At 38.9% G+C, this 125,444-nt stretch overlaps 2 protein-coding genes across 2 annotated transcripts; one reads left to right on the plus strand and one right to left on the minus strand.

Moving 5' to 3' along the window:
• Positions 1-20,313: 20,313 nt before the first annotated feature.
• Positions 20,314-39,950, minus strand: TRMT44 (tRNA methyltransferase 44 homolog). Its single transcript, XM_059817948.1, has 11 exons — positions 39,512-39,950; positions 36,814-36,931; positions 35,157-35,376; positions 33,824-33,892; positions 30,810-30,917; positions 29,257-29,328; positions 25,950-26,056; positions 25,161-25,344; positions 24,157-24,547; positions 23,147-23,263; positions 20,314-20,634 (listed from the first exon to the last, which is right to left on the minus strand). The coding sequence occupies exons 1-11, from the start codon at positions 39,948-39,950 to the stop codon at positions 20,402-20,404; spliced, it is 2,058 nt and encodes a 685-aa protein (XP_059673931.1). The 3' UTR covers positions 20,314-20,401.
• Positions 39,951-43,433: 3,483 nt separating this feature from the next.
• ACOX3 (acyl-CoA oxidase 3, pristanoyl) lies at positions 43,434-76,075 on the plus strand. Its single transcript, XM_009807553.2, has 17 exons — positions 43,434-43,610; positions 45,167-45,400; positions 46,450-46,521; positions 47,999-48,088; positions 49,732-49,875; positions 50,737-50,825; positions 60,531-60,627; positions 61,036-61,218; positions 62,752-62,874; positions 63,779-63,899; positions 64,395-64,514; positions 65,192-65,305; positions 66,990-67,105; positions 69,692-69,866; positions 70,314-70,381; positions 71,073-71,159; positions 75,400-76,075. The coding sequence occupies exons 1-17, from the start codon at positions 43,443-43,445 to the stop codon at positions 75,517-75,519; spliced, it is 2,121 nt and encodes a 706-aa protein (XP_009805855.2). The 5' UTR covers positions 43,434-43,442; the 3' UTR covers positions 75,520-76,075.
• The last annotated feature ends 49,369 nt before the right edge of the window (positions 76,076-125,444 follow it).

Raw genomic sequence — 125,444 nt, forward strand, 5'->3', positions numbered from 1 at the left:
TAACAATAAAATACAACTTAAAAATGGACAAAGGTTGCCATGATTGTCCATATTGCTAAATTGTTAGCTTCTCTAGTACAGCTTTGGCTTATGCCAACTACTAACCTCCCAGACAGTGTCCAGGTTGGGAAATAGATGAGGCCACTCTGGGGAGGGGAAAAAGCCAGATGCAAAGAGTGCCATGTCATTTGCCATCAAAGCCACAACCCAAGCCTTGGCACACTTATTTACTAGAACAGGCATAGCCAGCCTGTCTTTCCTTGGGTACTTTACTCTGTGCCAGACTGTCTTTACTAGGCAACAGGTGATCTAGAAGTTCAGTCTGGCAAAAGATAAATGTGTGGCAAAACAGTCTTTACTTCCCCTGTGCCTTCCCTCATTATATGTACAGTGCAATGAATTCTAATTCTTTTAACCTTTGTTGGTATAAATAAGCAGAATGTACACTGTGACGCATACCCATCATCTGGCAATAGCCCAGTTATGCACAAAAACAGGTGAAAAATTAATCTCGGGTATCTGTGAATACATCTATTATCTTGAAGCCTTGGAAAAACAAGAGATGTTAACTACAGTTAGCATTTGCCCTAGATGCAAGGAAAGATCCTTGATTAGCGACTATTTATGCACAAGAACAAAGAGGTCAAATAACATGATGCTTTTTTATTGGCCTTTTGAGGGAATGCACATAAAAACGTGTTTGATAGATAAAACAAGTACTATTGATCATGACAGAAAAAGAAACGAGCCCTTTACATCCAGGGACATTTGCCAACAGTGTTACCTTGGTTGAGAAAAAGAATATTCGCATATGGGGAAAACAGGTTCACTGGGAACATGCCAACAAGATGAAATTAAAGCAGCAAAAGAGTAGGAAGCTTTCAACAAATCACAAAGTGAGAAAAGGCAGCACCTTCTCATCTGTGAGGTTGCCATCTGGGGAAAATTTTTATCCTGTTCTTTTGCCTTTCTTTAAAGCAACAAAAGATTTTGAAATGCGGAGTGAAAAAGCAAACAGACAATAATCATCCTCTTTGCAAAATGCAAGCAATGCTTGCAGAAGCATTGCCCGGGACTCTCCATGCTGAGGCAGGTTTCCGAAGGTGAGGGACCAGCTTCTGGGGAAGGGAAATAATGCTATGGGGCAGCTCTGGGCTTTTTCTAGGATGGTGCAATTTGTGTTCCTGAGTGGTGTGTGAGGGCACAAAGTGGCCCTAGTTTCACAAGTTGTTCTGCATATCACTATGAGACATTTCTTCTGATAATCTAGTCCTAAACCATGAGCTGAATTTTAGCTCAATGACCTTGTTCTTCTCTAAGTTAATGCTGCAGGAAAAGGGGAGGGAGCAAGGGAGGGTATTGCATGTCTAGGGTATAGTAGTAGATCCTGTCCTCTGCAGTGATGAAAAGGTCTCAGCAAGAAGATGAAAGTGGGAATGAAAATTAATCAGCAGTGAGGTGCCTTTTTTTTTTAATAAAGTTTTAAACACTCTTTTGTGAGCTCTCCTACAAGTAAATCTAAAATAGAGCAAATCAAATTTAGTTTTTAGGAAAATAGAACAGCAGATGATTTCCTTTCTACTTCCTCAGAATTAAAACACATTGAAAATTAACTGTACATTTTTAACACAAAGTAGAAAAATGCCAAGAGGTAAGTCTTAGAGAAAGAATACCTGTAGAAAGATGACTCAGTCACCCCACTTCCTGAACAAAGCAGATTTCGGTTCAAGTTTCTGCTCCAAACTGGGCATACCAGGTCAGGTCACCCATGTACCCAAAAAGTGCTCTAGCCAGAAAGCCAGTGCCTCCTCCTGGGGTAAATGCCTTTTCCTACTAACTATGCAGCTGAAATCTTGGCTACCTTGAAGTCCGTAGCAACCCTTTACTGACACTGAGTAACAATAATGATATACTGTTATTAGACATATAAACTACCATTACATTAGGCTTATGAAAGATGTTGGGTGTTTAGCCATTTTGAAAACTGTACCTTTTATTTAGGTGCTAAGTATCACATAATGTTCTTAGCATCATTATTTTACATCTCTTCTGCTAATTCCTGACTTTTTTTTTCCTTTAGTTACTGAAAAAAAGTCTGCCTATTTTTGGTATTGTGATGTCCAGAATTGAAAACAGAATTCTTCTGGTCCCAAAAAGTCACAGAAAAAAGAGGCATATCTTCTCAATCCAAGGTTAAATATCCTCATGTCTTACTACCGGAGACACATAAAAAGATCTTTGTTCCTATAATTCACTGTCCACTCCATTTTTTTTTAGGGACTGAACAGTTTTATGGTTAAAATTCATATCAGGACTAAAGTAACAGGACTTCTTTTCCTGATGTGCCGGAGGGGACTTTTATGTGCTTCAATCTGGAAGAAGTACCATGGCTTCACTTGATGAATGCCTCTTGGAAGAGCTTGTCTGGTTTAAGCCAGAAAATTGCTTCTCTTGAGAATGCTCTGCTCTCTGAAGAATACATCTATATGTGTGCCAGCTTCCCAGCTGTAATATCTATAAAATAATGCCATGGTGTTATAACACAATATATTACGAGGACAAGTTCTCTGCTGTTTTGGAGTTGCATGAGTACTGATATGAAAATCATTACAGAAATCTAATCATAAAATAACTAAACTTGTTACTCTGCCATTCAGTGTTTAGTGTAAAATTTCTCCCTACCACTGAGTTTTGCATTGTTTGGGCTATTTATTTTTCTTCTTGCATTCAACCGTGTGGAATCAACTCTTGGCTATCTTCTGCCTGTTTGACTTATTTCTCCAACTCTTTCAAAACTCTTTCAAATTCAATGTTATCTGCAAATATCATTGATGTTGCAGGTTTCCTTTTTATTTGTAAAAAATGCAGGATAGAAGTACATGTCTTTGCAGAGAAACACATAAAATAATAGCTTTCAGTGAAAAAATTGCAATACAACACTGACCAAAATTATTTGTAGCATTGCATAGGAATACTGGATATACATAAATTGTTGATAGGAGCACCACAATCAAGTAGATTACACAGGCCCATTTCTTACCTGGCAAGATCTGATTCAGTGGGTTTAAGCCAAGGATAAAACTAATCTAGCACATCTTTGCTGACATCCATTGAAATTCCGGGGTCATACATTAACCATCTGTTGAAATGATTTCATGACATAAGAATATCCAGAGCTTCTAAGGAGTAATACATTAAATTTATCAGCACATATGTTCAAAGAATTTAAGGCCAGAAACTTTGCAGATATTGAAAGCACATTTACTTAGTGACTCCAAAGTCATTTATTGTAGTTGGGTCTTCTTTCAAAGCGTATGATTCTCAGATGCCAAACTACAGTGCAAATCATATTAATTTTGAAGTGGACTTTGAAAGGCCTCTGTCTTGTGTCACAAATTGGTAAGGCAAAACTAAGAGCACAACACAAAACTAGTTTCAAACATCTGTGTGAAACTTCACATAAAACCCCAAAATATTATTTTAATTTTTTGATTCATTACGTTTATTACTCATGTATAATTTCTGTTGTCATACGACTTCATAATGCAAGCTGAAGACATAAGAAAACCAATTTTGTCTCTTGAAGTAAATTAGAGACAAAAATTATTTTACTTCTATTTCCACAGGACTACCCTATTTGCAGAAGTATATTTGCACAGCGCCGATTTTTTTTCTTCTGTTGTTAAATGGGTAAATATAATATAGTAACTGGGCTCGTTTTGCAATGAAACAGCCCAAAAATATAAACTAGAATCTGTTCACAAAGCTGTACTGATCTTCTTGGATCGTGGGTGTATTTGACCTTTCTAGATATTTGTGACATCCTATCATCTCCCTCGACACAATTAGCACTGAAGCAATTCTAGACACAGTATCATATGATGGCAATTAAATAAGATCAAACATTCAAAAAGTAATAGTGCACATGGATACCATGACAGCCCTTACAACATATTCAGCGCTATCTAATAAGCAGTGTAGAGAAAATACAGCAAGATTCTGAGGAAAAAATAGCTTGTTCCGACTCTGATACTGCTGCTCATGTTCCCTGCTTGATGCCCTTTCTTTTTTGTAAGTACCAGATTATCAATGCTTCAGGTTAAAAAAAAGTTAATTATTTTCACAGCTATTTCAATTACAACCAAACAGGAGAGAAGTGAGTTTAATTGCTTTAATGTTTCAAGTTTTGGAAGATTAGTTCTAGAAGCATGTAAATGCACATCTTTCCCTGCTTTCTCCTTGCTCCCTGGGAGGAGGGAGTGATCTGCCAGCCTAGCCCAGCAATAAATTAAGGTACCCCCCTATTGTCACAACAGTTCTGAAGACTGCTTCTTTGCCATGCTGCTCCAGAAAGAGAGTAAGCAGGTGCGTATATAACCTTCAATTAAGTGTATTATAGAGCACCACCTGTGCGTACCTTAGAGATGATGTTCAGCAATCAGACAGCATGATTCCTTAGCTCAGACTGGATTGCCTATAGTCTTAGAGGGGCAAGGTTATCCAAGAAGCAGGTTTACCCATCCTTAGGATTTCTTCCTCCTTTCCACATTGGGCAGAAAGTTGAGAATCTACACATTTCCTCCAACTAATTACCTGCAACCTCTTTTGAGACATTAAGGATATTTCATATTTGGTCTCTCCAAAACATTACCATACAGATGTCCGAGCTGAAATGAATCACTCTTTTGCAAAAAAGTAAAATAAATCAAGGAGATGATTTTGGAAATCAAGTAAGTGAAACAGGGTATTTTGATAAATCATGAAAAGGTGTACATATTTTTCAAGTTGGAAAAGGTTGTTTTTGAAGAATTTCCCACAGTTTTGATCAACTGACACTTTATGATGGGAGAATAAGAAGTTCCAAGAACATTTTCAAATATCCCTGATAGTAGGATCTTATCCTACATTTCACTGCACAAGCGTATCAACATAGTAATTCTTCTGATTCTCATGCTCTGTTTAAAACCAAACTTTGTGTTGCCAAAACTTCTTGTATCACTTCTAAAGCAAAAGCTACATTAATTCCTAAATTGGACACTGATGGAAAAATCTCTTTATGTAAAGTATAATTAATAGCACAGTGTGGCAAGGGTCTCCATTTCATTTTGATTATGCGCCCCCAACTTCACGCTGTTTCTAAATAAAATGGCAATTCTCCAGAGAAGTGTCATAGCTTAATTGTTGCTTTTCTCCTGAACTGTGATAAATATAGAGTAATGTAATTAATGCAGCAGCAAGAAAAGTGCTGCTCCTTGAGGAGAAGAATTCATAAGTTCCCTCGTGTTGTCCTAGCAACTTTGCAGAGTTGACATAGATTCTTCTTTGAAGGAGGAGTAGGTACATGTCAGTTCTGAAACACTGGTGTTATCTGTCATCAAATTACCTTGAGCACTGAATAGAATAAAATACTGTTTTTGTGATATGACTTAAAAAAGAAGTCCTGCATGCTAAAGTTGCTAAAATAGATAATCAAGCAGATGAACTTAGTCCCACTTCAAAGCTCACTGAAGTAAACAGAAACAGGCTTGTCCACTTCAATTAATTTTAGCTAAAAGAACAGATTTTTAACAGTATCTAGACAGCCAAATCCCTTCATAAGCCCCTCAATTTACAAAAGAATTAACTATCAACATACTTCAAAAACTTTGGTCCTGCATCACTAATGAGAAAACAAACATCATAATTATTAGTGTACAGAAATATATCTGCCTGTTTCTGGAGATCATATAGGAACCCAGAAGATAAAGTAAAATGTACAGTGGTATTGCATCGCACTGACTTCGACCATTCCTCCTTCCCTGCTGTGCGTTCTTAGGGTTGGGCTGCTATGGGTTGTTTGTCTTGGACAAAACTATGTCCTGATGCTAGCGTGACGTGCCCATATCCTGGCATTCAAAGTACACAGCCCACCACCATCAGAGCTTTCTTCTTGTTCTGGTGGACACAGGTGACCTGCTTGTGGTTAGTCCTCTGCCTGCTGGGAAGCCTACATCAAGAGTTTTAGCTAGATGAATTTCGCATTAACATCAAATGAAGCCTGTAGTTTTATACTCTATCCACTTCCCCTTCCCAGATCTGCATGAGCTCCCTGTTCATCTTGCCAGCGCACGCTTCTGCCATGCTGTTCCTTTGCCTTTTCTAATATTATGTTTATTTTAAGGATTTCCCTTTGGTGCTCTTTTTTCCTTGATAAGGCACCAAATCTCTTGGCTTAGACAATTCCTCCTCCACCTGGGTGACAGCTGCAGCTCGACTCTGGTCATCTCTGGGGTCTGCCCATTCCCCCTCAGTTCCAGGCTGCCTCTCACCCACTGATGATGCCTCAGAAGGGCTCAGATTTGAAATTGTCCCTGCTGCCTCTTTGGTTCTCAGTCATAAGCTGTTGATTTTCACTGCCCCTTTCTGGTTAAAGTAGATTCAGTTTTATTTTCTGCCAATACAAAGACTGAGGTTGCCACTCTTACAAGATGCTCAATCTGTCCTCAAATCAAGGACACATGCTCTCAATTTCAATTATATGCTGGTTCATTTGACTTCAAAGGGGCATGAAAATATGGACAAAAATAATAATTATATCATCCCCCTGCTCCATGTTTTGTCATCTTGCTTTTACCAGTGATTTGCTGTAAACTATATTTAATGTTCTTTAGTTACACAAGACAAAGGATTTAATTTAGAGGAGGAGATGCTTTGGTTAAGCTGGTATTAAGCAACACGTTAACTACTAACTAATAGTACTTTGAATCTTTTTTTTTTCTTCCATTGAAAACAGTATTAAAATAAAAAGTCTCATATGACAAAAATAATTTCTGCAGATTAGCCTTTTTCAATGATAAAATATTTTGATGACATGTTCTAAATTTTTCTTCCATGTCAATGATATGCTACAGCTACCTGAGGAGAAATCTGCCTCTGCTGTATATAGTTAACAAATTCGGACAATTGCTAATTGGCGCACATATCTTCAAGAAAGGCAAGTAGGACAGCATGACTACAAGCCAATTAATCTAACATGGGCAAATTCTCAATTAAATCCTGTATCAGTTAATCAATTAAAAAATAAATGCTGAAATATAATTACAGCCAGCGATTATTTTTTTTACAGAAAGCAGATCTTATTGACCAAATCTTATTTAATTATTTGATGAGGTCACGATTTTCTTTAAAAAAAGATACTGTGAGGATATATTTAGACTTTTATAGGGCATTTGACTTATGCATAAGCATATAATAACCTGATCTAAAAATTAACACTATACATTATTAATAAAGCACACTAAGTGAATTAAAAAATGGCCCACAAATCTCTAGAAATAGTCACAAAAGGGAAAACACCATGGAACCCAAGTAATTTTAATATGATTACCCAAGTAATTTTAATATGATTCCTCAGGGTTGGCACTGGACTTCAGAATATGTAACATTTTCATAAATGATTTTGAAATAAGACGAATGCAATCTTAAAACAATTACAGATGACAAAAACAGGCAGAATGATAAAGAGCAAAGATGGAACAGTCGTATAGAATGATCTGAAGTAATTCAGCATATGAAACAATTAAGCCCACAAAATATTTTAATAAAACCACATTCACATTATACATCTAGAAAAAAAAGTGCAAATCATACCCTACAGAACTGAGGGTGTATTGGCAAAGCAGTGACTTACAATGAATCTAGAGTTAAAATGGACAAAAAAATGATAAATGGAATTATTTTATCATTAGTCTCTGAGTGCTATAAAGACACAAGAAAGGCTAATACGTTCCTTCAGTATATGAACCTGGGAAAAGTAAGATTTTACTTCAGCGCATTTATTGATAGCACTGAAACGGAAATGCTGCTTCCAATTCTGTTGTCCATATTTGGAAAATCATGGCACAAAACTGAAGAGACACAAACATGAAAGAATTAAAAGCTTATATTGCCTACCTTCTCAAGAAGAGACCTATGAGGATGCTGAGTCAGAGCAGGATTTGTAATCAAGCAGAGGCAAACCAAGAAGCAGCGGTAGACAGGTCAAGTCAAACAAATTCAAATTGGAAACAAGACTCAGTTTCAACCACAGGAGTGATTAAGCACCAAGACCTTCAAATTAAGACAGAGTACATCTTTGGAAGAAAGTCACAGACCTTTTACAGCCCTTAGTTCCATCAATCCATTACAGCTTAATGAAGAAGCAATCAAAGGTAATAGGGATCCAGCTTGAAGCTCATTGCCATCTGAAGACTTTTCCCATTGAGCTAAGGATCACAAAAAAGAAAACCTGTGACATTTACCAAGTTTTTAAACCTTTAAAGTAACACTTGAAATTGAAACAAAATGTTCGCTTTCTTCAAATCAGGCCATTCTTTTCTCTGGTTTGGGGTATTTATTTGCAAAGAGCTTTAAGCAAAGACAAGCATAAAGGACACACAGCCTCTACTCTGTGTATGCCAGAAATAGACATATTAGGCCAGATCCTCTATTAACATAAATAATTGTAGGAACATTGTTTTAACTCAGTCTCACAGGAAAAGATGCAATTCCCAAAATCAGGGTTTTGTCAGACACGATTTTCACACAACCTAGAAGAAGCATTAACATATTCCTCAAATAGTTTCAAGATGCTGCAAAAAGATTTTGTGATGCTGTTCAAGTGGCTTGGAAAAGGCTTTCCAGGTAAGTAAGTGTGAAAGAAGCTATAAAAAGTTTTTAGATGTGCATAGGATCTATTAATTCAACCAAATAATCCAACTCAGTTAACCGCTTTTTGCTTCCATAAGATGCAGATTACATCAGAAACACCCCACACGTGATGTTTAACTTGCATGTTAAAAAGTGCAAGAGTAAAATCTCTTCTCAGCATTCCAGTTTGAGCTACTCAATTGTTACAGTAATCTGTTAATTCTAAGGAAGGATCTAAGGAGGATCACCGTAAAGAGCCAGCAAGGGTGAAAATCCCATCTCTCCCTTCAAAAGTTAGTATTTCCTAGACCTACCCAATGTTAGGAGAAATCAAAACTCACGTATCTTGTCACTAGAATATAGCTCCAACAGTGTTAGACTATTACAAATGAGTCACCAAAGAGCAATACGTAGGCTTGGGGGAAGAAAAGAACCACAAAAAATTAAGCAAGGTCCTGAGAACTTCAGCTTTCTCCCCATTGTCTATGACTAGCTGGTCATTCACCAACAGGCACATTTTTTCCTAAACTTCCTTTGGTAGGTAGCGTGTTTTTGGAATCCATTCTTACCATCTTTAATGTTCCCTGCTAGTTTTAGCTGCAGCTGGGCTTTGTAATTTCTCATTTTGTCCCTAAGTACCCAAGCAATGCTTTCACATTCTTCCTTTTCTGTTGCTACTGCTGTCCACCTTTTCCTAGATCAAACCTTGGAGAAACCTTTCTTCATCCCAATGATCCAGCCTCCCATAATGTCAGGGTAAAAAGTAATTGAACATATACGTACATAAAGGATGTTGAAACAATGTGGTGGTGAGCATGAATACGACATGAATATGCAGACAGACATGAATACATAGACAAAGAAAGAAGCCTGCCTTTGCTGTTTTTTAAATAGCCCTTTCAAGTCACCTTTACACATCACTAAGAGGTCAGCTGCACGGAGCACAGAATTTGCACAGAATTCAAATTAGGAAAAAGTATGATTGCCAGACTCATTGAGACCTGGATCCATCTGCTTCAGTATCCTCCAGCGTGTCCAGAGAAGGGCGACGAAGCTGGTGAGGGGTCTGGAGCACAAGTCTTATGAGGAGCGGCTGAGGGAACTGGGGTTGTTCAGCCTGGAGAAGAGGAGGCTGAGGGGAGACCTCATCGCTCTCTACAATTACCTGAAAGGGAGTTGCAGAGAGGTGGGTGTTGGTCTCTTCTCCCAAGTGACTAGCGACAGCACAAGAGGAAATGGCCTCAAGTTGCGCCAGGGGAAGTTCAGGCTGGATATTAGGAATAATTTCTTTACTGAGAGAGTGGTGAGACACTGGAATAAGCTGCCCAGGGAAGTGGTGGAGTCACCATCCCTGGAGGTGTTCAAGGAATGTGTGGACGAGGCATTGTGGGACATGGTTTAGTGGGCATGGTGGTGTTGGTTGATGGTTGGACTTGATGATCTTACACGTCTTTTCCAACCTTAGCGATTCTGTGATCTGACAAGGGGTAACAAGAAATGTTTCAAAGTAAGACAAGCCCATTAAGGGCAACTATAGGACAACATGCTCTTTGAGAAACCAGTTTCCTCCACTCAGATATATAAAGGCTGTCTTATGTCCTGAAGCATGTAGCTTTATGTCCTTTTTTTTTCCTAAAGTCTCTTTTATTTTAATCTCTTCTAATATGTCAGAAGATTTTCTCATTATCTATTAACCTTTTTTGATCCTATTAAGCTTCTGGGTGCAATGATATCAAGAGACAGTTGGGTTCAGAGGTTAATTGTGCCTTGTATTTAAAAGTACTTCCTTTTTTCCATTTTAACTGTGTTCATTTTTAAATAATGCTAAAATAGAAACTGAAAAAATCTATAGCTCAGTTTAAAATAAACATGAAAGAAAAGAGAGAGAGAGTTAAATGATGACACTCAACTAATTTTTTCCTGTAAGCCTTGGGGAAAACTTTATGGCACTGAGTAGTTAATGTAAATTGCCACTGTTAAGGTTAGATTAGAAAGAAAATTTAAAAAATAACTCTTTTAATCAGCTCCTCAGCTGGCGTGAATCAGCTTACTTCTTTAGGAGTTACTGAGCCTGAAGTGATTTCTACTACCTGAAGATCATGCTCTTTGATCTTTAAATACCTAATAATTTTTTATGGATCTCCTGCGGCCTTCTTTTAATGTATGTACATCTTTCTTAAGTCACGCTGTACAGAACCGGACCTTCTACTTCACCTGCGATCTCACCTCCTGCTTCCTATGCATCATCTTCCTGTTCACAAATCCCAGAAATTAGATTTATCCCTCTTTTGCAGCGAACACCATTGATCTCTATTCAGTTTGTGATCCATTATATCATCATCATCCAGTTAGTAACTCCCCATGTTGAATTAATAATGCCCCCTCCCTGCCTACAAACACACATCTCTCCCCATGTATTTAGCACTTGAACTTACTGGATTTCATCTCACTGATTTCAAATCACTTATGCAATTAATCAAGATACTTTTGAATTATAATTGTGTCTCTCGCTTTCATTATTCCTCCAGGAACTGCCTCCTGCCGGCCAGGGACTGTTCTTTCTAGCTACAAACTCAGTTCTGCATCAACGAACGTAACAAGTAGCACAACATTGGCATACTATACAGCCACCTTGGGACTCTCTACGCCAAAGCTCAAAATCAAAGATTTTAAGATTTAGTTTCCTCTTTCACAATATACATACCACTGCACTGTGCATTTAAAATCTACCTACGTAATCTGTTTTAGTACTGAACATGTACTAATCCTGCTTATGACCTGAAGTATTCACACACACATGGTGATTCTAACCATCTTGGGAAAAACTGCACATTTAACTGAAGTCATTCACCCATTTTTGCTCGTCCCTGCCTTTAATTATTCATTCTTGTTATTAATACAGTTGTCAAAATTCACATTAAAAACCCTTACCTTCTCCATTTTAAGCACTCATTTACCACCATCCACTCCAAAATGCTCGCAGTATCTTCCATGTGGCATAGTCTGAAAATGTAATAAGCATAACCCTTATTCCATCATCCACATTTTATAAAAAATTACAGATCAGGATTCTAAAACAAGCGCCTTGTGCATAAGGACTCTCAATGCATCCTTCAGGCTTAACGTGTCTCCAGAGGTTGTATTTCAACCAGCTAGGAACAAACTTCATGCTATTTTCATCTACATGGTCTTAATTCATTAGTCTAAGCATAAGTATCTTGTGCCATTTGAGATATCCTAGGACAGGTGTTACATTCACACAAGATATGACAAAGGAACTAATGGAGGCCCTATATTCCCCTGGGCCAGAAGCTGGAGATCTGGTGAGATACCAGGAGATGAGATGAGACAACAGTATCTCAAATGGCACTTCATGTTTAGGCAACTGAATTGTTCTTCATATATTTCCCTGTCTTATTATAAATATGTCATGTAATGTGTCAGTGCTTGCTTATGTATAAGCCTGGATTCATGTGAAGGATGCTTCCATATGGAGGAAGACTATATTGCAGCTATAGTCTTCTGAAAGAAACAGTTTTATGCCTCCCATCTACATTTGCTTTTGACAGTTAATGAGTCAAAGGAGAATTGTTCAAAGCTGCTTGACTTATGCTAAAAAAAGGCTTAAAAAGAACTGAGCACACACAGATCTCGTCTCTGCTGCACACCTTCCACTTGTTAGGGGAAAATGCTGAAATGGTTGACATATTCAGTAACAAAAAGTGCAGTCTATTTTCTGTGTCAGCCAGCCTACAACCAGAACTACTCCTGCAGCCATATACTGTGCAGTGTAGGCAGTAATTATTTCTTTCAGAAAGATCCAAGGAATACAAGTGCAATCCTGCTTTTCACCCTCCTTAAAAACCTTTGGTTGCGCTCACCTACTGGGATCTATCTTATCTCCCTTTCCCTTCAACACCCACTTGGAGGAGGAAACGCAACCTATAGGTTTCTCTGCCAAGAACGTACCGCTGATTTCCTGTTTTACTCTCCACAGATGTAGACATTGCTATCTGTAAAATGTCACAATGCTTGGCAGAAATTAGCTCCTGTGCAAAGAGTAGCAAACTTATCCTGACCCTACAGAAGGTCTAACAATGATCCACAGAGGAAAGTACTTCAAAGAACTAGCTGGGGCCTAACCTGTTCCTTTCATCAGAAACATCAGTCCCCTATTCATCAAAACGGTGTGAAGCTGCCAGATTCTGCTCCATTGCTGATTAAACATTGACAATCATAATTTGTGGAGGAAACACATATAAAAAGCCATCTCCCATTAAATGCATACATTTAAGAATAGTATTTCCAGCCAAGGCTGATTGCCTGTGGACAAAATTACAGAATATATCTGGATTTTACAAAATTAAGCCCATAATCTACTGAAGTGCAGAGGTGGAGTGCTGTGACAGATGAGTAATGGCAGCAAAAGTGTTCAAAGGAACCTGAACCTGCATCGAGGCTTGATTCTGTATCTCAAAGAAGTTAACAGAAAACAGCTCATTGCCTTTTCAGGGCCTTAATAAAGGGTCCTCTTCTGGACCCAGAGGAGAAAAAAGGTGATTTTCCCTTTTTCCATAACACCACAATCTGGTTGTAAATAAATGAGGCATGGGAGCAGTGGGGCTTCCCATCCAGCTGCAGAGGTACCTCTGCTCTGTGGCAAAGCAATGACCAAGGGGCAGTTTCAAACCGTGATGCACTGAAGTATGGCTGCATGGACCTGTCTCCAGGTTGACAGTGATGGAACTTTCTTTCATGACCATCAAGTGCCACTTACACTGGCTTAAGCATTTCTTCTTATTATTAAAGTTAGAATCTCTCTACCCAAAAGTCACTCTTTTGCTAAACTGTTGTCTACAGAAGTCCCTTCTCCAATTGCCCAGGAGAGGGACTGCTACTGCTTGGTTGGCTGTTCTTACAGTAGCCAACATCAACATCACCTATTTTCTTTCACTCTCATCATCACATTAATGCTTCCTAATCTCTTTATGACCCTTTACAAAGCCTTCGCAGCAATACAATATAATGCAGTATCATCAAAGAAAGAAACCAACCATGGTAGTACAAACTGAAGGGACTCCCTATATAAATGCAAAGAATAAATATTTTCTGAGGAAAACATCAATGTTTAAACAGAAGGAGTGTTTCAGTGACTGAGACACCATGCAAATCAGCTTTACAAGCTCTGTGTCAGATGCAAATTGATGTTAAATATCTGGTGGCAAAGAGCAAGAAAGACACACTTTACCAAGGTAACTTTGGCTGTGCTCAGCCAGCACCTTGCTGATCACCCTTTCTTGCTGAACATCTGTAAGCAAACTGGCATGTCTATTATTTTTACTGAGACACTTGGAGTTTAGTAGTTAGCTACTCATTTAGTTTTATACTACTTTTTTGAGGGCATGAAGCTCATAAATATCTTTAAACACCTTTTCCTATTACAATGGTAATTTTACCTCCAAAAGTTGACTGAGCGAGAAAAAAAATGAAAGCGTTCAACAAAGGCACTTAACTGTACCACAAAGACACATCTTCACATAAGGACTCCTAGGAGACACTAATTTGTACCACTGTGCAGCATTTTCCTGGTTTGTTGTTTTGGCCACTACAGGCACAGAGATTCCAAGAAGCCTTTGAAAAGGAAAGACTGTGACATCTCTCTCTATTTATCAGGAGGTATCAGGACAATTCAGGACCTTCTAAATTACCAGAAGAGGAGAGCTGGCAAAAGCTGCCCTTCTTTTCTCATCCACTGCAAGACCTAGAACACCGCAAGCATTTTTAGAAAAGAAAGCAACGTTTCAGAGGAAAAAAAAAACAACAAAGGTGCAACATTACTTAAATACCCAGCTTCTTAATAATAATTTCCATTTCAGATTGCTAAGAAAGGACTTGAAATAATCTAGTTTCTTTCATCTAGTCAGGGTAATTATCAAAATAACACCACTTACTTGTAATACACTTCAGTTACTTCACTCAGGTAGTTATATTTATACAGAATAAAGATCCTAGAGAGCAGTAAAGGCAGGTTATCTTTTCAAGGGAACAATTCAGGAATACACTGGAAGAATGATGCAAGAACCAATTGCCTACAATGTCTAACGAAGTGCCACGCAGCCACCAGCCCACTTTCCCCAGCACTGGAGAAGCAGCCCCAGGACTCGCTGAACCTGGGACACGCAGCTGCTGCTGGAGTTGCCTCTCTGCAGCTTTTCCACTGTCCCCACCTGCTGGCCATGCTGGAAAGCAGCACAGCACCAATATACTCCATAATATGAAAATACCTGACTCAAGTGATTCTGCCCTCACACTGAGGTACTTCCACAGGCCGTTAATGAAGTTTCTCTGCATTTTTTTACCATTAAAAGTGAGAACGGCATCTATAATGAAACATCCCAGTAAAATGACAATGAAGGACAGGGCAAAAATACCTGATCGTTAAAGCTTTTCAAAAAACAGAAGACTTCTCTCACTTGAAAGCATTCTCTATCTGCTTAGATTCTAAATACTAGAAAGAGTATGATTGCTGGGCTAAACTCAATGAAAAGGGTCAATACTTATGTTCACAGCATTATCGGATCATTGCTAACAGGTGATGTGTTCACTATGGAATTTAAAGTCTTCGAAACAATCTGACAAAACAATCATTAAATAAAATAGAAGAGAAAAAAAGGACCAAAATTATTATGTCTGTACTGTTCCATAGTATAAGAGAGATAAAGATAGCAATGCCTGTACTGGATGGATTTCCTCATGACGCACCAAAGGCCAGTGAAGATAGCACGGTGCTTCAGAGTAAAAGCATTGCCCCTGGGAAGGCTACACATGCAGGGAAAACAAAAAAAGCATGAGGTACTAGCAAAGGACAGGCAGCTTGAAAACTCTCTGCTCTCTCAATATTTTGTACCTGAGAAAGGGCAAACACTCTTCCCTTCCTCTCTCAGTTCTGTGTTTATTCACTGGATTAAAAACTAACATGAAGCCTACAATCCAAAGCAAAAAGACTCTCACTTCACAGCTGTTGTATCTCTGTGTGCACCCCACTCACAATATCAATTAGCAGTGAGGACAGTTTCCTTATTGCTACTACAGCGAAGCAATCACCAAAGCATCCAAAATTCAGGGCAGGCTTTCCCCGAGAAGGTTGTTTTGACTTTGTATAGAGTGTCTGGCTAGCTGTCAGACAACAAGCCTGACTGGCAGCTTGAATGACGGTGTTTTCAAAGCGTGGCAGGTGCACTCAGCTTCAGCAGCCAACACCTGTCCTTGAGAGTGCACAGCACCGCATACCTGGGAAGGGCTGGATACACAGCTTTGTGCGAAGCACGGGGTGGCTCACCGAGAAACTAATGCACATGGACGCACTCATCTCTGAACAAAAATTTGCCGTGATGCTCCTGCCACAAAGGAATCCGAAGCTACACTCACCCATTTAGAGTACTTGAAACCCCTTACAATAAAATTGTAGAGGGAAGAGAGGAGCTGGGTTGCAACGGCTAAGCAGATTTCGTCTCTCAGTATTGTAGTAGTATCCAATTAGAAGCAGCTTAAAGCGGCGCTTAGAAGATGGTAAACGAGCACTAAAGCAGTTATGTATTTCTACCTAATAAATATGAACATTAAGTTATAATACAAACAAAACACATAAACTCAGCAGGTCCACATAAGAGTGTTTACTAAAAACTACATGCAAAGCCCAGTCATGAAACCATTGCCACGGATGCACTGTGCTGCTGCAACAGGCTTCCGCAAGAGGAAATGTGCCAACACCCCGGAGGAAAATCTTAAGATGCTACTCACAGGTCCAGCACGATACAACAGCAAACAGGTGACTGTGAAGGGTATTCTTGTGGTAACATGTCGGCATTACACTCTGGGTGAATTCCCAATTAATTGCAATTTTTGTATGAAAATACTATTTCAATTATATAAACAGAAGTTACCACCAATAACAAAACATAATGTGACTTCAGTTGATGCCAAATGTTTAGACACTTTAGTGGACACCTGTCTCAATATTTGTTTTAGCTGTCACTTGGTAGGACTGTTACAGATTTTATATTTCAACGATGTTGATTCGGAAATATTTGCCATTATGATGTCCTAAGCAAAGCTATTGATTGCTCACTCTTGCCTACTTTATATAGCTAAAGCTCGATTCCAGCTCATAAAAACATGTTAAGATCACTGAAGATAGAGAGTTAATTATCATTTAAAACTTTGAATCTGAACAAACAAATCCCAAACCCCATAAGCAGCAGCCTAATTTTATTACAAAGCATACCTAGAGGCCTATATTTGTTGTCAGACAAGCTGTAAGACTTCCTCTAGGAATTGCTCTAAATCTGGGCTAATAATTTATAACATGAAGTAGTGACAATAATATTGTAAACAGACAATCTAAATGATAAATCACAGAAAATTTTCCTGGTTTGAAATGTGCCAGAAAGCCATATGTGCCAAATGTGCCATGAAGCTACATATAGATATTCCATAAGTAAAAATATTGTCCCGTGATTTTTTTTCAGTTTCAGGGATCTGATGAAAAACTAAAATTCAGTCTTTTACTGAGGTTTAAGGGAGAATGTAAACACAGATTATTTTTTTTATCTTATTTAATTTAGACTATTTCTATAGACTTAATGAAACTGTAGCTCATCTACCGATGGAAATACAAAATCTCCAGATCCCAGCATTTCTGACTGCAATCTCACATCTAACTTCTCTTTATGTTCTCACTCTTGGGAGGTATCTACAACAGCTAGTATTCTCCCTCTATAAAATATGCTTCATATAAAGCCAAATTAACTAATGGGTAGTGATGCTAATAAACCAAGGATTAAAATGACAGTGTCACCTGGACGATTGAGACTTTATGCTTGAATCCCTTGTGGAAGAGGAGATTTTTATCAAGAGCGAAACTGAGTCTTACTCTGTATAGTACTTCATCCATTGCGAAACCTGAATATTGTTATTAATGTCATTTTAAGACTGTGGATCACAGAGAAAGCAATAAGATACAGAATTTAGATAAAGTAGAGCTATTTTACACCTTCAGCAGTTACCATCACATTGAAATGCAGAATTATATAAGGCTGGCATTTGGATGCAAAAATGTTCTCTTAGCACCTCTTCAAACAACAGGGAAGTTTCTGTAACGACAGGAGATTTGCTGGCTGGCTTGCCACCTGCAGTGATGCCAAACAGGAAGGGGAAGAGCCATCATGCATCTGTGACAGATCTGCATGCTGGTGAGTTCAGAAACAGTCTATACAAAGGAGGCAGTGTACTACAGTAATAGTGTGCTATGCTAGTTATCAGAGCATTGCACAAATAATAAATAAGGTAAGTTTTAAAACTAATTCACTAGTCCTATCACGTGCACACTTGTGACTTCAGTGAGTCAAGCAGGTATTTCATTCCTGATTGATTGGAAAGAAGGAACAAAAAAACCAACCCCAAACCAAAATACTACCAACCTTCCTCCAGCTTCTTAACCCTGACTTCCTGCAAGCCCATCTGAGGGGCTCCACAGGTGAACTCTAACTCAGGAAATCACCTGTTTCACATCAAACACATCCTACCCCAAGGTGAATCACTAGGGAAGACACCAATGACTGGAAAAGAATTGAAAGTCTGTTTTTGCTCTTTGCACCATCTGGAAGCAATCTCCATCTGGAGATAGCATGAACTTAATTTTACAGGGGCCTCCTCCTCGTAAACATATGTTTACCACAGTCAATAAGCATCTTGGGGAACTCTTCTTACGCTGCACGTAACCAAAGGCTAACTAAAGCAACATCATCGCTTGATTACATAGAAGTTTATACAATTCCATGGCTTGAGAAAAGCCATGGACAACTCTTGTCCCCTCAGTAAGTTAAATACTTTTCCGAGATTCTTACAACAGTAACTACACTATCAACTGCATTCCCTTACTGTGCTGCCCTGCTTCATAGGAGTTGCAGTTTACCTGGCTTATACTATTCTTTCCCTTAGTCCAGTAACCTTAACTGAACTACATCCAACTTGCCCCTTAGAACATGATGCTCCTGAGGGTACGTCTTCCTTTTAAAATGTGTCAGTTTTGTAATGACTGTAACACAGCACTGATTAGTGCTAAATTCAGGATGCGCTATACAGCGCTGCAGACCAGAGCCACGAGGGAAGGCTCAGAGCCCACCACAGCTCCCAGCAGAGGTAGGCAAGGTAGCTGTACTATATGGCATATTGGATAATGTGGTATGTAATCCATAAGTAAGGCGCTGCTGCGACGATCAGGGTCATTGTTATCTAACAAGAGATGCTTCTTCCAGCATCAGAAGAGAACGTAATGGGAGAAGGGGGAACATATAACACTTCAGTCAGTTCTTTGCTCCCACGCTGTCAGCAGATTTAGAGCCTGCTCCTTCTGCATGCAATGGACTGCAACCTGTTGGCTTAAAGTTAGGGTGTGAGAGAAGTGGCTTTGGAACTGTTTTGAAAAATGTTTTCAGTGTCATCTTTCAGTTTTCCTCTGCTTTGTCTTCAATTACTTCCTTTCTTTGTTCTTCAGATTCCCTAAGCAGAGTTCTCACATGGCTTATTCACTCTTAGCCCTAGACCTCATTGTCCTGCAATCAGTTTCTATGTCATTGATCTCCCCTCCACATTTCTTCTTTAGTTACATATCCTTTTATTTCTTTCTTTATTTATTTATTAAATCATGCCCTTTCTTCAGCAGGATTTGGAATTAAAGTCTTGTCTGAGCAGATCAGTGCAGAGCTTCCACACTATCAGTATACAAGCTAGGCCAGAACCAACACGATTCCTTGTCTCAGAGCTTGTACAGCAGACACTGAACTTTACAAGTACTTAGCAATTGAAAGATATGAATTATGATACAAGTTCAATGACTGTCTTTGAGTAATAACTAGGATTTCTGCTAAGTTAAATCTTTTAAAGAAAATAATAATCTACCAAAGAAAATTGTAACCTGCTAAAGGTGCTAAGACATTCCTTTGTTGTCTGATAAGCAGAAACCCTACCATTCCAACACTATTAAATACATTTTCTACCGTTACTCTTTAAAAAAGAGGAAAAGGACAGCATGGCCTGCAGCAACTTAAAAACCTACACCTACATGTGAAGACTTCCACAATAATTCGCAGAAAGTTATTCTTCAAACCAACACTCATTTTGAATCGAAAACATTCATTTAGTGTGAAAAGGAAAGGAGGACTAGGTCTGACCAAGAAAGGAAGGATAATATGTAGTATTACTCCATAGTAACATGGAGAGGAAGCTGTCAGGTCAGGAAAAAGTGAAACCTCTCCAGTTTCTGACTCCCAAGAGCTGCCATGAGTCATAAGAAACCATAAATCCTCCTGGAAAATTTGGAACAAAACAGCTGATTTTCAGCGTTTGAAAATGCTGCATCACGTACATTTGATCTGACTGAAGATCATGAAGAGTGTCCTAGGAATTTAAGTTTTTAAACTTTTCTACTTATACAAATGCATGTTAGACAAGCCACGACAAAAACCAAAATTATATACATTCTTTACTATACCTTTTCCATGTTAATACAAAAAAAAAAAATCAAAGAATTAAAAATACAGGAGAACTTGCAAACCAACTAGAAAATAAGATGCATAGGAATGGGGGAAAATAGATCTTCATACACTAGGCAGTCCCAAAGTAAATCACAGATTCAGTTATGTACACAAGCTTAAACATAAGTGGCAGCATTTTATTACTGTATATGTTTTTTCTTTTTAATAATCTGAGACTGCCTTAGCTCCTCAGTCCCATGAGCATATGGGCAGGATTCAGAAGGCAAAGAACAACCATCAGGATGATGAATGAAAAACCAACAGAGACGTGTTTTAAATGCTTCAGCTGAAAGGCGTCGTTTCACTTCAGGCTTAGTTTTCCTTGATGGTTTCTCTTTTCTCCAGTCACGAATATGAACTCGCCCGTTTAGAACTAGGATTTAAAAAAAAAACAAACACAAATGCAGCTGTTAATAAACAGCCACAGGAATTATACTGGAAAAAATGCATGGTGACATTCTGTGAATAAAATACATATTCTACAAATGGATCACTCGGGCAAAACCAAATGTACCATTTGTACAGAAATAGAAAGTGCACAACAAACCGAGATAATATAGACACTGTCTAAAGAAGAATTGATTGATTTCCCTGTGAGATGTTCTACTGTGATACCAAATAGTTTGAGGGACCTTTGTGTCATCTTTGTAGAGGTTGGTTTGTTTTAAATATAGCAGTTAGGATCATCTAGACTAAAAACCTTAGAATTTAGATTGCAAGTCCTGACAAAGAAGTTTCAACTTCAAGAATTGTAATCCTTTCCATGTTCAAAAGTTGACTACTCCACATTTAAAATGTGATTTTCAGCAAAAATCTAGTAAAAGTCTCCTACCACTTTCACTACAGAGAAATGCTCTTGCAACGACAATGATTCACTGACCCAAAAATACAATGCACCAAAGAGATGACAAGTCTAATGCTTCATATGAATCAACAGTGAATTATCATTGGTTAATAAATATTCGGCAGTTTATGGTTTTTTTTAAATTCGTTTGCTGTGTTAGGACCATAAACTGCACACACACACATTTGTGAACCTCTGTTAACTCCTTAAATGCGTAAACAAAACAGAATAAAAGGAAGTTAGTAAGAGAGAAAGAAAAAATGTAGATTAAAAACAACAGTGAAAATGAGGAAGGAAGAATCTTCCACTTCTAAGTTGCCATGCTCTATTTTCATATTCTGCCTCAATCATACCTTCCATATCACACACTTGTAGCTTGGCATAGTTAACTGATACCATTCTGCATTCTGATAATCACTATTCAAAAGGTAACGAGTCCAGTGAAAGCTTAATATCACACATTCAGGCTTGGATGAATTCATCCCTCCAGGTTTCCTTGTGATACACAAGCAGATCTGAACACATACAAAGCCAATCCAGAAGCAAGTTCAGCAGAGCTTTAAAATCTCTCTCAAAAGATGAAGAAAAATGAGCAGATATAGTGCTATTTACGAACAAGCATTTTTTTTTTTTCCTAGAAAATCATTCCTGTAATGGACAAGATGCCTGATCAAAAGAAACTGCCACAGACCAGTTACTCTAAGCCCCTTCTTTTTTGTGCGTGTGTGTGCATCCATCTGTTTTTCATGTCATTAAAACACTTCAGTAAAGATAACAAAAGAGCTGTAGCCATGTTCTTCTCTGTCCTCTTTGGCATGAGCAATGTCCTTCCAGACCACTCGCTGATAAAAGTCCCTTGTTATGGTGACATGCTACTGAAGGAAAGAATCAAATGGTCTCTACTGAAGCTCCAGGGAGTTTCCATGTAATGTAAATTACTGAGAAAGATCTGGCCTCAATCCTAGTCTTTCTTCAAAGGTAATATGCAGACAGCATCCATGCCAAATTAAAATGCTCATTCTATGTAACAGGTTGTAATCTATTCCACCTATCCCTAATGACAGGGAATCTAATTCAGACACATAATGAATGCAGTATGACCAACTTTTTTCAATGGATGGTAATTCAAAATGATTTCAGTATGGCTTTACATTTTATAATTGCCAAGTGTACAGAAATCCTTAGTGGATGCTAAACTTGTCTAAGTTAACCACTGGCAGCAACTAGGTTGCATACTCAGGATTATTTGCTATGGATTAATTGACCAACATTTTACAGCTGATGTAGAACTGTTGGGACACAAGAAGTCAACACACTTCCAAATTTGAAGCAGCCTTAATACTGATAAAACCTTGAAGATCTTGTATTACTGGAAAGCTAGACCTTACTTTTGCAAAACTCCACACTGACAAAAAAACCCAAAACCAAAAAATCAACGACAAAAAACCACAACCAATGCATTACAGCAGGAAAAAAAACCCCAACAAAAAACAGCTATCAACAAACCCAGCAAATCAGAGAGACTTGCTGCTGAGTTCTTTCTGCCACGCTACCACAGGCTATATAAACACATCAAGCTTCATAGTTACAGGTTCTTATGGAGATCAGTTTTATTTTGTGTCAGCATTTATACTGTGGGGCTTGGTAAGGCCAAACTAAGTCTCAGTTAAATGCTTTAGTGAACTTGCTCTGCATTTGATGGCCCCAAAATCATCAAGACTTTATAGGAAAAATAAAAATTCTCCAAGTCAAAAAATAGCATCAAATTAGCCACTTCAACTAAAGGGTGGCCTTTTCAGATACAGTCAGTCTAGAAAACACTTTGCTGATAGATGCCTTACCAATCTCATTCAAAAGAGTTTTACTAACAGTATCTTGGAGCAATGGGCACATAAAGAATATTCAGTTTTCCACAAAGGTATAAAAAGCAGTTAAAAACCCCACCACCATAGTAATTTTTCAGTTGAGTTTAACTGCATAGAGAGGAGATAAAATAGGTGACTAAAGAAAAACAAAACAAAAACCAAAACTCCTTCTTTACCTTCAAACACTTGATGATTGTTCTTGAGTAGTGTCTGCAGGCCTCCATATTCACTCTTTAGCCTTTTTAAAGTCTCTTTATTCAAGCGTTCTGCTACTTCTTTCAAGGAAAGGCTTTCTGCAATAAATAATGGTGTAGCTATTAAAAATGTATATATACAAAATACTAAGAAAATTTAACTTCTATGTAAGTTAATGATCATGAGCAGAATCTATGAATTATCTACCAGTACTGCAGCAACTTTGTACTCCCAGTATCATGCATGATATATATTTTATATGTATATTGTCTGTAAAATAGCAGCTTTCAGAATTTCCACAGTAAGACACATTTCTTATTTTCCCTGCTTTTTTTACAGTAGCATATAACCCTCATTGCGATAAGCACTGTTTACACACATGTAGCTAGAAGAGAAAATGACTCAAAGGATCTCCTGTAACAGTAACATAACAAACTACTGTGAGTCAATAATAAAAATGGATGGAGGAAAATGGAAAGATGGTAGTACTGAGAACTATCTGAATGCTTACAAGATTAACAGCAATTTCTATTCTTTTTCTTCCGAAGACTAAACTAAAAATCCCTAATCATGTCATAACCAAATGGCACTTCAAAGCACTTCTTACAGAATTACAGCTAATTATTATGTGACTATCCAAAAAAACCCCTTAATATTCTCCCCAAATAGATGCAGAGTGTTCTGTTTTGATAAATAGGGAGGGGTTCTGGGTTTGGTTTGGTTTTTTTAATAAAAATTGCTTCTGTCCTAGTATTTAAGTGTAGAGGGAAAAAACCCCACATCAATTTCAAAATATTCTTATATGCTTTATTTGCATCCCAGTATGCAATAAAATGTACTGGGGAAAAAAAAGCTTTGATTGCTACTGTACTGTTCTTGGTATTTCCCAAAATCTGTTTCACTTACTAAATTTACAAACATGTAAGTTCATTGGAAAAGACATCCTCCACCAGCAAAAGCAAAAGATAATATAAAGGAAAGACAATCTCACCTCCTCGATTCCAGGTATTCATATTTCCACCATGCATATTAGAACATGATTTTTGGGGGGTTGCATTTAACAGCAAGTTTGCCACACTGAGAACCACATCATCTACAAAATCCCGAGGAAGGGAAGCACAATTTCTGATTTGTTCAACTTTTTCTCTGGGTTGAAATCCAGGCATCCAAATTGTACCAGCAGTATCAGTTTCACTGTCAGGAAGTTCTGAGCCTGCTTCTTTGCACAGACCATCAGAGTGATCTTTATGATTAAATCCAACTCTTCTGTCACACATGACCACAGCACAGGTCTGACGATTATTAATATACTGTGTTATCTGCTTGTCAATCAGAGCATGTTCCGTAGGTGGATAGGTCCTATTTTTTCCAATAAGGCACACCTATTTTAGTAGAAACAGGTAAGTCGCTATTTATACAGAGTCCCATACTTATACACAGCCCCCCAACCTGCACACGTCTTATGCAGGCTTCTAAATCTACCTACAGGAGATATCCATTCAAACTCAATGCTCATTAACATCTCAGGGGTTTTTGATTTTAGTTTTCAAATATTGGTAATAATTGAACCATAATCCATCATGCCATACAAGCACAGAACAAAAAGATTGTTCCCGAGCCTCAGATTATTTACAAAATTAAAGCTGGACACCTCTTCCTACTCTGACAAGATTTCACTTCGAATTTCATGGGACATGAAAACAAGCAAAATTAAGTACAAATAAGCAACATAAGCAGCTGGAAAAATTAAGGCAAAATAACCACAAAACCTTGCATTCTTTCTTGTCTTTAGGATTGTACATATGACAGTGAGAGCAGATTACCCAAGAAAACCATGAGTATATTTAGTCTCTCTTCAGAGCACACTGTCTCAAGTAATGCAACTGACTGTAGTCTGATCTTACAACAATAATAAACAAACATCCATATGCTTCAGACAGCTAGCAGCTTAAAAAAAAAAAAACAGGACAAAAGTCCTACACAGTCCAAAATTACCCTTTTTGTTGATGGAATTCTAAGGCAATCTTCCTCCACGTGAAAGCCGCATACAAATCCCACTTGGGAAACAAAATCAAGATACTCTCTGTACTGAGTTTTCTTGCTTTGTCTTCGGCTGTATTTTCCATGGAAATCGAAGAAGCAACATGGCAGCACAAAGTAGCAACACAAATAGGAAGACCTACAAAAAGGATAACAAACTGCTGAATGGAAAATTATTTCAAAGAACACACAAATTTAACAAATAACCCATCAGATACAAGCGATAATGGAAATTTTTATTAAGTGACAGAGCTTCATGAAATAATATTTATATGGTCCTCTTTCAGTAGATCTATTAGCATAATCAAACATACTGTTTCACAAAGTATTTGCTATAGCAAATTACTGTGCCAACTTGGGTTGCAGGACTAAATCTCTAGATACTAAACCACTGCAGCTGGTTGTGAAGAGCACAACGGTTCAAGGAAAGGCAGAACAACAGCAACTTTATTTAAAAAAAACAACAAAACAACAGATTCACATCTAAAGAATAAAAATCAGTTTTGGTTTTTGAACTTCCAAAGCAAAATGCTGTACTGAATTCTATGAGAAAGTAAATACTACATCTGTGCTTCTCCACAGGAAGAAACATTTTGTAAAAATAATCAACTGGCATCAAAAGCAGCAAGTCCTGAAAGGACAGCAGATGCGGCTGCAAAAGTGACAGTTTTCGCCAAGCACACATAGGTAATTCTGTTTTGTTTTTTAATTCCTTCCCTCCCACTCGCCTCCCTCCGCAAATACCTAGCTGCAATTACAGGTATCCATGGTGTTAATTCATCTGAATGGTTTCCTATAAGCCAGTCAGTATCTGGAAAGAGATGACTGTCACCTGGCATGACTGTAGATTCCTAAAAAACCAAATAATACATCAAGTGAATTTTATTACAGGTTTCTTTGTTAACAAATAAAATGCATTTAAAGTGCTAAGCAATAACATAAAATCATACAAGCTGACAAATACAAGGTGAATGAGAACTACAGACACCAATGATGTTTTCCTCAACCTGCACTTTTGCCAGGCAGTAGATTTTATAGCTACAAAAATGTAGTTTAGCAACAGCTACCCACAAAATAGTGGTCAGAGTGGAATAACAATTCTGATTAAGATATCTGGCACCCTAAATATTTGTAAAAAATATCATACATTGGATTATGATTTCTTGCCATTCTCCTTGTGTTGCATGTATGTCTGGACTCAATTTTTCAGAAAGTTACTTAATTTGCTATGTCTTACGGTCCTAGGACTCACACAGCAAATAATCAGAACACAGCTTTGCTACTATCTTCTCTTCTTTCACCGACTCTTCCCAAATCAAATCCTAATATACAGAACACCACTCTTCACACCCTATCATTCGTATATAATAAACCTAATCCAGCCTAACACTTTCCCTTGTCTATGTTGCCATTTCATCCCCTTCCAAGTTGTGTCAAGACTACCTTATGATATGTGCAAAATCAGGAGCAAAAATAGAAACAATAGGTTAGAGAAAGAAGGCTTCTTTGTTGGCCTTTAGGATAGCATTTCACCTCATGGAAATGCAATATATATGGATTGAGGAGACATCAGCGCAGAAGTCTTCCTACCACAATATAGACTCACAGAATAGTTATTAGTCTCATGAATACCCTATTCTGATATTCTTAAAAAAAACCCCAAACCAAAACACCACCAACCACCAAACGGGATGAATTCTTCATACAGGTTAAAATTTTAAAAATTCTAGAGTGCCTTTCTCACACACACACACTTTCTTACCTAAAACTAAGTTCAGCAAAGAAAGTACTTAAAAGATGTTAATACTAGGGAACTACATATACATTCTCTTCTCTAAAAACGTGTATGAATCTCAAAATAATTATTGGGCAGAGCTGAAAAACAAATTTTAAATTTGGATCTCCACAGACCTTTAGGAAAAGCCCTGAAAATTATGCCCATACTCTCATTTTATATACAAAATGCATGTTTTATGAGCTCAAACTTCACATGTATATGCAGAATAGTATCTGTATAAGGATTAAAAAAAAACAATACTTAATAGGCAATTTCAGACATCTCAGATTACCTCTATTACACCCCAATTCCTTTCTTCTGAAAGCACTGTGTTAGGTGTTTTAAGTATCAGTATGGTGTATTATTGTTCATTTTAAACACTGTATCTCTGACCATTTTTAGTTATGTATATACATTTCTAGATCATGTATGTAACAAATTTCTTTTTGGCAAGTTAGTAGATGTTAAACCAAGTGTTTGGTAAGTGTTTTCTTATGGTTGATTAAACAAGTTAGTCCTATGTTACATTTCAGTTTTGATCATTCAATTTAGGCATAGCATGAATTATCAGTGCCACGCTCCACATTTTGACAGTCTCCCATAATCAAATTTGTATTCACCAGTCTGACAGCAGTTTGGCGATGCAGAGTGCCACCTGTTACATTCATTTATATTGTTAGTATTGGCACTGAATGTCACAGATGGCAATATTCATCCTGAAACCTCACGCTTTATGTAAAGATGAAAACAAAATTAGCTTTGAGGGTAACAAAAGGCTGTGAGCAGGTGCTTTCTCCTTCTGTGGCTCCTGTGGCTACAGGAGCCTTGCAAAATCATTTCACCCTTCTGTTCATTATACAACTCCTTCCCACATAAATTAGTACCTTCCTTATATGCATTTTTTGGATATTTTTATTGTTTCTGTCTGGCTTTTTCAAGTGTTCTCCATGAACTTTTTTTTTCTTTTTTAAAAGACAAATAAAACACATCCTTTTCTATTTTGTTCCCTCACACTGCAGACTGGGACAGCTGATGCTCAAAAGTTTCCCTATGAGTCAAAAAATCTGAGAAATTGTAAACAGCCAGACCTTAGTATGAAACGAATGTACAAAATTCAAAGATTTCCACAATACAGAAACAGGGGCAGAAAAAGGAACATATAACATGAAGGAAAAGAGAAGATGCTATTTGGCATGATCGGAAGTGACTTAATACAGCACAACAGGAACGAAGGAGCACCACGGCTTGATGTTTTGGATTGTTTCTTGAAGCTTTTCAGTAAGAGCTGGTTGCAGACTGCAGCAAAGGAATCTGGCAGTTTGGCCAATCTTTACCCAAAATGGCAGGGTGGCAAAGAGAAGGCTGCAGAAGACTGTGAAAGCTCCACCTCCCATCTGTGAGAACTGCTGCTCTTTTGTTAATTTAATGTAAGCTGTTAGCATTCAAAGATATGTTGAATTAACTTTTAAACAAAACTACTACAGAGTAACTACAGACAGAAAATTCTTTTAATATATTGGAAGTGGGCAATTTTTGACAGAACGGAGTGAGAAATTTTAGGAGTCTAGAAAACAAGAAACCAGGAACACTTCACCTCCAAAGGGCAATTGTTCATCAGTATCACACTTTAACAAGTATCAGACCAAGAACAGCTGGAGTTAAAGTGGATGTTCCTGTGCTCGAATTGTTCCTGTTCTCATAAAAATGCTAATGTGGAACTTGAAATACAATCCCTTTTTCAGACTCATTTTCCTGTTCTTTTTTTGAAGGCTATTATTGCAATTACTTATGACAAGTACAGCAGAGGATTGGCTCCTTTGAGATTCAACAACAATTTGTCCCCAAACAAGCACATAGCACTAGAAGGTCAGAATCACTTTCAAGAATAAACCACTCACAACTTTGGATACTAGTATCTTTTATGAGGTACAGTGGTGCAAACAAAGCTGCTTAATATTGATCTTCCAGTAAAATCAGATTGTTTCATGGTGTGCATGTCTGTACATGTAGTAGGAAATCATACTAGCCTTCTCAGCTGAAAAATAAGTAAGTTGCAAATATGCAATAGTATGATAGAGCATTGCTCTAATAATCCCCTTTACAATTTTATAGTCCCACAAGACGTATGGGTGGCATCATACCAAACTCTCAGATCACTTTTGCAACTGTCTGCAACCCAGTATGTTTGATTACATTTGCATCAACACAACCTGAAGCAATGAACAAATGAATAAAGTTACAAATCAGTAAGATTGACATACATTTGCATAATACCTCTAAATGAGTTTCTGGTCCATACATGTCCCATATTTTTCTTCTCCTCACATCAATTCCTCTACCTGAATGCTGAAATATTTGAACAATTAAAAGTATAATTTTTAAGTACTACTTACAGCAGAAGTTGTCAAACAGGCTCACTAAATGTACATATTAACACTAAATATTTCATTCATACTAGAATTTAGATACATAATGAAACACAGCTTCACCATTTCAGGCAGAAGCTGAATACTTTTAATCCCTTCTTTCCCTTCTAAATATGAAGAGAAAGATTAGTAAACGTTAAGAATATATCTGGTTTGAAATTTTACCCGGGCACACTTATTGAGACTGCTCTTGAAAAACTGGATCTCTACAACAGTAAAAGCAGAATATTCTTTTTTGTTTGTTTGTTTTTAAAATATTGAAACCTTTCATAAGGCAAGTATTACTATAGCACCCACAGGGCTTAGAGAAGAGTGCTATTCTAAACAGTTCTTGCTGGGACAACCACCTTTCAACTACTGAAGTCAATTAGGCTGTTGGAGTCCAAACACACTCTTCCCTGTGTGAACTGATGGGAAGAGGAAATAGGACTAGAAACTAGAGCAAGAAATAAGGAATGCATAAGTAATAGTATTTGAACTTCAAGAACCCTGTGCAGAACTAACCAAAATCAATTACTGAAAAAGTCTCATAAAACTCGACACATATGATTTTTTGACAGTCAATGTTTGTCAGTTCTACAGCAGTGATGACCTTACGATGTATCAAAAGAAACCTCTAGAGGGAAAACAGCAACTTGTACTAGATCAAATTCTTCTGGCCACACATGGCTAGAGAGCTTGTGTTAGGAGAGCTTGGGACTTTTTTCCCCCCAATTACATCTATTGACATAATAGGAGATATTATTTTCCTCTACAAATTTTACCATGTTCTCCCAAAAGTGGAAAATACAATTTTCTGAAACGGACAGACCCAACTTCACTGGCTTCTGTTCAAACTCACTAACCATTTTTTGTTGTTGTTGTTTCAGAAACTATGCCTCAAGAAACTAAATTCTGCTATTGCCACTTTTTCACTCCTAAAAGCACAGTATGTTGTTAGGTATTTTCACAATTAAGAAATCCCAGGATTGTTTTTAAACTAAAAACATTTTCAGACCATGACAAGCAGAATTCAACTTCGATAAAATTAAGTGCATGAAAAACATCTCATTTAAAGGCTCTTGTGAGAGAGAATCTCTGTGTTAAGATTCCCTATTCCTTTTTGCTTTGTCTACAGCATAACTACATTACACCATCGCTTCTTCTTTTCCCTCTCAGTTTCTTACCTCAGAAAAATAGCTTTGAATTGAAACGAATTGCAGTAATAAAAATAGATAAACAAGTGAAAGGTTTCTAAAGCTCTGCTGGGACGTTTTCCTGGTAACTAGAGTGACAAAATCCTATTTTAGCGACATGAATTAACTGAATTTTGGCTATTTGCATGCCAGATAAATGGAAAGAATAACAAGAATATTGACTATATCTATTTTTAATCATTATTTTAAAAAGCACTCTATTTACCCCTTCATTGTTTAGAATATGAACCAGTAGACCATTTCCACATCCAAGATCTACAAATGACTGTTTCTTGGTCAATCCTTTTTCCTTCCTCTCTTCTTCCCAAAGAATCTAAGACAAGAAAAGAAAACATTTTAGGCTTCTGCTCTCAAGTTTCCCTGTAAGAAAGCAGCAAAGGGTATCGGAAATGAAAGGAGAAAGCTGGGAGAGAATGCAGATGTAACAGAAGACATCCACTGTACTCAAAGAGAAAATAACTTTAGAGGAGAAAAAAAACATCAGAAAACACTAAAACTGCTTATGAAGAGGGGCTGGAATTATCTTGCAAAACATCAATCATTTTCTAAATGCCAAGCACATCCTCCACTCCTTTCTGAGTCACTGGAAGTTGAAATTAATCAAGGCTATACAACCCTGGGCTACAGTGAGCATAAATGTAAAATAAGCTGCTAAAACAAAGGGTGCAAGAGATGAACAGAGGAAGCACATGAAGTAGCAAGTAAACTTCAACAGTGTCTCTCCAAGTGACACCATGGAACTATTTATATCCACTGTATTAAAGAAAGAATTGGTGGCAGAGCTGAAAATAAAAAACAAAATGTTCTTTGTAATCAGGTGGCTATATATTGGTATATGTAACATCACTTTCTACTGAACAAAGTGTCACTTACCTAGCAACCATCAGCTGCCCCAAACTCTACATCAGCTAAAGGGACCTCAAAGCTTTTAGCCCAATTCTAGTCCCTGCTCTGTACCTAAGTAGTTACTTTTACATAGTTATGTAATTCATAATTAGTTAATAATTGGATGTTTGTCTGCAGGGCACGGATTAGTCTCTTTCACCACCGCCATACTCTTTTTCCTTCAATGAGAAGCTACAAAGCACACATTCGTCAACTCTGTACACTTATTTTTTACCATGACTAACAAAAATCATCAAGAGTATTTAACTATGAAAATTAATATTTGTAACATTGCTGCTCATTAATTTGTCAGTTTTGCTAGAGGGAAAGACGCTGCAGATTAATCTCATGGATTATCAGGCTGTGTTTACATTTTTAAATGTAACAATGATTGCACTTTTGCACTGCAGGCTGTATTCTAGAAATCCCTCATCACCTCCTACACAGATCACACCAATCCTCCATCCCCTGCTGAGTTTCTCATGATGCAAGCTGAATAGCTACTTCTTTGGGCATGTGCCTAGACAGTAGGTGACTTTAATACAGAGTAAAATGAGGTCAGATGCCCCCTCATCCCATCATATCAATCTAGATACTGTAAATCCATAGAAGTTTAACAACTACCTACCTTCTCTTAACCACCTGTTTAAGATACTTCTAAATAATGAGGTATTACATACCATCATACAGATATCCGAAAATTTTGCAAGGAGGTTAGGTTATTAATACCATACTTTAAGCTTTCATTTAGATAAGCCAGTTATTAGATGACTTTAACTTTTTGAAAATTACTGCTACATCAGCTAAAACACATTATCACTGTAAACTAACGCTCATGCGCATAAAAATTTGCAAAATTTTTTCAAGAGTGTTATTACAGAATTTTCCTATGGCTACAACTATTATAATTCCTAACTGACAGGAACTAATTTGCAACATGATAATTTTATCATGGTGGTAAAAATGGTAAAAGGTAAGTCTATTATATAGCTCTTTCCACAAGCCAGTATCATAGAATAGAATAGTTCAGTTGGAAGGGACCTACAACAGTCCAACTATCTGACCACTTCACCATGACCATTTCTCTGATGCAAAAAGTTCTGTCACACCAATGTGACAATAAAGATTTTGAGAGTAGCCTAGGTCAATCAGGCTTTCTCAAACAATTTTAAAAATCTTCATGGGAAAAGAAACTGGGGTTCTAACTTTAAACAGTCAATTATCAAAATAAATTAGTCCTCAACAAGTTCTGTAAATGAGCTAACTTATTTACAAATACTGATTTAGAGAAGACACAAGAGGTACCTATTTTATACCTCAAGGTAGACATGCTCTTAACTGCACTCTGGATAGCTGTCAAAAAATATTGATGTGCCTACATAGTGACAAATTTTGATGCTGTTTAAAAACCTGAAGTTTCTAGTGACTGCACATGGCAGAATTTTCATAGATTCTTACATAGGTACGTGCCTTAGAAAACTGCACCAAGCATTTATCTGCATTTGTAGCATCTACAGTTAGTGTTATTGCATTTGAAGATGGGATTTGAGCTGAACTTTTATCAAGGAAAGGCAAAGCAGTGAAAAACCTTCAGCATAAAATTAACAAGTCATAGAAATATGTATAAAACAATAGCTTCTGATCTCCAAATCTGTCCGTCTAATCACTATTTTTCTGCTACATCAGTGCTTTTTGCTTTATCACTTAAAAAAAAATACATCTTGTCTGTGTAGGTCATAAACTTCCTGTGACAGAGAACTGCAAATCTTTATCATTATCTTCACAAAGAAGTTTTAGTATACCTCTAAACTAAATTTCCATTGTTATTGTGCTAATTTTTGTGGTATAGGACAGTATAAAAAACACAATCAACTGATTTTCCCCTTGCTTTGTCACTTTACATTTTTTTCCAATTCTGTTATAAAATGTTTACCTTCTGTAATCGCTTACTGTACCTAAATCCCTGAAATGCTGTTGAAAGTACTACAAAAGAAGATCAGAATACAAACACAACTTGAATAGTTATAGACATGAATTCCACTTTCAGTTTAAGTTATGCTTGAAAACACTGTAATAAGAACTTTGTCTCTCTGCTTAAATGAGAGCAAAAGCAAAAAAAACAAAAAACACTAGAACAACCCCAAAAATGCAAAAACCCCACACCCTTTCTCCTACCCCCTCCCTTTTGCCTTTTATGCCTGTAATAACTTCAGGTCATTCTATTTTAAAGAATGCAACAACTATAAAATGAAAATACTGATTTTCTTTTGGGAGGTTCTATTTCCTAATAATTCCTAACCTTATAGAATATAATTAGGCAAAGCAGTTCCCTACCAGCAAGTAAGTGGCAATGGCAACATCTTCATAAACAAATTTCTCAGGATCTGTCACTTCAGGCCACACCTTCAGAAAAACAAAATACAGAAAAAATATTTAGTACACCATCTGAAATTACTTCAAAAAGTGCTCAGTAAGAGTGATCGGGGTACTCGTCCAGTTCAGTAGGTTTCTGCACTTCATGAATTTTGCATTTTAACCTCATTAAAAATACACACAAAGAATGTAGATAAAGACTGATTTTGTGAGTCACACAAAAGAATAATGGCATAAAGAATGTCTGCTGTCATCCAGTCGATAAAGTTTCCAAGAACATTATGGGTCCATATGTGCAGCTCACAACAAGTAAACTGCTGCATCTGTTCTGCAATAGAGCATGCATCCTTTTGCTTAACTCCCTCAGAAGAAAAATATTTATATTATTCCTGTTATGTGCAGCATTGATAACATGAGAATTGTAAATATATTTTCACAGTGTAACAGGCATAGAATTATCCTGGCACAACAGAACATGAAGACTCAAATTTCGAAGTAGAAAGACAGAAAGTGGAAGCATTATTCCTATTTTGTAAATGAGGAATTGAAAGAAAAATTAAAATGCCCAACACTAAGTCTACTGCAGAGCTAAAGACTAAGCCATTACCTTACCCGCAAGTCCAATTTTCCTCTCAAATATATCTTTCCATTAGTACCGAAATATCAACAGTAGAACCTTTCAGCATTTTCACAATATGTTTTACAAAAGCATTTACCATTTTTTTTTGCTTGTAGCTAGAATCTGGTGTATAAGGATATAGGTATCATTTCATAGGGCACTTAAGATGATCACTGGAATTTTTCAGGATTCCCAGGATAAAACAGTATTACACCACCACTCCTCTAACTCAGAAAGACATATTAATAGTGCATCTAAATTTAAAGAGAGTAATAGGAAATTTAACCTGCTTAATAACCAGTGCTGTTTCCAGACTCTTTCAGGTTTTGGAGAAGGTGGTACTTTATTTATGCCTTCTAGTGCGGATGACTTAGTATTTACATCCACTGATCTACTGCTTACTTCTTATTAGAAGGGAAACATTCCGGAAATTATTTAACTCTTCCAGATATTTAGTGTGAATTTCGCTCCAAATCTTGCTTTTCCAGTTCAGTTTACTGAATTGTTTGTTTTCCACGTACGCAGAAAAAAAACAAAACACCAAACCATAAAATTCAATTAAATTGCTTCTTTTATTAAAAAAAATACTCAGTGAAAGCAACAGTTTCATAAACTAACAACAACAAAAACAATTATAGGAAAGCATATTATTACTGCATTTATTGCCAAACTTACCTTTACCATGTCTTTGTATTTTTCTTTAAGGTCTTGATAAACTTTGCTGTATTTTACTATAGAAATGAGCGAGAGTGTACTTTTAAACTCATTGGGCTTTTGCTCCACAGACCATTTAGCCAGTTTGGACAAAAGTTCATTTCCAAGCCATGCTAGTTTGGGGTATGAGATTCCATCTGAAAACCAATCTTCTGGAACTGGAACTACAATAGACACAGACCTTTAAAACAAAAACTTCGTATAAATACAGTGTAGTTCATTATCTCAGCTACCTCAGAAAAAGAGAAAAGAATGACTAAGTGGAAAAAATTCAGCAGATCAAACAGAGGTGTAAAAGTAGACCAGGGAATAAGGAAATATGTAATACACAGAAACAAAAGGAAAATAAAACAGTGAAGTTACTGAATAATGGAACAGTCTCCCTTGAATTTTGTTAAAATTTTGTTGAAATTAAAAAAATAATAATCAAACTTAATTTTTAAGCAATAATAAACAATAAGAAAGCTGACACAAACAGTCCAGCTTGGCCAGGCAGGTGCCACAGCTGCCTACTTTTTTCATTAACTGTGCATTTTCAAAGGCTACCATCACTCCTTACAAGCCCGTAATTAGGTTTGCACTACAAGCAGCGTTTTTGTGTGGGCAGCTTACTCAGCACAGGAGTCGTGACAATGACAATGACAGCCCTCTTCTTTTTAAGGAAAACAAAAGATGAGGCATTTTCTATACCTCTTCTTCAGGAGCAGGGTGCCTGGCTTCTCCAAGTGCTCTCCCCATCTCAGCAGTACCTTACACATAACATATTAGCTCCTACCCTACTACGCTTTCCTAAGGTTGAAGCGGGGGTTGTTTAAAACAGAGTCCTACAGGTGTTTCTCATTGGGCTTTTGCTCCACAGACCATTTAGCCAGTTTGGACAAAAGTTCATTTCCAAGCCATGCTAGTTTGGGGTATGAGATTCCATCTGAAAACCAATCTTCTGGAACTGGAACTACAATAGACACAGACCTTTAAAACAAAAACTTAGTATAAATACAGTGTAGTTCATTATCTCAGCTACCTCAGAAAAAGAGAAAAGAATGACTAAGTGGAAAAAATTCAGCAGATCAAACAGAGGTGTAAAAGTAGACCAGGGAATAAGGAAACATGTAATACACAGAAACAAAAGGAAAATAAGACAGTGAAGTTACTGAATAATGGAACAGTCTCCCTTGAATTTTGTTAGACAGCTCATTATCTGCCAATTCAAACACTGTACATGAGAGTCCATGCTACATTTAATACAATGACTGAGGACTCACATATGATGAACAACCTAATTTAGCAATATATCCAAAGACTAACTAGTAAAAGTGAATTCATGAAATTCATGAAAACAACAGGAAAATTTAGGAGGAACGCATATTCTTTCTAGACCACACACATATACAGTCAATGTATACATTCAAATTTGAAACAAATCTGTTTTGTGTTGATTTGGGTATTGTAGATGTTTCATTTTTAACAGAACACTATGCACTAATATTATACCACTACTGCCATTTACTAATCAAGCATCAAATTACAAAAACCAAATCACCTAGATACCAATAATAAAACATGGTGTGATCCTTGCAATAATTCAGGGTTTGCTTCCTCTCTCACTCCCAGCACTTACCATTCCTCATCTTTTATGTGTGTAAGTTGAACTTGATAAATATTGCACTTTTTAATCTGATATTTTCCTTCACTGTTTTCCTCCAAAGGCAGAAAGGTCACAGTTCCATTGTAAAAATCTGAAAAGATATGTAAATAGTTATATACTATACCATGGTGGAAACCATCCTGGTTAGCACCAAAATAAACTTTTGTTTCCTTAGTACTTTAAGTGCAAACTAGTGAGGCAAGATCTAGGACAACGCAGGAAGAACCACAATGCTAAGAACAGATCTGTTTCTCAGTGTGCTGACATCTGAAACTACTGAACTGTTTGAATTCTCAAAATTTCGCATTCTGCTGCATGATGTTTTCCAAAATATCTACGGCTGATCGGTAAGACTATTGATGTTCTTTATACCTAAACATCTGAATAAAGTAAAAGCTAGACAATGAGATTTTTCTAGCACAAAGCCGCTGCTTTGCCCTACCCCACAGTAAAGCCTAAGTCCTCGGAAGCACATTCCATATTAATGGGGACTTACATATCATCCTGGTATTAGATAAACAATCAGCGCAATATTAAAAAATAATCAATAGTATTATCAGTATCTATCAATTTTGCTGTGTTCAAACACAGGATCTAGTCTGTTATTATAATTAAGCATAACTATGCTTTAGTCTTAGCGACATGCAGCTTTCCCAATTAGAGCTCCTGGCCTAAGCACTGTGGAGAAAAAAAAAAAAAAAAGATGCTATCTGTCCCTAAATTAGTATCTTATAACTCTGAAGGGAAGCTACCTGAGAAGACCTGGTTTTAGGTGAAGGCGCATGTATTATATTATGTTCAGCAGCCACACTAGTGATCTCAGTGGTATCTATCACCTGTAGAATAAAATGTTTATGTCCAGTGACAGATTCCAAACACTAAATATTTTGGAAGAGTTGAGATGGGCTGACAAACAGCTGGCCACACCCTTAAGCACCTCTACTATATTTCAAGAAGATATTCTGCAACTTTTGTCACATTTCATTCTCTAACATCAATCATGCGTGTGCCACAAGTAACTCCTACACAAGTAAAAACAGAGAGAAGGGGAGAGTGTGTTCTTCTGAAGTAACTTACAAATAAAAAGAAAGGAGACTGCAGCAAAATATGAATGGCATGATACAACGTAGTACTTGCATGCTACTGATTTTTTTATCTTAATATCTTAATTTATTCTCTAGATCCTTCCTAAAAAGTGACTCTAAAAGCATTTACTATATTACATATGGTGTATGATATGTATGCATTATTACTTTATAAACCAGTTGCAAAAATCTTTCTAGCTGCTGTTTACCCAGGGAAATTTCTTCAGAGTAACTTATTAAGTCCTCATTTTTTAAAATGTTTTTTTCAATTACCATCAAAAGAAATATTCTGACAACTGCAAATCTTCAAACTAAGAATGCTATGTTGGCTAAGTAATCAAATTTCAATTTGACTCCAAAATTTTCTGAGTGAGACAGGAAAAAATGATTAGCAGTTGAGCAAACATCAAGTCTTGCTACCTCAGCCTATCCTTAGCCAATTCCCTCTCTAACATTCTTATTATTTTATTTTAAACATATTAATTAAAAACCAAAAAAACTTGTCCTAGGCTTTTTGTCAGATAGGCTCTCTAGATGTAGTTCAGGAATATCTCCTCTTAACATCAAAAGAAAAAAAAAAATCATAAAACTGCAATGCATACTTTTTTTTTGAAGGCATCAGAGTAAGAATCATTGACCACAAGAGCATCCTAAATCAGCTGTCCCCCGTAAATGACTACAGGTCTTTTTGAACTGTAAATTTAATTGTGTCTAGAATTCTGATTCTTGTCAAAAATTATCCAAAATTTATCTTAAAAAGGTGTCAACCTCTACCCTGTATAAGTTCCTGTACATTAGTAGGATTTACTGCAGCGTATTATCATCATCATATTATGTAAGCGCCTAAAAATTAAAAAATAATAATCAAACTTAATTTTTAAGCAATAATAAACAATAAGAAAGCTGACACAAACAGTTCAGCTTGGCCAGGCAGGTGCCACAGCTGCCTACTTTCTTCATTAACTCTGCATTTTCAAAGGCTACCCTCACTCCTTACAAGCCCGTAATTAGGTTTGCACTACAAGCAGCGTTTTTGTGTGGGCAGCTTACTCAGCACAGGAGTCGTGACAATGACAGCCCTTCTTATCTCTTCTTTTAAAGGAAAACAAAAGATGAGGCATTTTCTATACCTCTTCTTCAGGAGCAGGGTGCCTGGCTTCTCCAAGTGCTCTCCCCATCTCAGCAGTACCTTACACATAACATATTAGCTCCTACCCTACTACGCTTTCCTAAGGTTGAAGCGGGGGTTGTTTAAAACAGAGTCCTACAGGTGTTTCACCTCTGTAATCTGTATTTCAACTGCTGACACTTCCTAGCACAAAACCAAAAAAGGTAAAAGATAAAAATAAAATCTAAGCGCACGATACGGACAAAAATCCATCTGCACTCCCATAAATAGGAAAAAAATGGTATTGATCTCATTCGCGAGACAGTCTCGGATGGGACTGCTCTGCAACAGACTCGGCATCCCCCTCAGGCTGCGCTCCGGCTCCGGCGGACGCTCCCGCCGCCCCCCGCGCAGGAGCTGGGGCCGGCGGCCGGCATCCCGCTCTCCCTCACCGCCTCGGGGCCGGGCTCCCACTCACCTTGGACCGCCAGCTCCTTCGTCGGCGGGGCGGGCGGGCTGCCAGGCCGCCCCCGGGGCAGCAGCGTCCTCAGCACGGCACGGAGCTCGGAGCGACGGCCTGGCACACCCCATGGCGTGAGGGGCGGCGGCAGATTCCCGCGCCCCGCCGGCAGTTCTCCGCGGACCTCCCTCCAGAGCCGGCCCAGCTCCGCAGCCCCGGCAGACGCCGCTCGCCCCTCCTGCCCCGCGCCGCTCCCGCCTCCCCACACGGCGGCCAGAGGGGGAGACGGTTCCCCGCCCTCCCCGAGCGGCACCATCCCCTCCGCCTCGATGGCGGCGCCGCACAGCCGCCTGTTGGCCACCTGCGGCTTCTCCAGCCAGACGCGCACCGCCGCCCAGAAGCCGTGGGGCAGCGCGGCGCCGCCATCCCGCACAGCCGCCGTTCCCACCAGCCCCATGGCCGCCCCGCCACTCCCGCCGCCACCCAGGGGGAGGAGGCGGGGCGCGTCGCAGGCTGCTCCCGTCAGTTCCTGAGGCGGGGACGGCGGCGGCCGCAGGTGGGTACCGCGTCCCTTCACCCCAGGCCGGGGCTTTGACGCCCTAAGAGAGGCGGCCGCGGGCTGTGCCGCCTCACAGCACAAGGGCCGCGGCCGGGGCGGGCGGGAAGCGCCTCCTGTCAGCCCCCCCCGGGGAGCCGGACCTGCCGCCGTGTGGGGCGCGGTGAGAAACTGCTGCGGTGCCGTAGTGCAGCTGAAAACCACGGGGTGCCGTTCGCTCCCAGGAGCGATGTGGGCTGGGGGGTTTTTACCGTGTTCCTGGCTTTTCTTCGAGGAAGGTCTGTATCGTCGTGACAGCGACTGCGGTGCCTCAGCGTAGACAGGCCTTTCTGAAAGCGGACTCAAAACCGGGACGCTGACTGACAACCTGACAGGCCCCCAGCTGCCCGACTCTTCAAGGAAACAAATCTTGGAATGTTTATGTAGTAAAACGGAGTACCTTACGTAATTTTTTTTTTTTTTTCCTCCTCCGCGCAGAAACGAGGCCCCGCCCTGAATTTAGGCAGTTCAAATAGCGGTTGTGCGATGAAACCCCAAAGGACTTCTTTAGAAGTGGTTTATTTCCCTGCCTTTAACCTCTCCGGTGTTGTGTTCCTGTAGGCAACTGCCATCGCTAGCTTTTTATTTTATTTTCTAGTGGTTCTGCATTACCGAAAAATGGTGTTTCTGACAGAATAGGGGTACAATACCATTGTACCATTATTCTTGACAGCTGCCGGGTGCCTGAGCTCTGTCATAATTATGGAAGATAATTCACGATAATACACTGCAAGCTGAAATATGCCGTCATGATTTGCATACCGTAGTTGTCCAGTCGTGGATCTGAGTTACTAGCAGGAGCACCTTCCGTACAAAAAGGTTTTCAACTCAGCATTTCTCAGTGAAACTGCAGTAGTTCTATCAGCGCAAGGCTGAAATTAACACTGTGGGCAGTCCTTTATTACTTTCCTACTGTAAATGACTGTTTTGGTTTCCTAAATAGTTTTGAAACTGTTTGCTTGGAACCAAATTATATTAAAACATTGTGTGAAGGCAGAGAGAGAAATTGTAATTTTTTTGAAGTACAGGATCCTTTTTTTATGAACGCTTAAGTTTTCTCATTTGAGCAATCGAATTGATTTGCAATGTAAATAAAGTTAGATGTCCTAACTGCAGTATTTTGATGTAAATTTTTCTCTGTTTTGAGCCAGAAGCTTTGAACTTCTGCCTGAATTATCTGTTTTCCAGTTAGAAGAGTAATGTTTGTTTATTTGGCTCCAGGCTGAAATGCTCTTTCCCAATGCCCTTTTTTTTCCTCCCTCTTTTCTCTCCACATCTATTTCTCAGTACTGGAACTGCACCTTCCTGGAACCGATTCAGAAGTTACATGCAGAAAAACTATCCTGCAGTTCTCTTCTACTGTGTGCATACTGTCCAGAGCTAGAAAAATACCTCCATAAGAGGATTATGTTGAAAGAAAACAAATGTAGCAAGGAGATATATCAAGATGATGAGGGGAAAAAAGGGACAGAAAAAATAGAATGCCAAACTACTAGTTTCTGTACTTTATTATGTTCGTAGTCCATACTGAGCCCTCGGCCAGCCCTGGGCCTGGATGTCCTCCCAGTACCTTTGAGAATTGCTTCTTCCAGCCAGTTCCCTTGTTGTAATGTGGCCAGCTTCTGTTCCCCTGCCCGATAATTTTTGCATCTTACAGGCATAACACAGATCTCTGGCATCTGCATGAAGTGAGAGAAATTGCTGGGTGTGATACGAGCAGGTAGCAGTGGAGGGTACTCTGACATCTGTGTCTGGAAGCAGCAGAGGCATAAGCCTTACCCTTTGGGCCAGGGTATAACAAAAAGTGAGATTCCTGTTTTCTCCAAAGCCAGTGCGGTTGTAGCTACTGATAGTGAAATCCTGCTGGTTTTGAGAAGTTTTGCGATGCACTTGCATGACCCATATACATACACAACAAAATACCAGCAGACTTCACGCAGTCTTACTGCTTTTGATCACATACACAAGAGTCTGAGATCAGCTCAGCACAGAAAAAATGTTTAGTGGGAAGACAGACTGAAAATGTTACAAGCCACCAAATAACAGAAATGAAAATTTAAACTTAGGGAAGAAAGAGGGAAAAATAAAGTGTGGTTGCAAAGTTCATACTTTGTATTATTTAACATTTATTCTTGAGTATGGAGATATGACATTTAAGAGTAGTGCATACCTACGTGCTTAAAATATTCCCAAACTGCATCTTCCATGTAGAAGAAATGCCCTATGTTTTGTAGAAGTCACTACTGTGATAGTTTTATTTTACTTCACTTCTGCAGGTTTAATCTGTACGTTTTACGGACCCATTGCAGACAGGGCCTCCTGCTTGCCCATTCACCTGTTCTGTTCAAGTCAGTGTTAGTGATGGACAGCATGCTGATACTGTTCTAGTTTCACAATTCTAAACGTTCACCATACCAAAGCAATGGAATTGTATACAGGGCTGGAGGTGTTTATGTTTCCCCTGTGTAAAGCCACCTATTTATTTCTGCACCATACTCCTAATGGCCTGGGCAGATACACCCAGGTAGTGTAGTGTTCACATAGCCGAGTGGATCTGTGGGAGCTAACCCAGTTCTGGACAAGATTAAATCAGGCAAAGGAGATGCAAATATGCAGAATTTTACAGAAATTTGTTTCTTGCAATTGGGGTACATGAAATAAAGGTTTTGTTACCCACTTACTGTTTCATTTATTCAACCAGTGGAAGATAAGGGCAGAGTTCCTGCTGTTACCCTGATGTCTTCTGTCTCACGTTCATGCACAAACAATGGCTCATCACTTCAGTTCTATAAAAGCAAACCTTAACGTATAACCAAAATGCCATTTAGTTAAAAGTTGTTTAAATGTTAACTAGTAATGTGGAGATAATACAGACATCTCCTGCATTTGAACAGGGCTTTGTATGCATGTTTGGGTGCATAAAATAGAAAATTTTATGATTTTGCATTTAAGTTAGAAGCAAGGTAACAAATACTCTCACATTATGTTATTTAAGACATGTTGGGTTTTTGCCTGATCCCCCCTTTCTTATTGTGCAATATTAACCAGTGGTGTCCCTGTTTCATATTTTGCTTATTTTAAAAGGTTTAGCTCATATTTTAATAACAAAGACCATGTAATTCATTTACACTTGATCAAAGGCATTTTTTTTCTTAGCTTGTAGCAAGCCAATTGAACTAGAAAAATGGAAGGGCAAGCTTTTAGTTGGCTTTGCACTGCTGTACTCATACATTTGAACAAGTCTATGGATTTAATTAACAACCCTTTTGATTTCTTTTTATTATTAAAAATTAGACATCTGCGGTGCTTCAGTTTGTGATGTATCTTTTCTTGTTTGATGCAGTTTAGCTAACAATGGCATCCACACTGAATCTGAAAGAAGCCACTGGCAGCCAAAGCTCATGGGATACTTTGCTACCGGATTTCTCTAAAGGACCGCTTTGCAAATATCGTAAGAAGGCTTCCTTTAACTGGAAAGAGATGGCAGTGTTACTAGATGGCGAAGATATCATCCAGCTTAAGGTAAACTTTGCAAGAATTGTAAGCATGTTTTAATTTTGGAGATATCAGTAGAGGCAACTGTGATTTTCAGAGGGAGAGTATTTACTTTAATAATGCTCTGTAGATATGGAGCATGAAGAAATTGGTTTTGCACATCCGATTTTCAGAACAGAACTGAACTTTTAAGCAACCTACTTTGCTGTGTCATAAGGCTTATTTCATTACTGAACATTAGTACAGGGGGGACCAGCAGGTACTACATGACAGAACTTCAGCATTTGTTTCAAACTGAGAAAGAACTATATTCTACCATATTTCTTTACTGTACTTTCTGCAGTAAATTATATATCCCATGGTTTTACAATACACTTAAGCTGAGCTAAGTTCATGCCACTGTCAAACATGGTATTTCTGTCTTCCTTTGACTGACATGATCTTCTGTGCTTGCATTAATGCTTATGTGACATTGCAGTTGGACAGATTAGCATGCCTACCTCAGTGAAAGTTAACCCTACCTAAAAAAGAGATTAATAGCAGCACAAGAGATGGTGTGGGAATGCATGACTTGGAGATGTAGGAGGAGACAGAACTGACTTTTTTGAAGGTGGTATACCTTTACATGGATTTAAGCTAATCTTGAACATTCACCATAATTGTTAAAATCTTAGGAGGTGGATCAGAGAAATCAGAAATGCCTTGTTCTGCATCTGACTGATACACTTAAGAGCATAGAAAAAACACAAGTGCTCTATGTCTGAGGGAGTTTCAAAGCTGTGTGGGCAAATAGCGTTGTTCATACAGAGAGCGGGAATGACCCTACCTTTCAAAGAAAAGCACAGGAAATCTGGTTTTCTTCCTTCTTACTGTGTCATTGTCTTCAGAGAGGAGGAAAGGACTTTAAAGACCTTTTAAAAAGATTTTGCCTAAGGCACTGCACTTTTTTTTCTAAATCACATGAAAGACAATTAAGATGTGGATATCTTGAAGACGCAGACATCCAAGGTAAAAAAAAGTCACAGTGTATCACCTAACAAAAAAAAAAGATCCAAATGAAAACATTAAAAGATGCAGATTCCCATATTGAATGGCTGCATATGATGGTTCCACTAAATGGCGTACATTTCTTCTTTCATCTGGGAACAAAGCAGTTGTAGTACCTTAATGGCTTTAACATTATGGCATGTTTCTAACTGAATGTAACCCCTGGAGTTTAACCTTTATTCTCAGATTGAGGGCCATTGCCCTTTAGATCCTGCCAGCAGCTTCGTATAGTGAAATAATGAAGCTGCTATAAAAAGCAAGTAAGTTTTACCATACTGTTCTCTTACATTCAGAGTGAATCAGTCCCACACTTACTACTTCAGGATGAAGGAGCTTTCATAAAATTTAGCTGCATGAACTGTATATATAATGACAGACTGTTTAAATATATTTTTTAATTCTCTGGAGTTTTGGCTTTATAAATTTACATCTTCCTATTAAATGAACGTAGTTTGAGGCCTAGTATTATCCTAGAAGAACATTAACTTGTTTTGTTAGTGCTTTTAGACTAATATGTCAGTTTTCCCTCCCTGAAGAACAGAATCTTCTCTGCTCTGGAAAGTGATCCTCTCTTTGCACATCATCCTGGAGAAGACTTGTGCCGTGAGAAATATCAGGAGCTGACATTCCTGCGCTGTAAAAGGCTCTTTGAGTATGATTTTCTCACTCAGCAAGAGATCATAGAGAACCCATTAAAGATACTTAATGTGGTTACCTGTATAGGAATGTACGATTGGTCTCCATGTCTCCAGTATTTCTTACATTGTGGTGTAAGTACAGTTCAAAAGATATAGTGGTGTATATTTGAATTTAAGTGTCTTGTAATACCGTAATTCTGTTGCTTTCTGCCTAATTTATTAAAGCTGTATCTTTTCCCAGTCCTTTGTTTTCAAAAATGAAATTCATTTTAACTGTTTAGACGAATCGGAGAGCTGTGGGTTGAAATTAGTAGATCTCTGTCCTTAAGCACTGTCTCCACTGGAATCCCACCTGGAAAGTAAAGGTGGAGCAGTATAGGCAGAGCTACAGAAAGATATTTTGATGCCTACAGTTCCACCTTCTTTTGTCTACTTCTCTGCCTCCTCTCTATGGCATTAGCAGCCAAAGAACTTGGTTGTTGGGCCCTGTTTGGTGGCTGTGTCTTTGCTACAGATACAGGTATCAGAAACTCCCTTGCCTCACCCTCAGTGTGTTGATTCAGGGCAGAATGTAGAAGGAACGGAAACCAGTGTAAAGTTTCTCACTGACATCAGTGACTGGGATTCTGTTCATCAGTTGGTCCCTAGATGAGTCTCTCAGAAAGAATACTTAACATAACTGGTTAAATAATATTAGTTGAATTAATTAATCATTACTGTTCACATGGCAGGGGAGGGTCTGGGAATTATAGTTTTGTTATGTGAATATCCATCTAGAAAAACTGAAGGTAGCTTTAAAAACAGTGTTCTTGTCTGGTCTTGAAGCAGCTACCCTCAGTTCCCAATCCATTTGCAATAAAACAAACTAGAATAGTCTTAAAGTTTTACTTTACTCAAGGGGACTTCAAGTGGAGAGTGAGCTCTTCAAGCATTTTTAAGAGTTTGCAATGAAGGCTTGAACACGTTATAGCTGTGAAAAGTTCAGTCCTCTGTAAAGGGGCCTTGACAAGACCAAATCCTGACTTAGCTCGTCCAGCTGTAGTCTAGGTAGTAGTTTACTGTGCAGCCTACCCTCCCTGGTCTCTTTAATAGACATCACTATTACAAATTATTATGCATATGCAATTTGTGCTTTCCATCATGGGGTCACTGATTTCATTCATAATTCTCTGTTTTTACAGGTATTTGCCTGTACAATTTTGAGTGCTTCTAAGACGTTTGCAGACATTATGACACAAGTTTATAGCATGGAGGTAAATTTTTTTTTTTTTTAATAACTTGTGAGAACTGGGCACCATCAGAACCGTGGCACCACCTGCACCTTTGTGTTGTTTCTGATCTCTTTACGTACCTAGGTACTTCTAAATAGCAAAAGAAAAGATCAAGGAGCAGATGGAAGCACTGAGCCCTGGCTATCCTCACTGCTAGCTATTGTGCCACTTCCTGGGTCTGTTTTAGCCTGTCCAAGTTAACATGCAGACAAAGCTTGGGGACTTCTCCCAAAAGGCAATACAGACGACAGCACACCAGTTTAATCTCTGTCCACAGCCCTTTAAGAGTATGCTAGCAAGTTTTGCACGCTCAAACACTCCCATCTCCCACATCTACATCATACACCGTGCAACACATACCCTTGCCATGCTGCTATAAAAATTTCATTCTGGTGCTATAAAACGGAAAATAATAATGCCACAGAAACACCACATGGAGTCCAATGGAGACTCAGGACCAACTACGCTGCAGAATAAGTGCAGCCTATCTGATATAGAAAGAGCCAATCCTAAACAATTTCTCCTTTCTATGCCATGTTGCCATATGGGCAGCATTCACTGTCTGGCCTGACCCTCTTCGATTTTGCAAGGTATATATGCTGAGCGCACCCTGAGATATGTATAAACTGAGCTTCATGCTGCTTCTGTTATTCTTTATCAGTACTTATCTTCTTTTTTTTTGCCAACGATTCACCTTGCTTGCTTACTTAATTTTCTGAAATTGTGCGTTTATCTACCTGCTCATAGACAACAATATACTGCTACATAGTTCTGACTGGATACCCCATGTTGAAGATCAGGATGAATTCTTTTAATGACTCTCAGTCTAAGCAAAAGCCTGAGGATATGTGTTTGTCAGAATAATTTTGCCTGAGGCTTCAGTTTTTTCTTTTTATTTTTATTCTTGCTTTTCAGAGGTTTTTTATTGGAGAGTATGTGCTACAGGCCAAACCAGTCTAGGGTAAGGGGTTGCAGTATTCACATTTCAGCATGGCTTCAAGCAGGCAGTGTTCCCAAATGCTGCTGAGAACCAAGTGTATCCATACATTGATCTGGTATAAATTTATCCCCTTCAATTATGTAGGCTATTTGCAATTTTAAAAATAAACAGCCTCATTCTGTTTTTCCCCTGACTTTGGGAGTTCCCAGAACTGCATGTAGTGCAAGCAGACTTGCTGATTTTTACCACTCAACAGTTCTTTCAACCCAGACAGCTGAAAACTTAGTCAGTGGATGTAATAATCTGTACCTGCCTGAATGAGTCAGCCATCAGCAAAGTAAAAAAATACCTGTTACCCTACTGCAGGCATGATGTCCTAGCCTTAGGGTTGCATTTGATTGGTTTCTTGCAATTGCAAGTTACTTTCCAACAGCTGAATTTGCAATCATTTGGAAATCTTACAGTTTTAATTGCTATAATAAAGTACACTTGAACTGTGCCTTATATCTCCTTATTTAGATTTTTGGATGTTTTGCTCTCACTGAACTCAGCCATGGAACTAATACCAAAGGCATACGGACTACTGCCACATTTGATCGTAGCACTCAGGTTAGTCCTTAATGCACAGGAATAATGTTTGACACTGTTAAGCTCTGTTATTTACTAACAGGGCAGAATGATTCAGGGAGTTCTTTGATTAACAAGAAAGAATCAAGTTCAAATGTAAAAAAGTTTCAAATATTTACATTATAAATATTTACAATAAACCCAGCAATTTCTGTTTTCTTGTACATGTAGTTATTTTAGCTTCTGGTTGTGATATAAAATAAGGATAGCATCTATGTCCTTTGTTGTTTCTCTTAAGGAATAGTTGGATATGCAGATTAAATTGTCTTTTGTCTTTAAATATGCAGGCTTTGTATACGAAGATTAGGATTATTTCCTGAGGATGAGAAAAAGATACAAAAAAGAGATAAAAATACTATCAAAGAGACCCAAAGAAGAAAACAATAAACTGCTTTTTCCATTAGGATACTGCTTACTATTCATAATTGGTTTTCTGAAATCAACACTACTGCAGAAATAAATTCATTGTCCTAATATTTTTTCAGTAAATGAATAGAACTCATTGTAGTTTTACGTTGAGAAGAAAATAAAAGTTAAGAGAAGAGGCTGATAGAACTTTCTTTCTCTCCTTGTCATCTACATGCTTGGTTTATGCCAAGTTGAATTTAAAATGTGTTATTTAATGTCCCAGGAAGGTAGGCTTATCATCTCCCCCAAAGACAGTGGCATTATATTGCACTATAATATACAGAACTGGGTGCTATTACTGTCAACGATGTCACATCATGAAGTGGCTTCAAAAGAATGAGAAATGAGAATCATAGATTTGAAACAAAGCATTTTATATTCTTCAGTAGAACAACATTCCATTGTGCACTTTTTCATATACAAGCAATTCCGTGATCATTTGTGCAACATGGACAGTCAGATCCCTTTCCAGAAAAAAACCCCTGAACTTGTGAGATTGGCAGCATGAAAAGTTCCATTTAAATAAATTGAGGTTTAGGCTGGTGATTAGTGCACTGCAGTAAAAGTGAGTGAAATGACTAAATCTTTGTTAAGATCATGAAGCTCCGAGTTCAGATTTCTTTTCCATCCAGAAAGCACTCTATTTGGAATCTAAAAATCTGAATGTTGAAGCTATGTCTAAATTTCAGGATACATGTATTCTTCAGAATTCCCACTACTCATGGTCTTCCACTTGTCCCAGCTGGGAAGTGTGCTGCCTTTCACACTGTCAACCAGGCTTCCTCTCCATACAAAACTGCATAAGAAGGAGGTGGTCCCTGCATAGGTTTCAGCCCTCCCAGCTGAAACATCTCTCACAGTCCCTCACATGGACTTACAGCTCAGCTTAACCTAAGATCTAGGAAATGCTTCTGAGTCCATCACTTTGCTTTACTTTTTTTTAACTGCTTAAATGAGCAATTAAAAGGCTGAATTTCAGGCTTTACAATGAAGTAATGAACTTTTTCAGCTCTAAATTTTTCCTAGCTGCACGTATGCTCTCCAAAGTTGAGCACAATAAGAGAGATCTCAGCTGTTGGAGTGGAGTACAGAATGAAACCCTGGCAGTTAATGGATGTTTTCAAAATATTACCATGGTTGTGAAAAAAAAAAAAGTAAGTAGCCATGTGTTGACTTTTATGATTTCTATCATTTGCTCCTTTCTTTCCTGTCTACAGGAATTTATCATCAATACTCCTGACTTTGAAGCTGCAAAGTTCTGGGTTGGTAATATGGGGAAACATGCCACTCATGCAGTTGTGTACGCCCAGCTCTATACTCCTGATGGACAGTGCCAAGGATTACATTCCTTTATTGTACAGGTAGGGTAGAAATATTGCTAATATTTTCTTCTTTTTTGGGGGGAGTGGGTTCAAATCAAAGACTTTCTGTTATGCTGTTATTTATACCTGACCAGCAGATTCTTTAATTAATGCCTTCAATATTTATTGCAATTGTAACAAGTGTACCATTTTTAAATATTTGCTGATTTTGTGACAGTTGTACAGCCAGTTTTATACTCTCAGTTTTCTGCAAAAAATTCTGAAAATATGAAAGAGCTGAGAAGCCTCCAGATTATCACACTACCTATATAGTTAGAACTAACCTATGCTCTGTGAAGTCCTGAAAGTCTTGGACGAAGCTTAAGATGATTTATGTCTGCCAATGCTGCAGGCTGATCTGCATGAAATCTTCAAGGTTCTACCACAGAGATCAGTTTATAAGATTAAAGGCATTAGAAAATGTAGCAATGCAGTAGAGAAGTTGTACATAGTAAAATTAACTAGTTGCAGACTGAGCAGAATTTATTACAAAATCAGGGAATATCACAAAGCTGATTGTTACATAAAAGTTCCATTAATTCCTACTATGTCTGTGTACGCCTGAAGAAGGTTTCAATGCTAGTCTGATGAAAGCAGTCATCAGTGTTAAGGCATGTTTAACACAGTGATGTAATTAGTGTCATATTGCCTAAGTAATTTTCATTAAGGGATCTATGTCCTGAATGAGGGGATAGGTAAGTACAAGTTATATCCAGGATTATGTGCTTGAAAAAAACAGAGAGCTTTCTTTAGCATTAATAACAGAATACAAGTTGGGAATATTTTCACTGTTTGAAAAGTTCAACCAATAACTTCCATTGTTCCACAACTGAAATAATGTTTCATTCTACTTTTGTGCAGATTCGAGATACAAAAACTCTCCTACCAATGCCAGGTGTGATGGTAGGTGACATAGGAAAGAAACTTGGGCAGAATGGGTTGGATCATGGGTAAGTCAATCCATTTGAAGGAGGAAACATGCTAGATTATGTCACACTAGTGGTGCAAATATCCTCCTGTGTCAGTTCTGTCTTTACTTCTGAGGTATTCACTGGTGGTTTTAAGTTGTTGGTATTTCTAAAAAAACACCCAGGTTGAAAAATCTTGAATTTCAGTATTTTCTATCAGTATAACGATAGCCTTTCTACTTCTCTCACTTTTTAAAATATGAAGTGCCACTTATACTCTGAATATCCCCAAGCATTCTTGCAGTGATAGACTCTGCAACAATAATAATGAAAAAAAAACCCAAATCCATTAAGTTCTGAGTAAAGAACTTAATCAGCCTCTCCACCCATCTGGGTGTAAGCCCTTAATTAGTCTGTTGATTTCCAGCCCACTGGAATGCTAATGGAGGTCCACAGACAAGGTTTATTGTTAGTAAAGACATAAGATTAATGAGACCCAGTAGAGAAACCAAGTATCTTCTTTAAACCATGGGATTTCTGGACTAATCCTGTTCAGTGCAGAAGAGAAGGAGAAGGTTAGTTATTTTTTTCTGTATTCTCTGTGTACAGTTGAAATAAAAAAGTACCTGGGCTCCATTTGTGAGTCATGGACTTCGATGGCCTTACTGTGTCTCTACTTGACTAAACAAAGGCATCTGATGTGGAGGAGAGAAATTGCGATAGATTTCTGCATTAAATCAGCCATTATGAAAAAATTATGATTTAAACCCCTGTATTAGTTACATAGCTCTGTGTAAAGAGAGAGACCTAAAATAGTAAGGGTGGGGAGGTCACTTCTTTATGCCTCAAATTTACCTCTTTCTGTTGATTCAGTTTGTTACAGATATATGTATTGTCCTTCATAACATGCCATTCCAGTAAACAAAGTAGAGACATCTTAAGGTATCCTACTTTCAAATGTAACGGCTTTGACTAGCTTTCCAGAAGGTCGTAGATCTTCTGTAGTTTGTTGTCTGTACCAGCCTCCTCCTGATAACCCAAGAAGCCTGTAGTGGCAAAAATAGCACTGGCTTTTATATTTATATAGATTATTCTCACTCATTGATACTCTGTTGCCTGAAGACACATATGAAATAAAGAAAAAAAAGTATAGAAAATTAAATTTTATAGAGGAAAAATGGGAGAAAAGGCCTGGAAAAGAAGGGGGTTTGGGTTTAGGCGGGTATTTTTGCCTGCATCTGCATTACAAACTAGTAGCCACCAGATGGCACAGCAACATGGGCCTGAGTAATCTAAATGTAATTCAGCTTCATATTTCTGTAGAAATGGTCAAATTCTGCTGTTCATTCTTAATTTGCAGCATAGTTTTATGTGCAACACGAGGAAGAAGAGTGTGCTTGTCACATAACATCAAAATGCACATAATTTTAAAATTCATTTATCCTTTGATCTACTGGGAAAAAATAGAGCATTTCTTAAAATATCAGTAATAACTGAATAACGTGAAATGATAATCCACATAATACACTGTAAGTAAGAGGTACCAATAACTTCCTATCTTAATGTCAGATGGAATCCCTTATCTTAGTTATGACATCACATGTCATTTAAAGCAATTACAGGGCATTCTAATCTTTCTGTTTACTTTGCATATGCTGCTTTAAAAAGAAATTATTATTTTCTGCTAACAGCAGTGCCTGAGGAGCCCCAGTCATGGATCTAGATCTCTTAAGTATGGATTAAGACAGCCCCTGCACTAGAAAGCTTAAGTGTAGGACAGCACCTGCAGATTAAGATAGAGGTATGAGGGAGCGCAAGGTTACCAACAGATACCCTTCATTCAGCTGAAAACTGAGCCTTTGTTCCTGATCTACCTCAGCTATTTTCTTTGGAGAGGTCTGAGGCTAGGTGCCAACATCATTCACAAGAACTAGAGAACTAGTTTTTGCTTTGCAACCTTCCTGCTCACACTGAGCTGTCAAAAATGTCAGAACTTGTACGCATTGCTTCTCAGAGGTACACAAAGGCCTGGATGGGGCCTGGAGAGGTAGTAGCTTCAGCTTCATAGCTCTGCATTTGTTTGCAGAGAGGACAAGCAGTGCCAGTCTAGAAGATGGACCGTTGGTTGCATGATCTGCAAAATGCCAAGATTTACAGGGAGACATTTCATCCTGGGCCACCAGACACGGCCTTGTCAAGGTGTTCTCCTAAGCAGTTTAGTAATCTTAATATCTTAGCTTATCCCAGAGAAAGCACAGCATACAGTGTAGAAGCTTGTTGTATGTGGTGATGAGAAAACATTCCATTATGCTGTGACTACAAGTGTTAGTCTCTACTGCATGCTTTGCCAGTTTTTTGAGTGTATGTGTGAAGTCTGGTTCAACTACCATAGACACTTAGTAAATCAGATATATTTCCATGTAGTGACACTCAGGATAAGTGGTCAGAGTGAAGATCAGAGTCTGACATCTCTGGCAGAGATGTCAGATTTTGTTGCTGCACTTCAGAAAGTTTATGCTACTAATTTTCAATATCGGTACAGAGAGTTAAGCTCCTGAACACTTATATAGGACATGGGGAAGAAATTCCAGAGCTTCCTTGGAAAATGCCATTGATTTATGCTATGTAAGAGAACAGAGTAGGTGATTGTAGTTGTCCCTTCTGGCTTTGGAAAACAATTAATCTCTTGGGTCATTTGGCTGAAGGCTGGTTTCCTGCTAATGCAGAGTGTAATGTTTTCTGTAAGAGAAGGAATTTCAGAAGTAATGTGGGAATTTTTGCAGTGTAAATCCAATTGACTGCCTTGCTCCTTCCAAGTCTGTCTTTCCAAATAATTCTCATAGCTTTGTAACTGGAATGTCCAAAAATGACATGGGTTTTGCAAGGCTTTGTAACTTCAGCTACCCTGACAAAAAAGACAAAATCACTTTAAAATATTTTAAAATATTTTTCTTTCTCTTTGTCATTTACAACAATTTGTGTAATCAATACATAAATGGTTAAAAATAGAACTCAAATTTTTCTTATGGAGAGTTTAGACAGGTTTTGTGTTTTGTTACCAAAAAATAAATCAGACTGCCACCAGGGGATGCAAGTGCTTCGGTCTTTGTTTTTATAACATAAAAATGTCCACCTGTTGCTAGTGCTCTGGCAGTCTTTGAAATGTGCTGTTCACTGAGGTCCCAAAATGGAAGTAGCTGAGGAAAAAAACAACCACTGAAAAAAGCTCTGGGTATTTGGGATCCAGGGGCTTTTCAATAAAATGCATGGCAGGCATAAGAGGAGGAACATAAAGCAAGAGCTTGGGTAAGTGCTGATGTGCATTTCTGTTTCTTCCCCTTGGTGGTTTTTTTGTCTACTCTGGCTAATGTAACATTACCAAAATTACCCATTACTGCAGTGCACGTCAGTAAATGATTGCCACTGAATCATTGGTGGACCAATTTCATGTCCAGTTGTAACTAGCAGTGAATTGTTGCTTTCCCCACTCCAGAAACAGAAATGATGCCCAACTGAATCTGTGTGAGGAAGAGTTTGGAAATCAGTTACAGTTGTGTTTCTGAAGTGGTGCTTAACACGCCTGTTTTTGTAAAACATGCTCTGAGCTCGTTCAGCTGTATCCACTGATAAAATGTATGCAGTTTGTTGAGCAGGCAAAACCTATATGGAAGGACTAGTGAAATGAAGCTATTAAAGATACAGCAAACCACTGCCAGACAGAAAGCTATTTATTTTAACTGAATTCTTTGTAGGGGAGAAAAGAATCTTTCTGGGGGAAGAAGAATTGTTAGCTGTATCTCATTATAATGATGGACTTTGGAAAACTGAAGTTTTTTATGAGCTGTTTAACAACCTTTCACGTACAATTAAAATGTAATCAATCTCTCCACACATACAACATGCTAAGACATTCAGCGTGTTCTCTAGTCATCACTGGGGCCAGATTCAGTTTTCTGGACACTGAAAACAAACCAAAACACCCAAGAGGAAATGGGTGAAGGGGATTTATTGGGCAGAAAAGCAATAAATGGTGTAAAATAATCCCTTCTGGAAAGAGGTTGCAGGTTCTGAAAGCCCTCAATACAACTCCTTCTATATTGGTGAAGATGGCATACATCACACAACCTCCAGGCCTTTACAGATGACTTTTAAATGGTTAATCAGTTTTGTTTTTTTTTCTTTGCTACTATTTCAGTATCAGTGCCAATAATACATTAAGATTCTGCTTCTGCCAGTTTAAGGGTAGAACAAATAGAAGTCTAGTCCTTCAAGGGGTTTTTGTCTCCTAGTGTTTATCCTCTTACCTCTTATTTAGATTTTGCAGTGGTTGCAGTTATTTCACTAGGAAGATAGGAGCTGTAATACATAGTTGAAGCCTAAATAGGCTTTGGAGCTTCATCTTACAATCTGAAGCAGTAGCTCAGTGAAGATAATTTCCATACTCAGCTTCTTTGGTTGTTTGCTTCTACTCCCATACTGCCTTTTTCTTTGTGCTGGGACAAACATTTATGTAGCTGTGTAGGGGACTCAGCTAGGGAACTGGAACTGCCTGAAAACTAATCTGACGGAAAAAAAAAAAAGACTAATATGGCTGTCTTCAACCAGATAATTTGTCAGGTCTGGTTCACTGCAAGGCTGCAGAAGAGGCTGTTCCAGTACAGGGAAAGGGACAGTACAGGGACGTGAGTAAGAAAGCAAGTGTAGAAATCAGTCCTGCTTCTCAAATAAACAAGCTTGTTTAACATTTTCATTGTCTTGCAGCCTCTGGCCAGAGTCACAAACAATAGCAATAGTAATGAAGCAGCTATAAATAAAAATAAATGTTAAAAATATCTGTACCTGTATTTACATTATCTGAATACAGTACCATCAATACTTCAATCCTTGTGAACAGTGCCACTTTCAAGCCAAGTATTTTGCAAGACGCATCTTGCATATTTGCAATTTAAGTCAAAACAGTGATTTTTGCAGTGGAATCATTGATACTTCCCTGTTTTGCCCTCTCCACTTAATTTCTACAGTCAAGTTTAGACACTATGTGGGTTCATACAGTGCTGCGCACATTGCTACGATGTAGTCACATTGCTGAAGAGTGCTATCTTATCCCCTCATTTTTGTCACACATGTACCTCAAAACTGTGTAGCCATAGCCAGTTCACACTCACAGGCACTTGATAGTGCTAATGGGGAAAGGTAGATTTAGATCTGGTCACACATTTGTTTTATCACCCACAGAAATACAGCCTTGCATCTGCAGTGAACTTCAACCAGTCTTTTTTGTTCCTTAGCAGAGCTCTGTTAGCTCTCAACAGTTGCAGGAGTCTGCACACCCAGAACTCCTTGCAAGACTGGCACTTGCACTATAAGAACTTTAGGGTGAATGGGTCTTTGTGCATCCATGAAGTCCATTAAGATAGGATAAGGAGGCCTATAAAATGCTAAGTTTATTTATCATTGCTATTGAGCATTACTGTTACAGAGCTGCATTCTTAGATTAGAGCCTTGATTGTAGAAACTAGACCTAAAATATTGCCTTGCAGTTTTCCTCAGCTTCTCTGTAACTCTTCTCAACTCTAACCTTTCTGTGAGTTTCAGTCTGGAATATGTGGCTGTTTTCTTTCCTTCTGTTTTTCACCAAACCTCTGAAGTGTTATTCTTCCCAAGGTTTACTGTATCCCATAAACAGCCGTGAGATCACTTGACTCACAGCCTTCCAATAGCATTCACCTGCTTTCTGTTTCTGGCTGGAAGGATTGAAGGAGCTGTCACTGCACCATCTCTAAGGTAGTCAATAACAAAAGCTGGCAGGAAAGGCATTTTAGTGAGCTGAAATTCACCAAAGCATGTTTGAGCTATTTGTACTATAGGTAACAGCTTATTAATTGAGTACTGGCAAAAGGAGCTCGTAGCTTTTCCAGCTGCTCCTTTTTTATCAGCATTACTGCACACCAGATGAATTACTATTGCATGATTTAAAGTCAGGAAGATTAACTTTGCTTGAAATGTTCCCTGAACTGCTGGCCAAAGAACCCGAACAAGAATGCTACTATTGGAATAGCACTTCACTCTGGTCAGCTAATCTAGGTAGAAATCTGTGTGATACAGTTTTTATTACCTGTGGGTTACATGATGCAAAGCTGCACATTACTATAGAGCCCTATGATATATATTTAAAGTGACAGCTATCTGTCTTTTTCCTGAGAGGTCTTAATCACAGTCACACTATTTGCTATGCAGAAGAGGACCTAAGTAGGGTAGCATTCAAACCTATGGTCTTGTCATCACCATGTGAAATTTAGCCATTTTCCAGACTTGCTGGTACAGGATATCCCCATGACTGTGTCTACAGTTCCATTATTGTAAGATATTTCTTCAATTCTTTAAGGAGATTTTTCCTCTAAATGCGTTGACAGATGTGGTCCATGTCTATTCACTATGCTTTCGAGGCTAATAACCATTAGAAATGTGATCATTGACTTCATTAAATCTTACTATTTATTTTTAATATGTTCCGATATCAAGTTCAAATTGGCCAGTATGTCTAACAATTTCAAATAGCAAAGTTCTTGGAGAAGGAGTGTAACAGCAGTTGGCAATGGTCTCACAAGGTCGCCTAACTCCCAGGTCCTGTAAGGTTCTGCTTTTATTTTCAACACTGGTGCTTATAGGCATTATATCTGATTTCTTTACATTCGGGAATTTTCTGTGTGATTTTTAATTGCTAGTTGTGTCTGTCTCTTTTGCTTTTTAAAGTTTTTGCCATCTTATATGTGTTTATTTTGATAGCAGCTTACAGAAAAAGAAGGAAATAATGTCTCTGTAATGGACAATATAAAGGGAAAAATCTAAACTTTCAAAAACTGTTACTTGAACTAATTTGATTTTAAGAAAATAGATTGTTGTATAATGATTGGAAATTCAGTATTCTGGTTCACTAGCTGTGAAAAAAGTTGTTATAAGAAGGGTATACATGTGGTTTTTAATCAAAATAAATCTAGGTAATCTTTTACGTGGTACAGAATTAGCTACATTATATTTATGTCAGACAGATTATAATAAAACTTCCTACAAGATTTTTCACTCTTTCCAACAAAAGTCTTCCTCTAGATTTAACTATTTGGGATTGTATTACAACAGGTGAAAGTGGGTAAAACTGTTTAGGTCATTCTGGGAGCTGTTTTGTTTGGCACACATCTGCCACATGTTCAATATTAGTAGGCTTGAATTTCCTAAAAGTAGATTATTAGTATATAGATTTATATATTAGTAGATTTGAATTTGCATTTAAAGAACTCTAGAGTTTCAAGCACGTATCAATATAAATAATTTTCTACAACTGCACAGCTTTGCTGAATGAATTGATCTAGTCACTGCAGTGTAAAACACAAAAGGACAATTTGCCATCTTGTTCATTGCCATTACTACCACAAATCTTACTGTTCATCACACACAGGACTAAACATGCTACAAATATGTATTTGCAAAGAGAAGGCCCAAGAGCTGGAGCCCTTTGAAATTTCTTCCTAATCTATGCCCCAAAGTTTGTATCATCTCTCTGTTAGGCCAACTCTTCCTTTAGTCTGGCTTATGATTCCAGTCTTTATCACCCATTCAAAAGCTTTTTAAAATAATATTTCATTGCTTTCTTCTATGTATCTTTTCATACTTGGGAGGGATCCTTTATAAACATCCATGAAGCTCCCTTACTATCATCACTCAGATTCCTCCTTAAAATTCTTATTTGCTCTAATGGCTTATAAAAAAATGCCAATGCTTAGCTGCCAATGTGCTGTGACTGGCAAGTATCATATCAAGAAAGTATGTTTCAGTAGTTAGTGCCTCACCATTTGTTTGAACACGTTTGTAGCTTCTTGCCTTATGCTTGGATTGTAAGTGCCTAGGAGGAAGCAGCTTCTTGTAGTTCTGTGGATGTACAGTAACTAGGAAAAGAGAGCGCTAAACTAGGGACCTAAACCTTGCCACACATGCTCTTCTGTAATTAAAGTAATGAATAATAATAATTAAAAAGCTGAAATTCTATTTAACATGCATGGTACTGCTTAAAAATATTGGAGTTGCTATACAATTTTAGTTGTGATGGATTTTATTTGGGGTATAGGGAGCAGAAAATGTGAATTTAACAGAAAGATCTTTTTTGAATGAGGGTTTTTTATTTTCAGTGATATGAAAAAAATATTACAAAGATGGAAATCAGATCTTTGGAAATTCTGAATTTGCTTCTGTTACAAAGTAGTGTTGTCTCACTGAAGCTGGCACTTAATAAAGCACTTTGTAGCATGGTTAAGGCCAGTAAGCAGCTGGTTCTTGGTTACGATAGCATGCTTTGCTCTGTGGCTAAGTCCAAAAATACTGTGTATCTCTAAGGCTGAATAAATTCAGTATGCAGATTTGTTTCCTTGGAAACAACTCGTAATTTTAAAGCACATGCAGCAATGCAGCCCTTATGCAATTTATTAATGTGAAAGACCTGGCTCTCATGAGCCTTATTAAATAGATCAGCCTGTATTGGCAGGAAAAAGGAATTTTCTTTGATTACAAATGCAGCTTTTCAAGTGCTATTAGATACTGAGATATTCATGAGTGGAGCTGATATTACTGCTATTGTGCCAAGTTGTATTGCCCGTTTGGGTGAAACAGTTCATATGCTTTCTTCCTGAAGAATATGAATACTCAGGACATTCTGCCTATTCTAACAACTCCCTTCTGTATTGCTGCTAGGGTGCCACAATTCAGAGGAGGTTATCTTGCTCTTCCTTTTTAAGATGACACATTCCAGGGAACAGAAATCCTAGTTTGAGTTTAAGCAAAGGAAAATTCTCTCTCTACTCAGTTCCTTCTCAAGGCACTATTTCAGCTATGTCCTCATTTGTATTGCAATAACATGAATGATCCTCACAGATCTATATTTTAGACTCATAAAAATATATAGTGTCTCTATTCCAAAGCAGTCTCCAGACTGGACTGAACAACACTTCAGTAAAGCATGTGGTTCAGCAGAATTGTTTGTGGCTGGGAATTATTGGGAGTCAGAATGACCTAGTCAGGTTCTAAGCAGGAAAAGGAAGTTGTTCATCTTCCCAAGATTTTTGATAGCTGAGATATGAAGCTAAGTAACTTACCTAAACTCATGCAGGCTGAGAATTAAGTTCAGGTTTCTGGGCTGTCGGTGCAAGTGTCTGTCAAACTGCCTCTGTATAAGGTCTCTAATAAGTAGCTTTACCTTTCCCTCCCCTCAAACAGAATACATTGCTCATCCTTCCATTAGCTGTTTACTTCTTTACTTATGAAGCTGCTGAAGTCATGGAATCATGGGATCATAGAATGGTTCGCATTGGAAGGGACCTTAAAGATCGTCTAGTTCCAACCCCCCTGCCATGGGCAGGGACACCTATCACTAGACCATGGTCTCCTCGAGTCAGTGAAGTGCTTGGTTTTGGTTTTTTTAAGCATCATCTTTATTTTTTAAAAACAAACTGAAGTTAAGAGTGATAACAAATCATTTCCCATCTTGAATTTCCTCTGCTGCCCTGAGTTTGAAAGCCTTTGTTCTCCCAGGCATACTCTCCTAAAATTACCTACCTGGCTTAATGGCTACTGTTTTCAGTTCACTGATATGCCTGAGATCATTGTGCAATCGTGTCTTTGTTGTGACTTTTTTTCTGTAATGTAGACGCCTCAAACTATATTGAGGTAGATTTTACATTGCGTGTGTATTTGTTTAAACAGATTTGCCATGTTCCACCATGTCAGGATACCTAAAGAAAACATACTGAATATAGCTGGAGATGTCACAGCTGAGGGAAAGTACTCAAGTTCAATCCAGGTATGAATCAATGTTTTGTTTCATTAATACGGTTCATTAAATATACAAAGGCATAAGTAGTTTAAGAGATAGAGCATGGTCCTCTCATGTTGAGAAGTATTAGATATCTTGACTTAAATAAAGCTGTTGTTACAATTTCACATGAAATAGTCAGAATGCTGTTTTTTTAATTGCTGTTCAGAGATGTCTCAACTCACCTTACTGATTTTACTGACTTCTTGCTCTTTGTGCTACCCCACTGATCCCAAAGTAGTTTAGAGAAACTACTTTGAGTCTTGCCTGAACGCCTTATCTGAATGTGTCAAGAAACAAAATTAGCCATGATCATTCTACCAGAGTTGTATCTTTATGGGGGAGGTAAATGAAAAGTTTGCATCACCATTCAGTCTGTGCCTTTTATTCATTCAGGATGTTAAAGAGCGTTTTAGTGCAGCTCTGGGATCGTTGTCCACTGGCAGAATTATGATAACGGCAATTTCCACAACCAATTTAAAACTTGCCTTATCGATAGCCATTCGCTTCTCAGCAACTCGCCATCAGTTTGGACCAACTGATGAAGAAGAAATACCTCTTCTTGAATACCAAACACAGGTAAATACTTTGGAATTCACATCTACAAACTTTTATGTAATGCAACTCAGATTCAGAGCTACTGCAGATCAAAATGGTGTTCAAGGAACGTGTGGATGAGGCATTGTGGGACATGGTTTAGTGGGCATGGTGGTGTTAGCTGATGGTTGGACTTGATGATCTTACAGGTCTTTTCCAACCTTAGTGATTCTGTGATTCTGTGAAAATAGCGACACTGAAGTTGGTGAAATTGAAGTTGTCTGTGTCATCTGAAGTGTCATTCTAGTGCAGCTGTGGGTGTTCATTCCAGCTCAAAACCTTCTCCTGGCATGATCAGGCTTTTCACATAAGTTCTTGGAATAGCAAAACCCAAAATACTCATTTTTCTCAGAAGTACCTAGAAACATTTGTCTTCTAAAATAGTAACCTTTTCAGCGAAAGACTGTCTTCTATGCACATGTGAAAGTACTGCAGATGTAGAAACTAGTATTTGTTTAAAAATGTCAGTGCCTCTTTTGCTGCTATGCTATTTTTTTCTTTTTTTAGTCTTTATTCTATAAAAGTATAGAAATCAATGACATTCATTGTGGTGAAGTCTCAAGCTAGCACTAATTTTGAGAGGAATATAACCAGTGTTTTTCTGCAGATTATGCAGATGAAAAACACCTTTTGCTCTGAAAAAATAGAGCAAGAATATGTAGGGTAACCGGGAAATAGAGAAAAGTCAGATCTGCTGAATGAGAAAGGTTAATATGTAAGAAGTGCTGAAAACAAACCTGCCCAGTTTGTCCTTGCGAAGTGGGTGCTTTTTTCTAGGTTTGTACTTAGTCTTGCAACTTTGAAAGATTTCATGGGTTTCTACAAACTAGGAAAAGCTGCCTGCTTTCCACCTCTACTGAATAAGCCAAGGTCTGCTTCCCACTATTCTTCAAGTCTCTCAATTTTGCTCAGTTTTGGCTTGTTCTGTAGGCTCTGCTTGCTGAACCTCATTCCCTTCCTGCTCTACAACAAAAGCTTCCTCGAGCAGTTTTTCTTTTCCTTTGTGGGTCCATCTGAGTTGCATGGAGCAGCAAAGATGCTTTTTTCTCTGCTTCCCAGCCCTGTTTTTTTTTTACAGAATGCAACCAGCACTAATGTACATTCAGCAATGAACAAGCAACTGAAAGAGTTACACCCTCTCTCATTTTGGTACTGAAGAAACACATGAATCATGACTGGCCCTGGCATGCCAGACACTGTATAAACGCAGGGCAAAAATATATATAGTTGGTCCCCAAAGTTTCAGTGAACTTTTGCACTGGTTTAACAGAATGTTTATCACAAACTCATAAAATGCATGAACTAGAATAACATAACTGTAACTTGTGTAGAGAGTAGTTACACTTAATTATGTTTATAGATGGTTATTGTTAAGTTCTCTTCTCCATAAAACAGTTTTCCAATTTGAACAAAGTAAAAACAAATGGGTTGGTTCAATATTATGAGTTACTTATAGATGTAACTATAAAAAATATGTTTCAATTTGTGATCAAATCTGTTTAATTTTTATTCTAGCAGTGGCGTCTCCTTCCTTATCTGGCTGCCACATATGCGTTAGATTATTTCTCCAAATCTCTGTTTGAGAACTTCGTAGAATTTTATGCAGGCTTATTGACAAAGCAAAGGAGTCAGAGACAGGTGAGATATTTACATATTTCTTCTTAGCTGAGTTCTTACTATAATAAACTGGAAATTGTTAAATGAAGGACTTAGAAGTCTTAGGCCATCTCACTATCAAGAATGCTAGAGCAATGTCTCAGAAATATGGGAGATACGAAGTAATGATTAAAGTTGCATTCAGAAAAGTATCCAAATTAATTTTGATGCAGTGGTTGAAGTTTTATTGGTTTCTGTGGAATTTAAGGTTATGTTTCCTTGCAGAATTGTTTATCATAAATATATGATGGTAATGCAAATTTAGTTTATAACTGTTGTAAATGATACTGCAGGGGGCATATATCAAAAACTTTCTGAAATGTTACTAATCTTAATTCCCACACAGACTGTGAGTCTGGCTTGAGTTTGCAATTCATATTCATGCATTAGGGTAAGTATTTTTGGAGAAAAAAGTTAAGACTTTTGAGTCTTAATACTGAATTTCTCATCCACAATCAGACCATTGGAAGTCACTCCTTTACAAAGAAAATAGTTTTATCTATCTGCTCTGTGCAAGGACTGATTCTCAACCAAAATAACTCCACGTTTGGGAGGAAAAGATGGGCAAGCAGTGAACTGTCCCATGCAATGCCATGTCAGCTGGCTCATCTGAGCTAAAATGTACCCATGTGTCCATTACCTGGCACAAATTATTGCTGTCCTATATAAGAAAGTTAGTGCCAAAGGTTTTTCAGTTGTGGCAGGGTTTATTTGTGGCAGCAAAAACAAAAATGCTCTGCCTTTACATATATCTCAGAAAATTCTATGTATGTATTGCAAGTTACTCTTTTCTTCATTATAAAGCAGTACACATAGCTATGGCTTTAAGCAGTCTCAAATTTTGTGTAAAAGTTATTACTCAACTTGTAACTTATTTTTCACAAAGGCTGATATGGGACGTGAGATTCATGCCTTATCTGCTGCCAGCAAACCACTCTCCTCCTGGACTGCTCAGCAGGCAGCCCAGGAGTGCCGAGAAGCTTGTGGAGGACATGGTTACCTTGCCAGTAAGTTACAGACTACTGCATACACTGATCAGAAAGAGAATGGTAATGTTGATGTGTTCTTTGACTGTTGTTGCGTCATGGTGTCTGAATTCTAGCAATACATTTAGAAAGGGTTTTTTCCCTCATATCCATATTTTTAAAGTTCATTTTATACCTGATACCACAAAAAGAACTAAACCCATTGCAGCATCTGCACCAGCATTTAGACAGAACAAGACTGTACATGTGATTCAGTCTCAGTTCCAAAAATAAAGATGCAGACTTTATAGATGGAAATGCCCCTTGTAAGATGAATGCCACACTTTTCTAAAGTCTATCCAGTATATTCATTTTCACAGTCTAAACAGTGAACTTTCAAGCTCATCTGTTGGTAACAATAGCTATACATACAGGAATAGACACCTCTCACATTCTGTCACAGAATAATTATTTAATCCCTCTCAGCTTCCATTAATACATTGCAATATATTAAATTGTGCACTTGTTCTTGTTAAGTGAATCGTCTGGGTGACATCCGAAATGACAATGATCCAAACTGCACGTATGAGGGAGATAACAACGTCCTGCTTCAGCAAACCAGCAACTACTTAATGAGCTGGATGAATTGCTTAAGAGGTAAATTTTCATTGTAGAATCCTATGCTGGACCCAACAGAGTGTAGCTAATGGAATTAGGAAGTAATTTCATACTGAAAGCAATTGACAGTCATTTAATCAATTTGTAGACCATAAATAATGTGCTACATACTCCATCATATGATACATTTACAATACACAGATATTTGCTGCAAGAAATATTCTTTCTCCTAAGTCTTGCAGAAGCTAGCTAGATGTTTTGCCATCCCTAATCACATTAAGTAGTATCTTACTCCCTGAGAAGTGCAGTTTAGTTCAATGGAACTAGTCCTAAAGTCGTTGTAAGTCTTGGTACCATCTGCTCATTGTACTTAAAACAGTTCAGGTCGCCTAACTTGGTAGCAATATCCAGTAGTTCTACAGATAATAATTTATTTTGTTTCAGTTTTCTAGCAGTGAGTTTCAGCAGCATCTTGCAGAACTGGAAAACTCAGCAATAGGAGTTGAATCTTACATGGCTTATAGGCAGTGATGTCAGGTTTTTCAGCACTTGTCCACCAGTCCTCATTTGGCTGGACTAGGCCCTAATAAAATAAGTGTTATGGCCTAATTGCATCTGGCCTATCAAGTGTATGCATGGCTTTGTAATAGGCTCTTAGTTCCAAAGAGTCTGATTTCTTTTCTCATAAATAATTTTTATTTTCTTTGCTATTTCAGATAAAGCTCCTTTTGAATCCCCTTTAGGAACAATAAACTTTTTGCAAGACTACCATCATATCCTTGGCTGGAAATTCACAGCCATTAGTGTTGAAGATTGCATGGACTCCTCAGGTAGCCTTCTGCTGTTGTTAAACTGGTTCTAGAATCTTAAAATCCTTTCTAGAGGAAAGGATCCAGAGATGTGAGATTCAGCCTCTGCTACTTACTAGATATTGGTCATATTACTATTTGCTGACTTTCTTTGTATTATATGTATTTCAATTGACTAAGAACATAGTTTGCATTTTGAAATATGTCCTATTGTCCCTAGCCTTAATTCTGGAATGGAGGATAGCATACGATATTTTTCTTCCATTTTTGTTCCTCTAAAATAGCATTTGTTATCTAGGTTTTTTGCCACTGTATTGTTGTTTTCAGGTGAAACTGTTGTAAGGGGCATTGATTGCCACTACCTTATATCACTAAAATATATTATTTTAGAAAACCATACGAGTGATTTAGAAACACGTTGAAAAGGCTTTAAGTGTGTCTGCTTTTGACAGTTGCTTTTGGTTGCATAGAGAAAAATGAGTAATGGTGAAAGAAAATTCCCCGCAGTTTTGCTGGCTTGCTCTGCTATAATCAAATCAAGTATGACATGAATGCCATTCCCACTTTTGTATCACTGTAAGCCCAGATGGGCCCTTGGAGGCAAAAATTAACAAAGAAATTAGCAGATAATGAGATAGTGACAGGGCACTGAGCAAAAGTGAATCTGTGAAACTGAGAACAGACTGGGGGAAGAAACTCCAGTCTTAATATTTAAGGGGCAATCGAGTTGATTGCTAGAATTCAGTAACCTCTTCAGTGCTCAAATAATTGCAAAAAAGCTGAACTTCAGATAGTGGTGCATAGTACCAATAGCTATGGGGTAAAATATGAATAACTTCAAAATCCAAAGGCTTATAAGAAAAAGACTAGTTCAAAACAACTGCTTGCTTTCTTCTTTGTTGTATGTCTCCAACTTGTGAAATCCAGCACAGCACAAACTGATACGTAAGCACATGTTGTCTCCTCTCTTGTAATACCTACTGAAGCAGACTATAGTTTTAAAAATATATGAATCTGTTTATTGTTCCATTTTGTTAGAAACTGGACTGTTAGTTTAGGTGCCTAAATTTAGGCAGCATGTGAACACTCACAATTGCCTAAATTGCCTAAATAATATTCTACATTAAATCTTAAGCTAAGACACAAGCAAGCAGGATTCATACAAGGACTTTATACTGAAGTACTTTTTTCCTAAACAGTTGAGGCTGCTCTAAAAATACAACGCATTTATGTACAAAGCAGGTCATTCCAATGTGATTACTTTCAGCCACCTTTGCAACATTAGAAGTCATGTGCTTCCATGAAATTTGGACTGTTTTCTGTTCTTATATTCTCAGAAGAGACTGAGTACCTTGCAGACCTAAGTCTTAATATAGGAAGAAAGTAACAAGCTACAAAAATTTGATTGAATCAGAAGTCTAAATTGAGCTGTGGATATATCTTGTCTTTTAGCTTGGGGTCAATTTGAGCTAGTGTATGGTCAGGCATGGTATGTTTTCACTGTACAGTTACAATCTGACTATCTTACCCAGATGTTATTTATTACATCTACAGTAATGGGCAAAATGTCATATTAGTGGATTGATTAATTAACACTTTACTTTTCATCTCAGGTAACAAAAACTGAGACTGCAGTAGAATCTGCATGTGACTTCATGCATTATAAATGTGAATGTTAAGAATTTTGGTTTTCCCTTTTTCTCAGTTCCTTTAGCAGCTTATAAATGGCTGGTTTGCTACCTGCTCCGAGAGAGTGACCTAAAGCTGAGCAAGGAGAAGCAGTCTGGGCGAAGTGATTTTGAGGCAAAAAACAACTGTCAGGTAATACTTACTCAGCTTTCTTATTTTATTTACTTATTTTCATCCAAGTTTGTCAGATCCTGTTAGTTTTATCTTCTTGTGTCATGAAGTGCAATTTCCTCAAGCATAAAGCAGCAAGTGAAATAACTAATAAAATGTAATACCTGTCTATGTGCATTGTATTGAACATGATAGCAGGAGGACAGTTACCATCAGCAGAAGTCTTCCAGGATATATTTCCCTTCAGAAAAGTTGCAGGCATGTGCTGGGTGATGTCTGTAATTTTGATAGCACAACTTTTGAAGACTAAATCTACTACTATTAAATCTACTGCAGCATCTGATTATTACATCTCCATCTGCTCTTGTGGCCAAATACATACTGTAGGAAAGAATCTTGCTCTGGCAGGTAGGTAAACTAGATGACCTAATAGGTCTTTTCCATCTCTAATTTCTATAGTGCAAAGTACTCATGAAAGATACCAGACTGACAGCATTGGAACCTGAAAAGGAAACATTGACAATTTACATATAGCAGATCCACTCTCTCACCAGAGAGTTTTAACAGCTAGGAATGGTTTAACTCCAGATTTCAGTATATATCTCCAGGCTTCATGAGAAAAACTGGCTCGCATCCAAGGAAAGAACACTTGTCATTTGTCACCGAGGAGAGAGATCTGTTCCCTGAAGATGTCCAGTGTCATTCACCTTATCTGCAAGGCTCATTAAAAAACATCAGAAAGGAATATTCAACTCTGCACCTAGAAAGAGCCAGCCTAGCTTCAACAGGAGATGGTCTGTGTGAAACCATTGGTAGAGTAGAGGAAATCTTTCCAGTTTTTACCGTAGAAGCAGATTAGAGAAACTCTTCAGGGTCAAATTCGGAATGGGAATTGCTAGAAATTCAAGTCTGATTGCCTGTCAGTTGGCCAGCTCTTGGGAGGCTGGTGCCAGGGCCAGTGTGTTAGAATGGTTTGCTCGGAAGTGTGAAGGTTCTCTTCTCTTTTATGTTCAAATGTGCTAAAATTTAAAGATACTTATGCACACAACTGCTTTTGAGATAGGCATTGATAGACCTTAGGTCATTAGGTTTTCCTTTCTCCCTGCACTTCATCTTCAGGACAGCGGGATTTTTTATTTTAAATGGCATGCCTCAAAAACATCTGAAAATTATTTACAAGCTGTGCTTTCAAGATGTGTACATATTTGATTTAAAGCTTCCTGGGCATGAAGAAGCACTTTTCTGTCAGCCCAGTGGCCGAGTAATATGTAATATTAGTCAGCTATGGGAGATCTGGAAGAGATTCCTAGCCTATCCCTAGGTTATTTTAGTTTGGGGATAGCTTGATAGAAACAATACAGAAGTGCAAGCAAAGGTAAAGAAGGAAATAGAATTATAGGGGAGAAGAATAGGGAATTAATTCTCAGTGCTTCATTTGCAATATTAAGACTTATTTCATTCTGACTAGGGAATTGATATTCATATCTAAAAAAGTCTATCCAGTAAGGGGGAAGTCCTCCCTAAACCTGCAGAGAATAGATGTGTATCTTGTAGTTCGTACATGTATCTGAGCTTGGACAAGTATGCCACTGAACAGCTATCGAGAGAGACAGTAATCTTTGGAATATGCCCTTTTTAAATGCCATTTAAATGCCATTTAAATACAAGGATGATGCAAGTATTTAAAAGAAAAACTAATCAACTAATTCTGAACAAAAAATAAACCCTGAACAAATGGGCTAAAAATAAACACCAGTTTACAGCATTGCAACAAATCAGCCACAACAGCAATGGTTTCATATTCCCCTTCTGTTCACCAACTAGAATGTTTTCAGTCAGCAGTCTATTTCATGGAAGAACATATGCCACGATACAGCAAAGGTGAAGTACATAAAAGTAGACAAGTGTTCCTATGTGAGTACAATCACTTGTGGTTTTATACTCTATTAACAGAAACTGGTGACTTGCCTTTCTGATCAGATAGTTGGTAAGGATTGGTTGGATAGTTCTTTCAAAACATATCGCAATCTATTGCAATATGTTTTGAAACGTAAACAGAATCCACTCACGCTAACATGATCAGATTTTTTATTTATTATTTTAAGGGACTGTAATAAGTTTTCAATAGGTTACTGAACCACTTTGAAGATTTTATCCTCTTTATAAAACTCTGCATAATATTGAATAAATGTAAACCTACCTTTATCTTCTTAGAGTTATATGGGTTTATTGATGATCCTAAAGTCAGCAAACGTGATTTTGCATGGTCTTCTCTGATGTAGCCAAATTACACTGGTAATACGCATACAGTCTGCGCTCCCTTTGGATTGGTTTTAGAGAGTAGCCAAACTGGAACACAGTGGAAAATTAGGATCTTATTTCTAAAAGGCATTTCATGAGGCATTTCATGACTAACCTTTGCAAAGACGTTGTAGAAAGAGTTTTCTCCTAGAGTTTCTTCTTACACTTTCTTTAATCTCAAGCTAGGTCAGCAGATCTAAATCAACAAATCTCCACAAACTTCACCAGAGCAATGCCATTTTGCACGAGCTGAGGATTGGTTCCTTGTATTTTGTTACTCAGCGTCCTTCTTTTCTGTTTCCTAAGGTGTACTACTGTCGGTCATTAGCCATTGCTTTTATTGAACAAACAGTCTTACAAAGATATCATGACTACACTCATGATCCCAACATGCCATCTACTCTGCAGCCAGTGCTTAAGAATCTCAGTGCTCTGTATGGACTCTGGTCTTTAAGTAAACATCTGGCTGTGCTCTACCAAGGTGAGATCAGCTCCCTGAATATACTATCACTTTATAAAAGTCCTAACTTGGCAGGGGGAGAGAATCCTGATTAGCATTTAGATAAGACCATTTTCTTATTGCCTGTGTAATATAAAACAATCAGTCTGGACAAAATGTTCAGGAGCACAAATCTGGAGCAACAGCTCAGAGATGATGGAGGGCTCACAAGTTTTGCGGTGGTCCAGTGTTTGGGAGAGGGGAAGGGGGATAGGCAGGAAGATGCTGTAAAGTAGCTTGTTAATGCAAAAGGCTCCAAATGTCTTAGATTAACGGTTTTGCAGTCAACTCATTAATAAAAGACAGTCAGTCCAATTACACAGGAGCATCTATTTATCTCTTGAATACCAAACTGATAAACTCCTTTGTAAAAGGATTGTATGAGTGTAATCTTAACTGGTATAAGCTTCTTTGTGAATGTATTTGCAGGTGGCTATGCTTCAGGTGAACAAACTGGTAGATTTATTCAGAATGCTATTCTGGAGCTCTGCTACAGGGTAAGCCTTCAATATTGTTTGTTTTGATTAAATAATAATATAGTGTACAAATACTGAAAAGGAGAGATATCAGTTATGCTCTACTTCAAGGGGTAAATTAGCAGGATATTACATTAATAGTCTCTGAATAACTTTCTGTAAAGTTTAGTAACCTATTGACCCTGAATCTAGTCCTAGTTTATTTACCAAAAAATGGAAAACAATATATCTTACAAAATAACACTTTATCATTTGTGGGCTTGCAATCTTCATTGGAAAGCCAGTGAAATACTGCAGTACAGTTCTATTTATTTCATTATTGTGTTAGCTCATGATTTTTTTTTTTCTCAACACAAAGCTTTTAAAACTGGATTATATTCTTTGCAGGTAAGCAAAATTTCAAAGAAGAATCTGGACATTATGTTTTTAAAGTTAAAAAATACCTGGGTTTATGTCTGTAAACGGTACCTTCTTGGTTAAAATGTGTTTTAAAACCCATAAACAAAGGAGGAAAACATTTAAAATACAGTCTCTTTTGACAATTACCCTAGGAGGAAAAAAACCAAAATAAATATAGACTCCTTATTGTGGATTTCTCTTAAGTTACCAATAGGTGGTACTTTATGAAAATAATCTTTATGCTGCTCTGTAGTTCACAGGTAGCCATAGACAACAACAGAAGTTGCCAAATATGTCTTTCATTTTTTAACAGTTGAAAGATGATGCAGTTGCCCTGGTTGATGTCTTTGCTCCTCCTGACTTCATTCTCAACTCTCCCATTGGCAAGGCTAGTGGAGAGGTAAGAAAACCCGTTTTGAAATTTGTAAGTTTAAGTATTAAAGAGGGTATTACCTGTAAATAGCCATAGCATATTCGAGACTCTTCACAGTTACAAGAGAAAAGGAAGACACTTTTTCAGTGGAAAGTACCAGACTTAAACTGATGTCAGCAGAAAATGACATTTTGCATTTGCTGGAGATAAGCTTCAATGGGAAACTCATACACTATTGCTGTAGTTTGCTCTTGTGTGCATCTGTGCTGCTGACAAAAAATATAAATTATACCATCTAATAAGATTCCTTAAGGAGTAACATGTCTTTGATATGTAACTTAATACCTTGGAGAGGTAGTAAGGTGTATTTGTTCTCTGCCTAGGACTTTTACTGCCTTTATTGGTATTCACATTACACCCAGTTTGTGTGATGTGCATATAAATGGTGTAGAAATTATTTCTCTCTTTTAATTCTTGATAAAATTTTTATTTTAATAAGAGAAAGGAAAATTTAAAGCTTGTTCCAGTTAAAAATTATATCAGAAATTGCACAATTCTTTGAGAATTCTGTTTATCCAGTGGAAATTCTAGAACATGACAGAGTATCCTGTACTAACCAGTGCAAGGTACAGCATTACCCAAGGGATCTCAGTAATCTTAATACAGACTTGAAGGGTGCTGTTTTGTTAGCACCTCTCCTTGCTTTAATGAACATATAATCCATCCGTGTTAAAGCTGAGAAATATTTTTTTGTGTCGTCTAAATTACACAAAGCAAGACTTGAATCAAGAGCATAAGAATGGCCATATTGGATCTAGTTCACAGAATACTCTGTAACTAACAGTCGCCAAGGAGAACACAGTAAGAAACAAGTGAAATATCAAGATGTTCTTTCCCTGGTGTCTCAACTGTTGGCAGTTGGTGATTTAAGAGGTATCTCATGCCATAGGCTGTATTTGTATCATTCTGTTTAATAGCCACAGATGTATCTATCCTTCATTCTTTTTTCCCATCCATTTTCAAATTCAGCTGTCTTTTGGCTTACATGACACCATAATTTCCATAATTTAATTACAGAATCACAGAATCATTAAGGTTGGAAGAGACCTGTAAGATCATCAAGTCCAACCATCAACCAACACCACCATGCCCACTAAACTATGTCCCACAATGCCACGTCCACACGTTCCTTGAACACCTCCAGGGATGATGACTCCACCACCTCCCTGGGCAGCCTGTTCCAGTGTTTCACCACTCTCTCAGTAAAGAAAATTTTCCTAATATCCAGCCTAAACCTCCCCTGGTGCAACTAGAGGCCATTTCCTCTTGTCCTGTCGCTAGTCACCTGGGAGAAGAGACCAACACCCACCTCTCTACAACCCCCTTTCAGGTAGTTGTAGAGAGCGATGAGGTCTCCCCTCAGCCTCCTCTTCTCCAGACTGAACAACCCCAGCTCCCTCAGCCGCTCCTCATCAGACTTGTGCTCCAGACCCCTCACCAGCTTCGTTGCCCTTCTCTGGACACGCTCCAGCACCTCAGTGTCCTTCTTGTAGTGAAGGGCCCAAAACTAAACACAGTATTTGAGGTGCGGCCTCACCAGTGCCGAGTACAGGGGCACGATCACCTCCCTGCTCCTGCTGGCCACACTGTTTCTGATACAGGCCAGGATGCTGTTAATTCTAAGTATTGGGAAAAAATACTTCTAGTCCCAGACCGTATACAGTTACTATCTGGGGGGGGCCTTTTCATTCCTCTGACAAGCCTTGTTTTCCTTCTCTGTATCTTTTCTCGTTCTACCATATCCTTTCTGAGGTGTCATAACCAGACCTACAAGCAGGATTCAGAACGTGGGTGCTCCATGGATTTGGCTAGACAGGTCATGGGCCTTCTCTGCTTTTTTTTCCTGGACATATTTAAAGAGCTGTATTTCATTCCAAAGTCTCAGCAAACCAAAATTCTTGCTTACTGGCCAACCCTGCTCAGCAGGGCCAAGCTGTGGGATGACTATTATGTAGAGAGTAGTGTCACAGTACGGTAGTTTGCTTTAGTGTGGATAGACCCTGTAGAGAATCACTAGAGCCTGGGGAGACTGCCAGGAAGTTTGACAGGATTGCTGAGTCAAGTGTACTCAATGCTTTTCAATATTCTCTGTCTCTTCATGTCTAAAGTTGTCCATCGTTTCCATGGTGATCAAGCAATACGAAGGCAGCCCAGATGTTTCTAACGAGACGCTGACCTAACAATGATTACTTTGGTAACACAATCTCTACAAATAAAGGAGGAAAGGCTAGCTCTACATATCCAACCATCTCAACAAGAGGAATATAATAGCCACTGGAAACTTCGTTTCCGTTTCTGTAGATTTTTGAGGATTAGATTAATGAAAGAGGTCATGGGAGGGAAGCTCCAAAGGTAACTCTAAGAGAAGGAACATAATCTGTAAGAATGTTAAGAATATCTGTATTGGCCAAAAGCCTGTTTTCACCCATTATTCTGTCTCTAACAGAAGCTGTGAGCAGACTCTATAGGCAGGAACATAAAATATGGTGCAAGTACACAGTGATCCATTCCTAGAATACTACCCCTTTTGTAGCAATCAGATGGAGATTTCTTATCAGCAGCTGATAAAGCTGTCATGTAATGGATTTGGCTAGCTCCTCTTTGGCTAGCTCTTAGTTCACACAAATACAGAAGCCACAGAGGCTTATTGATATTAGAGATTAATATTGGGAATAGCATGTGTGAGACATGCAGATAGGACTCTAAACACTACTGACTTCTTCATGTACTAAATATTTGGTAAAGTTTTTGTAAATTCAATGAGTCATATTGAGAAAGTAATTTCAAGCAGTGATATCCAACCCATGTTCTACAGAACTCAGGAAGGTTTTCTGACCTGCCTCTAAGTCTGTAGTTTTCAACTTGTGTAAATATTTTCAACTGAAATTTGAAAAAGGCTGCTAATCCCTCACTCAAAGAACATGCTTAATAAAGCTCCTTGTCTCCTGGCTGTCTATATTTAATTCTCTATTCATTCTATCTCTGCAACTTCTAAAACCCAACGCAAACATTTTAGTAAAAATTACAGTATGGTAAAGAATAGATTATCCAAGCATAACAGGAAAATTAATTTAATTCAGGATAACCTATGTTGTACTGCAGTGGAGTGCCTTGCACCACGAGCCACAGATCATAATCGGAGCAGAAGAAAAGTTTCCAAATTTGTTACGGGCAGTGTTAAGCACTAAATGAGATTTCACATTTTCTTTAAAATAAGCTTTGATGCTGTGGACATCATTTCCCCATAGAAGCATTGACAATCTCAGCTTAAGTATGCGAAGTTATCACCATGTTTATTTCAAGATTAATTAAAAATTGTTAGACAATATTAAATCAAACTTGGAATAGAATAAGTAGTTAAAACTAGCCCATGTAATCAAGGTAAAAATGTATTTAATATTAAATATATTATCTTTTAATATTTATTTAAATTTTCACAAATATATAGGGCCAAGCCATCTTTTGATGTAGAAGAAAGGCTTTTCACTTTACATCACTGACTGCTTTTATACTACATTAATGTTTTATTATACTGTACTCCAACTTACTGCTGAAAATATGGCCTTCCTTTCCTCATCTTTCTATAATGTTATTTAAAGTTTTAAGCTTCAGTTAATTATGAACTGCCAAATATTGCTAAAATTATACTTTTGCAGAATTTACTTCCCATGTACTTTTTTTTAATTGTTCCACATAATATTGCAAATTGATGAAGATGATGAATTAACAATCTGCTTATGAGAGAGGAATTTCTTATGCTCAGATCGAACAGTTCATATCTGGGAGAGAAGTTATGTTACTTTCCAGAAATGTGTTGAGATAAAGGTAAAACCAAACATGCACGAGTCTTTGAAGACACAGTCTTCAGGTTTGACAGAACAAAGATTAGCTTAATACAACTTTGTTTCTAAATTTCTACCTTTGATAATACAACTCATGTCAATTTGAAAACAAGAAATTATAAAGTTTACTGGTTTCCTGCTCTTATGCCAAGGATGGTCTAAATGATTTACACAGATATCTGATGTTTATGGCACTTTGAAATTTTGTGCTTTATCTTTGTGTTTATTCTTGCCTGTACACATCTGTTATCTAGAAATTCAATCGGAATCTCATTTCAACCAATAAGTTAGATAATTTATCTTGCAGAAGTTTTCTTTGGTTTATTTTCTGTATGAATTAATCCTTTTCTATTATTGTTTTGTAGTTATATAAAAACATGTGGGCAGAGATCCTTCAAGGCAGCAAAGCTCTCAACAGACCTTCATGGTGGGCAGAATTTTGTATTAATAAACCTGTTACAGGCAAGCTGAGGTCAAGATTGTAAACCAAACAACTTGGAAGAGGCTGGATGGGCCCGAGATGGATACCGTATTTCAAACATCAGGAGGAAATGAGACCATATGTCAAACACTGAAAATGAAAGAGATACTCATAGAGAAGTGCCAAGTTTTAAATAACTTTGAAACCAAGTCCAACTTGGTCTCAGGGACTGTTAACATAATAATGACAGGAGCAAGAGCAACGCATCTGCACACTATTCATATTTACTCGATTAAACACAAAAAAATGAAGATCCATTATGATCACTGCTTTGCAAACTTTCTATAAAGGAAATGTTCCAATCAGTCTCTTGACTTTACTGTCATATTACAGAAGTTAAATAATTAAAAAACATTTCCCACCAGGCATTATGAATAAGCTGAACAAAAGCAAAATAAAAGAGAATTTGAAGAAAAAAGAAAAAAGACATCAAGAACACCAACAGTGATAAACCTGCATTAAGGGATGGGAATCATTTCCGACAGCCCCTTTGAAGTCTGTGAAGCTATTCTGGTTTACTTCACATGCCTCTGTGTTAAACTACTTGATTGCTCTTTCAATGCAGGAGAGGATTGGGATTTTAGATAATCTGTCTTTTAATTAATATTATAATTTTATCTACAGAGTTATATTCTAGAATATAACTCTGTAGATAAAATTAATTGAAAATTACTAATTTATACATCTTTTTTAAAAAAAATTATGGTAAGGCAAACTTGTAAGTCTTATATAAGTTCTTGGTTGGTTATAACATTTTCAGTACTGCAAAACCAGTATCAAGCCTGGGTTACATTGACACACATAGAAACTGCATCTATGTTTTAGGTCAGAATATACTCAAATGTATTATGATAAATATGGTCTTAAAAAACATACAACAGTGGTAGGCATTATTGAACATATAAGGATATTTCTTTTTTAGCTATATTAAGTATCAAATATTTCTATTCACAAATGGAAGAGACACTAACAAAGCTTTGAAAATTCAGAATATTTTGTTTTACATATGCTTTTAAAAACAAATTCATTTTTTCCTTTATTGTTATCTGTGAACTGAAGTGCTGTTAAAACCTAATTCCTGTTGCCGTTACTGTTGTGAGCAATCCTATCAAGCCAAAGAGATTATTTTATAAATTAAAAGATTGAGTATTATTTATGGCTAATCAGGGATGAATTATGGTTTGGGCTATTAAATTAATGTGATTTCAGTATTTGAGTGTTGAATTCTACTTGAGCAGAATCAGACCTTTGTCCTTGTGGGGTTTTATAATTTCATCTATTGTTGCAGTGTCAATATATGAAAGTTTGTAAGTCTTCACAGACTGCCACAATGGGACCAAGTAGTTCTGTAGAGGCTGATTTGATTCCATCTAAATCTGACAGAGCTCAGGAAACTTCATGGCTGGAGAATGTATTGAAAGGTCAGTGTTAAAAAGATTTCTCAGAGTACCTCAAGGTACATTTATTTATTTTAAGTTTTTGGTTGTATTTTTAAGAGCAGTTTGTCAGAGAATCTGGAACTCCAAATGTGTAATAACGCAGGTACAATTTAGGATAGGCCAGACAGAAGCTTTATTAACTATGATCATAGTGAGAGAACATTCGGAGAGCATCTCCCCTTCTGCTCCCCTGTTCTCAGCCAACTGATTGCAGAGACCCAACCTATATACTGTTTCAGAAAAAAGAAAGTAAGTTCTGAAACAGTTCTGAAAAAAGAAAGAGGAAAACCAATCATTTAAACATTAACACAGCCAGATATCCATCCCTGGAGGCATGGACTCCTTAGGTAGCTTGCTAACTGCCACAATTCTAAGGAGTCAAACAGTAAATAACATGGCAATATGAAGAGATGGCTCTTGGTGGAGCCTGTAGTAGCAGCACACCCTATGTTACCTTAGCTCAGAAGTGGGAAGAGTTGGAATCAATCACAGACTGTTAGCTTTTAGTCGAAAGGAATGTTCTTAGTAAAGATAACTTCTTAGCCAGACCTCTCCATCTTAAATATTAATAATTTTACCACCACAAGTTCAAGGTCAATTAAAGTTGATCACCCTCAACACACTTCAGTAAAAAAAAAACCCAACAAGCAAACAAACAAAACCCCCAAAATGCCGAAACTGCTGTTCATAGTCCCATTGGAAAAATGGATATAAATTGTCTTGTTAAACCTTACCTGTATTTTTTTCCTGAACTTCATTTTCTTTGCCAGAGGTAGTCAGTGTTGCCTGGTTTTTTTCTACCTTTGTTCTTTCTTCTTTTCTAATGAGGTACCATAATTAAGGATATCCCAATAGAAGCTATTTGTTTAGCTCTTGAATTATATGTAACAGCCAAAAGTTTAGCCTTCCTTGCTGAAAAAAAAAAAACAGTTTTAAGTATTTATTTTCTTTGAACTCTTTTGCCTCTCTTAATCATGTCCAATAGGTGGCATCTTCCCATGGAAAAAAAAAAATAAAAGATCAATACAGCTAAATACCTGTCATTAGATGTTATGGAATCGTGGAGTCTCATGATTATCTTCATCTGTTTTCTGTATCTGTAGGGAACCCAGCAAGTGTCTCCTGCCTGCATTTGTGCAGACCTGAAGGAAGTACAGAGCACATTATGCCCAATATCCAGTGTGAGCACCAGGATCTCTGACAGTGAAATAGGCAAATGGGGGAAAGATGCCCCGCTACATAAAATGTAGAGACCAGTAGCATTGATCTGTCATGCCACATTCTGTACTATCAACTGATCAGCAGCATTATTTCACTTACACGCACGTGATTTCACCATCACCTCTGAGCTCTTCATAAGTGACGTGGTCTTCTCCTGCCTCTTTCTTCACAGCTGGGAAACAGAGCTGTATATAAATCTTGCATATAGACTATAAAGCGTTTGTAGCCCAGAAGAAAAAACAAAGGTGTTTGGCATGTAGCTTAAGCCACCTTCGTCCAAAAAAACCCCTGAGAAATCAGCGGTGTCACAGCGGAACGGAACTGAAGACCCAGTGAGCCCCAAAGATACCCAGCAAACACATGACAGGAGAAACAAATGCCTCTGTAGAAATATACCCCTAAGCTGTTCCTGCTAATCTTATTTATTATGACTATTTAGTCAACATCCAAACTCCCTGATAAAAGCTGAGCCCTTCTGTGCTGATAAGGACTGTACAAACTGACAGGGAAGTGTGCTGTTTTGTTCTGAAAAGCTTCTAACTTCTACTAGAGCAAGCACTGCAGAGAGTGCAGTTGATGGAAGGAGTTAGAGACCTGAGCACCAAAGCTGAAATAAGTAAAAGCAAAGCAGGGGTACTGTGACGCCTTGGGGATTTACTCTTTATAACACGCCCCAGCCATGGGGTGATGGTGGCTGCTCACCAAGACTGTCTGCAAGCTCAGTGCCAGGTGTCCAGCAGCTGTTGGGCTTTATATGCTGCCAACAAAGGCTATCTCCATTTACTGTCACACCCAGTACAAAGCCACAGCGCAGCAAAGGCAGGCTCATTTATAGTCCACAGCCACTCTGTACTCAGTGATTATCAAAGCCCTAATATTTTCTGTATGAATATCTGGATAACTATTCTTTATTCAGTTATGACTATGAATTTCTGACCTGTATGTTAAGCCAGACCTGCGTAATCAAATGAGCAAATATCCTTTTCCTCTGAAGTCAACAATAAGCCAAAGGTTCTAGAGGTCTTCTGCATCCAGCTTCTCAGAGCAGCAGAAATTGTAAGTGTGAACTTGCAGAGCTGCAGCATGGAGGGAGAAAGATGTCATGAAATTTGGCATCTAGTTCTCTACTAAATCATAGGGCAATAATTCAACAACTACCAAAAGATGTCATTATTATATGCAGTTTTTTCCTCTTTACAGGACACTAAATAAAAGAGGCCTCTGGCAGAACACAAAAGTCATTTCCCTCCCATTTCAAGTGCCAAATAAAGTTGGATGTGTCATTTTAACTTGATTGGGGAGCTGGGTCAAAGGCTGTCAAATAGCTTCAGTCCAAAACAATTTGGCCATGGGAATCTGTCCTTTCAAGCTGACACATGAAGGCAGCTAAATCTGTCACCAGAAAGTTGAATCCAAGTAGGCCTGAAAGAGCCCCAACCTACTCCTTCCCCTGTGCCTGTGATGGCTGTTCTCCTGGATAGTGGCATTTTTCTTCTTTGTGACTTTATCAAACTGCCTAACTGCCAAGGGTATTTCAAACTTGTTTCCTCTGTGGTATGATATTTCTGCTGATGTGACTCAGTTAAAGCAAAAAAGCTCTTTTCTATCAGAAAAAACCCAAATTGTTTGTGTGCATTAGGACACTGAATGCACACACCTCCCTTGCGGATGTGGCAAGGTAAATACATTAATATTTCACATCACCTTTTGTAGGAGTGATGGTGTCGGGGAAAGGCTTAGGGAGCCAGATGGAAGCCTTACTATCTTTACAGCTGCAATTCTGTGGATAGGGGTTTCCCAGAGGTGCTTGTTTTCTGCAGAGATAAGTAGACACTGCCATTTCTGTCTGAAAGCCTCTTTCCCACTGTAATAAATGATTTATCATGCGTTCTGCAGGGTAGCAAGTTTCTCTTCTGTTTGCCTTTATTCATGTATTTCCTTTGCTGACTTAAGTTGTTTTCAAACCTGAGTGGTGATTTAATACTAGCACATGCTGTCAGCATGACCGGTCTCTCAGATGCAACCATATGGGCATCGCGGAGGCCTGTGTTTCCTCTTGTAGCACTGTGACTCCACGGGCCTTAGCAATGTTTTCTTATTCCCAGTTCTCATTAGTCTGGGATCAGAGTAAGGCTCCAGATCATTTTAGCTCGGTTCACTGGCCTAAGGAGCACCATCAGCAAAGGGGAGCTGGCTGCATGAGACATCCATGTGATAGTATAATCTGAGACAGACAGATCCAGCCAAGGGAAGGTCAGCTGTGATCACAGCAGGCTGCCCACAACAGTGTCAGTGTGAACAGAAGCATAAAGGTTCACTCTTCTCTGAGCAAGTCAAGTCTCAGGTTTATCAAATACAAGCAGAGTATTTCACATCATTTCCTTTCAGAGGCAGGCAGAGAGATGAATGCAGTTTTTGCTGAGAGCAACAGTTTGCTGACTGCCTTGCCGTTTTCTTTCTGTGGGGTCTGGTTGCATTTGTTCAGCATTCCCCCAGCATGAATCTCTCTTGAATAAATGTAGTTTCCATCAGGATTTTTCTTCACTGTGTTTGTCAAAGCATAGACCAGCAATTGTGTGGGTAGAACAATTCCCAGTGGATTTCCTGAAGCAAATTTACACATTTTTTATATTTTTGTTTAGGAGCTATGGTCAACTTTAGTATCCAGCATCTGCTGAGACCCTGAAGACCCAGTGTCAGTGGGCAACAGCCTCCTTCATCCATCGATGTTCTTCCATCCTCCTGCAAAGTGCGCTCCCCAACTCATTTCACTTGCTTGTCACCTTCTCTGTACTCATAGCTTTGCTGAAAACTCATTTTTGCCAAATCATAAAATACCCATTGTTATTCCTCCTTTCATGCAAAGGATATTTTTAAATTGTAAAAGTTCTTTGATAGAGAAAATGCCTCAAATTCATAATGACAACTTTGTTTAGAAGGGCAATTGCTTGCGGTGTACTTGCCACAGAGAGAGAACCATGGAAGGACCAACATGGAGCTCTAGTTTGGTCAGACCTATGACTGTGACAGAGACATGCCTCATGCTTTCAACAGGTGATCCGTGGGCCAGGACACCTTCTAAGGCATCCAGAGAAACATAACCCTACTGCCAGTATACCGTACAGCATATACTGCACTGGCCCTACCACCTCCACGAGGTCTTCTGGGGCAGCCTGTACTAAGCAAAGGACAACCATTGCCTGAGAACGAAACCTCTTTTAACAGTGTAATACGTTATTTTTGTAAAACGTAAGAATAAAAAAAAGAATCTATAGACAGACATCATTCCCTATAGCAAAAATACGAGCTGTGATGATAAAATAATGGAAAAACTGAAGGAAGATTCAACTAATAAAGTAAATAGCATATAGTAATAAAATATCAATCAGAAGTTTTATAGAAAATAGACTTTGTCAGACAAACCTGATTTCATTCTTGGAAGAGTTCCCAGATATTTTCAAACTCTGTTTTTTTAATATATGTGACACACAATGTACACATTTACTTCTAAGACACCATAGTGAGTGTTACATGACACTGTGAGTAAAAAATAAGCATTCTATTTAGCAGTAAAACACGCTTTAATTGGATTAGCAACTTCTTGACTGACAAGATCGCAGAAAGCCATCAGTGGAGAAATCACTGTGTGTGCTTTAGGGATGTTGTTAAGGATAATCCTAGACCTGCCACTGCTTATTATTTTCCTCAGCGAGCTGGAAGTAATTGTAAAATCTCTTTTATTAAAATGTGCAGAATTGGTGGACTGGTACATAAAGGTGAAAACAGACTTGACATACAGTGTAGTCTGAAATGCTTAATAAGTTTAAATCAGACTGGTTTTGCTGACCCAAATATGCAACAGCTCCTTCAAAATTATAGGGATAAAGAGAGATTTTGTCATTCTAGGTCAGACAGAGCTGAGACAAGATGAATGCTTTCCCCTCCGCACTGGCTGATTGCTCTCATCACCAACTGACCTGCACTGATGTATTTGGGAGAGAATGATGTGTTTTACAATTTCTTAAAAGGTTACAGGAGCGTCAGAGGAGGAGTAAGAAAACGTGAGATCCTTACAACCTTGACACGATCAGAGAATTGTTTCTTGTCCTGTCCTAGTTTTAAAAAAGCCACATCCAAAGTTAGACCCATAAAAATGCAGGCCTGCCTGGAAAATGGAAACTGTGTTGTGGAAAGCGAAAATTTCTACGAGTAATTCTGTCTCTGTGCTCGCAGAAACCAGGTGCCAGACTACTGCTTCCTCAGGGCACAAACCAGCAAAGGATGCAAAAAAGAGCAACAGTATTGACTTCAAAGCTGCAGAAGTGTGGTACAACAGAAAACTGGACGAACTCAATGTTTAGCATGTCAAAGAGGAGCTTAAAATATGATGCGATTACAGTATTATCAGCTTGTCCAAAAGTGGAAGAAAATGTTGAATGTCAAAACAAATCTAATTTGTGTCCGATCACTAGGGAGAGATTTAAGAAAATGGTTTACTTTGAAGGAAAGTGTGTGCATATACACACATTATTTGGGATGACCAGACAACGGTCTATGGTTTTGTTATGTGCTGTACCAAGATCCTTTAAATCTCCTTTACAGAACAGCTGAAACTGCCATTTGAACTGCCCTCCAAAATGTACTTCTCTGAGTGCCATTAAATAATGATTTTTTTTAAGCCCACACAAACACTTGGCTTTTTCCATCTAGTTTATCAATGATGAGTGTTTGCAAAGTCCAGAACTGAGCACTGGCTGTATTTCACTAGTGTGATGGAGGAGCCAGGAAAAACATATCTCCTGGGGAGTATTCCCAGTTGTAAATTTATTTTTGACATATATAGTGTGGAATTGGGTTTCTGTGCTTGTTTTGATCTCTTCACAAATTCTTATTAAAAGAATGTCTTCCAGCTCCACAGAAACTGCATATTCTGTTCCAGTCCTAAAGCTGTGGCTAAGTTCCACAGCCAGAAGCATGGGGCAGTGGGACCACAATTTTCACAAAGTATTTCTGTAGAAAAACTACCTTTCCCATCTGAGGAAGGGTACCATCATGCTATCTTTGGCAAGATCATAAAAAGGCAGAAACACACAAGTGCCTAAGAAAGACACTGATCAAGCAGCAGCCCAGTTCCTTGCTCAACACATGAATATTCACGCGGTTGAGCTATGCTCTACAGCAGGTGAAAGCCACGTATTTTTTTCACAGCAGTCAGTTGCACTGAGCGTTGTTCATCTAAGGCACAACCCATCAGCACGGATCAAGTCAGAGCCACTCTTTGGTCTCACTGGTGGGCTCTGTTCCAGGGTGGCCCCATGACAGTCACCAGATGATCCTTCAGAGGTGGTGCAGTGTTATCCTGCTGTACTCTACTTGAGCGTGAGAAATCCACTCTTAGCCTGCACAGTCCATCGTGGTTCTAGTGAGAGCACGTCTTCAGGGAATTTCCCTCTATGCTTTCAGCTCACTTTTTGTTTTGTGTTTCATTGGGGTTTTTTTGGCAGGGAGGGAGAATTAAAGAAAATTTTACCTTTCTATCTACCAGGTTGTCTGCTTTGACAAGCAAGGAAATGGGCACAGCGTTACTTAGCCATGTTATGGTTTCTCCTCATCAGTGTCTGTTTTTCTGGTGTCTCCTCATTATACTTCATCTGCGAGTCCAGTTCCACAGCAAAAGTTGGAGCATTTGCCGTTTTATTTCTGTTGCCACGCTCCCTGCTCATTGTGGGAGGATTCCATATGCAACCACAGGATGATTTTTCTCTGTGTTAAGAAATAGTCCTGGCACTAAACTGTTTGAGTCATCTTTCTGTTTGCTTGACTTCTCCCATAATAATATTATCCAAAACTTGATTCACCAGCTAATCTCACAAGACAGGATTTTAGATGCTTAAAGAAAAAAAAAAAATCTTTTCTTGGTTTTTTCATTTTGACCTAAGAAAGCTCAGAGCTGAGAGAGTCATGCTGTATCTTGCTTCAGTTGAGGTGAGAGAGCAAAAACTTCTACAGAAAGGTACATTCCTTAGATTTTTCAATTTGCAAGATGATCGATTATGGTTTCTTTCATTTGGGAGGAACATGTTAGCATCATCATTAGTAGTAAGGTGTGTATTACCACTTCTCAGCACCATCATGTTGCCTCTGAATTACCGGAATGATTCTCTCATATGTATTCAAATTCTCATTCAGGGATGCAATAGTACTTCAAGAAAAACAATTAGAAGGTCCCATACAGACTCATTCATAAATGTTCCCACATCATAAGAGTTGAGGTGACTCAAGATGTCATCTGGTCAAATGCTGTTCTTCAAGACAAGATTAGCTATATCTGTGTTAGTCCTTAAATCTGACATTTTCTTGAATACAGATTCAACGTTAAACTGTAATTAACATACTGGAACAGGCAGGCATGGCTGTTGTTCCAGAAATCTAGTCTTTTTTCATCACATGTTTTTGTAGATTCTTGGTGGAGAGCGGAGGAGGGCTTACTGTAATGCACGAGAGATGAAATCACAGACCGGGGTCCCTCCATCCTAAGTGCTGTTCAAAGCTCTCACAAATATACCTCGGAAAGCTTGCAATTTAAATAGATTATAAGAAATAATGCACTATGAACAAATTAATATGTCAGTACTGGATAGCACTACGTGCAGCAATCTCAACGTTCCAGTTGCCATTTTTAGCCAAACTTTTTATAAACCTGGTGCCAGGGGAGTTTAAGGGTGAGATGTAAAAGAAGCTAATGGGAAAATTATCCAGAAGTTTTCTGCGAGCTTCCTAATTTGGAAAGGCAGCTTATGAGAAAATAGGTAGCCAGCACTTGGCATCAAGGATGGCATCATGGAGGCTGGAGTAAATATCCTATCAGTGAATTAAAGATTTCAAAATTAGGGTTAGGCTATGATGAGTCTTGAGAGTAAAGACCAAGAATTTACGCTTAATCTAATATAGAAGACAGTGGGAAGACACAGAAAGCAAGGGACAGTGCCAAGGTCCTGTGCTAAGAGAAAGTGCAAATCATCTCTTGTATTTGGCACGGAAATGATAAGGACAGAGGCGCATTTGCCAAGGACAGAGAAAAAGAAATAATGGGTACATACTTTTATGAGTAAGTTTTTCTGTATGAGACAGAGGGAAGTCAATAGTTTTTGCAGAAAACTCAAAGGAGTTTTAAAATTTAGAGATAGCTTGGACGTAAGGACAAGACTGACTGACGTTAAGTTTTCATCCATGGTGGAAGCCTCTCCTTAAACCGCTACTTTATGTAATTACATCTGTTGCAATTTTTGTTCAGTTGTTTTTTGCTTCCATGAGTATCTAGGCAACACCTGGAATAACATTATTCTCTAAACCCTTCTAAAATCCAGTGGTTCATTGCAACATGTTGCAACATTTTCATTTTAAAGATACAGGTTTCATACACACAGACAGACAGAGAGACACACAGACACACACTTATTTACAAAACTCAAATCCATGCATGTGTGTTCAGATGCAAAAATAAACAACTTTCAAGCAGGTTTAGTCAAATAGTTTTCCCTCTGGTTCTTTTTGTCAGCGTTCAGCCAGAAATGAATGTGTAAAGCTAGGTGTGTGTGTATATTTTTTTAACAGAGAGTCATAACATTACCACAGTAATCAACTCCTTATGAAAGCATTATAAATGGCAAAGAGATAATAAGGAACTATTTGTGATATGGTATATTAATTAGAATTATAATAAAGGTTAATAAGATCATTATCTCAAGTGTTACACTGTAAAATGTGGGAGAGGGAATTCTCTTATTACATTCAAGAATTGCAGCAGAACTGCGAGCATATTTTACATTTTAAGTTTATGAAAAGAATATTGAATAATCTCATTTGTCTAATGAAGTTGCAGTTATATTTTTGAGTAATAAAGTCACATAGGGGGATTACTGTTACTTTAACAAATGCATCCTACAGAAGATACTATCGTTTTAATTACCTCAAGATGTTTTGAGCTATTTCCTTTTAATTAAAAATCAGAGGACCTAATAGCAGTGGTATGCCTAAATAGCCCAGGGAAATCATTTGTTGATCTGTGGTTGCTATGAGAATATTCAGAACTATAGATTGTCTGTGGATTAACATATAGCTATGTAAACTATAAATGCTTTGAAAAGCTTGAATGTTTAATGCAAACTACATTTCAATGCATACACTCTCTCTAATTACTTAAGCAATATGTTTTAAATGATTACATTGTACTATTTCCATACTTCAAAGGCAAACTCTGTCTAAAGACCTTCCTTATGGATTTCCCTACACAGTGCACCTATACAAACTCTGCCCTGTCTCATGCAGGTTACAGTGCATGTGTGTGGCAAAGCAAGCAAGTCAACATTTAAACCACACAAAAAACCCACACCACTGAATAGTCGATAGTAAGCAGTGGCCCCTGAGCCAAAGGTTTTCAGTTCATGAAGGGTCCAGGGACTTTAAGAAGATGCGAGCAGCCCCGCGGCCCGTAGGACACTGCCCTCGCAGCACCAGGGGCGTGCACTGGCCGACCCCGCATGCGGGGGAACCTGGGGGCAGAAAACCCAGGACAACAGCTCCATAAAAGCAGTGCTTTGTTATCCTCTCACTGAGCCATAGCATATGGACAGGCCACATTCACGCATCACCTGCTGTCTGATAGGGCTGGTCTAGCGGTTTGGGAAATGTCTTCATGAAGCACGTGAGTGGTGGGGTGTAAAACTGGGAAAATCTGGCAAAGATCACAGGTATGGATTAAACCTAAGCAGCAACGGCGTGCATTTTGGAAGAGTCACAAGGGGGGTACTAAGAAGACAAGAAGACAAGCTGTTGTTTTCCTCATCGCAGCAAGTGTAAAGCATAAGGCACAGCCTGAACCCAGTGCCTTGGGCCATGTGGTTTGACAGCACCTGCCCATCCCCAGCGGTCCAGACAAGAGCATCTGTGGAGGCTTGGGCTGAAACATCTGCACATCACCCCCTAAACACAGCTTACCATATGTTACCAAATTACTGAAGCAACCTGGGATTCAAGAGGAGGACTTTTGATGAAAGCAGAGGAAGAGTGTACACAAAAAACCTTTTTATCTATGCTACAGTGTGACCAGAAGTGAATTTATAATTGCATTAAATTGTTTATGCAGCAATGTAACAGCTGACACAGATGTTTTCTCCTCCCACTTGTCAAATTCCACTTTATTTTTGGCTATTTTGACATTTTTGTTATTTTGATGAAATACATTTTACCGTATTGTTTTACTGCCTTCTCTGATTTGCCTCATGGTTTAAAGATACTGTGAAATGATTAAAGTCCCAAATATGGACAAATTAGAGTGTACACAATTACATCTTCCCCAATGGTGAAAGAAACAGGGATTTATAGACAGAATGCATCCCTTTCGGGGGGCTCTGCTAAACAGTGGAAGAAAGCTCAGTTTAGAGATGCCACTTTGCAAAACTAAGTAATGCCCTCCAATGACATCACACCAGCGGCTCAGTATGATGAAGCAAAGTTCTGCCTTGTCTATCACCTCTCCTAAAAATATTCCCATCTCCAGGAAACAGCATCTCAGAAACCACCGTCCATCTGCTGCCAGCTGGCATTTTCATCTCAGTAAAAGAGCCAGAAGACAGCCACAAAGGCCAAAAGCAAGATTTCTGATTTGTGTGCAATTTTGGTCCAATTTGAACAATTACCATGGGTTTGTTTCTTCTTTAATTTCCCACAAACAACTCCTCAGAAAATCTGTTGCAGAAATGCTGCTACAGGGTCTTCCAGAAACTACGTTCCAGAATCCTCCTACTCCTTTGAAACTGGCCTACTGTTGTGTCACAAGATTTCAAAAGCTTTACCTCTGTGTAAAATGTGGATACAAGAGAATGTTGTTCAGCCCCTCCCTTGCCTCTTCCCTTCATCATTTGTATACCCCCAGCTTTCTATAAGCTTACCTTCCTGTCCCACAGCAACGTAGAGGGCAGAGTTGCATCCACCGTTGTTGTCAGTGGACCATGCTGGTGGGCCACCGGCTCACGCAGCTTGGCTCTAGTCTTTCTTTCAGCCAGGTTTCTTCTGCCATAACCTTAGTCCACCCTGTCACACCCACCTCCAACCCTTTAAACTCCCAGCACCAGGCATCTGTATACAAAGTCACGTAATGAGGTGGCACTGTGGGAACCTTATGCCTCAGAGCAGATGACAGATACACATCTATGAGCCTGTCTGGTTACAGGAGGCCAAGACATACTGGCTCATGTGACGGTGGAAGGAGCGCACTGCAGATGGTAGAAGATTTGCAGTGCTGCACTGAGGGTGTCTGAGATGTAGTTACCAGGATGCGTGGCTCTCTGAGCTAGTGTGTCACCTTGTTTTCCTGTACTTGAATTTGTATTCTGTCTCAGGAGACCCCACATCTGGCCTATATGAAAAGGAAAAGCAATAAATTCAGTCACCATAGGGTTAACCAACCTACAGATGCCACAAAACCATTGGGAGCAAGGAGCCACAGCTCTTCACCTACCAACCCAGAGACGTGAGCGTATGACAGCAAGTATGAACCACTCAACACCTTGCCTCACTTTATTTCCCATGAAAACAAGTCCTCTCTTCAACCTGATGTGACCCTCTCAACCTCTCCCTCTCTGCTGCCAAGCCAAGCCCAGGATTCCCACAGCTCCCCTCTCATCCCACAGCACTCTATCCATTTCCCCCACTGTCCTCTACTCCACTATATCCTAATTCTCCTCCCCATAAACATTGATGTATGAAATTCACTCCATTCTTGCACCACTCTATCTGAGTGCCACAATAGTTTTTGACACAGACAGATTAACTTATTGGAAATCCTCCTTTGACTCAAGTGCATTTCTAGCCAGAGGCTCCTTTTCTTTCTTTCCTGGCTCTGGGGTTTTGCCAGTGGGACAATTTACATTGGCGCAGGCTTGGCATAGGTAGGACTCCTGCTCATGTCCCCTAGAGTCAGTGGGTACGAGGTGGTCCATGCTGTTCTCAAATTCTTGGCATGTTAGCATTAAGCTGTCTGTAGCTTAACTCTTTGCTGGGAACTGTGTTTGATACAATTCCCCCAAAGAGCCAGAGAGAACAGTAGCATCAACCTGTACACATAAGTAAATAATAAAAGGCGATGCATAAAGAAGCTATTGCCATTTTTCGTTCTACTTCCACCCACTGCGAGTAGCTAACCAAGGAAGGACCTCCTAAATGTCCCTCTGCAAGTACTGAGCAACCCTTATGATATGACAGATCTTCCTCATATAGAAGCTCTACAGGCACATTGAGTTGAAATTATGTACTCACATTTGAAAACCTAAGCACTCACAAGTTAGACATCTGTATTGAATGGCAATGGAAGCATAACCTTCACAAGAGGGTTTTTTCAGGATCTTAAAGAAGCTGATGACTTGGGCTAAGAGTATATAAATCGATAGTTTCTATGGCAAGACTTTTTTTTTATCCAAGATAAAGGTCAAGCACATCTGGAAGATATAATAGCTGCGTCCTATAGAGACTACATCAACAACCTCGCTGCCAAAATCTACTATAAACAGACACAAAAGGCCAATCTGCTGATTTTCCCAGCTGTCACTGGTTTATTTAAGAGGCTAAGTCAGTTTTCAATTATTGTTCTGTTAAGAAAAAAATGAAATCTGTTGTGTAAGCTCTGTGCCAAATTATCATTGCTGCATGCTACATTTCCTTGAATTTTGAAAAGCTTGTTTTCTGTTGTCCTATTTATCTCCTTGGACTGTATATAATTATTAAATGGTTCCTAAAATCTTCTAGAGATTTTGCAGAACAAGACAAACATATTTCCTTGAAATAGTTATAGCAAGAAATCTGCTTTAAATGGGACAACTCTTTGCTGCCTCAATCTATACTGTCCAATATACCTTTTAAACATGCCAGTATTCATTCTGACTTTATTTTTGAATCGCTAAACTAACTCCCTGTAATAACATTACTCAAAACTTCACGGCACAACTATGGGTGATACAGGTATCATACGCAAGAACACAAAATAAGAAGTTGTATATATAACGAACAAGAGAGGTGCAGGACTTGCTAATAGGAGGCACCCTGCAGACAGATGCATCCAAACCCTTGCTCCTCTCCACAGCTACAGAGCTTGTTTCAGGACAGCGCACGACACCCAGGAGGCTGCAGAGCCCACAGCCCTTCTCTGTGGGTAAGGTTGAGTCTTTAAAACAATGCTGCCAGCAAGGAGGTGGCACTGTCCTTCTAAGTACCAACTCAGGTAAGGGAAGGACCACATCCAGCTCCCTCCTTAGTATGACATGTCTGAAATGCACTTCCCAGGGAAGTGTCTTTACTATTTGCTTCTGAATGGTTTTGGAGTCCCTCCAGTTGAAGCTAGGCCCACATCCATCCCAAGGTGTCGGAAGCAGAGCTACAGTTCAACAGTAGAAGGTTAAACTTTGTCCATGGGTCCCAGCTCCTTCTGTGCTCAGCAAAGCCCCGAGCACACAACCTTCCTTGATTTGCTCATCTGAAGCCGACCAGGAGGTAGGTGGTCAACTGCATAATTGCATCACATCTTCACTGAGGCAATGCTTCTGACCAGGGTCTCCACCAGCTACTGCAATTCAAAGAGCTATCGGTTTATAATCACCAGACTGGATATTTGTTGTGTTTAAAAGAAAATTTAGAACAGTCTCAGCCCGATATTGGTTTGTGTATTTCATTAGTCACCTGTAAAGTAATACATTGCCTGAGAGCTTAAAAACTAACAAAGGAGAATTAAATGCAGAGAAGCATTAAAATGGATGGACTTGCAGCAGCTGGCTCAAATGGACAGGAGGGAGGTTAAGGCCAGCGTGGTGAAGGTGAGGACAGAAACTGGCCATGTACAGTATAATTATAAAAACCTTTTTCTATTCTTATTCTTTATTTTTATTCTTTTTTACAGACTAGGTAGAGTTAAACATTTGTGAAGATGATGATTCAGCTCCTTTATTTACACAGAACCTCTGCAGATCACCAGAGGTGGAGGACTATTAAATGCTTGCCTTATGAGGTGATTCATGAAGGGTGATTTGTTTTCCTGGGAACCCTGTGCTATTAGAGATGATAAGGTTTGGACTCAGTTCCAGGAGAAAGGGGAAGACAACACCAGCAGGCAAGGGGAGAGGCTCTGATGAATCAGCACATCTGAGACAACAGCAAACCCAGACCATAACCAGTATGTTGACTGGGACCTGTTTGAACAGCAGGTGCACGTTAGTCAGCATCTACCAGGAATATTCACAAATTCAAGCCCCAGTGGGCTTCACTGGGCACAACCCCAGCTCCCCAAAAACTGTTGAAACTGCCGGTGCTGTGAAATGGAAAAGCAGGGCTTCCTCAAATACAAGTCAGGCGGGGTGGGAGGAAAACTTGGGCTTGGACCACAAGCTGGACACTGGCCAAAGGGCCCTGGATATACTGGGGTGTGGAGAGACATGTGAGAGAAACAGAAGAGTTACTCTCAGATTTTTGCTCTGTGGATAGTGACCGAGTGAGGAAATCACTTACGGTCTGTGATACTTCGTCAAGCTACGAGCTGAGTAACCGTCCATCTAGACCTACATTTAGCACAGAGGTTCAATGTCTGAACCAGCCTCTCCTGGCCTTAGGTATTGACCAAATGGTGCAGCTGAGGTGATCATCTCGAACCCCTTTATAATCACTGAATAGAAACGGGCACTTACAGGGTACGGTTCATGACAGCTGTTTCAGAGGTCTACGGTGGGGTGAGATGAGCAGCATTCTATGCTGTGTGTGAGGAGATCTAAGACACTAACAAAGGTACTTATTTCCAGAATGGAGTGGGGATATAATTGGACTGTTAGGCAAGATATCTGTAAGTTTACATCCGCATGTCCCCAGATCTGCTGCTCTTGTACCCAACCAGCTCCAGTGAGATCCAGAAACAAGCCTGTGAATATCCACCTACAGCCTTTGCCCTTTTCAGCTGTCATGGGGGGAAGCAGGAGTATATCCCACTGATGGAGTGATGGTCCCTTCGCTCCTGGAGAGCTGCTGCTGAGCAAAAATATGAATATGAGCCAGAGAGAGAGAAAGATGATGAGAGCAATAACAACATTTCAGATTAGTTCATTTTTTGTGTCTCAAGAAACGAAACTTTAGGCGACAGCTAAGATTGTTTGGGTGGGGGTATTTATTTATTTAAGTCCTACATTGGATATTAGACGCATCAGTTAAACTGTAGGCTCTGTACGAAACAACCTGGCATCTAACACAAGAGGGATGAATCAATACCATTCCTCTTTAAGCGGTGTTATAGACAAAAGTAAAAAAGCACAGGAACCCAAGCTGTACCTGCCAGTGAAAGGTACCTCTGCAGACCCCGAGGTTAAACCTCTGCTGGTAAATTAAGCAAGTTCAGAAAGGCTGTCAGGCACTCAAGCCAGCTGGCACAGAGCAAACCCTGTCTGCTAGCGAGCTCACCTCTCCCCTGAGACGGGACAGCCGCATGCGGCCACCACCCGTGGGGAATGGCCCTGGGAACTGCTGGGGAGAGCTGGCTGTCCCCGGCCACTCCAGCCCAGCCACTGCTCCTGCGGCTTAACGCTGCAAACAGCCCCCTCGGCTCCAATGGCCAGGAACAGTGCCAGGCGTTGCCTAAGTATTTGTAGGAATGTAACCGTAGGTGAAAATAGGCATTTAGGAAGAAAAAAATCAAAATAAAAATCATACTTTCACCTTTGCCCTAGACTACAAAAAGAAGATTTAAGCAGGAATTTTCAAAAATGAAGCAACCCATGGCATATTGGCTTATTCTTTGAAAGCGGTGAAAAGTAAAAAAAATCTCTCATCTATAGAAACACTCGTAAATTCACTGGGATCATCAAAGATGGCAGAAAGTAAAGAGGACTGTCTTTAATAGTGTGCAAACGTGCCTCAGTTTCAGAGCTGGAAAAGTATCCAGTACTCCAGATGGAGAATAAATTGAAAAACATTCTTTGTTTATATTTATTTATTCAATCTCATGGTGTCCTTAGTTGCCCAGAGAAGCTACTGAGAGTAGTTTCTACTGTGCTGGTGGTTAGAGTTAGGTTACACACACTTTTAGAAATTCAGCTGTCTGCCACTAATGAATTGTTCAGTGTAGCTTGAGGGTAATGATGCAATTAGCAAAAATAGGCCAAATCCGTCCCAGGTGAAACTCTACTGATGTCAATGGTTTTATTGTCGATGATGTGCTTGTTCCAGTGTGCGTAGAGACAATAAGTAGAAGAGTCTTGCAAAAGAACTTACATGGATTTCATTTGTCTTTTCCAATACTAATCCTGCAGTACAATGAAATGTAAAATTGCAACATTTCCATTGACAGCAACAGTGCATTTCTGTGGACCGACTCACAGGTTCAGCCCATTAATAATTATTTTATATTTTTAACAGTGTCCTTTACAATTCTACCCACAGGCATATAAAATAATAGTTGTTTGTTCCTTGACTACATGCTACTTTTTTGTATTTGCAAAAGTAAAAAAAATTCTGAAAGTCTTTGTTATTCTTGGCTGTTTTAGGAATGGATTTGCTTCAGAGGAGCCCACAGCTAGGGCATGGAACACCAAAAGAAGGGTGAATCTTGCCTTCACTTTCCTCCTGAATGGGGCACTGTGTAAAACAAAGCAATAGGCTTTCCCTGCCTAAAAAGCTTTTGAAGCCCTTTCTGTCAATTATTTGAAGATATATTGCATTGCAGTGAAGTTACCAGGGATTCATGACTGGTACCCATTCAAGAAAGGGAGTACAGATCAAAACTGAAAACACAAACCAGCCATTTCACCCAGGTCATGCGAGAAGTCTGTGTAAGAGCTCCCAAAGCGTTCTGATTCAGGGTTACTCAATTATTTTTTCCAGACTTCGCTGGAAAATTGTATCACTGTCCCCCTGGTAGCAAGCAAAGCCTTGATACAGGTCTCGCTGGCCAAAAAGGCTCTCCAAGCTGCATGGAGCGTTTGCCTGCATTAGCACAGGAGACATCAACATCTGAGACTGTGACAAAATCCAAGCAAATCATGTTCCTGGTCAAGATTCTGTCCAGAAACCACCAGCCCTGGTTTGGTGTCTTAAATAAAGAGCCATCCTTCCTCTTAAATAAAGAGCCATCCTTCCTCTTACTGCTTTCTAAACAATGACAGTAATGAGGGTAAATTTATGACTAGCAGGGTAGTCCACTTGATACTAATCCAAAGAGTACAACCTACGGTCCTCAGTTTTATTATCCCTGAAAAATACAGTGCTTTTGTAATGGATCTGCTTGAGTGTGACCTCTTAAATTATCTCTGCTAGTGGGTTGTAGCAACAGTTCCCCAGCTGTGCTGTTATTCATCAGTAACCATAGAAATTAAAGTGCTGCCAAGTATGTGCTCTTTGTTTTTTTCGAAGGACTGAAAGACGATGCAGTGATGTCTTTGCCCCTCCTGACTTAATTCTGAACTCACCCACTGGCAGACCTGATGGAGAGGTGAAGACGAAACTTGCTGTCATTGGAAAGCTCCATCACCAGTCAACAACGCCGCTTCTGCGACTGGGCTGCTGGTACGTTTTCAAAGACCCTGCAGCTAGAAATAGGATGTGGTGGAAAGTCATATCCTGTTATTCAGTAATTGCAGTCTTCAATGAAAAACTTTTCTTGTTTGTTTGTGTATAGCTGTTGTGATTGAACTGAAGCAGCGCTGGTAGTTTTAGCCAAATGATTTGTTTTGGAAAGAAAAAAGTTGTATAAAATCTCTCCTAAAAGGATGCCTTCAAGTTAATTATTGGCCCACATTAATCTTTGAGTTTTTGTGGGTAATTCTGTTATTAGGATAAGATTCTTTGCCTCTGAATTGGCATCCAGGCTTTTTCAATAGTCAGTAGAGAGAGGTACACCTCCAATGAGCAGCACTAAACATCTGTGTTAGGATGGGATGAATCCTCTTTCTCCCCAGTTATAGGGGAGACAATTAGCTGAGACCAGCCTCCTAACTTTTAGGCAGATGCAGTTAGGTGGGAGAACTAGTCTTGGTGGCCTACTGTATGTTTAATGGGCAATTTAAGGACTCAGAAACCTTGGTATTTCGATTTGCATTCCACTGGTTTCTTTTCCGTCATACTTTGTATTGCCCATTAATTGCCAGCTATCCCTGGGCAATGCCCCACCCAACATGCTTTTGCTTTTTGTTGGGTATGCAACATCTGTCCTACAGAAAAGGACACTGCTTCCCATTTGCCCAGGAGAACGTGGAGAACATCTACATCGTGCGGGGAAGTGTGGTGCAGAGACTTCTGCAGGAGCTTTTCAAGAGGGAAATCACACAGGAGAACTTTCTAGCTTGGCTTGGCAGCAAGAAATAGTGCACACCAGACTTGGGTGTCTCTGAGCCCTTCTGTCTTGGGATGAGCGTGGGAGGAAGCAACCTGTGTATCTCTACAACCAGAGTGAAAGTAACACCACCTTGGACTTGCTCATCGAAGGTAAACAAAAAGAAGAGATTTGGCAGAAATGTATAGTTTCCCCCTGCTACCCTTTGAGGGTTCACTAATGCCCAGTCTGACCTCTTCCTCACGGGAACTTTGTCTAGTGACAAAACCGGATTTTAAATTTTGACTTGTAATTGTCAGATATTCCACGCTGATGTGTACCAAAAATGTTGGATCACTGAAGTGCTTAGAGTCTGGAAAAAAAAAAAAAAAAGCAAGCACTTTGTATTGCTTCAAATAAGGAAATCAGTATAAAAAATACCATAAAGACAAAACTGCCAACTCCAGATTCCAAATGAATTAAGAAGTCTATATTTAGCTCCTACTATTTCAGTTTCAATTATAAAACATTTCTTGTTAAATACACACCATCATCTCAAATGGTCCACTCGACATAGTTGCTTGGAGCCCTATAATTCATCTCTATTTTTAGTTTGCTCACAGATAAGGGAATGGCAAAGGACAGCAAGTAAATGATTCAGGCTGGTGTTTTTACAGGACCTTCACAGTTGCTGCTCTAGGAATTGTTCTGGAAGCAATCCAAACCTGGCCCAACTCCCATCAAACAACTTCTCTTACAAAGGTAGGTGTCAGATCTTAGGCAACCCTTTCCCTGCTTTTGGGAAGGGTAGGAGAAAAGGGTGCATGAATCCTTGGTAAAGCAGAAGCAGCAGATTTTCTCAGTAGGCACCTGACATTAAATGCTGCTTTGTGGCCATGAAGGGGAGAGTGAACAGGGTCACACTTTGAAAGAGAGAGATGTTTAATTTAAATGCCAGGTCTGGACGTTACAAGGGTTATTAAGCTGTTGGAATCTTATATCCCAACTATTTGGATTTTCATGAAAGATTTGCAATTCCCTAATTGCACATTAGAAACAAAAGTGTTTCCATCTTCTAATAAAGTCTAAACTTCTTTCCAGAATCCCTTGAAAATGCTCAGCATATGTTGCATGTGGCCCCCAGTCTGCCACAGAGGATTTCAAATTTACCTGTAGCCTGGACTCAGAAAGTGAAACAGGGAGGGGAAACACAGAAATAAGATTCAGTCCCAGTTGTGGTAAATAGCAGCAGGCTGAAAAACTTGGTTTTTATTTTATTTTATCTCTGTAAGTAGAAAATTGATTTTTTAGCAGCTTATACAAAGAGAAATCAAATTGATGGAAAATCTGGACGGATGGTGGACATGTGGGCCCAGGCTGTCAGCTTTCACTCAGGCTCATGCCAAGGTGTGAAGGTGTTCAGGTCTCAGACACCCCATTTAACACTATTAGGGGAATGTCTTCGCTTTACCACTCGGTCATGTGCATGGTCCGTTTCCAAGCTCAAAGGAAGTTAGACTCATCAAACTTGAACTTAGCCAGCATCAATTTGGCTGAACTAGATTTGGCTTAGTTGCCTGGCATAATTAGATGGGCTGTCATAGGATGAAGTTAGGAAAAAGGAAAATTTAAACTGGAATACAATTTCTACCACTGAAACGAACTGGGATGTGAAGCAGTCCCCTAAGGGAAGAGGCTGATTCTTGTGTCCAAAGTCTTTCCAAGCTGGACCACACAAAGTCCTAAGTACTTCTCCCAGGAGCAATCATCCACTGGTGGGAAGACGGAAGGGATGAGGTAATACAAGATAGATATCAAACCCCTCTTTGAGGTACAAGGAGGGAGGTATATATCCCCAGTACAGAGAAAAAGGCAGGCAGAGAGGTTAAAGGCTAGCTCCGAAAAAGTCAGCTATAATTGACTAATCATCTAAATTCATAAGTGTGATGTGGAAAACTCTCATTCAGCTGCTGTTAATCCTGGAAACAGCTGAGTTTTACTGATAGCACACTTTTCTCTGTAAAGTCTTCCACACGCACATCCATGCTTGCCTCACCACAATGACCCAGGCAAAGCCCATCCAGGAGCCTTCTTAGGCTGCAGGAAGAGCTGGAAAACCTCAAAAAAATTAAAAAAGAGAAAATCAGCCCACTTTTCTTGTTTCCTAGCCCAATTTGTAGTCATTAGGATATGACCTAAAAGGTTAGTGTTGGCTTAAACTTCACTACCTCCAACTATTCTTTGAAACTCATCTCAGAGTTGAGTCTTTGAAAGAGTGAGTGTCTATGCCCAGGACAAAAGTCCAGATGATGCATCCTAACAGGATGACAACATGGTGGTTGCATATGAGGGCTTCAGTGCTCAGCAGTTCCTGGTGCCTGGCTGCAGCACTGGCCACATCTCACCCACTGCAAGCCCTGGCCTGCGCTGCCAGCCCGATGCACGTCATCTCCAGCCCTCCCCGTGACACAAAGGCATTTAACTACCACGATGATGCCTGCGCAGGTGGGATGCCCAGAGGCTGGACACCAGCCCCTAAGGGATGGGCAATGCCATGTTTCTCTCTGCTATGGCCAAAGTTTGACAAATTCATTAGGAAGTCTGTGATTTCAGCCTTAATTTAGCTACTTTATTAAATATGGGCTTATATCTCCTGTTAGAGCCACAGACAGGAGCAGACACAGCATTGTCATATATCCAAATTCAGTCCTAAACATTAAACTACTTAACTGTACTGGAGCACGTATACACAAACTGTCTAGGAGGTAGAAGATAAATGTTAATGTCTTACTGTTTATACGAGAGGAACAGCAGTTTCTTCATGCATGTAAGAATAGTCTGAAACTTACAATAGAGAATAAAAATGATCACAAGTGTGATTTTTTTTTAATATTTATATTAGAAGGTCATCCAATTTTATTGGAAGGATTTTACAACGTAGAATTGGCTTTAAATAGGTACACATCAAACAGCTACTCTCTCAAACAAAATTAATGACTAAAATATAAAGCTATGTCACATACAGGCCATGTTAATGAAAATGGTTCAGTGCTTCTATAGCAGATTATATTTAAATATAGTACTATTTTTAAAACAATTTGAAAATGAAGAGAAGCGGGACACTGTAGGAGATCATTTTGCACAGCAATATTTTCACAGCAGCATACCTCTTAAAAATAACAAGAAAATTAGAAGAGTCTTCTAGGAAATACAAAAGACTTTTTTAATAAAAGCAACTAACAAGAAAAAAAAAGAAATGAGAGAAAACAAAACTGACGACTTCCTTGTGACCACAAGCTTTGACTGAATGCTGAATTCGCACTTGCAAAGACATTTGTTTTGCAAAGTATAAAATTTACTCTAGTCTGTTCTGAACTGCCTGTGCCTAGCACATTTGTTTTATCAGTGTTCAAATAGCATCTGATGTTGCTGATCCCTTGGAAGATATTTGTTTTGTAGAGCTCGTCCAAGTCCACACACCCAGCGATGTCTAGTGGGCTCCTTCTCCTCCTAGGACAGACTGATTTTTCATTTGTTGCATCAAATTCCTGAAATCATACAGTGAACTGGAAATCATCCTAACTCAACTGCTTCTTCTCGGAATGACACGTACTGACTGGCTACATTAGGAGGGACTGAAAATATATAACCTCATTTTATGATAGGTTTTCCCAAATGGCTTTAGAACAATTCTCTAGTGATTTTTATTCTTCTCAAACTGATATCATGCATTCATTCCATCTCAGTGTGAAATCTGAGCAATATAATGAACCATGGAAGCCCAGGCATTGCACATATGGACTTACTAAGAGGCTGGGGAAAAGACCATGAAAAACAACAGAGAAGCATCCCCAGACCTCAATTAACTTTGGGTCAGACCTTGAAAAGTACTGCCTTTTTTCTTCTCCAACAACCCACAAATTAAAAAGAAATTAGCTGGGTTTACATCTAACTTACGTTCACTTCTGAGCACAGGAGTAAGATCATTTCCTCTATTAAGAGTAAAATTGCCACTGCTTTAGGAGTTGTAGTTCTTCTCCAATAAATGCATTCATAGTCAACTTCCCATAACTATTAGTGGATCATACGAGTTGCAAATAATGCCATGGATGGGCAAGCAACTATCTTGATCAACACCGATTCTTCTGAGATGTCTCTGTGCTGCATCTCTCCACTGTGTGTCTTTACTAGTTTGGACATGAAACTGTTGCTTCTGATCCTAAATTAACTCCATGTATTAGTACAGAAGTACTACCGGGTTTATGATGCTCTCTCATAGGATGGTACTTACCAAAAGTCCAAGTGTGAGCTAGCCAGTCCACATCCAGGTTGGGTTTTTTTATCTGAATGTCCTAGGTTTTCATTACCCTACAGCTGGATATCTGGCTGCAACTGAAATAGAATAGGTTTCCTGGCTGAAGTGTGATGTTGTTGTCATCTTTCCCCTAAAGAACTAAAACATCAAGGATTCATCAAAGCATGGCAATGCTTGTGTTATCCAAAATCAGGTCACAAACACCACATTTCTAAGTGTTCATGTCCGACTACCAACACCAAAGATTTGGCATGCTTGACACAACTAGCTTTTGAAAGACACCGCAAAAAAATCGGATGTTTCCAATGCCTCTATTGGAAGCAAGACAACTCTTTAAACAAGTTTGCTTAAGGGCTATTCCCCAAATGCAGAGGAGAGTAAAGTGATTTATAATTTGTTCACAAAAAATGGTCAAATCTCTAAACATTAAGGCTGGTGCCATTTTGGTGTATTCTGAAGAGACGAAAGACTTGGGCTTGCCTAGACAAAAGGCTATCCTGCTTCGACTGCGCCTGGTAATGGTATAAACATAGTTGCGCTTACATACATATGCTTACACTTGTATAGCTGATTTTGGCCAGGGAAGGAATTACACGGGTAAAAAATGTTTTATTAATATGTATTCATAACTGTGTCCAACCAGCATTATGCCAGCATGTATACACTGGAAAAATAATAACACTCTTAAGCAATCCCAGCTACATGACTATAAGCACCGCCAGTCTCCTCAAATAGCTTTTTATCCCTCTTCTGAACATTTACTTTAAGGATGAAACTTATAAAAGTGAATTGCACTCTATCTTTCCTGCAGAAAACAACATAGGGTATGGTCCATTTAATGTCTTGAAATAACATTAAGTGAACCAAAAATACTGAAAATTGGATTTGGCCTGTGACATATTCTAAATCAGCTTTCCATTGCATCAAATCCTCCATTATTTTTAAAAAATGAAATTGATGTTGCAGCCTATACCAAAGTAAAACATTTACTTAATATCACTGAATATTTCAAACGAGTATTCAAGGCAGGAGCTGGTCTGTTACGCTGTACATGTTGTGCTTAGAAGCTGAGGAAAGTCTCAATCAAATATAAGTCAGTAAGAGACTTCCCAGAGGACTTTCGATGTGTCAGCAGCTATTCTGCAGGGCAGGTGCCATCAGGTGTATGTGCCCAGGAGACTTCCCAGGGGCAGAGCAGTCAGAAAGGTCCATCTCACTCTTCCTTGCTTGCTCCATCCTCAGACATATCGTTACGTATGAAGATGATTCCAAAATTAGTTTTTACTGGTTCTAAGAACTATTTAAAATTGTAAAAAAGTCAAGTGCACACATATAGTTTAAACCTTCAGTTACCATTGTTCGGAGGGTTATTTTCTAAGGGCTTTTGGCAAATTAGGAAATTCCTGCCGCAGCTGTGAGTACTTCTATTTGAACATCTGAAATTCCACAGCTATCAGCACATTAGCTTGAGCCTTGGTGACTCGTAAATCTTTCTCAGCCTCTTATTTCATGAGGTCTAGTTCAAGCATTAGATGGAAATTACATTTTGCAGAGACCATATTTGAACGGCACTACTTAAAGAGAAGCAAATGGATTTTTACTTTAGTGGTAGTACAGGTAGATATTAGCAAGTGTTCAGAAAAGCAAAGATCCAGTTTGAGCTAGACAGCAAGTCTTTAATAGAAAAAATACAGAGACATTTTTATCACTAGTAATGACATGAAAGATCAGGGATATCTGAAGAGCTGAGATGAGAACACATTGTCTAAAAATGCAAACTTGATGGCAGGCACAGCCCTGACACAGCACCTGCCTTGCCAATAGCTGGTGACAAGCAGATCCACCCGCCCAAAGAATGCTGTTTCAATTCCCACTTCTTCAGCCTCACTTTCAACACACCCTGCAGAAAGTAGGAGGGCTGCTTGCAGCATTTTGAAGCTATCAAGTGCTATCTAAGCCTGCGTAAGAGCTTTCTAAACATCCATCCGGGGCTGACCTATGATACAGGTAATGGTATACCTAGTTAAGAAACAAGAAAACTGTTTCTGTGATGTACCCAATGGTTTTCCTGTGATTGCCACCCAGACATCCATTTTCCCGAATCATTAAAAGCCATGGCCTGCTTGTGCCTGCTCAGAGACTTAATTTTTTTCTGCATCACAACCTATTGCATGGGTGCTTTAACTCAGTCTAGCATAGCCCCTAGACTGGTGGTTTGGGACTCGTGCTCAGTCCCATGGATCTGAAACTTCCCAAACTTTAGAGAACCTAGATCAGATCTTCTGCTTTCTGTTCCATCACTGGCTTATGGATTTCTTGCCATGTTCTTGAAAACGTAGGGTTTTGATCCCCTTTCTTAGGACCCAGGATAACTTTTGCCTAGAATTAGGCCCCAGCTTAGTCCAGCACTTTTCTCACAAAGCACCTTAATCGAAGATGCAGATCCCTCTCATTGCCAAATATCCAGACAATCAGGGCACTTGTCTAGGTAGGGGAGCTAGGATTGTGTTGCCTACACACTGGGCACAGTGCATTACCAATGGTAACAGCAAGATTTTTCACCACTTCCCTCCACAACCCAGTGATTATTCAACAGCTTATGCATGGTGAAATAATCCATCAAGAAACTTCAAGAGCAGCCTGAGTCAGTCTGTCCTCCAACAGCCCGATGGTTCGAATCCTGTCCTGACAGACTGGCAGGCACTTAGACATGCCCTTGCTCTTCTATAGAAGGTGTTCACCAAAGACTGAGGTGAGCTACAGATGGGAGAGGATTCATTGACCTACGTGAGAACATACGGATGGATCCCAGCAAAAATGCCTGAGCCAGACTAGACAGTGGAAGGGTTTTCATCCATGAAGTGCCTTAATCACTGCTCTGTCAAAGATTGAAAAGAGATTTCAGCTCTTCCTCCAAGCTTTGCTCCAGGCAGAACTGGAACATGTCCTGAGAGCGTGCCCCAGAGGACAAGGACCTCATGAGGAAGACTGACAAAACGTGCGGAGCCTGGGAACACCGAGAGGACCTAGATACTGATCTGCTATCAGGATTTTGAAAGAAATCCATATTTCCAACACCAGAAATGTAGATATCTAGAAGTCTGCACTGATGGGAATTCAGTTTCTTTGAAAAGTATGAAAAAGTTCCAAGGATCTATGTTTTAGATTTAAGTACCTTAAGCTCCTTTGCAGACATTGGCCTTTGCTTTTTATCTCTGACACTGATGTTATTCACGGCTTGTGTATTTTTACAGGGCAAGTGACATAATAGTCTACTACATCCAGTCAATAAAAATCCAAACAGAGCTGCAAAAAGCAAAAGCTTTCTTTTTTAACCCTAAACAGGAATTCTGTGTTGCTTAATGGACTACCTGCAGTGCAGGGAATTGCTTTGGGGCAGGTGGAAACAGGGTCCAGAACTCCTGAATATATTCGAAGCAAATTGTTTCCAGACAATGACGAAGTTTTCAGGATTAATAACACAAGTGATGTAGTGCAAGTGGGTAGCCTTCAGAGATAGCAATCCTCCACTCCTGCTTCCTGAAAGTCAGCTCTGGAGCTTTTATTGACTCTGTGACTATTCTTTCCAGTGAATTTCCAGGCGGATGCTGCTGTCAGCACATGATGTTTTTCAGAATCAGCAATATGAAGTCAGATATGGGACACAGGCTGCATTTAGGTGCTTAACTCCAAAATGGTGGCCCTTTTATGCCTCCATTTGCACCAGTAACTTATGTACCCGGTGGACACCAGCCACATATGCTCTAGCACTGACAATGCAGAGAAGTCCAGCACATCAGTTGCATCAGAAGACAATGAATATCCTTCTATCTCTCTTATATATGAAAGATTTTTACAGCACGTCTACTGAGGAAGGTTCTCCATGGAAATGCCAGCAAAGGTTTTGGCAGTTGTAGTGTTGGTTTGTCATCCATTAATGCAGTGGGCGGAGCACTCACGCAGCCTGTGAAGCACCTATTTCCAATTGTTTTCTTAGCCTAAGGAATATCAAATACACATGTACCAGGAATAGGATCTAAACATTGAACTGTTGGAGGATGACTTCATACACCCCTCTAGACAGCCAGCTTTCTCTGGAGTTATAAAAGAATCACTAGGCCAAGAGATAATCCTTCTTTTTTTGGTTTAAATAATCCCTTTGCGAGAGTGGACTTAGGTTGCAGTCCTTGCTGTAAGAACTGTTCAAATACCTTGCACAATTTCTATGGATACTCTAGAAATAAGATGCACCGTTCCTAAATGCAGTAACATTGGAAAAGCGTGTTTGCATCTTTCAGGGAAAGGACCCAACCACTAGGTTAGTGCGTTGATTTCATTACTTCTTCTGTCTCATTCGTTTTTTCTTGGGCAGGCCCTAAGAGTGTGACCAAAACTTGCTACAGTACCATTTCTTCTGTCTTTAGAGGGCCACATTCATATTTCACTTCACTTCTAATTTGCCCGTGCCATAATTAGCATAAGAACACACTCCACAGCGTGCTCTCATTGTTTTACAAAACTAGTTAAAACTAATCAAACTAACAACAAAAAAAGCCCAACTCTGATGTTATTGGGCTTCCATCTTCTTTCTTGCAAAATATTTCAGAGTCGGAAGAAATTTAGTATTAAGCAATACTTTCAATACTCAGCTTATAGTCACACTGAGTTCATCCTCCTTACTCATGCCCCTTGGGCTATCACTCCCCTTGCTGTTTTCATCTTTAAATAAATACTTTTAGCAGGTTTTCTTTTCCCTCTTAGTCATTATTTGGCTATCTTTGATTCTTTTTTTTAACTTTCAATATATGATTTGTTGAACTCACTTCTCATTCAGTACTGTTACTCTTCAAGTTCAACATACATTCCTTTATTATTGTTGCAATTAAATTATTTAATACCTATCTGAGTTTTACATATGAAGCACTAAAACACTTGACTCTGGAACTATGTAATGTTAAAAGCTGATTTTTACTTCCTGATCTCTGTTAAAACTTCTTTATTGACACTAAGATTTCAAAACATCTTTCTCCAGCTGTATATCTCAGTCCAAAGCAAATCCAATGGGGAACATAATTTAACCTTTTTCCAGATTTAATCATATTTATTCATGCTGAAACTACTTCAGTCATCTAACCAACTACTACACTCATCTGGGCTTTTTCCAAATCTATAGAAAGGTGCTTCTAGACAGTACGTCCTTCCTCCTAGCCTGGTCACTTCTTTTTGAGGTACCTTTTTATCTTCATTTTTTTTTCAGGAGAATTTAGAAAACTAAAATGTTCTAAGAAAGTAATGCTCAGATAGCTGTAGCTAGGCAAGATGTCTTCTCCATCTTCCGTAGATTTTGGCAACTGCTTTGACTTCAGTGTTCTTTAGTTTCCATCAACATAATAAATAATGGCTTTTAGTAAAGCTGGGCCTAGCACCAATTCTTGCAATACTCCTTATGTTCATCTTCCCTTCCAAATTGGTACGTTGCCATTATCATTAACCTTGATTTATGGTCCCTTGTCTGCTTGCCAGCCTACTTGAAAGTGTAGTTATCCAAGTCATTTTTAATTTATTTCTGAAATGAGACTCCATGCCATGCTATTATAAAGTCCAGATTCAGCAAATATTCTGAATTCCTATTGTATATTAATCCTGCCATTCCATTTTACCAGAGATGTCACTTTGAGGAGAACACAAAGCCTAAGGAGCGTTAAGAACCAGCATTCCCAGCACAGCAAGTATAGGGGAAATAGGTCTGACAGGTTTCAGAGATGACTCTAGATTTCAGGGATACTCATATGCCTTTTATGTACAGCAGTACAGACCTTCTCTTTTATCATTATGCCAAGGAGCTAGCTTGAAATTGCCTTTATTCATTTTCCTCAAGAATTCATAAACCTGGGCTCCATTCATCTGCATTATTAGAAACACAGTTCATTTGTATCGGTATTTGTCTTCTAAATACCTTCAGGAAAGTTGGCATTCTGAGGGGGAATTAGTTTAGTATGATAATCCTTGATTTATTCAATACAGTGCCATTGTACTCTTAAGGACTAAATCCTCTCTTTTCCAAAAGTGTCTTTTAAAATAATGTTTGTTCTCAAAAGTCTTAAGTTTATATTAAATTTACCCTATCTCACCATGCCTTTATTGCCTTGATTTTTATTTCTTGTTACTCTGTAATAATCAGTGAGAGAGGTGGTTAAGCTTCTCTGCACTGAAAATCCATCTCTGCTTGATTTCTTTCCACTTTCATCTTTACTGATAGGAGCAGTGGAGGCCATTGAAAATCTTCTGATTCATACGTGCAGGAACTCTGAATATAGATAAGGAAAAGCCTCCTCTCTGCAGTGGGGCAAACTAACAAGCCATCACTCCACAGAAGAGTGTCTAAAGTGCAATGCAGTGGCAGAAATTATCTCTATCAAATCAATGGGGAGAGGGAGCTATAGAGAAGTGCTTCTTCCCTAAACCAGTAAGAAGGGGGAAATTTTCTCCCACTTTTAGGAAGGAAGAGGAACCAGTGTCTGCTTTTGTGTTCCACTGATATGTAAAACTAGAACCAGAGTCCCCAATACATTAACTTGATCTTGGTGATGTGCAGCATTAGAGTAAAAGCTCAGATAGCAGCCTGCTATTCCCCTAGCAGGAAATGCAATTAGAAATCTCTTGTGTTTTCTGAAAGATAATAAAGACTATAAATAAGAATAGGAATAAATTATAAAACCAAGCTTTCTACTTAACGGTATTCTTCATTCCTTCTTCCCTCAGTTCCTGTGAGCCTTGCTGCACACGATAAGCACACCGAAAGTCTTTTAGATAGTGTTAAATACAGTAATTAGCTTCTTCAGGGAGGAGAATAGTTATCAACAAAGGTTCAGGCTGCAGAGTTCTTGCACTTGCTAATTCTGATTCTGCAGAATAAACCCACACCAGTGGCAAGAAGTAAAGAAGAGCAAAGCTTCTGTCTCAGTTGCTAACCCTTAGTTGTCATCTCACTCCAGAGCATCTCAAACACAAAATCTCATCAGACACTTTTTGATCCAACAAACTGATACTTCTGCTGTGACCTTATAGCTGGTGCTTACAGCTGTCTCTGTGCAATAAGATAACGGAAGTAGTACAGGAGCCTTATGCAGGCAAAACAAATTCTTATAAAGCAAGCAAAAATGTTATGTAAGGACATAAAGTGGGAAGGAAAAAGGTACGTGAGAGAAGAAAAGACATTAAAAGACATTAGGAATCCAAGAGAGGGTTGGGGATTAGCTACAGTTGGTAGAAGAAACAACATTATATGGTTCCTTCAGGCCTGGGGCAATGGGAGGTGGGAGGGTACCTTGGTTGATCGTGAATTATCAAGAGGAAGTTGTGGCAGCTATGAGAGCTGGGTTACTATATGCCTATTTCAAGACATTTAATTATCTTCATCTGATTTTTTTTTTTTTTTTAGAATTCAAGATTTGGAGAAAGAGGGAAAGAGAAAGAAAGGGGGGAAGGGTGGGGAGGAGAGAAAGAGAAAGAGAAGCCCATCCTTTCATCAGTTTGTCCACCAGCTTTATCCACCAACAAAACCCCATTTTGATCCCTAATGTTTCCTTCCATTCTCCATTTGCTTGCCCACCAGTTTCAACATAAACTTTGGAAAACATTAGTGGACCTATTTGTCTGAAACAACTGTTCTTCTTTGTTTCCATCCCTTTAACAGCTGCTTTCCAGCAACTGAGAAAGAATTTAGATCTGCTAGATGTTAATTATTACACTGCTCTCTCACTCCCACCTCCACATGTACACCCTGATCCTGCTCTCCCTTATCATAAAAACATCACAGAAACTACGCTAGACGGCTAGAGTTACAGTAAAAACGTTTCTACACACAGAGGTCCTTATTCAGTCATTGCTCAATACTCTCTCGGGGAAACTTGACCTCAGCAGGAGTTGGTCCATATAATGACAGAGCAGAGATTTCAGGGCATGAACTGCAGAGCACAGGAACTCCCACAGAAATTTAGCAGATCAAGGTAGTGAAGCTTCACGAATAGGCTGTTGTGGGAATACCGACACCACAGCTCAGAAGCGTTGCCTTCTGCCTCCGCTTAGGATATATTGCAAAATCAGAACCTAAATTTATACATCAGCTTAAGGCTGTAAAGCTTTTTATGATGTTTCACATTTGATAAAAATGTGTTTGTTACTGTTTTAGTATTACTTTTAGCATGATCTAATTTATAGACCTAATAGTATATTTAAGATATCCTATAGGTGGAGTTGGTAGCACTGCCTACTATTAAACTTTCCTAACACTTCCACTTACAAGACTCTGTATTCAACAGCATATAGCTTTGCCAGACCTGAATGTTTGGGCTGAAATTTTACATGTTGCATGGAAAATTTAGCCTTAGGCTGAATTTTACTGTCAAGTATCTGCCAAAATTGTGAAACTGCTCAGCTTTCTCCAAGAACAAAACTGGGAAAATCAAACATTTTTTTTGCAATGTTAAAACTATACAGATATTTTCTTGGAGAAGCTAGAAGCCTATGCTACAACAGGTATTGGAAACATGGTAAAAATAATGTTTTCTTACAGGGACCATGCTTCCACTGTTTTCCACCACATCTAGACAAAGTTTTACAAGATAAACTTCAATGAAATAATTACAGTTTAAATGGGCTCAGCAGAAACAGCTTCTGTTTTAAAAGCTAAACAGCACCAGTTCTGTCCTCATTGAACAGTCTTAAGCTTCTCACATCTCCTGTAGTGCTGGGCTTTCAGAATGAGAAATAGAATACCCGTCTCTTCCAGATTCCCCCCTTTTTGGGGCACAGACATTTTGGTACAGAAAACCAGCTGATACAAATGCAGAAGAAACATGAACTTGAATTTGAGAGAACAGAGAGGAGAAATGGGAGAGGGGACAAAGACAGATCAGTGAACGGAATGATGCTCTGAAAATGAGTGAACAAAGATTTAAACCTTTGCTTTTAAACCTTTCCATTCCACATGGAATAAGAAGCCCAGGAGAATCAGTGCAGTCATAGGAACATGTTGGAGAAGGTGAGACACAAAGTGACAAGTTGGGAGTCTTAACATACTATTTTTAGTCTGTAACAGATACCCAGCTTCCTAAGTCTCACCATTTGCTGTTGCCAGATAGTAGCTGTGAAACCCATTGGTGATCTCTGTGCATTTTTCTCCTCTACAGCTGGTCACTATAAATTATGTCAATTTACTTCTGCTATAAATTATTTAAATGCTTGATGGCACCCTGCTGAGTTCAGCACCGACATATGATGAAATCTCCATTTCTTTTACAAGAAAAGAAATAGGAAATCAGGCCTGGTCAGAAATGGGTACAGTAGTTTAAGATGGCACTGCCCTCTCTGCCACGAAGTTGATTATTTGTTCCTCTGGTGGATTTAACTGTCCCAATGGCTGCATCATCCCCAGATGAAGTTCCTAAGAATTTCTCCTCCACATCAGTTTGAATTCTGGTGACTTCTGCTGAAAGATGCTCAGACCTGTCTGATTTTGCACTTAACCAAAGAGCATTCACAGAATCCAGTCACCTAACTCATAATGACAGTAATCTCCAGCTAGGACATGGCCTAAAACACAATGAATAATGAAAGAATTTGAATAGTACATAGTCCAAAACTCAGGAGTCAGTGGAAAAATAATAAATTGGCCTTTTTTAATTCATTTGGTACCATGATGTAGTGGGCCTGTGGAAAATGCTGCATGATGTCAATCGAAGAAAAATGCTTGTGCGCAAAGAACTATTTTCTAAGACTTGAGTGCTTGATTTTGGTCTCTAAATTCATCTGTGGCATACTAAAAGATTCCACATGTGCCTACACATTTAATTTCCTAAGATACGAATTGTTAATTGTGCACTATTTTTTTCATCACATCAGATTTCATTCTCTGTGTTCCTGGTATAAGAAATTTTATTCTGGGTACCACAATTTATGCTGCCCAGAGTTCAGTTCAGTAAAACCAAAGTAGAAAATGACAAACCATTCTGGATACTTTTTCTGAGTTTTGTATACTAAACAAAAAAACGCAGAAAATTCTGACTTTTTGTTTGGAAAAACCTAAGGTGCTATTTCACCTACAGTTGAGCTTAAGAAGAGTCAATCACTGCTTTTTCCACTGTTTGGCTTGGCCTCTAACTTTATACAGTTTTACTTTGTGTCCACCAGTGCCAGCAAAGCTTTCCTTTTCATTCAGCATCAAACACAGAAAACTCAGCTCCATGGAATTAAATTCTTCTTCTTGTCTACAGCAGAAAGGTTGACGCTTATCTTGAGCTAAAGCAGCTTATATTTTGTCTTTGCTCTCCAATGCTTTTCATACTGCAAGGCTCAACAGAAAAGTTTGAAAGACTTGCTAGAATTCTGATCAAGCACCATTGGTTTGGGATTTTCTTTGAAAAGCCTTTTCACTTTCCTGAAATGGAGAAAATCTGAGAAGAATTATCAGAGGAGGAAATCATCCACAAACTTAAAAGCCTGCAGGCTTCTTATTAAAGCAGTGCTAAATATTTGAGGAGTAATGGCTTTGTAGTAAGGCTGTAGGCTGAACTGAGGTGATCTGGATTCAGCCCTTGGTTTAAAGAGTATTGATTTAAGCAAGCCATTGAGAGCTACAGACAGTGAGGAACTTAGACCATGAGGAGAAGATTTTGGTGGAGTAAAGGTACCGGTGCCCAAAAGTCTCTGCCTAGATGCTGCCTGCCTTGTGCCCTTCTGGGATACAGGAACAAACTGTTCCTCCAGTTGTGCCCAAAGAGGTCCAAGAAGCCCATTTAGAGAGATTCTTAATCTCAAGAAAATCCTAATCCTGAAAAAGCAGAATACTGTTTGTATAATTAGTACAACTTTTCTTCCCATATTCTGTTCAAATAATTTTCAGTGAAAATTTTAGGTGTGCTACAACGGACCAAAACCCAAGACTGCCCCCTCCACACTAGCCACAAGTTGCATACCCCTTCTGGCTTTGTTCCCTGCTGGACCTTGGATTCCTTTTGGCACAGCGGCAAAGGAGAAGGAGAGCTCCAGTTCTCCGCAGCATAGTCCAGAGGGCCAGGGCACTGGCGTGAACAATACAGTCGAATGCCCTACATTCAGTGCCTGACTGGACCAGCTCTTTCCCTGCTAAGTGCTTAAAGCATAAGACTATTATATGAAACAAGGGTACTGCTTTCATCTTCAAGAGTCCTATTTTTAAAGAAAAGCATGAGCGTTATTCTTTCAAAAAACCAGATGTAAATGTCTAGCCACAGAAGACCCTAGGCTCTAAAATGAATGGATACACCATTCTGTAGGCTTGAATCCAGAGCCTATGCTCTGGAGAGGGATAGTATTCGTAACACATAAAAACCCCATTCTTAGTTTTTCCTTTTGGTTAGCATTAATCTTCTCCCTGCTTAATACATGTGTTATGTATTTTCCAAGATGTCTAATTTTCCCCCTGCTGTTCAAAGGGAGCCTGTATACTTCATACACACTTGTTCTTTGCACTGAGAGGGTCAAGGAACTAAAAATGCTGGTGTCTAAAGGCATCAAAGTCCTCTTAGGAAACCAAGTCAGAGACCTATGAGATAGGTTCATATCCTCAAATTTCTTGTCTGTATATGAAACAAAATTTGGTATCTCAGTTTACTTGGTCTATCGGAAACATCCACAGACCACAGACTTACCCTCAAAACAGAAAAACAATTTATTAGTGTGACAACCAGAATATTTACAAAGCATATTACAGAATCTGAACACTGATTTTTTTGGACACAGAAATGGAGGCATAAAGGCCCTCTGTAGCAGAGTCACAGCAAACCACTGGCTGGACCGTTGCCACTTTGCAATTCTGATTAAACACTTTTCCATCCAACCACTGAAACCACCCAGCATATTCTGCTGAAGGCTGTGCAACCGATTTATTAATACAAGTGAATGAACTAGCTCAATCTATAATCACTTCTCATTAATGTGAATGGGACTACAGAGACAAATACTATTACACTGGATTCATCCACATTTTCCAATTACTGTCCTAAGTGTTACAAATACCTCACCACAAGAAATGAAATTTCTATTTCAGATTCCCTCAACTACATCAGTTATCACAGAATCATAGAAACGTTACTGGAAAGGACCTCTGGAGATCACCTAGTCCAGTCTCCCAAGCCTCCCACTGAAAGCAGGATGGTCACCAATGCTGGATCAAGCCACCTGTAATTTTGTCCTAGCCTGGTCTTGAAAACCTCCAAGAATGAAGACTCTACAACTGTGCAACCATGCGTCAATCTAACCAAAGAAGCCAAGCAATTTAAGGCTGAATGGAAGGCACCATCCCAAAGGGAGAACCAGCTCTGGTTGTGTAATCTAGCATTTTGTCTTCGAGAATACTCTGCAGATGCTTAGGGGGACTATATTAAAACAAGGAGTATGTAGACTGATCCTCTTATAGCAACCAGCTAAATTAATGAAAGGGAAGTCTTTTTAGGAATATTATTGCACACAAAAATGCAGATACAACCCAAAGCTTGAATTCCCCAGGTCAGAGGGGATTATTTTGCTGGGAAAATAATACAAGGACTACATATCACTGATTACTTGCCCTATTCTTACTCTCTTTCTTTATAAGATGTTACTGACTACTCAAAATTACAGGATACTTGGCTAAAAAGATCTTTGTTCTTTCTGTAGCCTCTGAAGTTCATCATCTGGTTTCTTGTTCTACAAAACAACAGATTAACCGCCACCACCACCCCCATTTGGATCACAATCTTTAGTCTCATACTATCAAGAAAGCTAAATGTTCCAAAGGATGAGATTTTAATTGTATGGATCAAGACAGAAAAGAAGGCTTAGACATTTGAGGGGGCTACATATCTTATGGATGTCATCAGTTTCAAGCTACTACATTTTGTTTGTTCTGGGTTGTCTTTAAGTCTCTCTGTGCTTCTGCTTCATAACTTCAGTAATAACACTGCTTAGACATGTTTCAAGAATATATACCTAATACATAGTTAAAACACTCATATGTCATGCTAATAGGTGTCATTAATAAGTATCCAGGTAAAAAATTAGAATTGCATCACCACACATTTGAGGTATACATGTTAAAAACAATTGCCCAGAACAATTTACACGGTAGAAAATTATAGAAAAAAGTAAGATGCCTAATTTAACATGGAGAAAAAATAATTATTTCACCTCCAAGACTTTGAAAGGCAAATAACAGCACTTTGATAGTGAATACACTGATTGTTCACGTAAAATTATGAAGACAAAAAATTCCGGCAGATTCTCTTGTATCATTTTCATCTTTCTGTGCCCGTATTGTTTATACACCCTTTGGTTTCTCTGTCCCTGACTCAGACATGCATCATCTCTCTTTCTGGGAAAATATTATTGACATTTTTTCCTTGGGTGTCTGTCACTGGTGGGGGGCAGGGTGAGACTATCATCTAATGCATGGAATGTAGGTCATGAAAAGCTGAGGGCACTCGAGATGTTTTTGAACCAGAAAACAGGCTTTACGAGAATGGGAAAATAAGAAATTAGACAGCTTCATGTGATTTAATTTTAGATGCTTCACTGAAACACCACAGCTGCTCCGCTGGTAGCGTCTTTTCTGGAGACAAGCCGAGTGTTCTTACAATGGCTTAGTGCTGGTAGGCAAACTGGGCAAAATTCAGCAACTACATAGAACTACTTCTTTTTTTCGCTGCAGAAATACTGAGGACTCATCTTTCCTCTCCTCCAGTTCAGCTTGCGCATGCTCTAGGTATATGCTGAAGCTTAGACACTACCTCACCACCTCCAGCCCCATCCAAGGCAATCAGTAAAGAGCACTTTGCATTACTGACAAAGGAATTTGGGACAGTTGGAAAGTGCTTCACAAGTTTTTTCCATTCCAGTTCTTCTTTCTGGGCGGTCCTTACCAGAGCCTGCTCTGGGTTTTGGCACTTCTCTACCCAAAGCTGGCCAGAATAGTTTCAGTTATATAACATTTGCCAGACACTCCTCTATTCTTCAGACTATTCCTTTTCACCACAGTACCCCAGATTTCCAATTTGCCTAATAGCATTTCCTCCCCTACCTACTTTATCAATTTCTCTCCTTGTCTGTCATTATCTCTGGGAATCTCTATAACACTCTTATCCATGGACTCCAAAGTTAAAGCATAATGCTGCTCTCTCCCTGACCACACTTGAATGTGTACCTAAGAACAAGTTACAAAAAGGGAGATATTGGCACCTATCTTTCTTAGGAAGCTCTCATTTCCTGTAGAGTCAGTGGAGAATAATGCTTTTTCTAACTTAGGTACAGGTACTAGGCATAGTGAGTACCTTTAAACAATCCAAAATACGTGACACAGAGGCCTTAGAAGCATTCATGTAGGAAACATAATTTCCTTCTAGGAAAGCAGACACCTCTCTTTTGTGGTTCTGTATTCCAGGTAAATTTTTAAGGAATTAGAAGGAGTGATGACTTGCAAGGTATAAATATAATGTTGTTGGTCCTTGCTATTGGTCCTTTTGATGTTCTGCTCCCCTCTCTCTCCCCTTTTCAAGTGATGTGTGAAGAGCATCCCTTTGGCTGCCAGCAGTCACGCCAGCTCAGGTCTTGGTCATAGCGTGGGCATGATCCTGAACCCACATCTCCCAAGTGGTCACTCATGTCCTGAAGTTAGGCTTGTACATCTAATTTCTAACGGTAGCCAGGTGGTTACTGAGGATTTTGAAGACTACTGAACCTAGTGATTTCCAAACCAATGTTTATATAAATGGGAGGCACAGGATGTTTAATGTCTGTCTGCTACACTTCAAGTTCAGTTACCAGAAACCATGCAATCCTCTATCATTATTTAATAGCTCATTTGAGAATAACAGGGTGAATCCCTTTTCAACAGTTGTGGCCCAGAAAACACAAGATTACATAACTTCAATCGCCGATTGACAGCTTTCAAGAGAATAAGTTAAAAAGGTCTTTTGGGGTTTGGAAGTTTCTGATTGCAGAAGCAGCATAAAAAATTATCAGGAAATAAGAGACATTCTTCCAAAGTTACAGACAAACATATACTGCAGGTAATTTCTCAGTAAAAATGCCTACTAGCAATCCTCAAGTTTGTCTGCAAATGTAATAATGTCCAAGAGAGGAAGCAATGTCATAGATAAATGATGCAGAAGGATCTCTGCACTGGCGGTGAGAAAATTGATACTATTTAGTCATTTGAAAGTATGTGATGCTTCTCCACCTGATTTTTAACAATAAGGGGAAAGAATTAAGAAGAATAAACTTTAAAGTGCCAATTCAGATGTATATATGTTGTGGTAGATCTAATCAGCCCTTATAAGGACTCAAAGGGAACTGTTGCAAAGGGTAGATCAGATTAGAATGTTATTAAAAAGGAGAAAACAAAATTGCATAAAAAAATCCCACCTGAAAATAGCATATCCAAGGCCTAGACATTTCAGATTTTGCTGTAGTACCCAAAGTATAAGAACAGAGAATGTACTAAACTGACATTCAGCCCGAGGGAGAACATTTGGATAGATGCACTGGTTGAACATAAAGTAACTCCAGATATGAGTGAGGCTGTCAGGATAAGTTTTCCTGGGTAATTAATCCACAGAGAAGAAAAGTTCAGAGGTAAAGCAATTAGGAATGACTGCACCAAACTGGAGAGACAAGTTAAATCAGATGTTTCAATTACTGACATGGCTGTATTTCATGTGCGCTTTATCGCTCGGTTTACTACTATCAATAAAGAATCTAGTAAATTAAACAATTAAGACCAATACCGAAAGCAAGATAAACCTCGATTAAAAAAAACCCTTTAAATCCAATTCAGCTAAGGCATAATACTCAAAACTCTCAGACTGCTAACTTCTATCCCAGTTGTTCAGTTAAAGCCTGAACTGTAACCTTTGAAAATTAACAGACTCCCACAGGAATGCAGAATTTCAAAATATAGTACTGTTGCATGTCTTTTTCCACTCATCCTCCTGATATAAAACTAGTAGATTAAAGTCAGATTGCATAGGAGTTTGAATTTTAAAAATCTGGATATGTTATTAAATGCAGACAATAAGCAGTAGCAAGCACATAGGGAAAATTCTACACTTCAAGCCATGATTTTTCTTTTCAATAACATTTTTGCAGGTCTGCTCTTTATACAGACTGAGACTCCTCAAGTTCAGTCTGTCCCCTCTGTAATTCCCTGGTGATACAGTCTGCAAACATGCTAAGTACCAAAGCCCTCAAATATACATACCAGTACTTCAAACCCATTGAAAACCAAGCCTCTTTCAGCTTTTCCCTTGACAAGAGCTAGTGTGACAGACACACCAGCTGCTTAGACCTGAATAAGGGCTTTTTGAAGCAAAATCCATGAGCACACCAAACATTCAAACTGTAGCAGATACATACTGCCTGAAAATTAGGGATAAGTCAGAGCTGTGACACCTACAGTTGTATTTGTGTTATATAGGTAATACTAGTAATTGGCAGCATCTTGGTTTAAACAATAAATCAGCCATCTCTTTGACTTCGCTCACTATCAGTTGACCTAGTTAAAGAAAACAAGTGCCTGCAAGACTGAAAAGTTCTCAAAGTGGTAAGCGGTTTACAATTAAAACCATTTCATGCCAGATTTCACCACACTGAATGCTTGCAGTAGATAGTTTGCACATCCGCTAATGGTATATGTCATTCCTTGACTGTTTCAGTTTATAGTACACTCCCCTCTGAAAAAAACAATCACAGATTTTTAAAATCTTATCTCTAGAAACTTTCCCCTTTCCAATGGCTTGATTTCTGAAGAAAACAGAAATCTGCTTCGCACCAGAGAGGAAGGCAGATGGGATGTCAGTATATGTCTGTGACTCTAGAAAAGGCAGGTAACAGTCACTGAAAGGTCTTGTCTGGTCAGTATTGTAGCTGCTCTCCATCTTTACATGTTTCCTCCATAATAAGGCTGAAAGGCACTGAGAAGATTTCTCCCTGGCTCCTTGCTGTATCTGTGCTATGGAATTAATACAATCACTAGAGCAGCGAGATTGGCCACGGCTCTCATGCTGATACTAATGAAGTTCCTGGTATAATTTCCATACCCCCTCTAAGCTGATGCTATAAATAACGATCAATGCAGCCTTACATGGCTAAGTCTTGATAAAGTTTCTGATGGTGCCAAAATATCCTATTTCTCTGCGTGCCAGATGCTTTTAATAAAGCGACACATGGAACTGTGTTTGCATTACCCTCATCCCCCTGAGCTGCTTACAGTGATGCTTACAGTTGGGTCAACTTTTTTCCCCTGTCTTGCCCTTTTGCCTCTGTATAAGAAATAGGATCATTATTCTCTGGAGCCACCCACAAAGAAGAAAGGATGTGTATGGACAACCTCTTTCTGAGAGCGTTTCACATTGATTTAAGACTTTGTTCCATTCAGGGCTCGCTTCCACTGCTTTTAGAGAAAGCTCTTTAAAAATGACCAATAACTAAACACAAATTAAAAAAAATAATGGGGTGAAAGGAAAAGAACTCTAAAGCTGACAATAACACAGGGACTTTGTGTCCAGGTGCATTACCTGCTCCCACAGCCAAGTCCAGAACTCTGTACTAGGTCCCGAGCACCTGAGCAGCATCCCATTAAAACTGTCTTTGGATAAAATTCATTAAGACCCAATGATCAAGCCTAGGTCACTCTGCTAACCAAGCTAAGGTCATGCTTGTTGCTATGCCCTTGTTCAGAAATGACAATTCTTAAATCCTTTTTCTCAAAGAAGCACAGGTTTTGCCATTTTCCCCAAAGTGAGTTAGTTAAGCCAGTTTGCTAGGAGATGGGAGTTGTTACTATGAACTCCCTTAATCAATGAATGGAATCAAAGCCTGATTCCACATTTCCTGGGCAAGTGGCAGAGTCACAAGTATGCTGTATTGAAAGGGTATGTTCCCTCCTAAACATGTTTTTGTTGTTTGGGTTTTTTTAAAGAAAGAGGAAACCCCCACAAGGAGCCAGAAAATACCATAGCATAACAGCCCTTCAAGAACACATACGAGAGCAAGCTGTGGAGCAGACACTCCACCGTCCTACATAGATTTTGGCTTAACTATAATACTTAGTCTCATCACAGCTGCGTTGCCATAGGATGGGTGCAGCGATGCAGGTGTAGGCATGCACATCTTTGCAGTTTAGATGTTTCTCAGCATCGATGGCACTTGAGGAGAGGCATTTCAGTATTGCAGTACTGGACCTCAGTACCTAATCTCAGTTAAGACTCATTTGAGATAGCTTCTCAGACCCTAGTCCTCATCATCTAATCCAATCAGGTCTTTGTTTCTCCCCTACGGGCAGGAATCACACAGCACTCACAGGACACTGAGTAAGAAATTACAGTTTTTCCCATTATTGCTTCCAGTGCAGTTAGCTAACGTGTTTATTGTAATTCAGGAAAGGGATCTGTTGAGAGCTTAAAGGTCAACTGGTCTGAATGGAACTAAATCCATCTCCTATGTGGACAGGAAGAAATAAAAGACATGGAAAAAGACAACCAAATGAAAAAAAACCCTTTCCATAATGTTCGTCTTCCAGTAAGTACAAAAGTGAAGCAATTGCTGTCCCTTCTTGCTCTTAATGAGTAAGCACATTGCTGACTGCAGCACATCTGCTGTATGGGGTGGACTGGCAGATACTGCCCATAGCCCATATTGGGATAAGGTTTTCAACGGAAGATCAAGGAAGCTGAGATGGAGATAAGGATTTACATGCAAGCCGTAGGTCTGATCCCAGAACTGCCCAGTCCATGACTACTTACGTTCACTGACTTCTACCTCTGTGGCTCCACTGTTTCACTCTGGGCTGTGTTAGAAAATTTCACAGATGAAGTCTTTTACTATTGATGAGGGAGAAGTAGGAAAAAAAGTGTATTCGCACACTCTTGCTTGTGCATTAAGCCATACGCCAGGCACGCAAAAAATCTCAGAATAAATTCTGGAAGCTTTTGGGAAATCTGTCAAACCACAAACCCAGGCTAATTCCGAGTGAGTGTGTGAGTCAATGCACCTATTTAGAGTTCAGTAGTAGCTGGGCTCTGACTGTAAGCTTCAGGCTGTGCACGCACAGAGTGAAGTCGGTTGTTGCTCTGAAGAGGTTCCAGTCCGCAGTAGGAAAGGAGACCCAATTCACGGCAGTACACGCAGCTGTTAGATGTCTAGCTTTCAGAAGGGGTATTTGAATTCATTTATGCCCCAGAAAGGAAGATCCTAATAATAGTCTTATCAGAACTAGGTCTACTTTATTTAGAAGTGGAAAGCAGGCTTGTAAAGGTTATTTTCTGAGATCTGATAACTCTTTACTAAAGGATATTACACGCTCTTGAGGATCGGATTAGAGCTATTCTATGGGAGTCTTCTAAATCTTCCATTATTGGTCATATTACCTTCTGCATCACCATAAATGGATTTAGAAAAGTAACTGGGAAAAAAGCTGATCTAATTGCAGAAGTAAGTACAGCCTCAAGATTCAAGGCAACAATAAGATGCTATGGGGTTTTTTTTCAGTTTTCAGCCAAAGATGTAAGAAGCCTCATTTTAAAAAGCATTCTTACAAAAGACCACCACTAATTGGGAGATTCTCCCAGAGGAACAAAACCTTTGTTGTAAAGAAACATTTGTCACAAATTTGTAGAGTAAAAAAAATATATCCATTTCATATTCAAATCCTGTTTGAACAGTAAGATACTGTTGCAAGAGATGTCACGAGAACGATTTCATTGTGTACCAAAACATGTGTCTCCAGGCTCTAAGAGACTAAGGGTACTCACTGAAGTTAAATCTGCCTATCAGTATATCCAGCTCTGCAACAAACATTGTGAAACTGGCTTTTGTGTTGATTCAAATTTCATCCCTTCAGCATCAGTATTGAAAATCCAATTTTGTTAATTCTGTATTTATATATCTGGGGTAGAACAACAAACTCTCACCGTATTACAGACTAGGACCAGATTTTGCTATTGCCTCTTATTCTAATTATACATCGGATCTGGTATTTTGAATAGAAGCATAATGATTTTGATTATTGAGATATACCTTCATTAGCCTAGAAAAACAGAAGATGACATCTAGGCCATTTCTGTGGAGCTGTGTGTTTTGTTTCTATTTCAAGTAATCACAGTTACTTGTGCCTTTCTATTTCTCACTTCAACAGCAGCAAGAGCTATCTATTTAGTCTAAAAGCCTTCACAATTTAGAAAATGTTAGTTGAAAATACTGTAGCCCATCTCTTCATTGACAATTTGGGTACAACTCTGATTCCTCACATACTTTGAATGAAGGTCAATGTCCTAATCCCTCTACCCCACAATGGTCAATATCTGAGCTCAGTTGTTTAAAATTCAGGATACACCTAAGCTGTTCTGGAATTCATCCTGATCAGGGTAAAATTCCTCTGATTTGATGGCAAAATTTTCTTAGAGGTTAAACTTACTCTGGTTTATTTAGCGAAAAACTAGACCATTACATAATCATATTACTTTTACTCACTCTATGCACTCCTTGAGAAGGGTATCAGAGAGTAACACCTTGTGACTGCACAGTCACATTTTTATTTATTACCACATTAAGGGCAAGACAGGACAGGACAGGACAAGACACAACAAAAGAATAGAATAGAACAGAATAGAACAGAACAGAACAGAACAGAATAGGAGTAGGACTGTCCTCCATTTGGTTTGGTGTATCTGCCATTTGATTCTTGCAATGTTTCAAGGGGATCTGAATGCTTTTAGCTTTGTTTCTTCATAAGGAGTCAGCATAGTAATTTATACAGAACCTAAAACTGGCTATATATTTTCCAGCTGGCCACTTGGCTCAAATCCAGGTCACCCCTTCACATAAAACTATAGCTGTTTCATGACAAATGCAAAAGGAGTTTGTTGCTCTTAGTCCAGTTCTCAGCAGCTTGTAATTGTAATCACAAAGGCTAGTACTTTGTCCATATTTGCAACAAAGATGAAAATGATTGACTGGTGTCTGGATTTACTCTTTGCCTTCTTCATATTGCTTCTCAGTGTCACCACTGAAAAGAGTTCCTCAATATTTATCAGATAATGGAGTTTTTCCATAAAAATAAAAGTTTATTTTGAGGAAATTACTATTTTCCATGCTATAATGAAGATTTCTTATTTAGTATCATTTCATGATAAGCTAATGAATACATCTTGCCTCACTACATCCCCCCCTCTGATTTACAATATTGTATATAGGTAATAACAATGTAGGAACTCTTGTTAAAAAGTTAGAAATTCTCAGATTTTTCTGTTCTTAAATCCTCCCTTTCTTTGCCTGACATTTCCCCAAACTTGTCTGCTGCAACTATTTGGAAAAGACAATTTGGCAAAAAGCAATGGGTGGGAGTGGAAAGACAGGGATCTTGAAGCAAGAGGGTATTTAATTTGGCGACTTAACCTAAGTGGTGAGGCACATAACATAGCTCTAGTATGATCCCTAATGGGTCTTCTGAATGCTTTAGTAGCGGAAAGGCTGGATACTTTCTTGCATCTTGGGGAATCAAAGAAAATGGAATAAACCTTGTCTTCTATTTTCCCTCTCAAAACTGGCTTGCTCAGAAGTCTTGCCAGTATCAAAATAATTGCCTGATGAGTTTATACTGTATAATGTGCACAAATTACTTGCCTTATATTGAAGTCATCTGCTGCTATATTATTCCATGCATAAAAACAGAGAATACCAGCCAGTCTACACATATTCTGCTTTCTAACAGATTTATGAGGAGGCTGACAGGTGACTCGTAGTTAGCCACTTCTAGCGGACCTTAAAACCATCAGCTGGTTCTCATAGCGCAAACACTCCAACAGCTCCCAGATGTTTCAGACCTTCCAGAATCAAACACATTGTTAATGTGCTAAGATGTTTATAGGGATTAGTCCTGTTCCTAGTTGTTCATCTGCTGCGTTGCTTTGCAGCTGGCTGATAATGAAGGCTGTTTTCCAAAAAAACGACCTTTTCAGACAAATGTTTGCTGTTGTTGTTCAGATAAGATCTGTCAACACAGGCACGATTTTTGCACAATAACACATTACTCCACAGCAGAGTCAGTCATGCCTGTTAGCTACTGGCCACAAGCTGACTTCTACCTGATTGAAAATATTTGGGAGATGCATCACCTTTCAAGCAATGCATACAGCTTATAGACATGAGTAACGCCATGGTCTTCAGGAACCTGCCCCTACTTGCTACCTCTTTTTTTGTCTTGGGTGACAACACATCAAATTAATGAGCCCATATATCTAAGTATTAATGCAAATATCTTTCATAAGTTACTTCAAATATTTCATATCATATAATGAAGAGAGCAGCAAGTCACACTTCACAAAGTGTTTCCCATTGGAAGCAAATTTAATTTGGGATTTTTTTTTCCCTCCAAATCCTATAAAAATGGAGGGCATCCTTGCCCTTTGACTTCTCCCAGTTTTGATTCAAGCACTGGACATTTCCTCTCAAAAAGTTACAAGAAAGTGGAAGATTTTCTGTCAAGGCTGAATTAATCTAGTTTGACATATTAGCTTTGCGTTTTTCCTGTGATACAAAGTATGGCATTAGTTTACAAAGGTTGAAAAAGAAATGTTCTAAGGGATACTTTCATTTTATTTTTACTATTCTGTCTTTAAATTATAAGAACCTTAATATTGTACTAGAATTTTCTAGTTGAGACTTGACACACAAAGAAAATGTATAAAAGAAGAAAAAAACAAAACCAAAAAAACCCACCAAAATGGATTCTAATCAAGGGGAAACACAGAGTATAAATTTGAGCCAGGGAAACAAAACATGTTGGAGGATGGATGGTGACTTATCAGATTAAAAAAAAAATTCACTGAAATTTAAACTGTCAGCTGAATGTCAGTTCAAATTAAACATTAGGATGCTTAGAGACATCACCCTGAGTAACTTGGCACATTGCCTTTACCCTGTTGAGAGACTGAATTGAGACATCTATGAAAGCACATATTCACAGCCATGAACTAAGGTTTCAGTGAAGAGACTAAACATCAGAGAGGAGGCAATGTCCATTTAGACATCTATCTTCTTGGAGACCATACAGGCTCATTGAGTCTCTTTTTTTCTTAATCACATAGAGACAGCATTTGCAATCTGATAGTATAAGCTTATTCGCCTGAGATTTCAGAGTGCTTCATGTTAGGAATTGTTACCAGTTACCTCTAATGGATGCAGGAACTGAAGCAGAGGAGGAGTTGAGCAACTAGTCCAGCATCAGTCACAGTCTGGAATAGATATGATTTGCAAACCCCCTACTTTTCAAATAAGCTGCAGAAAACATTTTATCTGTATTAAAGTCAGAGTTTATTTACCACAGCCACCCCCTCCCTCACCCTCTTACTGCCACATGACTCTCATTCCTTTGGTCTGCACAAAATGCAATCAAAATCATCCTGACATTCAGATCAGTTTGTCATTTCCAATTTAAGTTCATTTTATCAGCTGCAAAGTTATTACAATGACTTAAAAATCCCATCAAAATCTACCCTTTGATGCTTATTTATATGCTCATCAATTCAAAGCCCTTAAAAATGTCAGAGATTTTCCAGCCTCACTTGGAGCTACTCATGGAGCATCACCACAGTTGTAAGGTTTACAGAAAGTTAATATGAACTATTAGACAGTTTAGACAATTTTTAAAACAGCTACAAGTTATCTGAACCTGCTGATAAAATAAGGAAAAAAAGAAAACCAGAAACAAAAAGAAAAAAAGAAAAGAAAAAAAGAAAGAAGAAAAAAGAAAAAAAACCCCTAGCTCTAGATACAGCTGTCTAACTTCATCCTGAGCTACTGTTAAACTGGAAAGAATTTCATCATTATCATATTAATTGACTGCCACATTTGGTATTATGACGCCCAACTACAAGAAGGGCCAGAAGGAGGATCCAGGGAACTACAGGCCTGTCAGCCTGACCTCGGTGCCGGGGAAGGTTATGGAGCAGATCGTCCGGAGTGCCATCACGCCACACGTATAGGACGACCAGGCCATCAGGCCCAGTCAGCACGGGTTTATGAACGGCAGGTCCTGCTTGACCAACCTGACCTCCTTCTATGACACGTGACCCACTTAGTGGATGAGGGAAAGGCTGTGGATGTTGTCTACCTGGACTTTAGTAAAGCCTTTGACACTGTCTCCCACAGTATTCTCCTGGAGAAGCTGGCAACTCATGGCTTGGACAGGCGCACTCTTTGTGTTAAAAACTGTCTGGATGGCTGGGCCTGAGGAGTTGTGGTGAATGGAGTTAAATCCAGTTAGTGGCCGGTCACAAGTGGTGTTCCCCAGGGCTCAGTTTTGTGGCCGGTTGTGTTTAATGTCTTTATCAATGATGTGGACGAGGGGATTGAGTGCTCCCTCAGCAAGTTTGCAGGCGACAGCAAGTTGGGCGGGACTGTTAATCTGCTCGAAGGTAGGAAAGCTCTTGCTCAGGCTGGATCGATGGGCCCAGGCCAATTGCATGAGGTTCAACAAGGCCAAGTGCCGAGTCCGACGCTTGGGTCACAACAACCCCATGCAACGCTACAGGCTTGGGGACGAGTGGCTGGAAAGCTGCCCCGCAGAAAAGGACCTGGGGGTGTTGATTGACAGCCGGCTGAAGATGAGCCAGCAGTGTGCCCAGGTGGCCAAGAAGGCCAACAGCATCCTGGCCTGTATCAGAAACAGTGTGGCCAGCAGCAGCAGGGAGGTGATCATGCCCCTGTACTCGGCTCTGGTGAGGCCGCACCTCAAATACTGTGTTCAGTTTTGGGCCCCTCACTACAAGAAGGACATTGAGGTGCTGGAGAGTGTCAGAGAAGGGCAACGAAGCTGGCAAAGGGTCTAGAGCACAAGTCTTATGAGGAGCAGCTGAGGGAACTGGGGTTGTTGAGTCTGGAGAAGAGGAGGCTGAGGGGAGACCTTATCGCTCTCTACAATTACCTGAAAGGGGGTTGTAGCAAGGTGGGTGCTGGTCTCTTCCCAGGTAACAAGGGATAACACAAGAGAAAACTACATCAAGTTGTGCCAGGGGAGGTTTAGACTGGATATTAGGAAAAATGTCTTCACCAAAAGGGTTGTCAGGCATTGGAACGGGCTGCCCAGGGAAGTGGTTGCATCACCATCCCTGGAGGTATTTAAAAGACATGTAGAGTGGCACTTAGGGACATGGTTTAGAGTTGCACTTGGCAGTGTTAGTTTTACAGTTGGACTAGATGATCTTAAGGGTCTTTTCCAACCTAAATAATTCTATGATTCTATGATTATCTCATTTGATGGTACCTCTGTACTAATCACAGAAGGAAATACCTGTTAGATGATTTTTTCTGCATTATTGCTAATATTTCCACAAGAGTTTTTAACTGATCAAGGGTAAGGACAGGTCTTTTCAAGTTCCCAGGGTCAGATTTATTAATGTCTGCTAGACATATAATTCATCTTTCATATTTGCATTTCCCTGATAAATACTTCTACAATTTTTATATTCTTATTTATATTAATTTCCCCTTTTGTATGTGTATAGATTATATATGTGCATGCAAAATGAACACATGTGAATGCATCGTGTATG

This window comes from Gavia stellata, chromosome 5 (assembly GCF_030936135.1).
Source record: "Gavia stellata isolate bGavSte3 chromosome 5, bGavSte3.hap2, whole genome shotgun sequence".
NCBI lineage: Eukaryota > Metazoa > Chordata > Aves > Gaviiformes > Gaviidae > Gavia > Gavia stellata.

Excerpts from the sequence above, each read along its gene's own strand:
- TRMT44 (XM_059817948.1), bottom strand. The coding sequence starts at position 39,950 with ATGGGGCTGGTGGGAACGGCGGCTGTGCGGGATGGCGGCGCCGCGCTG. Across the intron at positions 33,893-35,156 it reads AATACAAAGACATGGTAAAG|GTGTGGCCTGAAGTGACAGA; the intron begins GTAAGTTTGGCA and ends GTTTTTCTGAAG. Across the intron at positions 23,264-24,156 it reads GAATACCTGGAATCGAGGAG|AAAGCCTTTCCTTGAAAGAA; the intron begins GTGAGATTGTCT and ends TATTTATTGCAG.
- ACOX3 (XM_009807553.2), top strand. The coding sequence starts at position 43,443 with ATGGCATCCACACTGAATCTGAAAGAAGCCACTGGCAGCCAAAGCTCA. Across the intron at positions 45,401-46,449 it reads AGTATTTCTTACATTGTGGT|GTATTTGCCTGTACAATTTT; the intron begins GTAAGTACAGTT and ends CTGTTTTTACAG. Across the intron at positions 50,826-60,530 it reads CAGAATGGGTTGGATCATGG|ATTTGCCATGTTCCACCATG; the intron begins GTAAGTCAATCC and ends TTGTTTAAACAG.